Genomic DNA, 127263 nt, shown 5'->3' with positions numbered 1-127263 from the left:
ACTACAAATGAATCACTAAAAAAAACCCCAAACTCCCAAAGCAGCAGTATGTCTACTGTTTTGCCTGGGAACAGAATCACCTGGCACGCACGAGCTGTTTCCTGAGCTTGGTCTGTCAATGCATGGCCTCATCATTAATTAACATTTCCAAAAGGTCTTTCTTGCACGGCGGATGAGGGAGCTCAATTTGCTGTCCTGAGGACAGGGGCAGGCAGCTGACTCATGACATTTTGTAAGAGAAACTGGTCTTGCTGCCCTGGTACAGGGACAGAGGCTATGGAAGTAAATGAAGCAGAATCAGAAGAATCAAGAGAAGCTGCAAACAGAGGCAAGGCCCTGCCAGGCCCAGACCCCTCCCTGTGAACCACGAGGAGGTGCTGAGGGGGAGCTGCAACCCAAGGGTTCCTCAAGAGGACTGTCAGGCTCTATGGCAATGGAAACAGGCCAAGAGGGGCCTTGCACACAGAGACACCAAACGTTCTCAGATTTCCAGGACTGACCTGACTGCCTTCTATTCTTTTCAGGAAAAATGTATTGGCATTTCTGCTCTAACATCACATATACATTGCTAAAAACCCTGAGTTATACAAAATGGCATGCTAAAAAATAATAGGGCTTATGGGAAAAATAGAGTTGGGGCAGTCCATAAAAACCGATGGAACTTGGTAACCAAAGCACTCGCAAACAACAATCACAACCTTAATAAAACACGAGCCTGGTTACATCTATCCTGACGTTTCCACCGGGCATCATCAGCAGTGAATTCCTGGCAGCCTTAAAGCCTCATGCTTCTTCCTGAACATAGGGTCTGGGGGGCATTCACTTCCACGAGAGAGAAGTTTCTTCAAAGTACAAAGTCTCAAAGTCTCATTCAGGGTGTGGGCTTCCTCATTAATAGTTTTAACTTTGGGGGATATATAATCAAGCTCCTGGATCTAATTCTAGTTTATAAGAAATATGGGAGATAGATGAACATCTTAAATTGCACCATGAAGATACAATTAGCCAAATCCAGTGTAAACCTGATTTCACTAACCCAACTATAAAAATGCCTTTTTTAACAGTCAGCCAAGATTAAGCAATGATTTATCATAGGTGATATTTCGGAATTAGTGTTTATTTTGTGAGATGTGATAGTAACATTGCAGTTTTTATAGTTATATGTTTTAAAAATCTTTGTTAGAGATAAAAATAAAAACAGATGATGTGAATACACCAAAAAAATTTTAGCAGTTGTTAGACCTAAGGGACTGGAATGTGAGATTTCTTTATACTATTTTCTTTACTTTTATATAAAATTGAAATGTTTTGTAATATTTTTAAAAAGGCCCTTTTCTTGTACTGCCAGAAAGTAAGGAAGGGCTAAAAATAAATAAAAATGTTTAAAAAGCCAAACAAACACCCTCTCCCTGCCAGTTGTGGGGTATGTCAACTGGAAGAGCTCCCAATGGCCAAAAGCTGGAACAATTTGAGCAAAATAATAATAATAATAAAATAAGATAGAATTATATTATAACTGAAAGTATAAAATAAATATCCTTAAGTTCATACTGACATCGACAAATGAGCGGAATGGGACAGAAGAGACAAATCTCCCAAACAGAAGAATTCCAAATAATTGATGTAGATACTCCATCTTGTAAGGTGGAGCCTGTCTCTCCACTCCTTAAGTGTGGGATGCATACAGGGACTTCTGTCCAAAGGCTGGAGCATGGAAAAGATGGGGGAAATTAGTAACTCTATAAGTGAATAAACCAGACAAACACTACCTCAGCCCAGTGACCAAAGTCAGCATCAACAGTGATAAGTCATATTGATAATATGTGCCCCGGATATGTGATTAAAATGTCATTTTACCTCTGTGATCTTCGTCTGAAAATCTTTTAAGCCCAGTCTAATTATGAGAAAAGCATCAGACAAATCCCATCAGAGGGTTTCTACAAAACGCCTGACCAGTACTCCCCAAAGCTGCCAAGGACATCAGAAACAAGGAAAGTCTGGGAAACTGGCACAGCCAAGAGGAGCCCAAGGAAACATAATGACAGAATGTAATGTGGGGTCCTAGGACAGAAAAGAGATACTGATTTTTTTTTAAACCTAAGGAAATCTGCATAAAGTATAAACTTTAGTTAACAATAATGTATCAAGCCTGGGCAATATAGTGAGACTCTGTCTCTACAAAAAAACATTTAAACATTAGCTGAGCATGGTGATGCATGTCTGTAATCCCAGCTACTTGGGAGGCTGAGGTAGGAGGATGGTTTGAGCCCGGGAGGTGGAGGTTCCAGTGAGCCGAGATCATGCCACTGCACTCCAGCCTGGGCAACAGAGCGAGACTCTGTCTCAAATAATAATAATAATGTATCAATATTGGATCATTAATTGTGTCTAATGTACTATACAAATGTCAGTTGTTACTAATAGCAGAAACTGGGTACAGGGTATGTGGGAACTATCTTCACAAATTTTCTGTAAATCTAAATTTACAGAAAAATTTTCTCGAAATCTAAAACTGTTCTAAACCATACTTTAACAAAAAAATAGGAGCAGATGGATTAGCAAGATATAATCGTCCCCGGACCCAATTATCTTTTGATTTTTAAAAATGTCCTAGAACACTATGGCAGTTAAAGGAATCCAGTCTGGTGGACCAGTGGAGCAGGCTGTGGCCAGCTGAGGCAGGATGGGGCTCAAGGACCTCCTGCCCTCCCACCTCATTCATTTTTATTAACTCCCAGTCCTTCCCACTCTTCTAACCTCTGCCCCTCTAGAAATGCCCTCAGTTTACTCCCACATGCTTTTGCACCTGACTTCCTTGTTACTTTGTTTAATAACAGCTTTATTGAGATATAATTTATGTACCCAAAAGTTTACCCTTTCAAATGTACAATTCAGTTGTTTTTAGTATATTTATAGACTTGCACAACCATCACCACTGTCTAATTTTAGAACATTTTCATTACCCAAAAAAGGAATCTCAAACTCGTTAGCAATCACTAACCCATGCACCCAGCAACTACTAATCTGTTTTCTGCATCTATCACTTCGATGGTTTTGGACATTTCCTATACATGGACTCATACGATGTGTGATCTTTTGTGACTGGCCTCTTTCACTTAATACAGTTTTCAAGGTCCATTCATGTTGTTGCATGTATCAATATTCCATTCTTTTTAAAATTTTTAAAAAATGTTTCTTTAATTTTTTTTTGAGACAGGGTCTCACTCTCACCGAGGCTGAAGCGCAGTGGCACAATCACGGGTAACTGCAGCCTCAACCTCCTGGGCTGAAGTGATCCTCCCACCTCAGGTGCCCTCCCCTCCACCACAGTAGCTGGGACTACAGGCCCACCCTACTACACTCAGCTATTTTTGTTTGTTTGTTTTTGGTAGAGACTTTCACTATGTTGCCCAGGCTAGTCTCAAGCTCCTGGACTCAAACAGGCCTCCTGCCTTGACCTCCCAAAGTGCTGAGATTATAGGCAGGAGCCACCAGGCTGGGCCCATTCCTTTTTTTTTTTTTTAATTGTTGAATACTTACATTGTATGGATATACCACATTTTATTTATTCATTCAATTGCTGATGGATATTTGGGTTGTTTTCACCTTTAGGCTACTATAAATAATGCTGCTATGAATATTCATGTACGAGTTTTGTGTAGACATGTTTTCATTTCTCTTGGGTATATACCTAGGAGTAGAATTGCTGGGTCATATGATAACATTATATTTAACCTTTTGAGGGGCTGCCAAACTGTTTTCCAAAGGGGCTGCACAATTTTATAGTCCCATCAGGAATGTAGGAGGGTTCCAATTTCTTCATATCCTCACCAACATTTATTATTGTCTTTTTAAATTTTAGGACATCCTAGTGGATGTGAAGTCAGATATCTCACTGTGATTTTGATTTGCATTTCCTCAATGACTACTGATGTTGAGCACCTTTTCATATGCTTATTGGCTATTTGTCTATCTTCTTTATAGAAATATATATTAAAATCTTCTGCCTATTTTTAAATTATCTTTTTTATTGTTGAGCTGCAAGAGTTCTTTATGTATTACATGGGAGAAATTCAAATATTTTCTCCCATACTCTGGGTGGTCTTTTCCCTTGTTTAATGGTGTCCTTTGAAACACAAAAGTTTTTAAATTAGATAAGGTCCAATTTATCTTTTTTTGTTGTTGTGTCTCTTGTTCCTTTTTGTTGTTGTATCTAAGAAACCATGACCCTAGTTCTATGAATATTTATACTTATATTTTCTTCTAAAAGAGTTCTATAGTTTTAGCTCTTACATTTAGGTGTGTGATTGACTTTGAGTTAATAATGGTATGAGGGTCCAACTTCATTCTTTTGCTTGTGGATATCCAGTGGTCCCAGCATCATCTGTTGAAGAGGATGATTTTTTTCCCTTGTTGAATTGCCTTGTCACCCTTGTTGACAATTAACTGATCATAAATGTAAGGGATTACTTCTACTTTCTTATTTTCTAATAGCTATTTTTTTATTACCAAAGACATATTTGTTCATTGCAGAACTTTTGGAAAATATGACAAAGAACAAAGGAGAATATATTAAAACATGCTATAATCTCATCATCTAAAACAAACCAGGTTTTTGAAGCTATCATTTTGAAATATGTTTCCTGGTAAATAAAAAACCTGGGGCAGAGAGTGGAGGTGTTTTGATGGTCTGTATATCCTAACAGCTCCAAATGTGGTTCTGATGTGCAGCCAGAGTTGAGAACCGCACTGAGAAAGGCTGTGGTGAGCCATGCAGGTGTGCTCAGGGGAGCTCCAGGGATGAAGGTTGTGCAAGCATCCTGGGGAGTGAGTTGACCCAGGACAGCATCTCAGCAGCCTAACAGTCGGGAGAGTCAGGGTGCCTGGGGTTGGCTGATTTCCTTGGGCTCCCCTGCCGTACCCTATGGCTCCTGCCCTGGGACCCACCACACCTAGGATTCAGCCTTCCTCTGTCTATGCCACTACTGCTTGTGCTTTTCTGTTTCGGTTTTTTCCTAATGTTTCTCTTTTTCTTACTCTCAAATTCACAGTCCTCCGAGAGTAGGTCTGATTGGGTCAGTGATTCACAATCCAACATGGAGCAACTTGGAGTCCTCAATACAGGTCACTGGAAGTGACCATATAATTTGTCATTCAAATTGGGGCCCTTCTGAGAGTGAATGGCTAATGGTGATGAAACTGGAGCAGCAGGGATAAAGTAGGACTGTCCCAGGCAGATTGGGATAAATGGTCACCCTACCTACAGGCCCCCGATCTTCCTGAGGTTCATTCCAGCATTCTCCAGTGTGCTCTGTGTGAAATCCTACATATTCAGCCCCGCTCTTCCTACCTCTTTCTTGATCATGTATATTGTAAATGTACAATATGTATACATTAACATATTGAAGGCTCTGAGAAAGAAATGAGTGACTGTTTAACCTTTTTCATACTTATGTGACTATCGTGTCTTTTCTTTTTGTAATATGTGTTTCATGGGTTCCTTTGCCCTGTGGATTCCTTCTCCCACCTGTCATAACCTCCAGTACTAGCCAATTAGTGCGTCCCCTGCCAATTAAGTGATTGGTTCAGGGATGGTCACATGATAGAATTTGGACAAATGAAGGCATTACTCCCAGCACTTGTGTAAAAGCTACCAAACCTTTTTTTCTTTCCTTCTCTAGAAGATGTGAGGTAAAGATGGAATTACTATAGCCATAATGTGAAAATGAGCCTAAATATTCCATCAACTCCTTGGAGGGCAGAAGAGAAATCCTCTGCATCCTCCCTGATCCTAAGGGAATAAGTAAATCAGGGACAACTCCAGTGGCTTCCTAGCAGAGATTTAAAAACCCCTGTCAATGACCAACTCAAACATCATTCGTAAGGAAAGACAGGGGAGACAAACAACTTCCCAAAAGAAAACAGGTCCGTGGTGACATTATGGAACTATTGGATGGTTTCCCAGCTGAATCCAGCCGTGCCTTTGGGTTATTAGCCAAATTATTACTGTTTGTTCCTAAGCCTGTTTGGTTTGGGTTTGCTTTCACTTGCAATTAAAAAAAAAAAAAGCTACTTTGGGGAAAGCTGATTTTGTTCTATACTTCTTGAGCACAGACCAAGGTACTGGGGGAAGAGGCAGGTATCACATATCACAAAAGCAAGTGGCTATTGATGAATACTGAGGAGAGAGCTGTGGTCACAGCAGGCTGGGTGTACTCTTCAGTATTTTGACAGTAAAGCACAAATACTTCGAACATCATCAAATCACTTCTGCTACATGATTTATAATTACTGCATAGTATTCTATTGTATGTATTTATTATTCACTTAATCAACTGCCCTATTTTTGTTCTTTTTAGAAGAACAAAATATAAATATAATATTATTTAATATAAATGATGCTTTGATGAACATCTTGTGCATAACTAATTGTTCGTGGACATCTCCAATTATTTCCTTATGACTGGTTAATCAAAGTGGAATTGCTAGGTCAACTGGTGTGACATGGTCTTAAAGCTTTATATACCCATTGTTAAATTGCCCTCCAGGAACGTTGCATCAGTTTACACTCCCAAGACAGAGCCAGGAGAGAATATATGCCAGGGGCTCCCTGTGGGATTATTCCAACACCTTCGCCAATTGATAGAAAATGAGATCTCCTTGTTTTAATGTGCTCTGTTATTATTATTAACTGGCCATCTTGGGTTTTTATAGGTTTTTTTTTTTCTCATCCAAGAATCTAAGAAGAGTCCATAAAGAAGGCTGACAACAAATGAATGGAGAAAACACAAGCCCCAAAGCCTGCAGCACAGCCAGGGACCCTCTGTGAGCTGAGTCTGTGAGTTAGGTAAGAGCATCTCCCAGAGGTCTGGAGATAGGCCTGGGACTCAGAAGAGAAAAGGGCAGGCACAAAGGAAGGTGACACTTTACAAGATCCATCAGCATCACATGTAGTAACTCCATACAGAGTCATGCAGAAGAAAGAAGAAAAGAGAGAGAGAGAAAGAAAGAAAAGAAAAAGAAACTCAGATCATTTTCAGAGGAGAAGATGCCAGCCAGGGCTTTTTGCAGCAAAGTCATTAAAACTCTTTGCTCCATTTCAAAGGTGTTCCTGGGGGAAGGTGAGGGCCTCACAGACTGGGGACAGGGGAGCACTGGGGGACAGAGGGTCCTTGCCTCTTGGAAGGCCACAAAGGGGCCACCTCCGATCCACAACACCCCTGCCTTCACTAAACTTAAAACTTGGTGACTTCCTCTATTTCTCTCTTGGGTTAAAGGGCAGTTCTTATTTCTGAAGTAAAAGTAGAACTTTTGTCATTTTTTCTCGGAGCAACACATCCCCCAGGAACCAGCCCACACCCATTTTTCCTGGATTTCTCTGCCCTGGCACGCAGAACCTCTCCTTCTATTTGAACCTCTCGTTGTCATCACTGTTTGCCTGTGGGTTTGGTCTCCTGCACACATACCGTATCCCCAAGGCAATGGGACTCAAGACTGATTTTTAAAACACATTTTTTTTTCTGACTACAAAAGACATACAAGAGCAAAGAATAAATAAAAAATGTACATAATCCTACCATCAGGGATAACTACTATTAACATGACCTCTACATATCTGATAGTTTTCCTTGGCATAGATAAATATGTTATCTTTTCAAAACATAATTTCTAAAGGAACCTTCTTCCTGAGGCCTCCCCCTCCCTATCCTTGACCCATTTGCTCCAAATAAAATTCATGTCACAGACAAATGAGCTTATTGGAAAAAGAGAAAGCAACATGACTGCTTTAGAAATTCTCTGTGATACACATGAAGGAAATTACTACCTTAACATGCATTTCAAAGGTTTTCTTTTGTACAAATATGACCTGTCAGATGGCCCCTGCTTTCTAAGCTTCCAGGAGGTTATTGTGAAAGAGATTCTTTTCTCTTTTTAACAATCATAAATGGGAAATAATATTTGAGCTGGGTAGTCTCAGAGGCCAAGCAATTGGCGGGATAATGAGATACAAACAGGAACAGATAACAAGGCAGGGGAGGTGCAAGGTCTCTCCATGTGGGAAGGCAGCAGGGAGGTTTCCTGGGAGACTCAGGGTCCACCAACCCCCAGGACCCCAGAGCAAGTGTCTCTTGAAGACCCAGAACAAGCTTGCAGACCAGATGCAGCACTTGTTCTGGCACCTTCGTTGACACCAGCTGCCCCTGGCACTTGGGTGAGGGAGGTGCCTTCAAGATAGATGGGGCATCCCAAGTATAGAGGCTGATAAAGAACTGCTGTAGCCCAGGGCTGCCAACTTCCTGACCCCATTTGTCTCAAAGCATCCTGCTAACAGGCATTTCCTCCTTAGTAAGATGAGCTCTGCCATCTAACTCTGTCATCTGAGGCCCGAGAATCTTTTGGGTGAATCCTGGAACTACAGACTGGCTCATCTAATTTGATGAAATTTCTTTTAAAAATAATTAAAAAGTTACCCAGGCATGGTAGCTCACACCTGTGGTCCCAACTACTGGGGAGGCTGAGGCAGGAGGAGCACTTGAGGCTGGAAGTTCCAGGCTGCAGTGAGCTATGACTGTGCCACCTCACTCCAGCCTGGCCGACAGATCGAGACTCTGTCTCAAACAAAACAAAACAAAACAAAACAAAAACATAAAGGTAGTTTTTACTTAAATACTTAACCCATCCTTTAGCCTTCTTTAGGAATACTTTAGACCAGTGATTCTCAAAGTATGGTCTCTGATTATCAGCAGCAAACTGTCAGAAATGCAAACTATGCCTTACCCCCAGACCTACTGAATCCAAAAATCAGAAAATGCTGGGTAGGCCCAGCAGTCTGCAATTCTGACTCACCTAAAATTTGAGAACCATTGTTTAGGGAAGGAAAAAGAAAAGAAATGTGTGTGTGTGTGTGTGTGTGTGTGTGTCTACACACACATTTATATACTGTATACACACACTGGTAGATGTGACTTAGGTGGCTGTGCAAACACAACGCATTCTATTATAACAGAAATTCCTTTTGGGAAGACTTAGAGAAAGACTTTGCCAACACCTCTGTCCCCAAGGTCCCGAGTGCACAATCCGAACACCATGACAAGGGCAAGTGGCAGTTTCTGTAGGCTTGTCTTTGGAAAATGAACTCCTTCTGCTGGCCCTTGCTTCTATTCCCCTTTCCCGGTTCCCCACCCTGCACTCTCCCCTTTACATTTTCTTTTCTTGCCCCTGAATATTCCCTTCATGACTGAAAAATGCCTCCTTTCAGGGACCAGCTGTCTTCTCCATGAAGCCTGCCCTGATTCTCCCCAGGGGGAAGGCTGGCCCCCTTTTCCAAACTCCCACTACATTTTGTCCAAACGGTGTTGGAAGCCACTGGGACTCCCCAAGAGCAAGATCCAAGTTGAAGGCACCTTTTCCACCCCGGCCAGTGGACATGGAAGGAGTGCCGCACACACCTGTCCTGAATGCAAGAGCAGCAGGTAAGGATGCACAGCAAAGCAGGTAGGGGAGGGCTTGAGGGAGGAGAAGGAAAAGTCATGGAAATGAATCAGCATCTAAATGGTGACATGATGGACCAAGACAAATTGGCCCTCTAGTTTCCAGTTTAAAGATGGATTATCACATTAATGTTAAATTCTATTTAAATGAGCCTATTTCTTCACAGTGGGCATTCAATGAAATACCCCTGTGGAACAGAATATTAGGAGAAAAGAACAAAGGCTCAATAAAGATGGGAATAGCTAAGGGTAAAACCAACTGTATCCGTAAAAAAATACATCTTTTAAGCTTTATTTCCCTGGTCTCAAAGACATCATCCCTATTTTTCTTTTTGCAACCAGTACCAATTGCTCCTTTGTGTGATTAACAATGAGCTCTTTAATTTTCTACCACTTGACCATGCTCCATGCAGCAAGGTTCATCCTTATTTCCTCAGCCTTCTCTGACAATTTCACCTTTCATGCCAGGAATGTAATTGCTGAAAGGCAACCTCTGAATCCTGAGAATTTGGAACAGCCTTCATTATTCTAGCCTCCGCCTCACCTCCCTGTTTTGTATCAATCCACTAAACTTAGTTCAATGCCAGAACATCCAAAGCATCTTACACAGACTGTTGGTGGGAGGTGAGACGTCAGACAGCCAATTCTCTCCTCATTCTACAGACGTCAGAACTATCTCAGCCTCTTGCAGCTGCCATTGATCCCTAGGTCTGTGAAAACAGCACATTCAAATTTTAGTGCTCCACCAGAGCAAGTAGAGATTAGAGCCAGCTGTGGTTCTAGATGCACAGGCATCTAGATGGGAACACAGACCTGCGGTCCATGAGAGCAGAAGTTGGAAGCCAGACTGACTTGGGTGGGTTGCCTACCCTATCGTTTGAGGCAATGACTTGTAGCATCACCTCCCCAAGGCTCAGTGTCCCTCGCCTGTAAAATGAGGGACTAAACGAGAAATCAAAAGACTGCTTGGCAGAGTGTCTAGAATAGAGTAAGTGCTCAATAAAAGATATTAACTAATAATTATAATAGTAGTAGACTTCCATGTGGTGACTAGCCAGCCAAGCTGACATTCGGCCTGGGGTCCCTGGGACCTGTTGTTGTTGTTGCTGTTCTTTGTTTGATTTTTACCAGTCACTTCTCTCTAACCTGCTCCGATCAGGCAGAGCTGAAGCTGTGCATGAACACAGCTAGCCAGCTGAGGGGCCGTCCCATCATCTCCTCCCAGTCCATTTCAGGAGGCTGGACTCTTCTGTTGTATCAGCTGTACATCACCTCATGTAGATCGCCCTGACAGCCTGACTCCCTTGCTTGTAACAACTTGAGAACAGGACCTGTTTCATTTAGTCCTAAATCCTCCTTCTCAATAAATCTTTGCTGAATGAATGAATGAATGAGCAAAAACTACCTCTGCCCCAGCACCAGTTGTATCTCTATATCCAGTCTAATTCTTTGCTTGATCAACACTTGGTCTGACTTGTCACTGGTCCCTTGGGCTGCTAGTTCCTCCTAGGACAGGGGCTCCTCAGCTTTCCACCTGGACCCTGCATGGCCCTCCCTTGTCAGGAACAGTGGAAGCCTAGGCAGAGAGGGCTGGGTCTTAGTAAGGGCAGAGGATCAATAAACTTCCTCTGCTAAAGAAAAAGTTCCCATAATGGGATAAGGCTGCACCATTTAGGACAGCAACCCAGGGCCTTTCTTTTTCAAATCTAGCTTCACGCAGAAGCAATAACTTTTATTTGAACATCCTTTGATTTTAAACATTATCAATCAATATGCATTTAAGAGCACCAGATATGTGTTTAGCATTTTACTACATGCTGAGGGTAAGAAAGAAGGGCTGTATTGTTCTGAATATAAAGTAGGTTTTCTTTAATATTATACAATAAAACATGCATTTCTGCTATTTGCTTTACTGGTGATCCCAGCTTTTTTATGCATGCACACTTCATCTCCAGGAAGGGAGGAGGAGGGTCAAAGGATATTGGGGTGGGAGGATGTAATAACAGCACTTATTATTTCACTCATTGTTAGTAACATTTTCATAGCAATTCAAGTCAATAAACATGCAATAGCACTTTGGTAAGAAATAAACTTACAGGTACAAATTAAATATAACAAAATCTAAACTTAAACTGTCATCAATTAATGTTTAACTCTGGTGTCTTTTTCATTTTAAGAAAAATGTTTTCCGCTTTCCATGTTGATTGGGCCAAGATCCAGAACTTTCAACTTCCCACTGTGTTAGTTGATACATGGAGCGGAGAGGCGGGGAGGCAACTCACAGGATGGTTGGGAAGGTTGCAGATGGGAATTTAAAAAAACAAAACAAAACAGGACCTCCCAAGCACAGCCATATCACTGGGTCTTGCAGAGATTAGAATGGAGTCCCGGAAATGGAAGGATCCAGCACAGCTCTTGGGACTGGGCTCTCATTGCCCCCACTAGCAGGAGTTTGTTGATTCTCTGCCATTACTGAGACAGGCCTCGTTCTGCCTTGGTCTCTGTTGTTCCTGCCTTTCCATTAGCCCTTCATCCTCTAGTCAAAGTATTGTTCCCACACCTCGTGGATTTTGTCTTCTGTTTACACAAAATTCAGCTTCTCTCATGTGAGTTTTCTCTGCTTCTAGTTCTATTAGCCAACTCATGAATTTTCTCCACCCACCCTTCAGTTCAATCCTTAGAAAGAGAGAATACGATTTCAGCAGCTGATCACCGTTGTCTTTGTTGGGGATGAGTTTTGCTCCTTGCCTACTCAGAGGTCACAGGCAGACATATGGATCAGCTATCCTCAGGCCAGTGCCCACTCAGCCACTAGGATGCAGGCAGAAGACAATACATCCGCCTCATACATCTCCCTAAGCACGGCACCATGATCCCCATGTTACCTATATTTGACCTTCTAGCAAAATTGTATCAATCCACTGAACTTAGTTCGGCCTTTCTCCTGCTGCCAGGGACTTGTGCTCCATCAGGGCAAGGCATGAGTCTTTTTTTAAATCACAACTGTAACCTCAGTACATAGCACAAAGATGGTTTTTTCTCAAAGTTATTGGAATATTTTTCTGAATGTTGAATGCCACTGGAATGTTTTCTCCCTGCACTTCTTTGCCTGGCTAAGTCCTACTCAGTCAAGTCTTGTTTCAAGAGATTAATTTCTGTGATGTCTCCATCATTCTAGATTATTTAATCATTCTCTGTAATCCTAAAGCATCCCATGCATACGTCAGTCACATCATTTGTGCTTTCTACTGTATTTGTTTATTTAATCACTGTAGAGACAATGGTCATTTCTAGCAGCCCTAAATCTTTTAAACAGCTTCTCCATATTCTTATAGTTTCCCATGGTTTACATCTCAAATTCCCATCAAACCGCACCTGCAGTTCCCAGCCTCTTGTGCTAGGGTGCAGATATTGATTTATATTCTGCAAGTCAGATATGTTCATGCAGTACTTGGATTCATATCTAAGTTTCATAGGAAAAGAGGCAGGATATGGGCCATTCATTCTGCTGGGTTGGATGGTGGCAGATGTGATGTGGTTATGAAGCCAGCAGTAGTGGTGGTAGCTTCCTGATTCAGAGGTTCCTGTCTGTGGGAAAGACAACTTATCTTTTGGGCAAGCTATTTTGGTGGAGTCCTGGAAGCTCAGCATAGAGTCTGTTTCTTCCCAATGGTTTTTTGAGATATTTATAAACCTTAATTAATCCCTTTCAGTTTAAACTAGCTAGAGTGGATTATGTTGTCCACAATCCAGAACCTTGACCAATACTGGCTTCTTTCCTATCAGTCTGTACATGAAGGCAGGAATCATGCCCTATTTGTCTTTGTATCTCTAGTACTTAGAACCATGTGTGGCACGTAGTAGGTTCTCAATAAATGTTTATAGGTGATATAGATCATAGTCATATGCCAAGTGACAAAGTTTTGGTAAACAATGGACTGGATATATGAAGGTAGCCCCATAAGATTATAATGGACCTGAAAAATTCCTATTGCCTAGTGACATTGTAGCTGTTGTAACATCCTAGTGCAATGCAGTACCTTTTCAATGTTTGGATATATTTAAATACACAAATACCATTGTGTTATAATTGCCTAAAGTATTCAGTAAAGTGACATGCTGTACAAATTTATAGCCTTGGAGGCTATCCCATATAGCCTAGCTGTGTAGTAGGCTTTACCATCTAGGTTTGCGTAAGTACGTTCTGTGATGTCCACACAATGATGACATTACCTATTGACACATTTCTCAGAACTCATCCCCATCATTAAGTGATGCCTGGCTATAGTGTGTTAGTCATGCATGTTTGCTGAACTATGTATGACTCCTAACTAGCTAGTAGTTTTGTTGAATACAAACTGTTCTTGTGAAAAATATAAAATGTGTTTCCTACACAATTATTATCCATTTCAGCAACTGTGCTGGGCACTGTGCACATCAAGTTTAATAAGATACAATCCTCATTCCTCCCTCAAACCAATGGGGGTGATGAATCATTTTGCTATTTAAATATGATTTGTAACTCATCTTTGGAGTGGGAAAGAAAGCAAGATGGTATTTGGCCATCCTAAGACAAGGTTGACTGAATCCTAAAAACACTGTGGTATTTTGAAAATACTCCCCATTTAACCAGAGTCAACTCTTGATTATTGGTACTGATGGTGAAGAAAACAGCTTTGACCATCTTAAAGAAGCTAATCAGCCAGATAACATTTCCGTGGAATTTTGGAACATTTTTTCTGAATGTGGCAGAATCTTATGTTCTGGGAATTTATTTCAAACAACATGATGAAGCAGAACTGGAAAGACTTTACTCGGGTGAATCTGGGAATCCATCCAGTTTCCCAAGCCTGCCCCTCTGTTCAAATCTTTCCGTTAACAGTCTCAATGCTGGGAATAGAGTCTTCATCCATCAGATTAATGTAAAGCATCACCCAGAGCACAGCTGCCCTTACTGAAATCTTTCTTAAAGTTGGAAATATCATTAAGTATTTCATTTCCACAGGGCTTCCCTGTTGGGACACAGGATTTATATAAAATCAGAGCAATATGCAGTTGAGGTAACAATGAAGGAAGGAGAAAAATAGCAAATTGAAAGCAGAAAAGATATAGCCTAATCTGCTGACAAACCTTGGACAGTTTTTATCTATTTTCTCTGTGCCTTATAAAAAAAATACTTTTCTTTAGCTCTCCTGGAAACCCAAGTTTCTTCAAATCATAGCCTTTCTTGGCCTTCACTTCTTGCCAGGCACTGGGCTAAAAGCTTTCCCTGTGTTTCTCATTTAATCCTCATTCTAACCCTCTCTGGTGTGTATTGTAATCCCAATGTTACAGATGAGAAAACCTCTCAGAGGCAGTAAGGAAGAAAATGAGCATAAGGCCATATAGGCAAGGATTCAAACTCTAGTTTGAACTGTGTTCTCAGTACTATTACACAGCTGTCCATTACCAAGAAACATACAAGTAACTTCCAGAAACTTCATCTTGTTCTTTTCAGTACTTTGAGGTACTCAAAATTTTTTGCAGCCTTTCTCTACTTCAAAATTAAGTTCCTTCTGGCCAAGCATGGTGGCACACGCCTAACTCCAAGCACGTTAGAGGCTAAGGTGAGTGGATCATTTGAGCCCAGGAGTTAAGAGACCAGCCTGGGCAACATGGTGAGACTCTGTCTCTACCCAAAAAAAAAAAAAAAAAAATTAGGTTCCTTCTGATCATTTTCAATGGCTAAGTCCCAAAGTGTAAAAGTCTACCCATTATATTTTTATTCCAATCTCACTTTCCTAAGCTCATTCCTTAATGGAAAATCACATTCTGCCTCCCTATGGCTGGTCTTGTGCTGTCTGTGAGGCTTCTAGAACACGACCTTAGGAATCTGCAATAGTGGTATCTCGTGTGTATGTGCCTTTTTGTTTGCAAAAGGATCATGAATCTATTACCTATTACCTATTTTAAGTCTTTACCACAAAGCTATGAAATAGGTATTAGTATTGTATTTTACACATAAGTAAATAATGTGCATTTTACACATTAATATTGTATTTTACACATAAGAAAATCATGGTAAGCCATGCATGGTGATGACACAGCTGTCAGCAGCAGAGCTTTGGGCCCTGCACATGCATGCCACTGCTGCCGTGGCTCCAGCAGCTCCATTCAAGAGAAGAGCCCTGCTGAAGTGATAGACTGTTGAAACAGGGCTCAGAAAGCTCAACCGTAATTTCCCATAAAAGCATACATCTTCAAAGCAGGCCACAATTAAGTTTCCAGTGGCAGAAGTGTTCCTTACAGTGGGTTTCAAAGTCACAATAGCAGCCAAATGGTAGCTCTTTTGAGGGCATGGAAGAACAAAGTATAATTTCACAATTTAGACCTCACTTTTTACATTTTTCAAGCAGCTTCCTGGGAGGATCTGGGCATTTTGGGGTGACCGGTACTAACACATTCTGGCCCTTTATGGCCTCCTTGAGCTGTGGGGACAGTCTTCACAGGCTGGGGGACACTTCTTCTCCCTCCTTGGCTAATTGCTCCATAACTTCCCACTCTCTGTAAATGGCAGATGACAAAACTCCCAGGGAAGCTGCTCATGGCTATATTTGTCTGTTATCAAGAGAAATTAAAATACCCGCATTTACATACTCTGGAGTTTGAGGCTTCATTTGCATATTTTATTGATCCCACACACACATAGTTTTCTGTTCAATGGGGAAAATGCATCATTCTGTCGGCACTTACCTGCATAACCATGTGAACACTCAGGCCGGTTGGAAACCCCTGGGAGGAAAAATAACATTGCAAAACTCTGAGAATATTGTTCATTTTATAGCTTTCTCTACAGCCTTCATAGTTACTAGATTCAAAATTTGCCCAGTAAAATAAGTCTTACAATCATAAACATTCAGCAATGAAGAGTCCCTCTGCACAATTTTTTTTTTTTTTTTCAGATCTGAAAATTCTCTCACAAGCGTGGGAAACCTATCCCAAGGCAAGGGCAAGGAAGAGAGAGTTTATTCTATTTTCTTGGGCTTGTTGCCTGACTTTAATTTTAAGGTAGACAGTTACTGAACAGGGCTTAAGTGGCTAGGGAGAAAAAATATATATGCATGCACACACAGACCTCCCCCTACATATATATGTGTGTGTGCCTCTCTATGTACTTATTTTCACTTAAACTGTTGGGAAGAGGAGAACTACCACTTTCCTTTGCTTACCCTGTCTAGAATTGGGAATTCCCTTCTTGGGTAAGTCAGGACTTGAAGACTGTTAGGAATAAGTGAGAGGAACCAATTCTGACTAGTTTAAGCAGGAATTTTTTTAAAAAATGAGAATTCTTTAGCTCACTTAGCTGGAAAGTCCAAAAGGAGGGAAGCATCAGGCATGGCTGGATCCAGGGGATCATGCAATGTTATCAAGGTGTGGTCTTCCTCCTCTATTTCTTAGTGTTGATTGAATTTTTCAGCCAGACTTTATCTGCTGGTCTCCAGCATTCAAGGTTATAATTTACCAGTTTGGCAGCACCAGTGGAAAGAGAGCATCTTTATCAATCGCTTCAGTGAAATGTCTTGGGTTGGTTCTTATGGGACCAGCTTAGTTCATGTGTCCATCTCTGAACCAGTGACTGTGGCCAGGAAGATGGAATGTGTTGCAAGGCCAAGTGTGAGCCAGGTGAGGTGCCCACCCTTAAAGCTCAGAATGTGGTCAACCCCACCCGCACACACGTCCTGAAAATGGGAGAGGGATGCTTTCCCAAAACAAAATACAAGTTCTGCCCCCAGAAGGGGGAATTATGCTGGGTAGGCCAAACCTACAAATGTTCACTACATTTACAGCTCCTCAGGATAGATTTAAAGACATTTTGGTTTTTTCTGATCTAGTCCCATCAGTCTCCATGAACTCATTTTTCAAAGACAGGGATCTTAGTGAGAGGAGAGATATCAGTCTTACTTCCCCAGTTAAATAGTCCTAGTCCTTTACTTGGTGGAGTAGATTGGATTATTATTAAAAAATATTTGCTCTGTGATAAAATTGCATAGAACTAAATGCACACATACACACAAAGGAGTGTATGTAAAACCTGACATCTGAACTGGGTTGCTGGAATTTCCTGGTTGCGATATTGTTCTATTATTATGCAAGATGTTACCATTGGGAAGAACTGAGTGGAGGGTATATAGGATCTCTTTGTATTCTTTTTTACAGTGCAGGCAGTCTATAACTAACTCAAAAATAAAAGCCAGAAAGAAATGTGTTGCTTTTTCCTGGGGAAAGTTCATATTTTTCAACTTCATTAATCCATCTATGGAGACTTAGCCATGTGACTTGCTTACCCAATAAAATGTGAGTCACAACCCTGCTAAGCAGAAGCCTTAGAGCGAGGTTGTGGTTCACCATGCTCTGATTTCCCTCTGCCTTGATGATTGGCATCATTCCAGACAAGGTAGCTCAGTGGGTCAGCCTGGGTCATGAAGAAGAGCACAATTAGCTCTCGATGAACATGAGGTGTCAGCAAGAAAGCAATCTTTTTCACTATGAGCCTAGAGATGAGGGTTATTTGTTTCTGCAGCATAACCTAGCCCAGTGCTTCTCAGATTCTGTAGCTTGCTTAGAATCATCTGGAAAGCGTGTTAAGGCACAGATTTCTGAGCCCTGCATCAGAAATTCTGATTCAGCACCTTTGAGGTAGGACCTGAGGATTTGCATTTCAAACAAGCTTCCGGGTTATACTGATTTGCCCATCTGAGGACCACAGTTTGAGTATCACTGACCTCCTTGACTGTTATACCTTTGATTCTCCAGTGAACCTTCCCTTGAACTTTCCAAGTTGTTCATGTCTCTGCTATCACAGAGTCCAGAACTGAGCCTAGAACAGTGCTTAACACATGACACTCAGTGAATTTGTTTAATAAATGGCCCAGTGCTCTTGACAGAACCTGATCTGCCAGTTCAAATGAAGAAATTATCTTTCTAGCCTTAAAATCCCAGTGAAATGATTGTACTCTTTAAAAAGTATGTTTATTGTTTTCCTGATTAGAAAATACGTAAATGTTTGTTATAGAAAATTTTATTTTCAAACACAAAGATAAAAACCAATCCATAATCCAACTACTCAAAGAAGGATACTATTAAAATTTTGGCCATATTTTTCACGTTTTTGGTATTTATAGTTATCATATGATACATAATTATTGAGTTGTTTTATTAACAGTATGTTATGCATATGTTCCCAAGTCATAAAATAGCATTCTGCAGCATCCTTTTTCATAGCTGCACAGTGTCAAGCTAAGAGGTAATGCGTGTTGCCCAGAGTTTTGTGAGCTGCATACATCGGTAGCCCATGTTCAGTCCATGGTTCATTCAGATCTCTTGCTTCCCTTAACTCGTAACTGCTCTTATCCAATCATTTCCTATCTGTGTTTGTAGAGTTCACCCCAAGGATTTCACCAAGCACTAGTGTTCCTCGTTTTGCTTGTTTTTGATGCCTAAAGAGCCAATAAGTGACTAACAGACTGTTGTCCATGAATTGTCTAGAGTCAGCCTTCTAATAGCACCCGAAGGGCTCCTCATGCTGGTGCAACCCTGCTGCCACTGCTCCTGAGCCTATGTTCCCTTCTCTCCACCGTGCACCTTCTGACATCATGACTCACTGGAGAACCAGGCCAGGATCCCAACCACCCTGTGTCTCAGTGGGCCTGGGTGGGAGCCCTGTGCTGCCAGGAGGAGCAGAGATAACATTGATTGTCCAGAAGCTCTACGATAGAGACAGGTTGTCATTGGAAGTCCAACAAGAGACAGAGGCAAGTGAGCTCTATGGAGCACCTACTGTGCGCCAGGCCCCATGCAATGGGCTTCTGTGGAGGCCTGCCTCTGCCATCTTTCACAACCCTCAGGTGAGCCAGCTTTAGCTTTACATTTTATAGATGAAAAAAACTGAGAGTTGATGAGACTAAGATACTATTTGTGAGACCAAAAGAAAGAGGAAAATCTCATTTAATCTCCAGGTTTTGTTAAATTAGGCAAAGACAAGAAGGAGCTTTTATGTGAGGACAGACTGAAGTCCTGGCATTTTCCAGCTCAGAAAGTCTGAGAAGGGATATGCTCAAGAACAGTCACATGAAGGAAGAGCTCCTGCTTGACTGTGAGCTGGGCTGTCAAATCCCACATCCTCATGGGAACTCGATGCAGCCTGGATAGCAGAGTGGTGAGACTCTCTGCTTCCTGAGTGCAGGGTCTACCCTCCTCTTGTGAACTCTGTGTCCTTCACCAAGTCGTTGAACCTCCATCTGCTTCCTCACCTGTTTAAGAAAGGATGATAGTAATAGGACCCACATCATAGGGTTTTGTTAAGGGCTAAAAGAAAAACATGTAAAGCACCTTGCCCGGTGCCTGGTACTACAGTAAGGATTTGATATATATTAGCTGTTACAATAATTAGGAGTCATATTTTATACCCTACAAGAGGCATTTGTAGATCAAAAGAAATCTCACATTACAGGGTGGGAAGTAAACTCACTAAACATAGCCCCAAAGGTGGCACAAACTGAAAATATAAATAGAATAAGAAAGGGCTAGATCACGAATAGGTAACCTTTTCTCTACCATAAGCCAGTGACACACAGGGGCAAAAAGAAAATCCATTTCTGGCTCCATGTAAGTCAAAGAAGCCATTATAGGCTGTGAAGGGAATTCAATTAGTCACTGGTTGCCATGCCAATGCAAACATCACCCTTCCACCTACTCTACCATCAACACATTTGAATAAGTAACAATGATAATAGCATGCACTAAAAATGCTATTTTTAAAAAAGTTAAATGTACTTCTTTCAAAAGTCTGGTTTTCAGAAATAATTGCTATAGTCCAGATGAGAATTCACATAGAATCCCTAAAATGGGTCGAGTATCATCAGAGAAGAGACATCTTCTGTAGATTATTAAGGGACTCTTAGGGTTTGGAGTTGATTTTCTTGTGGGGGAGGGGAAATTTTTTCAACATTCCAAGCTTGATCAAGTATCCCTTCATGGTGTCAGAAATTGAGCTCAGACAGTCACTTGCTCAGCACTGCTCTCCTCACACCCTGAAGCCTGACCTGGATCCCTGGTTTTCATTATGCCTTCTTCAAGCTTTGCTTGAGTATCTACAATTTGGCAATGTGTACCTAAAACTTAAAAAAATACTTTGATCTAAGAATTTACTTAAAAAAATACTTTGACCTCAGAATCAATCCTAAGAAAACCACTACTGATATGCAGAATTTATAGGAGCAAAAATAAAAGAACAGAAATAACCAAAATGTCCAAATTAAATTGTTACACATCCATATGCTAGAATATGATGAGCTATTAAAAATGAGGCTGTCATAAAAATGAGCGAGATCATGTCCTTTGCAGGGGCATGGATGGAGCTGGAAACCATTATCCTCAGTAAACTAACGCAGGAACAGAAAACAAAACACGGCATCTTCTCACTTACAAGTAGGAGCTGAACAATGAGAATATATGGACACAGGGAGAGGAAAAACACACACTGGGGCCTGCAGGTGCAGGGGGAGGGAGAGCATCAGGAAAATTAGCTAATGCATGCTGGCTTAATACCTAAGTGACGGGTTAATAGGTGCAGCAAACCACCATAGCACACGTCTACCTATGTAACAAACTTGCATATCCTACACATGTGTCATGGAACTTAAAATTAAATTAAAAAATAAGAGATGGAAAAAATGAGCCTGTCAAAGAACATCTCATGATGTGGGAAAATAGTGTATATTCTGTTAAGTGAAGCATGCAGATTACAGAACAGAGGATTTGGTAAAATCCAAATTTGATGTATGCAATTTTATGCAAATATATGCGTAGGAAAAACTAGTAGTGTGTTACTCTAAAATGTTAATAATGGTTATTTCTGGATGGTAGGATTACAGGTGGCTTTTGTTTTTCTTTTGTGCCTTTCCATATATTCAAAAAACACTTCTTATGATGATTGTATATCTATTCTAGTAATAAGAAAAAAAGTCGATAAATCAGATTGAGAGAGAACGGAGGCCTCTGTGTCTGACGTGCCAGAGGGAAGGGCTTTGTGGAGGGCTGCACTTGGGCCTTCTGTGGCCAGGCCTTTGCCCTGAGCACCAGCAGCTATGTGTGGGGGGTCAGCCAGGATGACTACATTCAAGTCTGAGGTGACCTCGGCTCTCAGAGGACTTGTGTGCTCCTGGAAGAAGCATTTCACATTCCCTGAGCTTGGCGCCACCCACCCCACTATTAATAGTGTTTCAATGTCTCCAATGGGTCTGCACATTCTGGTACTGGAGGTGACCTCAGATGCTGCCCAAATAGCCCGCTGGTTTTCTAACGGAGGCTTGAGCGGGAGGTCATTATTGGGCTTGTGGATGTTCCAGATAAGCTTTTCTGACCAAATGAACTCCCATCATCACCTTGCCTTTCCTCCCACAACTCCCATCTCATCTTCCACCCCCAGGAACATCACAAGAAAGGGAATTAGAGAAGTTGTACCCCAAGGGGCACAATGCTGATCGTTGCGTAGGAGATGACTGTGTCAATGAAGAGAGTCCACCTCAGAGAAGGACATTTCCCCTTCGGCAGTATTTCTCCAAGTTCAACCTTTCAACTATTTGCCCCAGACTTCCCGGCATGAAATTGCAGATCCCTGGGCCCCACCCTAGGCCTAACAAAAGCGAAATCTCTGGGAGTGGACTCTAAAACTGGAGAGCCACTTCCCCACGAACCGGGAAAGGCAAAGAAAGACTGCCCATGTGTTTGGACTATGCAGCATGCAGAGGGTCACCTCTGAACTGAACCGCTCCACTTCAGTGCCCTCGAATCTAAACCAAACTCTGCCATTTGTTGAGTGTCTCCTGTGTGCTAGACACACCCCAGTTGCTTTATAGTCTTTATCACAAATCAGCCTCATGATCATCACCCTCCCAGGAAGTTTTTAGCTACTTCAGGAACTGAGAGTAAGAGGTTTCCTTAGAACTCACGTAAGAGTCCTTTCAGATTAACTTGGTGACTGTCAGTTATCTCCTGTTCCCTTTCTCCTCTGGCTTTCTCTCTTCTGTGCCTCCCACACCTAAATTTAATTGACTTTCCTTGACCCCGACAGATAAAAGGGGTCTCTGAGGAGAGACTCCCGAGATGCCCCACACTGCTGGCCCTGCAGGTCCTGTCTCCTAGGTGCCTTCGCTAAGTGTTTCTCTCAGTGCTCTCACAAGTCAGAGGTCACATAGTGCATGGCCCAGCATGGATTCAGCACAAGGTGGGCTTGCCCTCTGTCTGGACCCTGCGGGAGGGGAGCCCCCAGGCTGCCAAGGCTCTATCTTGCTGCCCACTTTCAGAACTTACTCCCTCTTACCACCACAACTAACTAGGCTGCCTATGTCAGAGATGGCTGGTGCCCCCTCCCCCACTGACTGCCTAGCAAAGATGATATATTCTGAGCTCCCTTGAAGATACGCTTAGTCCTGTGGGTAAATTCTGGCCACAGGAATGGAAGCGATTTCAGGGCCGTGCCTGTCTTCTATTCTGCTCCTGTGGTGTGGATGTGGTGGTGAGCCCTGTGGACCATGTGGGCAAAGTCCTTATCCTAAGAATGACAGAACAACAAGATGGAAGGAGCCTAGAGCCCTGGTGACTTTGCAGAGGAGGGCTGCAGGCAGTGTAGACTTTGGCAGGAGAGAAACAAACATGGATCTGGTTGAAGCCAACTGTGGATTTGGGGTCTCCTTGTTGGAATAAGGCACACTGATACCTGAACAAGTGCACTGAGCCTATTAAAACTCTCTCCCAGGAACCTGGAATTACTACTATGGAGCTCACTGTGGGGGACCAAAAGTTGTTACCACAGTCAGAGACCTGGCCAGCCCAGATAGAAACCCGAGGAAGCAGGGGAAGCTGTTGGTGGAAAGATGAGTGTGAAGCATGTGGTGAGAAAGATGCAGAGAGGGGACAGCAGGCAGAGGGTGGCTGTCACCATTCTCAATGCCATTCCGGCCCCAGCATAGTTCCTGTAGGGCCTAGATATGTATCTTGCTGTTGCATGTCATAAATTGCCCTCTGTTCTTTGTATTTGAGTTACTGTGACTGAGTTTTTCTTTCTGGTAACCAGGTAAGTTGCAATTAAAATAAAGTGCCCTTTATGACTATATTATATATTATATTACTATGTATTATTGTTATGTCACTATAAACTATATTATTACAGTTCTTTGGGTTTCAGATGTACATTTTTCTCTACATTTTAATATTTCTGAAAATGGGATTATGCACTTTTTTTTTGAAGACAGTCTCACTCTGTCACCCATGTGGGAGTGCAGTAGCATGATCACAGCTCACTGCAGCCTCCACCTCTTAGGGTCAAGCAATCATCCCGTCTCAGCCTCCCGAGTAGGTGGGACTACAGACAGAAGTCAGCAATGCTCAGCTAAATTTTTAATTTTTTGTAAAGACAGGGTCTCATTATGTTGCCCACCGTGATCTTGAACTCCTGGCCTCAAGGGATCCTCCCACCTCGGCCTACCAAAGTGCTGGGATTACAGGTTGTGAGCCATCACACCCAGCTGGATGCACTTTTTAGCTCACTTGTTACCTTTTATGTTTAATGTGGTAACTTTTTTCCCCCCATCCCGCTCACAACTGTTCGTGAATTCAGGTTCCGTCTTAAGATCACCTTCCCCCATGGATATGGAAGCTCCCTGAGGGAAGGGTCACAACAATGCCAGGCACATAGCAGATGCTCAGTAAATATGTAGTAGGATGAATGACCATCAGCCACAGGCATCATGGAATTAGGAAATTATCCACACATGGTGGTGCCCACCCTCTCACCATCACCTATACCACCTGCTCCAGACATGGTGCTGATGGTGGTGCTGGCCAAGGCAGCCCTGCCTGGCAGTGCATTGCTCCGGGCTCCATGACTCCAGTGAGAACAAGGCACCAAACCCTTTGGAACTGTGGATACTTGACTCATTTCAGAGTTTATGGTCAAGGGCAGTTGCCTCATATTAGGTGCTGAACACAGGCCAGCCAATGTGCTGAACTTTTTGCAGACTCCTTCTTCAACGATGTGGATATGAAATAAATCAGATCCAGTAAAAGCTGACAGGTCTGAGTGAGGGATGCGGGCTGAGATGGAGACAAGTACCCGTGCTAAAGGCTGCTCTGGCAGGGGCTGAGCCTAGGGCTGGGGCTGCTCCCGTCCTGTGTGTCCGTCCCCAGCTTGGCTACAGTTGGAGGCGATGCCCCAGGGGACACTGTCAAGATCTGGGTGCAGTGGTGAGCATGGGCCTGGGGGGCTGCATCCTGCTCAGGGAGCTCCCAACTGTGAAGAAAAGCACCTGTCCTCAGCCTGTGCTCTCAGGCCTGAGAGCTCCAGGTCACCTAATCCTGCAAGTGAACTTCTAGTGAAGCCAGATTTGGGCTGGCCTTAGGTGACCTGGGGAGGGGAAGGGGGACTGAACTGTTTTCCTGCCATGTGCAGGATAATCAGAAGCCAATGCAGGGCCTGCCCATACCCTCCGAAGAGACCCATCCTCCTGCCCAGGGCATATCAGACGGAGGCTAGAAGAGGCCTTCTCAGGCTCACCCCCACGCTGGAGCTAAGGTGGCACTGACAGGGCCAGGGAAGGGCAGTCAGAGGGAAGGGAGGAGGCCCTGGGTGGGCAGCACAGAAGAGGCCAGCTTCAGGCATCAGCTGCACTGGCTTTTGCCTGGAAGTGGAGGATGAGTGGAGGCACTGGGATTTAGTCATCAGGAGGCCATGGGCGACCATCAGGAAGGCATTTTTGGAGAGTGGCAAGGGGAGCCCAGATGTGGGGCTGGGAACTTTCCCTGGCAGGAGAAACATTTCCTCAAGAATTGGAAACAGCTTTGGCCTGAGGAATTCTGGGAGAAGCTGGTGTCACCAGAGTGGTGTCACCTGGAGACCCTCCCAAGCCCTGTCATGGGGAAGTTTGCAGCCTGCAGCAGGATTGGGGTGTTGGGGGTTCCCAAGCTGCCCTTATAGCTGGCCAGGCAGGTTTGCAGAATCGTTACAAGGGCCCGGTGTGGAGAGTGTTTGCATATGATTTGCATATGATTTGCACATGAATAGCCTGAGCTTTCTGTTCCCAGGCAATTTTCAAGTTAAATATTAATTGTTGCTGCCCTTAGGGTTTTTATTTCTTGATTCTGCCTTCTCTGTTTCTTCTCACCCACTTGCTGTCAGTGACTCAGATCTCTGCATGGCGGGGGAAGGGAGGGAGATGCCAGGGTGGGAGGCAGGGGCTGGGTGTACAAGGAAGGGAAAGAACGCAGAGGCGGAGCTGGCAGGTGTCGGGGAGATCAGATACCTACTCCATACAAAAGCAATAAGCATGCAAAGCAACAGACCCGCCAGCGCTGCTAGAGAAACTTCCCGGAACTCTCCCAGCCCCAGACAAGGTCCTGTCTTTCTTAGTGATGTGGAGAGCTGTGGTCTCTTGGCCCTACCCTAGGCCAGAAGGACAGTGCCAGCTACTTCCTTGTCAGCCTGCTTTCCAGGCTCACATGGTTCCATCTCCCCTGTCACCAGAGGTCCTGGCCACAGGCAGCATGTAAGTAGGGTAAGGACAAACTGTCCCGGCTATAGCTGTGCAGTGCAGCAGTTAGCTCACATGCTCTATGGCCAGCTATGCCTGGATTTAGATCTTGGCTGTGTGTTCTAACTGTGAAGCTTTGGCAAGTGACCTACCATCCAAGGGCCTCAGTTTCCTCTTCTGTACAACAGAGCTACCAGTAGTGCCTGCCTCATGTTGGTGTTGTGGAGATGAAGCCAGTTAGTGTGTGTGAAGTACTTAGTCTTGGGCCTTCCAGCATGTAGACTGTGCTCAATGCAACGGAGCTGTAGATAGTCCTATCCCAGGAGTGGGCTGCCTGGTCTCAGCTTTGCACAGTGCCGGGCGCCCCTCACCAGCATTTGATCATCCAGCTTCAGCTTGTACATTTCCTGAGGCAAAGGTTCTCTAGCTTTGTTGTCCTGAGGGTTGTTTGCGACACACACATTATAACTATGGTAAAGGGCCTTTGAGAAGGGAACTCAGAGCCTTTCCAGACAGCAACTTCTGTTCTTCACCGACTCTCATTAGGAGGAAGGACTTCCTTGGGCTGCCTCTGAGCTCCACCCTTGCCAATGGACTCAAATCTGTCCTCTGGGGTAGGAAAGCCTGAAACCCCCTCTTCTCTCTGAGAGCTCGTCAAAGATTTCAGGATGGCGCTCCTTTCCTGGGTCTCTTCTTCCCAAGCTGTTTAGACCAAACAACTCTCTCTATCCCGAAAACACGATGGGTTCCTCAGAGTGGTCTTTGCTGAGCCACTGAGGAGGAAGAGGATTCCCCCTTGAGGTTCTCTACCCTGGCCCTGGCTGGGTCCAGAGTCCCCCTGAGGGCGTGAAGAACAGGTTAATGTTGACGATAGCTACTTCTTATTGCATGTGCTGGGCACTATGCTAAGTGCTGAAACGCAGACTCTGTTTCCATCTTAACATCTGAGAGGAAGGATTATGATCATTACCCCCATTTCCTAGCTGTGGGAACTGAGGCTTAGAGGGGCTAAGGAATTTTCCCCAGATAGCTCAACCGTTAGGCTGGGAGACAAAATGTGATCCAGACCGCCGGCGACTGCCTGCTGCGGGGCCACCTCTCTATGAGGATTTTCCCCCCAACCAGGTTGTCTTTTCTTTTTCTTCTGTAGGAAGTGAATGGGCATGACATATGAATCCTAGAATCTGCCTGTCACGATATCTGCACTGTGAGCACTATTTGGGTGTGTACTTAATAATGCAGCCAGCAATGGTCTTTATTTCTTTTGGCTTTCCTTGTCAATATGATGCCTTGAATTTTTCCTGGGTCTCCTGTATCCATAGGGATACCCACGCCAATCTCTCTTTTCTACTGCAGTTACCTCACCCCACCACCCGCACCCCAGCCCCACTCCCAGGTGTCTCAGTGCCTCTGAGACAAGAGCACCATTTTCTCCTCACCCACAAGCTCCAAAACACATTTCTCCTCATTCCATATTATCCTCATGCAACCTGCCCACACCTGCTCTCCCTTAGGCCTGCCCTGGGCTGAGTACTTTCAGCAGCTCAGAGGCTGGGTCCCTGACTTCCCAGAGAAATGCAATTTCTGGATGGGCTCTCTGAGTTAGATGGTCTATGAGTTTCCCCATGACAAAGAACCAAGGCCACACGAGAGATGATAGAGAGCCAGTTCTGATGGCCATGACCTTATCCAAATGTATTCAGCAGAAAAGTCCAGAAATCTCTCTGCAAAACTCAGCCTTGCACCAATATGCCTAGGGAGGGGAAATACGATTAGGAAATTGGTTAACAAAGTTGTGATTTTTTTTCGTATTTCCAAGGAAACAGATCTAGAGGAGGGTTCTTGCATAGAACTTCAGGAGCCTGTGAAACATTAAAAGACCTGGCCAATTCTCACTGTATTGGGAATACCAAATGAATGGCAGAGTATTGGAAATACCATGTGAATGACTGAATCTTTATTTTGTGAATCCAAGAGAGAGCACCCGGAAAGAGGAGAGGAGATCACTTATATGTTTTCTTGTTTGCCTGCACAGGGCATAGATACTGGATAGCATGGTTGTCACTGGAGAGGTTAGAAACTCAAAAAACACCCGTTCAAGTGTTGGCATTCCATCAAGAAGAATCCAGGAGCTGCCTGGGAATGGTGGTGACCTGTTCCAGTTCCATCTATCTCTTCTCCTGGCCTTAACTTCCTCCCTGTGGTCATCAGTCTTTGAAAAACAAATATGATGACCTACATCTCTAGTTTTCAAACTTTTTAGAAAGTATGGACCCTTCTCTTCAAATGAAATATTTTATGAAAGTCTAAAATATAAAACAAATCAAAGGGAAGCTGCTTTGGTCAAGACAATGTGTTCTCTGCAGGTGATTCTCTTAGAGCCCTAGGAAATCCGATGGGCAAGTTCAGGATCCATTTCCGAGCTGATCTCTAGATGCCCATCCACTCCAGGGGAACCAGAGGAGACTCTGGTCCTTGGAACTTGGACTCGGTAAGACCATTCGAGGCCCTGGAAGGGTGGCTGCTGGGCTTTGTTGGTAGAATTCTTGAGCACCGCACTTGGTGGTCTCTTTTCCTTGCTTTTTTTTCTTACCCTTTTTCCTCTTTCCTGTTCTTTCTTTTCCTTCTCCTCTTGTCATTTGGAGACACAGCACTGCCCCACCGGTGGTTTTCATTGTGGATCCTAAAAGCTGCTGTTGAATCCCAATCTAGAAAGCTCCCCCAGGCCTATTGAGAGGACATAGAGAATTCTCCAGTGACACCCCCAGCCAGTGGCCCTCGCTAACTGAAGAAAGGTCGTGATCGGGTCCACTGTTGGGAGTGAGTGGGGAGGGGTTGCCAAAACAGGCCATTATTTCGTGGATTTATAACCTCCTACACCTGAGGTACAGTGTCAGTGTTGCTGGGGGAAACGTCTTGTAATGTCCTGGGTCATTAAAACCCAATAATCTCTTTGAAATGGCTTAACTGCTTCCTGCAAGAGATAAAGTAAATAAAACTGCCGTCTCTGTGTCCGCTGTCACTGAATTGATGCAGCATTTCTTTTCTTTTTTTAATAACTGCATTCATTTTATTTGAGGCCAATGCATTTATGCCATACTGGTGGTTTATAAATTTGGTAATTAAATCCTGTTATCTTGACACTAAGCACAGAATAAGAAGCAGTTGTGATGCTTCCGAGAGGAAAAGCAACTGTGAGGGGAGAAAAGAAGATTTGTTCTGCATTTAAAAAAAATAATTTTCATGGAATCTTGTTTTAGTATTAGAATGTTGACAGATGCCCGACTAACAGAAAGATGCTTCTGTGGGGAAGGAGTCTAAGGAAATCTGTGAAATCACTCTTCACGTTGTTGTACATCGTAGCAGAATAGACAGTTTGTGGGATGACAAATGTCATCCCACAAGGGATAGATAGAAGTGCACATTTGTCATCCCACAAACATTGCATTTTATCTAAGCTCTATGGCTTGCTAGCTGTGTGACCTCAGGCAAGTCCTTTACCTTCTCTATCTGTCAGGGTGCTTTGGGCTGCAAATAAGAAAAATCTCCTAGGCCGGGCACTATGGCTCATGCCTGTAATCCCATCACTTTGGGTGGCTGAGGCAGGCAGATTGTTGAGCCCAGGAGTTTGAGATCAGCCTGGACAACATGGTGAAACCCTGTCTATACAAAAAATACAAACACTACTGGGTGTGGCAGCATGTGCCTGTAGTTTCAGCTGCTTAGGACCCTGAGGCAAGAGGATCACTTGCGCCCAAGAGGTGAAGGCTGCAGTGAGCCATGATTGCACCACTGCACTTCAGCCTGGATGACAGAGCAAGAACCTGACTCAAAACAAAAAAAAGAAAAAGGAAAAAGAAAGAAAGAAGTAAAGAAAAATAAAAATTTCAACTCAGAGTGATCGAATAATTAAAGACAATGTTTTATATGCTGTATTAAGAAGTTCTGATTTAAGGTAACTCCAGGGATGTTGCAGCATGAGTGAGAATGATGAAGGATGTGCAATGCTAATTCTATCTGCAGTGGCTGCTTCTTCCCTAGTTCACCTAAGAGGTAAACACATCTCACTTAGGCAAGGTCTAACTTGTCTTGGAGATGATACAGTCTTAACTTGGATAAAGGAACAGTATTGCCCCTATTAGGAAAGCTTTGTTCTTGCCCTTTTCCTAACATTAGCCCCTGACATTATTGTGCTAAGAAGCATTTGGCTTTTCTTTGAATCTCCTATTGTGTTACATTACAGGAGTCACACATTGACAATCAAATGGCTCTCTCAATGGTACCCTGGAGGGATGGCACCCACTTGGATTATATTCTTTTGGATTCTCCTGATCAAAAAAAGAAGGGGGAGGCTTCCAGCTTATTCATAACATGTGCTTTGCTTTTGGTTTGTGAGTGAATTATTTCATGAAAGGTATAAGGATGAACAAGGGCCTGCTTACCACATTATGGAACACCAGAACTCGTGGGTGACACATGAGGTTTCACTGAGGTGCATTTAGGATAAATGGAAGGAAACGCCACATCATTCAGCAAAAAATAAACTTTTCAAATTCTTGCCCCAAGGGGCAGAAAAAATTAAAATTATAAATCACCTTCAAAAAGATTATATTTGTATATAGTTATGATTTTTTTAACCTGGAAAACCCAAAGGAATTAACTAAAAAGCAACTAGAATTAATAAAGTCATTTCATACAAAATCCAGGTAAAATAAAGCATTACAAAAGTCAATAATATCCCTGTATACTTGGGTTATTCAGTTAGGAAAAATATAAGAGACAAACAAGCAAGTGTCAGGCCTGGCACTGCCTTTGTTCTCCTACCTATTACTCAGATGAAACTGGAGACACTGTGTCCTCAGAAAGGGCTTCCACCCACAGACTCCTTGGACTGCTGAGGGCCCCTCAGGGTATGTTTTCCAGAGAAGCCCATACTTAACTTGTTCGTTGGAATGACCAGTTACTGCTTAAGTTTGTATCTTCCCTATTAACCTGAAGGCAAAGACAGAAGGCATATTTCTCATGACTACTAAATTCCTTGTTGAATGAATTAAATAATTAACAAAAATAGAGCATTATCCAGAAAAACCTCTTTCTAGAGAAATGTGTGTGCCCTGTATGAAGAAAAAGTACAGACTTCTTTTTCTTTTTTTTGAGACAGCGTCTCCCTCTGTTGCTCAGGCTGGAGTGCAGTGGTGCGATCTCAGCTCACTGCAAGCTCCGCCTCCCGGGTTCACGCCATTCTCCTGCCTCAGCCTCCTGAGTAGCTGGGACTACAGGCGCCCGCCACCACGCCCTGCTAATTTTTTTGTATTTTTAGTAGAGATGGGGTTTCACTGTTTTAGCCTGGATGGTCTCCATCTCCTGACCTCGTGATCCACCCGCCTCAGCCTCCCAAAGTGCTGGGATTACAGGCGTGAGCCACCATGCTGGGCCAAAAATCACAGACTTTATGAAAGGGAAAAGAAAACCTGAGGAGGAGTGGCCAGGCACCTTGCCCTTAGATCAGACAACTGGGTGTTGAAAAGTTGTTCATTCTGCCCAGAATGATGTATAGACTTGATGCCCTGGCAACTAAACTCCTTACAGGAATATTGGGGAAGATATTATAAAATGATTCTGGAAGGAAAAGACCATAAAAGAAAATTCTGGGAAACTAAACTGTGAGCTTCCTATGGGTAGGGCATCTTTTTTCCCTTTTAGCTCTAAGTAGGCTCTCACACACAGCTCTGCATAGCACAGAAACCCCTGCACATGCCTGCTGTCAAGGGGCAGGCCCTCAAGGGTGGTAGAAAAAAACAAGCAGGAAGTCCCAGGGCAAACAAATCTCTGTTCTTACATTCCAGAAAGCAGTGAGAGCTCAGTGTAGATAGGACCAGGTAAGTTCACGAATGCTGTTTTGGAGTTTGGCTCTCATGTGGCTGCTGGGAAGGAACATACAGAGTCTGGGACCTGGACAGGAAGCAACTGGAGCCCACAGAGTTCTGTGCAGGCCACTCTGTGCTCTCCCATGCCCTTCGCCTAAAGGGGGAAACTGGAGACAGTGTGTTCTCAGAAAGGGCTTCCACCCACAGACTCCCTGGACTGCTGAGGGCCCCACAGCACTTCTCTGACAGGGTCTTGGTTCCACCATTGTCTTGCCCCTGCTTATTATTTATTTATTTAGAGATGGAGTCTCACTCTGTTGCCAGGCTGCAGTGCAGTGGCATGATCTCAGTTCACTGCAACCTCAGCCTCCCAGGTTCAAGCAATTCTCCTGCCTCAGCCTCCCATGTAGCTGGGATTACAGGTGCACGCCACCATGCCCAGCTAATTTTTGTATTTTTTTAAGTAAGGTCGGGGTTTCGCCGCGTTGGCCAGGCTGGTCTCAAACTCCTGAAATTGTGATCCGCCCACTTCGGCCTCCCAAAGTGCTAGGATTACAGGTATGAGCCACTGCACCCAGCCCCCTGCGTATTGTTTCCCTGATCATCGTCTTGTTACAGAACATGCAGCGGCAACCTCTCTGGTAGGGGTGTTTCTGTGCCCCGGTTCTCTGGGATCTCTCCAGGAGGGGCTTGCTGACATCTGCAGCTCTTCCAGGCTTCTTGCCCAGCAGCATCTGTAAATCAAGCCCACTTCACTGTGACTGGAGACTCCCCATCTCCCTTCGGGGCATCTCACTCCTTTGGCTTAGCCGTAGTTTTCAGTACGAGTCAAGAAGAAGAAAATCATAGGAAGCATTAGCAAATCAAGCATTTACATATCTCATTCTTGAACCAAAACTTAAGCAATGACATTGTGCTCCCTCCCCTCATACTTCATTAAATCAAATTCAACCTAACTGCCTATAAAAATACATCCGTCATGTCACTTTACTTTGTCCCTGAAGTTGAGGCATGCATTGTAAGCTGTAATATTCCACTCTGTCCTCTCAAACATTTAAGCCTGCTAGAACTCTTTTAGTTATTAACTCCCTTAGTTACTCTAAAGCCCATCAGACAATTCCAGAGAATTTCCCACTGGACATGGAACCATAGATACTCCCACTGACTGCAGTTTTATGTTTGGTATTTTGGGTCAGGCCAGGAAAATAAGTCACCCTTTCCCATTTTTGCTTCCAAATGACTCCAGTTTGAAATGGTTGATGACAACAGGAGACTGAGGTCAGGAGTTGCAGCAGAGCAAGAACCACGTAGGGAATCTATGGCTCAGGAAGGAGAAGAGAGGAGTCCAGTGGCTTCTGAGGCAAAAGGGCCTAAGGCAGCCACTGAAACCAGGAGTGTGGATTCAGGAGGACAATGCAGGGAGCAACGGGTGAGATACACCTGGGGAGTGGTCAGGAGCGGTTAGCCAGAGCTGGCATGTTGTCTGCTGCTACTTCGCATGCCCAACACAGGTAGGTTGCAGTGGGTTTGAAAAAGAAATAAACAAGAGCCTGGGGCTGAATTCCATGGAGCATGGTTTTTCCTCCATCTCCACGTGGGAAGTTGAGCCTATGTGAGCTCCAGCCCTTGGGCTGAGAAGCCCATCCTCTCAACTTGTTCCTGCATCCTCCTTTCCCCAAGCTCTGGGGACTTCTGATACCCTTTGTGCTTAGCTTGAATGGACACCCCCGAACTGCTGCTTGCAGAGGACCAGAATCCCATTGTTCATGGAGAACCATCAGCATCTAGAAGTATTCACAGTGGATTCTATACTGACTACCTTGGACATTGTGGGATCCTGAATCGTACTCCCTGTAGGAGACGGCTAGTGTCTTCCTAAGAAAAAGTGATTTACCATCTGCTCTGGTTGGTTTCCGCCAGCCATTGCCCCATGCCAGCCTCATCCTTGAGACCAGCTTGCCTCCTTTTCACCAGCGGAAGCCCTTGGACACTGCATGGCTGGGCTGTGCATCAGTCAATGACCAATACTAGTGATAACAGGAGTTGGAATCCTGGACTTGAGTTCCAGTGATGCCATCTACTATCTGGGTGACTCTGAGCAAGCCATGTAGCCTCTCTGAGCTTGAGCTCTCCCATCTACAAAGATGGAACTTGTAATAACCTACCTCCCAGGGTTGCTGTGTGAGGATTAAACAGAAGCCCATGTGAGAGCTCACTCAAATACCCTTGTAGAACAGACCTAGCATGAATACACCTAGCACTCGATCAATAAGTCTTTAATCACATTCACAAATCTTATACTACAGATCAGTGTATCATTTCCTCCAGGAAAGTCATCCCAGTTTAACCCTGTGGGTAGTGACTGTATCCTCCTCTCTTCCTCATTCTCTGTGAGTAGGTGAGCTACTTGCAAGCCAGAATTGACTGAAACTCACAAAGTCAATCTCAGAGTCTCCAGTTCGAGGCCAGATATTTCACAGGAGACCAGCAACAGAAGCCCATGTGAGAACTCACTCAAATACCTGTGTGGAACAGACCTGGGGACATAGATCGGATTCTGCCTTCACACGCAGAGTCGCACTGTTCCCAGGCTCACCCTTGAGTGAGGAAACGACTGCATAACCATGCCCTATACACACCCACACATGGATTAAAAATATAGGCCAATATCTACTTACCAAGGAAAGGACAAAGCTATTTTCATAAAAGAATATATTTAGACCTGACAAACCCCAGTATTCACTGAGCTGAACGGGCCTGGGTCTGACGTCATAGTTTTCCCACCTTGGAAGGGCTTTGTGCTCAGCAGAGTTATGGTTTTGACACGTGAGGGGAGGCAGCCTCCAGAAAGCCTTGTTAATTTTGGAGGCGAAATGGCAGGATTGACACTTGGGGTGATTCCCCACAATAAGGCCATTGAAATAGTGTTTGTGCAGGGGGTGAATGGAAATGGGTTCTGATGTCTTCTGCACATGGTGACAACAGCTCACATTAAATAACCATTTTGTGTCTGTCTCTCTGGGCTCATTTAGTAGCTTATTCTTCTCTAGTTATCAGGGCATGGCTCCTATTAATCTCAGGGAGAGAGAAAGAGAACTCGGCTTCCAAAGGGGAACTTTCCCTCTGGCATGAGCTTTATTTACCTGGACTCCGTGTTGGCCAGAGAGTTTCCTAGGAATAAAAATCACTGGGAAGATGTTTGGGACATATTTTATTCCATATTCCTTGACCTTTTTTTTTTTTTTTTTTTTTTTAAGAGACAAGGTCTTGCTTTGTCACTCAGGCTAGAGTGCAGTGACTCAATCTCCACTGCTTGGTTCAAATGATCTTCCCACCTCAGCCTCCCAAATAGCTGGAACTATAGGCATGTGCTGCCACACCTGGCTAATTTTGAAATTTTTAGTAGGGATGGGGTCTCGCTATGTTTCCCAGGCTGGTCTCAAACTCCTGGCCTCAAATTATCCTCCTTCCTTGCCCTCCCAAATTGCTGAGTTTACTGGCATGAGCCACCATTCCTGGCCCTTCCCCCTGACTCTTAGTCCAACTGTGTCTAGGACAGAATATTTGGGAGTGGACTTTATAAAAGGAGGATGGGAAAGCAGGAGTAGCCAAGAACCCATATCAAGCCTTTTTACAAGAAGAGGCAAACTGGCTGGGCGCGGTGGCTCACGATTGTAATCCCAGCACTTTGGGAGGCCGAGGCGGGCGGATCACGAGGTCAGGAGATCGAGACCATGGTGAAATCCCATCTCTACTAAAAATATAAAAAAATTAGCCGGGCGTGGTGGCGGGCGCTTGTAATCCCAGCTACTCGGAGAGGCTGAGTCAGGAGAATGGTGTGAACCTGGGAGGCAGAGCTTGCAGTGAGCTGAGATCGCACCACTGCACTCCAGCACTCCAGCCTGGGTGACAGAGTGAGACTCCATCTCAAAAGAAGAGGCAAACTTAACTGGATGTTTCTTGCAATGTGTTTTTTGTTTCTTCTATTTCTGGAAGGTGGTAAGTTTTTCTACTTGATTTTAACCCTCTTGGCACTGATGGTTGGACTGGATTAAGGACCACATTCAGAATTGAGCTTATTATCAGTTACTTGGCTTCTTTTCTTGTGAGTCAAGACTCGTCAGGAAGCTGAGATGTTGGACCAAGCCTATGGACTGTTGGGTCCACCCCCATTTTTCCATCATCTTTATTTACCTTTTAGGACCTCCAGTAGTAGCTTCGTTCCCACCCATAGCACCCTCTCACTGCAGGGCCTTTAAGAAAAAATAGCATGCCGCGCTCAGGCTGTGAATAAAGAAGGGCAGAGCCCCCATCTTCAAAGTCATCATTCTCCAAACCTTCCTTGCAAAGCTCTGGGACCCATCCTCTAGAAGGATCTTGGATCTGCTCTCTTTTTCTTGCAGAAATTGAGGCAATGTTGTTGTAGGGGGCATATCCTGAGACATATCTGGGGCTTAGATTTGGTTGGAAGTGGGTGACCTGAAGCCACCCTGTTATGTTTTGGTGTGTGTGACTCAAATCTCTGTGCATATGGGTGTATGTCTTCATTTCTCTTAGCTGAAAGCGTTCACAAGCCATCCTCCTATCTTTTTTCTCTGTAGCTGCAAGCAATAAAAGTGAGGCACCCTTGCTTTTTAAAAACCTTTAAAGCCCTGCTGTGTCTACTGGATAGTGCTAATTCCTGGGTCTCTAGATGATTCTCACCTCTTTGTGGATCACTCAGAGCTTTGGTGCTTTGGGCTATAATCAGTCTTACTTTTCATCTTTCATCTCTTTTCTGCCGGTGACACATGGTGTTCCCTGCCAGTTTCCACTTCCTCTATCATCCATCTATCTCTATGTACCAGCCTATCTATATATATCTACCTGTCTGTCTATATATATCTCCATCTCTATGCTCACAGTTGACAAATGCTAGCGAGGCCCATAAGAAAGAGCCCCTCCAAGTTTAATCTATAGTAAATATGCTTCAGTGTCTACCTGAAATGACACATTATATCCTCCACCAGACCTCCTAAGGAGATTTTTATTAGATTTTCTAGCCTTCTGGGAAGAGATCAGGGAGAGGAGACAATGCCAGTTTCTGCAGAACTTCTTCAGAGATGGTGGGTCCCTTTCTTTAAAAGGCTAAAACCTTCTTCAGTTTATTATTTATTGAACACTTTCTGGATGCTGGGCACCATACTGGGCACCAAAGGTGGAAAGCTCATAGCCCCTGACCTCCAGGGCAGCTAGTGGGTGAGGAATGAAACTGAAGACTTTGCAGGTTCCTGAACTTTGACTGGCTGTTGCAAAGTGGCCTAGGGAAAGAAATCAGTAGAAGGCAGGCCACTTGGCATGAGTAATGCAACTGGGAGAAAAGAAAAAGTCTAGATGGGGATAGAGAAGGAAAAACAGACAAAATAGAGATGGAAAATAGTAGCCATTTCTGGGCCATCGACTGTGCTCAGGGAATTTGTCTTTCTTGCTTATTGTTGTATTCCTAGAGTCTAGAACAGTGCCTGGAACATGTCTAGTGCCCAAATAATTATTTGTTGAATAAAATGATGAACCTCAGTGACTCACTTCCCCTTCCTTTCTGGCTAGGCCATTTGCTGAAAGGAATCCCCTCATCTCCCCGCTCTGAGATAGGAAATGCCATTAGGCAGGTATATCTCGGGAATTTGCGCCATCTGTTTGGGGCCCCATGGAAAGGGTATACCAGATGGACCCCAGGTCTATTTTGGTCTTTACTTTGCATGTTTCTTGTTTTTTTTTTGCATCCCATGCAGATGGATACTGTCAGGTTATTTATAGCAGAAGTTTGCACACAATAATAAAACAGTTGCTCTAATTCCAATGCCAATTGAATAACTTTGGTTTTGCATTCTTCAGAGGACCTGTACCAAACCCAGTGTTAAATAGCCATGGTACCAAGGCTGTTCCCATATAGCATCAGCTGCTACTGATTCTGATTGCCTTTCTCAAGACAATTCTCTCTCTTGTTTTGTTTGTTTGTTTGTTTGTTTTAGACCAAGTCTTGCTCGGTCACCCAGGCTGGAGTGTGCAGTGGTGCAATCTCAGTTCACTGCAGCCTCTGCCTCCTGGGTTCAAGTGATTCTCCTGCCTCAGTCTCCTGAGTAGCTGGGATTACAGGTGCCCACCACTGCACCTGGCTAATTTTTTTTTTTTTTTTTTTTTTGAGATGGAGTCTCGCTCTGTCGCCCAGGCTGGAGTGCAGTGGCGCAATCTCAGCTCACTGCAAGCTCCGCCTCCCGGGTTCACGCCATTCTCCTGCCTCAGCCTCTCCAAGTAGCTGGGACTACAGGCGCCTGCCACCACTCCTGGCTAAGTTTTTTTGTATTTTTAATAGAGACAGGGTTTCACCGTGGTCTTGATCTCCTGACCTCGTGATCCGCCCACCTCGGCCTCCTAAAGTGCTGGGATTACAAGCATGAGCCACCGCTTCTGGCCTGCACCTGGCTAATTTTTGTATTGTTAGTAGAGGCGGGGTTTCACCATGTTGGCCAGGCTTGTCTTGAACTCCTGGCCTCAAGTGATCCATCCGCCTCAGCCTCCCAAAGAGCTGGGATGACAGGCGTGAGCCACCACACCTGGCCCTCTCTTTAACATGGGACACAGTGATTTTTACTTGCATGCATTTCTTACAGGTTTTAGAAAAAGCCCAAATAGATGAAAAAATTATAAATAAAATATAGTGCTGGCAAATTTAATTCAATGGTATATTAAATAATTGATACACATAGCCAAGAATACAAAGATGGTTCTTACGTACAAGAATGTGCGTGATCTTAGGATTTATAATAGTAAATATTGAAAACAATCTATATGTTCAACAATAGGGGGCTGGTTTAGAAAATTATGGTACATTCATAGAATGTAATACCATATAGCTATCAAAAAGTCTATTTCAAGGTAATATTTTGTAATATGAGAGAAAATGGTTCTGATATACTAAATGAACACCTGCAGGTCATATTATACACAAACACACACACACACAATATATGTATATATCATATATATATATATGATCTAATCTTACGAAACTATGAATTCCCAGGAAAAAAGAATGAGAGGGTACGGTGAGTAATTTCTCAGTGGGCAGATCACGGGTGACTTTTATTTTCTCTCCCTACTTTTCTGTTTTTAACAATATTTCTGCAATGAACAGTTATTACTTTTGTAGCCTGGAAAAAGAAATTCCATAAGTGCTATTTTGAAGAGTAGTGCCACTGATTTCTTCCAGGGTTGGGGCTTTATGTCTGAAGTTTGTGTTAAAGACTAGCTCGGGGCATTCACTATTAGGGACAACCAAAGGGAAAATATAAAGTGTGCAGTCATGGTCCTTAAAGCAGGCATTTAAAAGGTTGCTTTTTATCTAATCTCAAGAGGAAGAGATAGGTAGTGTCTTCTCTGCAGAGATTTATTAATGCTGGTTTGTACATTATCCAGGCATCTCAGACTTGCCCTAAAGACCGTCTATAAAGAACCAGCATGTGTAGATAGTACATGCGTTTTCTATATCCATAAATTGTGCACGTTGTTTGAAGTCAGTCATCAATCAATTTCCCCTGGAAACAAAGACCAACATGTGGAATAAACAGCAGAAAAGCTTTGGAGAGAGGAGGCTCTTGAGGAAGAGAACTTGTGCAACCTACTTTTGCTTGTATCTCGTGCTTTCCAGTGCCCTGTCTTGGAACTTAGCCCTGGATGAGGCATTCGTAGCAACCTCGTCACGCACAACCTCACGTGTAAATCTGTCTTGGTTAAATATACGAGTTTTCTAAAGCCGGAGGGAGAAACAGTCTGACTCATCGCCACTGTTTTAACTTGAACAAACTATAATAGCTACACAGCGGGTTCCAATGATTAGCAGCAGTATTTATCTTTCCTAGTTTGCATCGACAGTGACACACTCACAGTTATCTGCCCAGATACAGCTTCTATAAAGTCAGCTGCGTCATGCACGCTATTTTTAACCATAAGAAGAGCCATATCTAATGTAGTCTATGATAGCTTTGTAATTCAAATGTCTTACATAATGAAGAAATCTAATAAATAAAGTACAGCAAGTATTATATTGCAAAACAAACACATGCTTGGATAAAGGTTTTTGCCTTAAAATCTAGTATTACTATATATCCTCAAAACTTGTCCCTGCCATTGAGAAATGAGTGACAGCCTTTGATATTTAGAAAATAAAATTAGGGAGATCCTTTCCAACATGGGATTTAGACAACTGACGGTGAGAAATACAGAACTTGATTTACTTGACAAGTAACTAATAACTTGGGAGAACCCCAAAAGATAAAAGGAAATGAACTAAAGAGTGGGCCTATCTTGATTCTGCGGTAGAGCTTGATAAATTTTTTTAAAATATTGACACATCAACGACAAAAGCAAATATGCTCTGCTTAGCTCTTTAGAAGCAGCCTCATCACCATTGCTAATTGTATCCTATCATTCTGTCCCTGCAAATCTGAGGAAACTTTGGTGGCTGTCGTCCTTACATGTCCACTTGAAATTTGCTCCAGGGAAACTGAGGATGTTTTCTGTTTCCTCTTGTGTCTCTTACGCTATCATTGAAATAGCTGCTAGATGTGAAGACAACTGAAAGACATATATCCTTTTAGTCCTGTGAGACTTTTCACTTTCCAATGAAGAGAAAACCTTTCCCATCAAAAGACAGAATGGACCAGGCATGGTGGTGGCCCCTGTAGTCCCAGCTACTCATGAGGCTGAGGCAGGAAAATCATGGGAGTCCAAGAGGTCTGGGCTGTAGTGCGTTATGCAGATCAATTGTCCACACTGAGTCAAGCATCAAACATGGTGACCTCCTGGGAGCAGGGCACCAGCATGTTGCCTAAGGAGGGGTGAACCAGTTCAGGTAAGAAACAGAGCAGGTCAAAACTCCTGTGCTGATCAGTGGTGGGATTGTGCCTATGAGTAGCTATTACACTTCTGCCTGGGCAATATAGTAAGATTCCTGTGTGTGTGTGTGTGTGTGTGTGTGTGTGTGTGTGAGAGAGAGAGAGAGAATGGGAAATATAGTATTTGAGGTGGAAAGTCAAGTAGATAAGAAAATATCCAGGGATGCTCTGTATCATATTTTGGGTTGAAGAATTCCTATATCTGTTGTCCCTTTGAGCATGAGACTATTGACAATGCCTTTGACTACTGGCAATGGGAAATGTATAGCCTGTAATGTCTACATTGCAAGAGAATCTATGAGCTGCCCTGGACAGCTCTTGTAAATCAACAATTGGAAAATTGACTAGGTTAGCTCAGGATTTCCATTTTGGAGCTATTAGCGACTACTACAGCCTCCAACCATATGACTTCCACAATGCCAGATTAAACATTTATTAAATGAATATGTAAATCAATGAACTGGTAATTGGAAAAATGAAGGAAAGCTTCAATGAGACCTGAGGCTACAGAATTCCCTCTAAGTACCACTGTCCACATTCTGTAAGTTTTGACACGTAATATTATCATTAAAGTTCATAATGATTTCATTACAGTTGCTTTATTATTGTATGTTGACACATGAATAACCTAGAGATATGCTTTTAAGATAAATGTTTTTAAAAGTTTATCTTTCTATCATTTATTTTTAAGCTAATTGCATTTAGTTATAGAATATGGTCTGTGTATAAACAGATTCTTTGAAATATGTTGAGACTTGTTTCTTGCCCTCTATTATGAGGTCAATTTTACTCATATTTGCATGTTTCACTTATGTTCTAAAATGAATTTCATACATATGTTTTTTGATTCTTCTTTTGGTTTTAGGGCTCTGTATGTGCCCATTAATCAAGCCGTGCTGTTAATTGTGTTGTCAAATCTATATCTATATTGATTTTTTGTCTGCTTGCTATATCAGTTTCACAGAGAAACTCCCACTATGTTTGTGGATTGGTCAGTTATTCCTTGTAATTCTACCAAATTTGATTTGTATATTTGATGCAATGTTACTAGTTTGGGCAAGATTCAAATAATCTTTTCCTAGTGAATTTAATATTTTTATCATTATTTAGTGGCTTACTAAGATTTAAAAAGCTTAAAGTTGATTTTATCTACATTAATATAACTATATATGATTTGGGGGGTTAATATTTCCATAATATGCCTTTTAAATAGGTGACTTTCAATCTTTCCACTTCTTATATTTTAGATTTCTCTTATAAATAGCCTATAGCTGGATGTTAAAAATAGAATTTGACAATCTCTATCTTTAACTGTTAACTTTAGTCCATTTACATTTATTGTGATTGTTCATGTATTTTAACTTATTTATGCCATCTTGTGCCATTTACTTGACTTTTTAATACTTTTTTCTTTGTTTCTTGTCTTTTCAAGATTGAAATTTTTTTATATAATTATGGGGAAAAGTAATTTTCCCCATTACTTTTTGGAAAAGATAAACTCGATTTTCTTTTTTTTATTGATTACCCTTTGAAGTTTAATTGTACTTAACAAAGCCTAAAGTTACTTAGCATCTCTACTCCTTTCATAAACTTTTAGCACATTTAAGTCTGACTACCCCTCCCATCTTATATGTTATTTTTGACTGCTTTAAAAAATCTCTCAAATTATGCATTGTTATTGTAACTTCCTACAAGTATTCATTTAGATTTAGCTGCATATTTGCCTATTCTTAGCTTACATTTCTTCTTTTTTTTCCTCCTCAGCTTTATTGAGGTATAATTGACAAATACAAATTGCATATATTTAAGGTATGCAATGTGATGTTTTGATATATGTATAAATTGTGAAATAATTACCACAATCAAGTTAATTAACATTTCCCTCACCTCACATAGTTGCCTTTGTGTATGTGTGTGTGGGGAATACTTAAGATCAATCTTAGCAAATTTCAAGTATATAATACATCCTTTTTAACTGTGGTCACCATGCAATACATTAGGGCTCCAGAACTTATTCAAGCTTTCTTACAACTGCAGGTTTATCCTTTTGGTCACATCTCCTCATTTCCCCCACCCTGTGGCCCCTGGTAACTATCCTTCCACTCTTTGTTTCTGTGAGTTTGACCTTTTTAGATACCAAATATATGTGAAATTACACGATATTTATCTTTGTGTGTCTGGCTTAGCATAATGTCCTCCAGGTTCATCCATGTTGTCACAAATAGCAAGATTCTGTTCTTTTTTAAGGCTGAATAACATTCCTGTGTGTGTGTGTGTGTGTTTGTGTGTGTGTATCAATCACATCTTCTTTATCCATTTAGCTGTTGACAGACACATAGGTTTTTTTCCATATTTTGGCTATTGTGAATAATATTGCAATAGACATGGAAGTGTAGCTATCCCAAGCAAAGCTGCTGAACTATATGGTAGTTTTATATTTAAATTTTTGAGGAAGCTACATACTGTTTTCTGTAATGGCTGTACCAATATACATTATTACCAATGGTGTGGAAGGGTTTCTCCATATTGTCACAACAGCTGTTATCTTTTGATGTTTTAAAAGACATCCTAGTAGGTGTGAGCTGATATCTCATGGTGGTATTTATTTGCATTTCCCTGATGATTAGTGATGTTAAGCTTCTTTTTATATATACCTGTTGGCCATTTGTATGTCTTCTTTATAAAAGTGTCTATTCAGATCCTTTGTTCACTGTTAACCCAGTTATTTGTGTGTGTGTGTGTGTGTGTGTGTGTGTGTGTGTTTGGGGTTTTTTTCTTTTTGCTATTGAGTTGTATAGCTTCCTTATATATTTTGTGTATTAACTTCTTTAATATATGGTTTACAAATATTTTCTTCTATTCCATAGATTGTGTTTTCAATTTGTCAATTGTTTTCTTTGTCATGCAAAAACTTTTTAATTTGATGTAGTTCACTTCATTTATTTTTGCTTTTGTTGCCTATGCTTTTTTTGGTCATATCCAAAAATATCATTGCCAAGACAAATGCCATAAACATTTTTCCCTATATTTCATCCTGGGAGTTTTACAGTTTCAGATCTTATGTTTAAGTCTTTAGTCGATTTGGACTTTATTTGTATGTATGATATAAGATAAGGATCCAACTGTGGATTTTGTTTTGTTTTGTTTTTGTTTCTTTGCCATGTAGAAAGTTGGTTTTCCCAACACCACTTATTGAAGAGACCATCCTTTACCCATTGTGCATTACTGGTCCCTTTGTTGAAGATTAGTTGACTGTATATGGATGGGTTTATTTCTGGGCTTTCTGTTCCATTCCATTGGTCTATGTATCTGTTTTTATGCCAGTACCATACTGTTTTGATTACTATAACTTTGTAATATAATTTGGAGTCAGGAAGTGTGATGCTTCCAGCTTTGTTCTTCTTGCTCAAGATTTCAACTATGTAGGGTTTTTTGTGGTTCCATACAAATTTTAGGATTGTTTTTTCTATTTCTGTGAAAAATGTCACTGGAATTTTAATAGGGACTGAATTGAATCTATAGATCAATTTGGGTAATATGGGCAATTTAATTTGACAATATTAATTCTTTCAATCCATGAACATGGATATTATTCCATTTACTGTGTCTTCAATTTCTTTCATCAATGTTTTATCATTTTCAGTGTACATGTCTTTAGCCTTCTTGGTTAAATTGATTTCTAAGTATTTTATTCTTCTTGATGCTTTGGCTTGTTTTTCATCTTGCATCTTAGTTTTTCCCTCTGAGATAATTTTCCTTCTTCCAAAAGAATATTTTTAAAAATTCTCTTTATCATAGTTTATTGGTGATAAACTCTTTCAGTTTTTATATATTTGATGGAATTTGATATATCTTGGAGTGGAGTTGGCAGGATTTCCTGATGACTGGAATAGAGGAGGATAATGAGGGAAAGAGGGCAGCCAAGAGAGTGTATAACAGAGAAGTAACCCATGACAGGCATATAAGAGACATGGATAACTCAGTTATGAGTAATAAGAGGTAATGTGGCTAAGTATTGCTAACCTACAGTCAGTGCTTGCCAACAGATGTGCAGGCTCAAGGATCAAATCCTGAGTCCTGAAGACCTTTATAAAAAATTCCAGGCATGTTTATTCATGCAGTAATTCATACTTTGAACTTACTAAATGTACTATTCATTCATTTGTTTTTTATTTAATTTTTTTTATTTAAACATCTTAAAGCATTGATTATGTGCTAGGTATGTTAGGTGATGAGGATATGAGATTGAGCAAATCCTTACATGGACTCTGCCCTTGGGGATCATACAGCCTGTGGGAGGGATAAATAGTAATCAAGTACTCAAACACACAAATGTAAATTTGTGACTGTGGTAAGTGTGAAGAAAGATGTCTGGTGCTCTGAGAACCTAGAAGGAAAGGTTTGACATTAGGGAGGTCCAGGTCCAGGTAGGCTTCTCTGAGGAGGAAAATTTTGAGCTGAGAGCTGAGGGATGAAGAAGAGTAAGACTAGGCAAAAAGTGGGGGAAAGAGCTTTCCAGGATGAGGATATGGCAGGTGCAAAGGCCCTGTGGCAGGGGGAGGGGCATGGGGAAGAGAGCAAAGGGCATCACTGTGGTTAGAGCAGACAGAGGGTGCAGGTGGAGTCTGGAATGATAAGATGGGGGCTGACTCAGCTCCTAATAGTCCATGGCAGGGGGATTTCCTTATCTGGGAAACAATGGGAATAACTGACAGGTTTTAGACGAAGGATCGAGCCAGGTCAGCTTTGCTGTGTTTTGGAGAGAAACAATACAAGCTTCCTAGCTTTTTCTCCTGCACTTGGCTGACTCAGAGGACTGTAGAGTGACTGACTTTTTCCAAACAGCAACTCTCCGCCTTTGTGGGAGTGAAGTCCGGGCATGTCCACTCAAGGAGCCCTGCTGGAGGTGCTCACAAAACCTTCAACACAGATGAAAACGAATGGTGGGAAGCCTTCTGGGACAGGCACTGGAACTGTGGGTTTCCTCCTCTGTGCTTTAAGCTAAACTCTCAGAAATGTGTTCTAAGTGCCTCCAGGAAGCAAAGGTATAATTAATTAAGAACAGCCAAAAAGGCCTCATAAACCTTTTGATCTCGTGCTGCTGGAGCCTCATCCTCCCAGGCAGGAATGAGAAGCTGCAGCAGGAGAGGGTGGGGCCGGGGCTGCTCAGCGCCTCTGCCTTCTGTGACCTTCTCTCCTGATGGGGCGTCCCCTCCACTCTATCCCCTCTGCCTCAGAGCCCTTGGAACCCTCAAGGGGGCCCAGGAGCCCCAGATGGGGCAAAGGGAGAGCAGTCAGTGAAATGCGGGAGCAGGAAGGACGGGCGGGGGGGGCCCTGTTGGGGGAGGGTCCAAGGAGATTTCCCGGGCTGGTTCTGGGCTTCACTCTGCATCTAACCAGCTGTGTGACCTCGAGCAGATGGCCTACCCTCTCTGCTGGCCTGCGTGTCCTCATCTGAAAATCAGAGATTTCCCAAGGGTGCCCACAGACCTGCGGATGTGGTTAGAGGTAGGGTGGCTGTGGGTAACGATGGATTCAACTTCCTGGGGAGGATCCAATCTTACTAGAAGATTTTTGGGAAATACTTATTTTTATATTAAAACAAATACTGACATTTTGACTCAGAATGCAAATTTTGCACTTAAAAAAATATAATATGCAATTTCAAAAAAATGGGTTCATGTTCTTTCCCCGACTGCTCAGGACATTTAAGTGGGAAGGTAGAACGCCACGGACTAGATTCACTCAAAGATGCCCTCCGGCTCCTTAGCATTATGATTCTTTGGTTCTATAATGAAGATCAAGGAGAAGGAGGATTATGGAATGTGTGGACAATAAAAGGATTTAGGCAGCCCTTTTAGGTTTTAGGAAAGGATATTAATGTGGGTGGTGAGAAAATGGGGTTGGTGGGCATTCAGCTGTGCCCAGCATTCTCCCATGCTCTGCCTGTGAAACCTCCTGTTCCTCTCCCAGGAAAGCCCTTGTCCTTCCTGCCTACCTAGCCTGGCTTCTCCCTTGTGTCCCCTCCTAGGCAATGCTTTGTCACTTCCTTCTTCCTTCCTGCCCCAGCCCCCTTGAATGTTGACTTAGGCACTGCCCGCACTCCATCTTTCCATAGAATCCCATGCATAGCTCAAATTTTGCACTCACTGATCTGTATTGTATTACTGTTTTCTTGCCTCATCGTGTTAATCTGCTTAATCCTTCATATTGTTCAGAGAATGTGAGCAATGTATTAGCATGGCGAACAAGCCCTTCATGACATTCCCTTGCCCACCTCCCCCACTTGGTGTCTCTGAACGCTGATGCTTGGTGTGGACTTTTGACACGCCTGCTGACTCGGCAGTTCCTCAAAAGTGCCATGCTGTCTCCAGTCTCTGTCTGTTCCTGTTTCCCAGAATGCTGTTTTCTGGAATACTATTTTATCTTTGCTCACATGAAGAATTTCGCTTTATCTTTCAAGACTCAGCTCACTTGCCACCCCTGGGAGAAGGCTTTCCTGGCCTCTCATGCTTTCCTCATGTAGACTTCATGCTCCTCAGGAACACCTCGACATCAGCACCTGCCTCCCTTCTAAGGTCATATGTCTGCATGTCTTCCGAGGAGCTCATGGAAAACCATGAGTATGAGCCCTGTACATATAGCACAGTGTAAGCCCACACCTGTGAATATCAGCTGCATGAATAAATGCATAGATGAGAGAAAAGAAGAGGGGGAGTTAAAATCACACTACACTTCCACAAATGCCCCCTCCCCCTCCACACTAGCACAAACACAGAGGTGTCATTCTGGGTTCTCAAGGATGTAAATAAAGCCCCATGTAGGCATGCACTAATTCATTTCATCATTCACTCATCTTTTACTCACTGAATGGAACACCCACTACCCATTTATTAATTTATTCAAAACTACTTGCACTGTTGTAGCTGCTGAGAATTCAGCCTGAAAAAAACAGGCAAAGCCCCTGTCTTCAAGAACCTTATATTCTAGTGGGAAGAAACAGACAATAAAGGAAATATTTACTGTGTCAAATTTTGATCTATGTTTTGTGAAGGAAGAAACAGCAAGGCCAGTGGTCAGATCGTGTAGGGCATTTTAGGTCATTGTAATGTGTTACTCTGCATGAGCAGAGGGGTGACTTGATCTCATTTATAGTTTAAAAGGCTTACTGTGGCTGCTGTGTTGAGCGCAGCTTCTGAGGAGGAAGCGGTGGAAGCAGGAGACCCGCAGGGAGGCGGCTGCCTCCAGAGGAGAGGGGATGGCATCTCACATCGGGGTGCTGGCAGTGAAGCCAGTGGAAAGTGGTAAGATTCTCAATATATTTGGAGGAACAGCCAACAGTCTTTGCTAATGGAGAGGGTATAGGGTATATGAGGGAAAAAAAGACAAAGATGATTCCAAGGATTTTGTCCTGGATAACAGGAGGATGCAGTGTCCATTCACCGACAGGGGCAGGACTCTGGGAGGGGCAGATCGGGGGGAACACCAGGAGTTGAGCTTGGACTCTTCAGTTTGAGGTGCTCATTAGCCATGTATGTGATGGTATGGAATAGGCAGTTGGAGATATAAGCATGGAGGTTAGTGGAAGAGGTCCAAGCTGGGGATGAGAGTCTGGTGTCACTTACATACTGGTGTGTGAGAAGGCCTTGAGACTGCCGGAAGCTGCCTAGGGAGTGGGATACAGACACAGAAGAGAAGCCACGTCTTGAGCCTTATGGCACTCCAGTGGCAGGATGATGGGGAAATAAGGAGGAACCAGCAAAAGAGACTGAGAAGCAGCAGCCAGTGATGTCGCAGAAGAACAGAGAGGTCATAAGCAGGGACTGGAAAGAAGAGGAGAAATGCCAGGATGAAGTAGGAGGGACCCTGACAGGTATTAATAAATAAAAGGCAAAATCATGGGGACTTGAAGTTTATGACAACTTTCTTTTTTTTTGTTTATTTATTTATTTTTTTTGAGACGGAGTCTCGCTCTGTCGCCCAGGCTGGAGTGCAGTGGCGCAATCTCGGCTCACTGCAAGCTCCGCCTCCCGGGTTCACGCCATTCTCCTGCCTCAGCCTCTCCGAGTAGCTGGGACTACAGGCGCCCGCCACCACGCCCAGCTAATTTTTTTGTATTTTTAGTAGAGACGGGGTTTCACCGTGGTCTCGATCTCCTGACCTCGTGATCCGCCCACCTCGACCTCCCAAAGTGCTGGGATTACAAGCGTGAGCCACCGCGCCCGGCCTAAGTTTATGACAACTTTCTAGGAAGCTTTTCTATTTGTTTTAGGCCTATTTAGTACAATTAGCAGAGACAGCTGAGAATTTAAAAAATTTATTTTTACTCATAGAGGAAAAGAGGAAGAGAGTAATATAAAATTTATTTTTACTACTATTTATTTTACTATTTTACCATTTTTACTGCTATTTTTCACTCACTCAGATATTGTTCCCCAAATAAAGTCTTTGCAGCAAAAAGAAAACTCACTTCACAAGTATCATTCCAGGAATGTCAAATTGCCCAGAAAACCATCAGTTTGTGTATGCTGGCCAGAGGAGATCAAAGACAATCTAACAGAAGCTCCAGGGATGGTAAACAATAACCTTCAAGATTTTTTAAATGACTAAACACTGTCCAAATTTGTTATAGAAAGTGTTTGAGGTTGTGCTAGGGCCTAGCTCTCCAGAGTTCACCTCTTCTCTCTGAAGCTTCCTTCTGCTCTGGGTGGGTGAGACTTCGTGCTGGAAGTTGCCTGGGTTCTGGCCACAGACCAAAGCCTTTCTCTAAGATTGAGTCAAGTGGCACTTCCTGTCAATTCTCAATCTGTCTGCAAACCGCACGGAATGTCAATGCTCAATTCGAGCTCATCTAAACCAGCACTGTCCAATACGTATCATGTTGTGTATCCTGTCCAAATATACAGCTAGTAGCAAATGCAAGCCACATATGTAATTTAAAATTTCCAGTAGCCACATTTTAAAAAGTAAAAGATGATACAGGGTATAGGAAGGAGAAATTAGAATTATTTTTATTATTATTGCTTCTTGGCCTTTTGGCTAAGATCAAGTGTAGAATTATTTTTATTAGAAGGTACTCACACCACCTGTGAAGTGATATAGTGCTATTTGAAAATGGATTTGGATTAGTTGTAAGTGTATACTGCAAATTCTAGGTAACCATTAAAAAAAGTAAAAAATAAAAAAGTAAAAGTAAAAAGAACCACTAAAAAAGGAGAGAAAATGGAATCATATAAAATGTTCAACTTAAATGAAAAAAAGGCAGAAAAGATTGGAAGGCAAAAATAGGAAAAAAAAAACAAGGGCAACAAATAGAAAATGGTAACAAATATGGAACATATTAACCCAACTATATCAATAATCACTTTAAGTGTCAACCATCTAAATAAGCCAATTAAAGGACAGAGATGGTCAGAGTCAATCAAAAAACAAGACCCAACAATATCTTGTCTACAAAAAACCCACTTTAAATATAAAGACAAATCAATTAAAAATAAATGGATGGAGAAAAACATATCATGTTATCACTAATCAAAAGAGCATAAATAGCTATGTTCATTTCAGACAGAGCATACTTCAAGGTAAGAAAAGTTATCAGGGATAAAGAAGGGCAATGATAAAGAGGCCAATTCTCCAAGAAGATATAATAATCTTTAATATATATGTAACAGAGTGTCAAGCTACCTGAGGCAAAAACAGAGTTACAAGGAGGTATTGCTGACTCCCGTACCATAATTGGAGACTTCAGTATCCCTCTATCAGAAATGGACAGATAGATATAGTTTAACTCAGCAACACCATCAATCAATTGAATATGATTGGCATGTATCTACTTCATCAAACAATAGCAGAATGCACATGCTTCTCAAGTTCACATGGAACATTCACCATGATAAACCACATTCTGGGCTGTAAAACACACCTTAACAAATCAATAGAGAATAGAAATCATACAATATCTGCTCACAGATCACAATGAAATTAAACTAGAAATTAGTAACAGAAAGATAACTGAAAAATCCCAAAATATATGAAGATTAATCAACACACTTCTAAAGAACATGAGTTAAGTCTCAAGAGAAATTGTAAAATATTTTGAACTAAGTGAAAACAAAAACACAACTTATCAAAATTTGTGGGATGCAGCAAAAGCAATGCTTAGAGGGAAATGTGTAACATTGAATGCATGTATTAGAAAATAAGAAAGATCTAAAATCAATCATCTAAGTTTCCATTTTCAGAAACCAGAAAAAGAAGAGAAAATTAAATTTGAAGTAAGCAGAAAAAAATCAAACAAACAAGAATTAAACCAGAAATCAATGAAATTTAAATCAACAGAGAAAAATCAACAAAACCAATTGCTGATTTTTGAAAAGATGAATAAAATCAGTAAACCTCTAGCCAGGCTAACAGAAAAAAAAAAGAGGACACAAATTGCTAGTATCAGAAATGAAAGACGGGACACTTAAAGGATAATAAAGAAATATATGAACAACTCTATGCACATGATTTGATAATCTAGATGAAATGTACCAATTCCTTGAAAGAAACAAACTGCCAAAACTCACATAAGAAGAAATTGCCAATCTGAATAGGCCTATATCTATTAAAAGATTGAATTAATAATTAATAATAGAATAGAAGGCACCAGGCCCAGATGGGTTAACTGGTGAATTCTACCAAACATTTAAGAAAGACATTATACCAATTCTTCACAATATCTTTCAGAAAACAGAAGTAGAAGGAATACTTTCTAACTAATTCTATGAGGCCAGAATCACCCTAACACCGAGAAAGACATGACACAGAAAGAAAATTACAGATCAATATCTCTCATGAACATAGATGCAAAAATCCCCACAAAATATTAGCATATCAAATCCAATAATGTATAAAAAGAATTATACATCACAACCAAGTGGGATTCGTCCCAGGAATGTAAGGCTGGTCCAACAGTGGAAAATCAATCACTATAATCCATCACATCAACAGGTTGAAAAATAGAAAGCACATAATCATCTTAGTAGATGCAGAAAAAGCATATGACAAAATCCAACACCCATTCATGATGAAAATTCTCAGTAAACTGGGAATAGAGGGGGACTTGCTCTACTTGATAAATAATAGATTTAAAAGATAGTCTTCTTCACAGATGGTGTTGGAACAACAGGACATTCACATTTAAAAAACTGAATCCAAGCACAAACCTAAAATTCTTCACAAAAATTAATACAAAATGATCATAGACCTAAATGTAAAGTGCAAAACTATAAAACTCCTAGAAGAAGATAAAATAGGAGAAAACCTAGATGACCTTGTGCATGGCAATGACTTTTTTCATACAGTGTAACACTAAGATTCATGAAATAAATAATTCATAAGCTAGACTGTATTAAAATGAAAAACCTCTGTGAAAAACTTCATTGTGAAACACAATGCCAAGAGAATGAGAAGACAAGCTACAGACTGGGGAAAATATTTGCAAAATATATTATCTGATAAAGGACTGTTGCCCAAAATATACAAATTATATTAAAACTTAACAACAAGAAAACAAACAATGCCATTAAACCATTGACTAAAGACTTTAACAGACACCTCACCAAAGAAGATATACAGATGGCAAATAAGCTTATGAAAAGATGATCCATACCATGTGTCATCAGGGAATTGCTGGGGTTTCACTGTGTTGGCCAGGATGGTCTCGATCTCCTGACCTCATGATCCACCTGCCTCGGCCTCCCAAAGTGCTGGGATTACAAGCATGAGCCACCGTGCCTGGACAGGAAGTCTTATTTCAAAAGCAGCTTCATCTTTCTTTCCTGTATTTCTTGAGGGTGTAGAATCCTCCCAGCTCTGGCTACTCTCCCAAGTTGGAATATTTTCTTTATTGTATTTTCTGGAGCGTAAGATCCTTGAGGGAAGAATGGGAATCGCTAGTTTCCCGTTTTTCACTTGGGCCTAGTACAGAGTGCTAGGAGTAAATGCTTGTTGAATGAATGAGTAATGAATGATGAATGAACAAATGCTGTAGGAGCTCTTTTATTAAAGGTGTAAAGCAACAAAGGCATAATTCTTAGATTCTCCTAGCTCTGTTTATCCCTTTCCCTTTTGAATTTAATTGCTTTGGGTCTTAGTGACTTAATATCAGGGGTGTCAGAAGAAAGAGCAGAAATGACAAGATTGTTAGGAGAGTGTTTTTAACAATAAGGATATAGTAAACGTGTTGATAAGTTAGAAGTTGCTTTTCTGGGCCGGGCGCGGTGGCTCACGCCTGTAATCCCAGCACTGTGGGAGGCCAAGGAGGGTGGATCAGGAGGCTGTAGGTCAAGACCATCCTGGTCAACATGGTGAAATCCCTTCTCTACTGAAAATACAAAAATTATCTGGGCATGGTGGTGTGCTCCTGTAGCACCATTGCACTCCAGTCTGGGAGACAGAGCGACACTCCATCTCAAAAAAAAAAAAAAAAGGAAGTTGCTTTTCTGGGTGATGCCTTGAAGAAGGAGGGGCCGATCTCCTCTGTGTGGAGCAAAGTGAGTCTTAGTCTAAATCCTAAAATAACTCTGGCACCTGGAGATGATAGAAAATAATTTATCTTTATGATCTGACCTTTATGGGATTGGTTTTCTTCATAGAGAGAAAAATGTGGAAAGACTGAGGCTAAACTGGTGGAATTTAACCTTTTATTGAATGCTTAAAACTACCTATAGGATATTGTTTTAAAAGATTAAAGTATCCAATTATTGTAATGGATTTATCTTACTAACTTCCATTACACCACCACCACTATCACCCTCTTACCACTACCATCCATCACTGTCTCTATAACCATCTTCCTCCTCCTCCTCTTCACTCTTTGTTAGTGTCTTTTTCTGGCCCAAGCCAGAATAGGGATAGGGTAGATCCTCCAAGACCTATCTGTAGTTCTGTGTAGCTAGTTGGGGTGGGCCAGAGTCAAAAGAGGCAAGAATACCTAGGAAAGCTGGATATAATAGACTGTATATACTTAAGACTTTATTTTATTTGTGTTAATAAAAGAAAATGATGGTTAATGGTTGTTTTACATCTACTCTTCAAATATCTATAAAATCAGTTGATGTTCCTTGTGGTTAACAGCACAGACTGCCCCATAAAAATACCTGATTATATCAGAAGATAATACTGAATTATTAAGTCCTTTCCTTTTCCTCTTTATAAGATCTTACACACCTCCACTTTTCTCACAATACTGCTTTAAGTTACCCTCTTTGTACAGGCTCTAGCTTGGAGGGAATTCTTTGTCTCTGGCCATGTTGGGTCTCGGAGGACTTGACAAAGCCCACGGAGGAGCCTGAACTGGGCAGGTTTCCTCGAGCCGAAGGGGCGTGGGGCCGGTTCCATGGCTCTCCCTGAGCCTCCGGCCTGGAACAGGTCACTCTTCCTTCTACTTATGACCACATGGCCTTTGTAGGTGACACTGAACATCTACACGGGATTCCAGCTGCACTTTCTCCTCTGGAGAATGGAGGAAGGCAGTTGCTGCTGGAGCCCCAGTCACAAAGCATCCTAGAGGTGCCCACCATGGGCCCTGGCCTCTGCAATCCCATGCGGGGCGGGGGGCAATCAGAACAGGATCTGGCACACAATAAGGGTCACTAAATACTGTTGACTAAATGGATCTGTCAAACTGAGCACTTGCCAACCGCCTTTACCTGCACTGATTGATTTGTGTATGTAAATTCATACATATGTTTATATGTTGTTCTGTATTTAAATTTGGTTTCTTTTTTCTTCTTTTGGTTTCTTTCGACCTTCACTTCTTTATTCTCCTTCCCCTGAAAGCGCTGGTCCTCATGCCTGGTCACAGCTCTCTGTGATGTGAGCTGTGCGGGGCGAGGGCCCAGGTGCTGGTACATGGTGTCCAGAAGGCCCTCTCTTAGAAGCCCCCCACCCCAGCATACCTGGGGCGGGGGGAGTCGAAGTGACCTCTTCTCCTCCGCATTAGCTCGGGAGCACCCTGGACACAGGGGGGTCACTGCCAACGGGAACTCCACTTTTGGGGGATGTGGGGTGACATGGGCCCCTTGGCTTGCTCTTCCACATTCAGACGCAAAGGGAGAATTGGGCCTCCGGAAGCTGGGGCGGCAGCTGGAGGTCAGGCCAAGGCACTGGCGGAGGGAGCTGGATTCCAGACTGCGTCTGCCGCGGCCCCGGGGAGATCAGGTGCTGCCTCTGCAGAGAGGCTCTGGCTCCGGGAATGCGGGCGGGAGACAGGCTGCCAGGCTGAGTAATTTCTACTGACAAGCTCGCTGGCTGGGTCCCGGGGCCGCTGCGTCCTGGCTGGCAGATGAATGACTTGTTCCTGTGTCCTGAGCTTGGGAGGCGCTGTCTTTGCTGAAGGTTATATTTGGGAGAAGGGCTGCTTGATGAACCAAAGAGGAGGCTGTAAAGAGGACACATCTGTGGCCGCCTCCCTGAAGCTCTGACGTTCAGAGGAGGAGGGCCAGATTCTCCCACCCCCATAGCCTGCAGGAAGCTGGCCTGGCTGCACTGGTGGCCTCGGCCCGGGGACCCTGAGAGCTAGAGGCCTGTTTGGGTCCTGGTGACACACACTACATTGCCCAGCTCTATCCTGTGTGGGGTGCCGAGTCCCTTTGAGAAAGGTTGTGTGTCTGGTGAGACCCAACTAGTTACATCAGTGGGAAATCAGCAGAACCCAGAGGAAACATGCTTTTTGTTTTTGTTTTTTTAATTAGTTAATTATTATTTTTTGGGTAGAGATGGGGTCTCACTATGTTGCCCACACAGGCTAGTATTGAACTCTTGGCCTCAAGTGATCGTCCCACCTCAGCCTCCTGAAGTGCTGGGATTGCAGGTGTGAGCCACCACACTCAGCCAAAGCAAGCTTCTTGATGAGCGTGTGTGGTGGGCACATGGAGGACAAATTTAAAGAAGCCACATTTCTTCCTTCCTTCCACGCTCCCTAGTTCTCATCTCATTCACAAGATCAGAGAAGCTCTGCATCGTCAGCAGTGCACAGTGAACTGACCGGGCAGGGGGGAAAACAAAGAGGTGAGGGTACAATGGCAAGTTGCTCCTGAATGCTGTGCTCTTCACATTCTGTACCCAGCTGTCCCCTCCGGCTGGGAGGCACCTTCTACCTGCTCAGTGGAGAACCTTCTTGTAGTCCCAGGAAACTTTGCCAAGCTTCGAGCAGTTGTGAGCACCCAGCTGTGCTTTCAGCAAGGCACTTCCTGCGGGTGCCACTTCCAGTATGCACCCCTTCTTTCTCTGGGTATCTTTAACTGCCTTCCACCTCCGGAAAAGCATTGAATACCGTCTTTCAGAGATGATTGCATCTTACAGATGAAAGATAGGAATGTACCTGGTTTGTTGTCTCTCCCTGATGGTATGTCCTCTTTCTGTAATGGTGTAGGCAATGAAAGACCTTTGTTCCTTCCAGACTTGTCAGGATGTTTTTCTCAGTCTCCATCACATTGTCATCAGGACGATGTTGTGGGGCTGCTTTCAACTGTGAAGCACATCCATCTATGAGATTATTTAATGGCAGAGTGTTGGTATCTGCGGATTTCATGTTCTCACTTTCACAGTTACGTTTTTCCCCACCCCCAATCCTGAGTCCACTGCATGTAGAGTTTGCAGAGGTACAAAATTGAACTTCATTCAGGCGCTGGTGTGGATGAACGTCCCTCCGGCTAGTGAGGGAGCCAGCCTTGCTGCCCAGCATCCACCTCTTAAGGCTGCAGTGTTGTTGCCTACTGGCCATTGGGTTTTCGAGGGGAGATTATGAATTTGGGGGTTCCTAAGAGTCTTACAATATACAAGTTTACTATATGATCTTTTAGCTTCCGCAAAAAGCATGGAAAGGTAAAACAAGCAACCAAACAAGGATAGCCTCCTACTGACAACCATTTGAGACTGAATTCTCAAATATAAAAATGCTGGGAGTCTTGGGACCCTTGTCATGGGCTTGTATCATGGGTGTGAATGTCCTAATGAGATTTTTCTGGTCCTTCTTGTAATGATTTTGGATGAAGTCCCAGATCCAAATTCTATTAAGTACACATCATAGCAAATTAGACTGTGGGGAGGATCTGGTGGGTTGACTTGCAAATCTGTGCAAAGTGATAGGCATTTTAGGCAGGAGGCAGAGGGAGGGGTGAAGTCCCAAGAATGAGCAGTAAGATGATCCTACGTGATCAGCTCAGACTTTGGCTCCAGGAAGTATTTCTTTCCTTCTCTCCCACTGCTCTGTTTCTCACACATAAATACAATCTTGGAGTGTTTTAATAGACAAAATACCTTTAGGCAGAGTTTGCTTTATTGACATTATTTGGATATTCTTAGTGAATAGCTGAGTATTGATCTGATGAGCTGCCAGTTACAGAAGTTGAGGCTCAACTTATTTTCTGGCTAACAAAAACCATTTGTAATATCTACAAACTACATTAACCTTGCCTAGATGAGACAGGTTTTCTTTTTGGGCTTTGCCTTTAAGTAAGTTTGAGTTCAACCCAAAAACAATTTAAGCCATTCATTCATTAAAAAATAATTTATCAAGTAGGTTAGGTGCTATGGAAATAAAAAGATATGAAGGTATAAAACCATGATTAAAGTCCACGAGGGTTCTGTTGAAAAGATCACGTGTCCAAGGATCTATACTGGAAAACAGAAGTTTTTAGGTAATTTAATGAAAAGCCATTCAAAATGGACATTTGCTAGTATGCAGAAAAATTAAACTTTTCTCCTTTTCTATCAGCTCCTTGGTCTCACCCACGAGCACTTAAGATGAGGTGAGGCAAGATGAAATTGCACTTCAGCTTCTCGGTGAAGGACTGGTTTGAAGTTAAGGATTTTTTGTTTTTACTTCTGCTCCTGGTATAAACCATTCATGGGCTGCATTTCACCTGCCCCTTTCTACTTGCTTGCCCCTCACAATCCTCTTCATCTTTTTCTTTGAGAGGGAGAGGGTAAAGGAGGGGAGAATAAGAAAGAGAAGGAGAGGGAACGTCAGCTGCAACCAGGACTGAGCCTGGGGCTGGCATCAGATCCGGTGCTAGAGCATCAGACTGGATCAGGGCAGCCTGCAGCTGGAACTGCTGGGCAAGGAGCTGACAGGGCATGGTATGGGCAGAGAGGAGCAGGGCTGGGTGAGTTCTGAAGGGCATGGAGTCAAGATTTGAAAGGGGTGAGAAGAGAAAGAGAAAGATAGACAAGGCAAGGAAATGGAGTGGCCTCTGTTTCTGTCCCTTGCTGCTGGTCCTTACACATCCTGCCTTCTCTACCTGGGCCCCTTTTCCCTTTGTATTGCTAGAGCCGACTACTTCTTTTTCCAAGACTCCTTTTTGACACGCAAATACCCCTCTTCTGGCCCCAGACATCAATGCTTCCCCTCCTTGTGGGCCTCGCCACACAATATGTAGTCACCTCTTTCTTGTGGGTACCATCCCCGGGCCTGCAAGCTGCCCGAGGGAAGGGGCCTCGTCCATCGCATTTGCCACGTGATTGCAAATACAATGTTCAGCTCAGGCTATGTGTTCATGAATATCTGATGGGAGAATGTCAAATAAATGTCAGGCCCTGATGTATGTTGCTGGAAAAGGAAATGCATCAGCCCTTTCCCAGAGAAAATAAATTCCTATCATAAGACTTCTGCCCCATAATCCTTCATACGTCACCAAGGCGAGCCAGCCACTTCCCATCCACTCCTATTTCTTCACTGACCTGGTACTGTACTGGGCAACTGCACACGGCCTTTCTAAATGCACTTAGTGGATTGCTCCTTCCCAGTTTGCCATCTGGAGCCTTCATATTGTTAACAGAACATTCTTCAGACATTTGTCAAACTCCCAGCATCAAGCAGCTCTGTTCCAGCACGTGACTTCCTGTAACGGGTCCTGCTGACTTCTCACTAGTATCTTAAAAATAAAAGCACACCCAGAATGGCTCCCACGTCCCCTCTCCAGTGACCTCAACCCCATGACTAGGGAAACTGTGACTCAACCTCAGGAAAAAACACTGCTGGTGTCACTAGCAGAAACTAAGGAACCTCTTGGGCTGGCGCTGGGGATATTAATAAATCCAGTAGATTGGATAATTTGCACCACCCGCTCCCTTTTCTTTAGAGAATTTGAATGTTCGAGTGCTTTAAAGTGGAGATAAAACGACCCATGATTCATGTTTCTGTCTTTCTGAAGAGTTTCCTTGTATAAGCTCCAACAACCTCTGCACTTACTTGAAGGTTAAAACTATTCTTCCCCAAAAAGGAGAAAACCATTTCACTTTTCTATTCATTGCTTTTCTCCTTCTACACCTGAAAGGCGAGGTGAATTCTTTTCCCCTTTTCATTCTTAACAAGAGGATCTCTTTCGTACTCTCACTTGTCTGGAGATTTGAGCATTAAAAAGAAATTGGTGTAATTCTTCAGCTAATCCTTCAAGAAGACGACACTGGGTGTTTTTTTCCCCTCTCTTTTGGTTTGTTTTTATTGGCTATTAGGCTAGCAGATTTTGGATTTGAGCAGTTCAGATCCTAGGCTAGCAGCATCCTGAGCTGATTATGCAAAGCTCATTCACGAGAAAATGCCCTGAACCGCCTGGTCTCAGCACAGTTTTTTTAAAAACTCTGGTTCTGTTTTCTTAACTAGCCTCCAGCAGCTCTGAAATGGCAAGCACTAGCCAGCATTCATTCCCCTTGGAATTAAGGCAAAGTCACTCACAACCTTGAGTACTTCCAGGACGCCTGAGGGAGACTCAGGTTCTGGTACCCAGGAGTCAGGTAAAGTCCAGGAAGTGCGGTGTTCTTATTCACAGCAGACTTTCAGAGCACTGAAGGGCTTGGGGGCTTCAGGGTATTTTGTCTGTGACTTCCCAGCGGGACCCAGGACAAATGGCCATGCTCTGTAAACTACTGGCTCTGTGCTGCTCGTAGAGATATGGGATCCAGGACCCCAAATGTCTTATGAAGCCCAAGGCAAACTGAAGAGAAATTCCAGCTCCCAGAACTATCTATAGGAAAAGGTCTTGAGTTTTCAATTAAAATCTTTCTTTGAATATTTTTGATTTGCATTAATTTCCAGAAAAAGTTCACTCGCTTTCCAAAGCAGTTTCCCTCCAAAGGGTGGTTTGCTCTCTGAAGGGGAGTTTTAATACTGACGTCTGTCATTTATCTCTTACATCTTTCCTGAGAAGATATACTGTAAAAAAGCCATTAGGAGGCACGTCATATAATAGTTCTATCACCCTTAAAACATCTCCTGAGAGGCAGGGGAGGGGGGCTCTGAGAATGTATTCTCCTCTACCACTTCCCCTGTTTTAGAAACAGAGTAATAGAAACCCACACGTGTCCAGCGACGATGTGTGATGTCCAGTGTCAGGGCTGCCTCCTCCATTTGACAGTCTTTCTTCTCAAGATGATGCTTCTCTGCTCCCAAGAGCCTAACTTGTGATTTTTTTTTTGGTTTAAATAATTCTCACAGACCTCATTTCTATCACAAAGAGTCCCCCCACCCCCAACCCATACGTCTGGTTTTTGATTTAAAAATATAATATAGTAACTTGGTTAAAAAAAAAAAGCCTAATACTATGAATTAACTTACAGTAAAAAAATTTCTGATTCCAAGGTCCCCAACCCCCTTGTTTCTCAGAGACCACCACACTTTTTTTAGTGTCCTTCCAGAAATATACTGTTTATAAGCATGCAAATGCATGTGTATGTACACACACACGTACACACACACACGAGTTTAAATTTCAAAGATTATTTTTCTGATGGAGAAATATAAAAAGCCTTCAGAATTATATTAAATCAATTCTATAATTTCTAATGCTGGTCTGGCATGGGCAATGCTAACAAATTCTATTACCAGTTCTCCATAGGAAAAGGGTTCTTTCTATTTTCATACATTCTATATATGAATATGTTCTATATTCATATGTATACATATACATCTATATCCTTTTGCTTTTATATAAATGTTAGTATATTATACACTTCCCTTGCTTTTCTAAAAGTTTGTTTGATTTCTAGGAGATTATTATTTCTCAATACATACAAATAAGCCTATCTTATTCTTTTATTAATTGTTACATGGCATTTTTTATTTTCTAACTGTTGGACAATTTAGGTTTTTCCATTCTTTTGCTATTGTAATACTACAATAAATATCCCTGTGTAAATTGTCCAACATGTGTAAATATAGCTATGGAATAAATTTATAGAAGTGGACTTGTTGGGTCAAAGCGTATGTTTATTTAAAAATTTGACAAATCTTACTCCCCAGAGAAGTTGTTGCACATGAAACTTCACCAGTTATATTCGAGTGTTTCCTTACTAACATGGTGTATTATCTAACTTTTTTGATTTTTATCAACTTGATAGGTTAAAAGTTGTAGCTCATTGTTGTTTTAACTTGCAGTTATTTAATTTTAAATGAGATTAAGTATCTTATCTGTGTTGGAAAGTCATTTGTATTTCTTTCTTTGTCAGTTACCTTTTCATGATCTTTGCCCATTTTTCTATGAATTGTTGGCCTTTTTTCTTATTGATTCATAAGAGCTCTTTATGTATTAAGGAAATAGACCAATGATTCATGCTAGCTAAAGCTCCATTTTTCTTTACTTCTAATAACCAGTCACTGCTCTCATATGTCCTTTTCCTTATTCTGTCTCCCACCCTGTCTATCCTATGACTTCCTTGTATATTTAATTTATCTCATTTATAGTGAAAGGAAAGAAAGATGAGAGTCAGTCTTGCAAGGAAGGACACTTTTGAATGGCCAGTAAGTATACATTTTACGAGGTGCATATTAAGAAAATCTGAAGCCATTATCTGCCAACCATAGGAGTATCAAAAGACTGTTCTTCCTCTTGGTTGGTTCATGGCCACTTGGCAGCCTTGTATCTTGCTCATTAACTATAAATAACACTCACATTGAACACATTTTATAAACTTATATTTATGCCCCCTTCATTTTTTTTTTCTCTTCTCTCTCTCCTACTTCCAATTTTCTCTCAAATTGTGGTCATCACTTGCCCGGTGTAAGTAGTATCTCTAGACTCTTAACTTGTCATCTATCGGAGCAGGGTGATCCGCATGCTGAGATTCTAATGGAGAGAAAACCTCACCTCTTGCTTGGGACTAGTCCTAGCCTTTTGTAGGAAAGTCCTTAGGCCACTCTTTCCTCTGACTGATTCAAGGATGTGGGGACCCCAGGGAGGTGTAGGTCCTCTCTCTATGGGTTCCTGTTGAGAACTCATCTTTCCAAATCATGGAAAAACCAATTCGACTTCAGCTAACATGGTAATGATTTGTGGGGAGCAGCAGAAATTCCCTTGTAATTATGTGTGAATTGATGTGTGATTTCCTAATGAGCTTAAGTGAAGAAATCATCATTTTGTGATAAATGCTTTATATCTTAAAATGCCAGCAACACATATCTAATAAATTCAATCAAACCACTCTCATTTATATAACATTTGCAATTATTATTTAACATGCTGGCTTTCTTTGCTGCTTTACTGCTTTGGGTAATTGCAGAGTCTAAAAGTTCCCTTTTTGTAAACAAAGCCACAGAAACTCATTATGTTGGAGTTTTTCTTAAAGCAATCATAAATGAGTTCATTTTGAAATGCATTTGCATGCTGTGCGGGCCAAGACCTCCTTATCAGAAAATGTTGTAGCCATTGAATGAGTTTGCTAAATCGGGGACATTTGTTCCCAGAATGAGTCGGGTCACTTGGAGACCGCAGCTTGGGCACCTAACCGTGTCCAAACAACGTGGGAAAAATATTTCAATGATTAAAAGATGGGCCCTTTTTATTGAAGATATGATGAGGGCCAGTGGAGTTAAGTGACATGATCAGAGGTCGCAAGGCAGCAGTGATAGAATCCAGCACAGAGGACAACGTAACATATTGATTAAGGAATCAGTTCAAGATTCAGACTCTAGATGTGCCACTTCATAGCTGTGTGACCTCAGACAAACTACTCAGCTTCTCTAAGCCTCAGTTTACTCATCTATCAAGTAGAGAGACACCTATTGTTGGGAGGATTAAATGTGGCGGCCTATGTAAGAGCTCCAGGAACACTGCCTATCATATCACAAATGTTTGGCAAACAACTGCTAGTCATATAATTATTGGTAGATTCAACACTGATGAATATCAGCAGTAACAAAACTTACCCCTTCACCCTAAGCATTTTCCCTAGTGGCCAAGATGGTAATTGGTTCTGTTTGTGTCTTCTAAGGAGCTGAGAGGGTGGCAGAAGTTGAAAATATTTTTATTCCTGGGGCCCAAGGTTATTTCCTGGTAAGTTGCACTGAGTAGGCTGCCAAATCCTAAATCTCCTTCACTGGAGATGAGTTGGAATTTGGGATTTGGTAAATGGAGGCCCAAACTGGTTTCAAGACTCCTATAAAAATTAGTAGCAGTCAGCTCAAAGCTGGCAGGATGTATTAGAAATCTGCACAGTACTAGACTTCTCGGGGCCCCTTCTAAGAGACTCTGCCCCATCCACAGGCCCTGCTCAAGGGGCAGTTACAGGCAGCCATGTTTTGTGCTGTGTGACTCAGCTCACCTCCTCCCTAGGCCACAGCTGATGGGACATGCATAGGCCTTTGACCAGGGGCAGTCCTTAGGCTTTGCAATGACATGGAAGACAGGCTGGACCAACTGTATTTCTTCACTCAGTAACTGAAACTAAACACCACCATGGTGGAACTGCAAAGGGATGAGATAGAACTAGATCTGAAGGGGTTCTCATGGTCCTTGTGCAAGTTAAGACTGGACAGAAGCCAAGGGAAAGAAGAGGAAGGTCAGGGGAGTGAGGAAGAGAGCCTCCATGTGGAGAAAACAGGGTCAGTTGGAGAGAAACCAAGGATCTTGTTAATTCTGGATGCAGTTCTGGTTCAGATGGTTTTCCAACTCCACACACAGTCTTTCCATACTTTGACAGACCCCCTGTGCCTTGAGGCAACTTGACTTGAGTATAGGCTCTTCCTGTGTCCTCATAAGAGACCACCTCAAGCCTCAAGCCCAGCATGGGCTGCTGGAGTACAGCAGGAGTAGAATAAATAGATAGGTAAGATAAAGGTCAAGACTGTTCTGTGGCAGCAGCAATGTGGAGCATTGTTAATTATTCTGCAAGGAATTTGTTTATCCATTATTTTATAGATAACAGTGCAGACCTTGTAAACTATAATAGAATGTTTAGTTTCTGATCATAAATGAATTTTAAAAATGTAAATTCTCAAGGTATTTAATTCTAATAGAATTCAAAGAACTTAAACTTCCATTCAAATACAGAAATCTATTGTCCTTTTAGACAATTGGCTTTTTCATAGGTCCATCCAAGGACATTAAAGAAAACACATCTGAATGTTTCTTTGTTGGAGCCTGCCTCTATTTCACAGTGGCTCGTATTTTTTCCTAATAAACATCCCCTCTTTTCCATTTTTCCCCTGACACCACAATACTACATTCTCTTCCACCTGAACTACTTTTAAAAAATAAATTTTATTATGCATATTTAAGGTATTCAACATGATATCATGGGATACATACAGAGAGTAAAATGGTTACTATAGTGAAGCAAGTTACCATATTTATCATCTCACATAGTTACTCATTGTGTGTGTGTTTGTGGCAAGAGCAGCTAAAAGCTACTCATTTGGCAAAAATCACAAATACAAGACAATATTATTACCTTTAGTGCTCATATTGAACATCAGATCTCTGGGCTTGTTCATCCTATGTCTCTGCTACTTTGTGTCCTTTGACCTATTGAAGTATCCAGGTGGTCTCCCTAAGCTATGTATGTGGTAGGTGCTCATTAAGTGCTTGTTGCATGCTTCTGCTGTAGGCAAACAACCAAAACTCCTCAAAGCCATTTCTTCACAAAAGGAAACAAAACTTAAAAAAAAGTGTCTTATCATGGAAAATTTCAAACATATACAAAAGTAGAGAAAGTGATACAATGAATTCACACATATCCATAACAGATCCAAGAATGATCAACTCATGACCCCTCTTGTTTCACATTATTTCTCCTCCTCTTCTTTCATGTGGATTTGGAAGCTAATCTCAGACATCACAATATTACACAAATATTGTTGTGTGTATTTCTAAAATAAAAGAATTATTTTAAAATATAACCAAAATACTATCTTTACAATGAAATGAAATTAATAACAATTACTTAATATTACTAACTATCCAGTGTTCCAAATTTTCCCCAATTGTCTTATCAATATTTTTCTTTTTTTGAGACAAGGTCTTGTTCTGTTGCCCAGGCCGAAGGGCAGTGCTGTGATCATAGCTCACTGCAGCCTTAACCTTCTGGACACAAGTGATCCTCCTACCTCAGTCTCACAAGTAGCTGGGACCACAGGCACACACCACCATGCCTGGCTAATTTTTTTATTTTTTGTAGAAACAGGGTCTCACTATGTTGCCCCTGCTAGCCTCAAACTCTGGAGCTCAAGAGATCCCCACACCTCGGCCGCCCAAAGTATTGGGATTACAGGTATGAGCCACTGCACCCGGCCCAGTGATTTTTATAGTTCATTTTTTGGAAGCCTATTTCAAATAAGTTCAACACTTTATAAAGGCTGATATGTTGCTTAACTGTTTTAATTTTTAAGAATGTCTCGGCCAGGTGCGGTGGCTCACGCCTGTAATCCCAGCACTTTGGGAGGCTGAGGTGGGTGGATCATGAGGTCAGGAGATCGAGACCATCCTGGCTAACATGGTGAAACCCCGTCTCTACTAAAAATACAAAAAATTAGCCGGGCGTGGTGGCGGGCGCCTGTAGTCCCAGCTACTCAGGAGGCTGAGGCAGGAGAATGGCGTGAACCGGGGAGGTGGAGCTTGCAGTGAGCCAAGATCGCATCACTCCATTCCAGCCTGGGTGACAGAGTGAGACTCTGTCTCAAAAAAAAAAAAAAAAAAAATGTGTCCTTCTTCTTTTCTTCCTCCTCCTCTTTCATTCTCTCCCTCTTTTCCTTGCAGTTTAGTCTTTGATCTAAACTTTATTTCATCTTCAAAGTATTCTACAGTCAAGATTTTGCTGACTACATCTTTATGATGTACTTAAAATGTAATTTTATCCACTGTATTTTTTTTAATCGGTTTTTCGATCTAGAATGAAGTCTCAATCAGATTCAGCTTCAACATTTTGGCAACACTTTAAAGATGACATTGTGCACCTCCCACAAGAGGCACATAATGACTTTTTGTCTCCCTTTTTGCAGTGTCAGCAGCCACTGATGATCATTCCTAATTCTATTATTCCCTCTTCATTTATTAACACATATTTTCTAAATTCAAACATTTTATCAATGATCTAGTTATTCTGAAATGTTGAGATGTTATTCATGCAGGAAAGGCAAGATAAATGCTTGGTTCAAAGTCGTTTGCTGGTTCCCTAGTTGTTTGTTGATCCATTAAATGTGATCAATGAGTTTCTTTCTCAAGTATTATTCTGGACTCATGGATTTAAACATATTTGGTGTGTTTCTATCCACTGCCGTTTTTTTTCCATATTGATGGCCATATTATTCCACTTTTGGCTCTGGGGAGCCTCTGCAAGTTGGCTCCTGAGTTCTTTTGACCTGGCTCCAGTGGTCTTTGATATCTTGTGTGCTGTCTGATATAACAAGATGCCCCAGGCTCATCTTGTATAGTTCCTACCCTAGACCTGGAATTAGCTTTTTCTCTTGGAGAAATCAGCTATTCCCCCTGGTTCCTTTTAGTGGAAATGGCATTTAAAGACCACAATCTGGACGCTAGGAATATTCAGTGGTACAGGGTTGGTTTTTATTTCTGGGCTTTTTCAGAGTAAATATGCGTTTTTACAATCTATTTTTTAATTTTTAAAAAGAGGTTTTTTTTTTAAAGAGCAGTTTTATGTTCTCAGAAAAATTGAGCAGAAGGGACAGAGATTGGTAAAAGTATGTTTAGCTTTGATAGAAACTGCCAAACTATCTTCCAAATTGGCTGTACCATTTTGCATTCCCACCAGCAGGGAATGCAAAGACCCTGTTGAGAATTTCTGTTGCACCACATTTTTATCAGCCTTTGGTATTGTCAGTGTTCGGATTGTGGCCATTCTAATGGGTGCGTAGTAGTATCTCACTGTTGCTTTAATTTTCAATTCCCTGATGACGTATGATGGGGAACATCTTTCCATATGCTTATTTGCCATCTGTATATCTTCTTTAGTGAGGTGTCTGTTAAGGTCTTTGGTCCGTTGTTTAATGGGGTTGTTTGTTATCATTGAGTTTTAAGAGTTCTTTGTATATTTTAAATAATAGTCCTCTATCAAATATGTTTTTTGCACATATTTTCCCCAGTCTGTAGCTTATATTTTAAAGATAAAATATATTTTGAGTTCTTGCTGATACTTCTAATTCAAATTCAGGACTACAGAGTATTTAGTTAATCAATCTTATATTTTAAATTCATTGCAAATTTTTTTTTAGTTTGTCACTCATTTTCTTTCTTTTTTTCTTTGCTTACATGGCTTCTCACCATACAAAAGTGTTCCGTTATTTTAAATTGATAGGTAATGATTTATCCATCTGTTCCTTATTTCATCTGAATTTTGAGTCATAGTTAGGATGGGTTTTCCCATTTCCATGTTATAGGAGAATTCATCCATATTTTATTTTAATATGTATATGGTTTCATTTTTATTTACCTTTAAATTTCTGACCCATTTGAAATTTATCTTTCTGTGACTGGGTGAAGAAAAAATTCAACTTTATATTTTCTATATGGCCTTTCAGTTAACCCAACATCACTTACTAAAAAGTCCAACTCCTCCTTCTTGATGTGTGATAGCACCTTATCAAATATATATGTATAAAGTTCCACATGTAACTGGGCCTATTTCTGTCCGTCGTTCCTTCTGTCCAGTCATGTGCCAATACCACAGTGTTTGCATTATGGATGCTTCAAACTATGCTCTTCTTTGTCAGAGTTTTCCACATTATTCTTGCTAAAACAAAACTTTTGAGTGAGGACTGATCTTCATCTCCTACTAGCGGGGAGGTCTTATGCTTACCTTCTGAGATGGACCCTCGCTGAGTTGGTAACTGGGGTTGAGAGGAGACATGAATGGTCTTTCTTCCCCTTAAGACAGAAGTTGGCAAATGATGACCCATGGCCCCATCTATTTGTAAATAAAGTTTTACTGAAACATAGCTATGCCTTGGCATTTACATAATGTCCATGGCTGTTTTTGCACTCTGATGGGGGAGTTAAGTAGTCAAGATAAAGACTGTATGACTAGAAAAACCTACAATGTTGAAATACTCTCTCTGGCCCTTTACAGAAAAAGTTTACTGACTCCTGCCTTAAGAGAACACACTGGTATCCTAATGGGTCTTCTAGAGATAATGCAAACCCCAAAATGGGACCAGTGACATAATTTATTGGGAATGGTGCACAATTCAAAAATCAGGAAAGAAGTGCTGTTAAAGGTACTAAAATATAAAGCTTTTTCCTACCTTCTGCAGCTTCTCTCTTCATTTGTCATGTTGTTTTTTATTTGCTTTTTAATGTCATTCTAAGTAAAGAAAAATTAAAATTCAAATTATTAGCATGAATTTTACCTTTCATCTTTACATTGTATAATACCTCTTTTAAATGCAAATATGAGCATTTGAGTTGTATGCAGAATCACTGGATTTGCTCAACTCATAGTTCGTGGCTTGTCCCTGGAGGTGCCTCCAGCTAGCCAGAACAAACAAACACAAGCCGGAGTCTGCAAGGTTGGAAGGAGGCAGAGAGGCTCCCCAGGTGGTGGAGTGGGCCTGGACCAACACCCCCTCAGGCACAGGGATACTTGCAGGGAGAGTGCACACCCTCAAGGAAGGCCCGGGCTCTCCCCCACAATTCAGGGCACATGGGGCTTAATGTCTGTCCCATTCCTTCTTCCTACCAGCTGCTGCACCAACCAGCCATTTCCACGTCAGGGGCAGGAAAGTCCCGCAGAGTCAGCCTCACAAGCACAAATGACCTCTAAGAGTATTGCAACTTCTGTACCAAGACAGCTACATGCCTGGGTCAGAGGTAGGCCAGAGACTTGCCCCCACTGAGGCACCCCTGGCAGAGTGTAGAGCTGCCAGCCTGCTGGGGGCCAAGGTCAGCCCTGGGTCTCTGGGCTATGGAAGGAGATAGGTACTGAGAACTATCCCAGGGGAAGTGGGGTGTCAGCAGGAGGTTGGACCATGTGTCAGCCAAAGACCCCAATGTATGCTCCATTGTCCCATTGGATTTCACTTACGAAACACGAATTCACAAATAAAATGATTAAGAATTTCAAGATGGTGACCACAACCACAGAGCCCTAATCCCAAATGTGGGGCCACGTGCAACTGCACTGCTTGTGCCCCCTTAAAGCTGGTCCTGACCTCAAGCAATAGAGTGATGCTGGGAATGTCTGTCAACACAACTGGAAAGGAAATACGTGGGGTGTATAGGTATTTTGGGGAGCCTGTATATGTGTGGTGCTTCTCAGTGACACCTTAGAGGGCCTGTCCATTTGTTTAAATCCTACTTTTTTTTTTTTTTTGAGATATAATCTCACTCTGTTGCCCAGGCTGGAGTGCAATGGCGTGATCTCGACTCACTGCAACCTCTGCCTCCTGGGTTCAAGTGATTCTACTGCTTCAGCCTCCCAAGTAGCTGTGATTACAAGCGTACACCACCGCAGTGGCTAACTTTTGTATTTTTTAGTGGAGATGGAGTTTCACCATACTGGCCAGGCTGGTCTTGAACTCCTGACCTCAAGTGATCCACTGGCCTTGGCCTCCCAAAGTGCTGGGATTACAGATGTGAGCCACCAAGCCTGGCCAAAATCCTACAATTTTAATTGTCTTTTTAACCAATTTTTAAAAATTATAAAATAAAAGTAACATAGACTTTATCATGGTGACCATTTTGAACAGTTCAGCAGCATTAAGTACATCCACATTACGGTGCAACCATCACCACCGTCCCTCCCCAGAACGCTTTCATCTTGCAAAACTGAAATTTTGTACTCGTTAAACAGTAACTCATCATTTCCTCCTCTCTCCAGCCCTGATGATCACTGCACTTTCTGTCTCAATGAATTTGACTACTCTAGGTACCTCATTTAAGTGAAATAGCCCAGTATTTGTCTTTTGCAATTGGTTTATTTCACTTCGCATATTGTCCCCAAGGTTCATTCATGTTGTAGCCTGTGCCACAGTTTCTTCTCTTTTTAGGGATGAATAACAGTGCATTGTCTATGTACATTACATTCTGTTTATCCATTTATTCATTGATGCATACTTGGGTTGCTTCCGTGTTTTGGCTAGTGTGAATAATGCTGCTATGATCATAGATGTACAATTTATTGTCTTTTAAAACTTAGCTTCTGTCACTGAGTGTTACAATGATGCTGCAGCTACTCTGTGGGGACCTGGAGCCTCAGAGACATGCCCAGATTTCATACTCAATGCTCCACCGAGGATTTGGGTTCCAGCCTGCATAGATTGGCAGCAGAAGGAAAATGTTTCGGAAAGAGACACTACTGAACATTATTTTTCTTTGTTTCTGCAAAACAACTTTGGTTTATTTTCTCCCATTTGAGTCTTTGTTTTTACCTATGCAAATGTGATTCATCTTTCAGCGCTGGAGAAGGGCCCTAAATAACATAATTACTTCACCAATCATCTACTTGGCTACTGGAAATCATCTTTTTAGTGAGGTCGACTGTCATTGCTTGAGCTCTATACAGACTTCAAATGATGAGCACGCTTCTTTTCTTAACATGCTAATTTTCCTCTGAAGCCAGTGTTATTTTAAAAGGGGGGTTTAATTGAATATTAAATCTACAATTGAAAGATTAAATTATGAAATAAACAAACATATCAATCTAATAGGTCTTTGGAAAAAAATCAGGAATTCCACTCTAGTTTTTAAATGCAAATGCATTCCGATATATATATTTAATTCTCTGCCCATTTTGCTGTGCTTTGTAGCTCTCAACCTGAATTCTTTCCTGGGTTGCTTCAAAAGGAAATCATCTCAAGAGGCCGAGTAAGCTCAGGATTCTGTGAGCACTGGCCCCAAAATAACCTTTTGCTTAAAGACTTTACCTGTATAAATGAAATTCAAGAAATGTTGAGAAACCATTTTGAAATGAATAATACTGAAGCAATTCCAAGGGGTATAATTTGGGATGCATCAAAGGTGGTGGTAAGAGAATACATTTACCTCACTGTAAGTTTAAAGGAAATCAAAGATCAAAACAGATACATGTTCGAGAAGGAAATTAAGAAATGAGAAGTACATCATAGCCATAAAAAAATCCCAAATGATTTTTCAGAAAATTATTTCAAGGCAAAGTAATACCTTCTTTTAATAGAAAAGTACATGAAACCCCCTCCCCTCAAGTTTATAAAGCAGGCTTCCTGGGAATAGGAAATAAAGATGAGTAGATTTTCAACTCTACATTTTAAAAAGGTACAAGAAAACAAAGATTTTTTTTAACCCCTAAAATAAGTACCTATCTGGGAGAATGGGACTACCACCATGATATGAGGGTCTCTTTAGATACAAGTGCTCTGGGCTGGGAGAAATGAAAGCAATATTCCTTAGCACCAACCACAACTCTGCAATCAGCCATGCTAGGCTGAATTAGACACATCCGCAGTGCAAGAGTGCTCCTGGGGTAATCAAGATTGGGGCAAGGAGGAAAGCAGGTGATGGCACTTCCTTGCTGCCATCTCTACCTCTTAGGAAAGCCTTGAAAATGTAATATTATGGATGGGTGCAGTAGCTCATGTCTGTAATCCCAGCACATTGGGAGGCCGAGGCAGGCAGATCACTTGAGGTCAGGAGTTCAAGACCAGCCTGGCCAACATGGTGAAACCCTGTCCCGACCAAAAATACAAAAATTAGCTGGGTGTGGTGGCATGCACCTGTAATCCCAGCTACTTGGGAGGCTGAGGCAGGCTAATTGCTTGAACCTGGGAGGCGGAGTTTGCGGTGAGCCAAGATGGCACCATTGCACTCCAGCCTGGGTGACAGAGCAAGACTCCATCTCAAAAAAAAAAAAAAAAAAAAAGAAAAAAAAAGAAACGGTTTCTGATAAAGTGATATAATGTTTTTGATTTGTCTCAAAAATAACATAGAACATGGCCAAGTGGGTAGAGACTCAGGTGAAACAAGACTGTCCAGGTGTTGATAACAGTTGAAGCCGGTAATGGGTACAGAGGAGCTCATATACCAGTGTCTATTTTGTATATGATTGAAATTTTCCATAACAAAAAGTTTATCTTAAAAGAAAAAAGCCATCTTTACTTAGGAATCCTCTACCCATTTCCACAGGCAGGAGTCTCACACTTTCTTTCCCAGAACAGGCCCCATGCTGGTTCTATGTGGAGCCATAGCCCTTCTGGGTTCCCAGTTCCAGCCACGCCAACACTGACTGGGGACAATCACCCACTGACACAGCAGCCTGCTCTGGGAGATCAGGAGGCAGTACAGGAGCCAGGTTTGCTGCAGGGGGAAGGAGACAGGGTAGGGTCCTTGTGATGGGACTTGAAGAATCTCAAAGAGCCCACACTGGATTCCATTCCCCAGTCATCTGGCTTAGAGGCCAACATTCTTTTTGTTGAGTTTGACTTACAGCAACACTCTTTCCCCTTTCTTTTTCTTCTTCTTTTTTTCCCTTTGTATCAGGATGCAAATGTATCTCTCTTAACTCCCTACAAATGACTAGTCCTTTAAGGCAGGGGTCCCTAACCTTTTTTGCACCAGTGTCTGGTTTTGTGGAAGACAATTTTTCCACGAACCAGAGGTGGAGAGGTTGGTTTTGAGATGAAACTGTTCCACCTCAGATCATCAGGCATTAGATTCTCAAAAGGAGCATGCAACCTAGATCCCTCACATGCACAGTTCACAATAGGGTTGGTGCTCCTATGGGAATCTGATGCCACTGCTGATCTGACAGGAGGCGGAGCTCAGGTGGTAATGCTCGCTTGCCTGCCACTCACCTCCTGCTGTGTGGCCCAGTTCCTGCTTTAAGGAAGAAGAGAAAAGGAAAAGAAAACCATTTACTAAATGCTCATTGACTAAGCGTTAAACAAAGAACCAGGCACTTTACATATGATAGTTCATGTAATCCTGTCAGATGAGGCAATTTTTAAAAATCCCATTTTAAAAAAGAGGCAACTGAGATGGTGACATAAATTATTAAATTCAAATTCAAATTATTAGCATGAATTTTACTTTTCATCTTTACATTGTGTAATATCTCTTTTAAATACAAATATGAGCATTTGATTTGTATGCAGAATCACTGGATTTACTCAATTCGTATTTCGTGGCTTGTCCCTGGAGGTGCCTGCAGCTAGCTAGAAGAAGCAAACATAAGCCAGAGTCAGCAAGATTGGAAGGAGGAAGAGTACCTTTGGTTGCAGACTAAAATAGCAGACCAAACTCAAACCGTTTCAAACAACAAGAGAAACTTTTTGGCTAAGGTAACTCCCACAGTGCTGCAGGTGGCAGGGACGGTTCTTCCAGGGCTGTGGTTCCTGTGTCCCTGTGAGTCTCCAGACTGCATTCCTCCATGCACTGGCTTCATCCACAGGCTGGCTTCCATCAGAATAAAAAGGCCGCTGCAGCCTCAGCCTACCCCCACCGAAGCAAGAAAGAGCTTCTCTTGATTCAGCACAACAAGGCAAGTCCTGCAGTTCATTTGGATTAGACTAATCAATTATTATGGACAGGGAGAGCCATGTGATAAGTGGCTCAGTCCCATCTCTTGACCACAGCAAAGAAAGAGGATGAGATTATATTGCATGGTTATGCCAATTAAGGCCCACCCTTGGGGCTGGGACTTTGGTTAATTTTCCCAAAACCACAAGACTGCTGCAAAGTTAAATAATTGCTATAAAGCAGAGAACTACATTCATCAGAGTTCCACAGAAAAATAGTTGGATAGAATTAGCTTTCCCAGGGGTCTTTGTGCTTAAACATTCACAAGAAAGGAGCTCTGGGAGAAACAAAGCTGCCCCTCGTCCACCTACCCTGGTGTGACCCAGCTTGGCGGCTGAGCAGAGGAAAAGTGTTGGTGGCCATTTCTGGTATGGGGAAAAAGCAAAAGGGAAGATGGTGCTGAAAAAGCAAAGCGGATAACTTTTGCCTTAAAGATACAAGAGATTTTGAGAGAGGCTGTGATAGGGAGAGAAGTTTTTTGTTTTTTTTGTTTTTTTTTTAAGACAGAATCTTACTCTGTCACCCAGGCTGGAGTGCAGTGGCACAATCTCGGCTCATTGCAACTTCCGCCTCCTGGGTTCAAGCGATTCTCCCACCTCAGCCTCCCAAGTAGCTGGGATTACAGGCACCCGCCATCATGCCCGCCATACAGGCACCCGCCATCATGCACCCATACAGGCATACATGCCCGCCATGCATGCATCCATACATGCACCCATACACCCATACATGCACCCATACATCCATACATGCACCCATGCATACATGCACTGATACATACATGCACCAGGCATACATGCACCCATACACCCATACATGCCCCCCATACAGGCACCTGCCATCACGCCCAGCTAATTTTTGTATTTTTTAGTAGAGATGGGGTTTCACCATGTTGGCCAGGCTGGTCTTGAATTCCTGACCTCAGGTGATCCACCCGCCTCGGCCTTCCAAAATGCTGGGATTACAGGCTTGAGCCACTGTGCCCCGCTGCTTTCTTTTGTTTCCGATGGTGTTTGCTGTGCATTGATCATTCTGTCTTTCTTTTAATATTTGCTAGAGAAATGGAGTAAAGAATTGAAGCATTAGTAATTAATTTAAATTGTTGGATTGTGTTTCTCCGAACATGCCACTGGGCTGAGAATGGACCATGTAGGGCTCTGGGATTTATTCAGGTTACCTAGCAAATTGAAGCAAGATATCATCAAGAATCAAAAAGGAATAATATGGACAAAGTGTGTTCTGGCTGTGTAGAAGCTGAGGACTGCTAGAAGCGGGAAAGGCCTGGTGGAGGAGGTGGAATCTGATATCCAGTTGTGCAGAAGGTTTGGCTGGTGAAACTGAGGAGAAGTTGTGAAATTGGCAAAGAAAAAGTTGGGAATCTGCAGAGAGAGAGTAATAGCACACAGTGGGGAGGACGCACAGCCTGGAGGCAGGAAGGACAGGGTCCAAGCATTGGGCAGCCAGGGAGAAAGGGAAGGCCATCAGGAGGGGAGCTGGGGAGATTGCCAAAATTCACCCTTTGTTAGGAGAGCTTAGATGTAAAATATGGCCCTCGACACTATTGAATATATCATAGCAGTTAGATGGAATCAACTCAATGTGCATACCCTTCATGGATAGAACTCAGACACGTGGTGAGTAAAACAAGAAAGAACCAGAAGAAAGTCTGTAGCACACTATCATTAATGTAATTTAGAAACCTCTACACCCATCAAGCTAAACTTTACAAGGACACAGACAACCAAGGACACCGTGTGCATCAAACTCATTAGAGAGGGCACCTGCAGGGAGGAGCGGTTGCACACAGGGGCTAGAATGGAGGAGGAGAAAAACAAGGACCTCCCCCAAACAAGAGAGGGAACTGGCATGGAGAGGTGAGGTGAAGTGGCAGGAATTAGGGGATGAGGTTACCTCAACTTCCTAAATCTACATTCAAAAAGGAAAAAGCGCAAAAGACAGTCTTGGTTGACCACACAAGGCCAAGAAGAGAAGGGCCGTGGGCGCCAGTGGCAGCTCCTCCCATCTCCCCTGCTTTTGGTGCTGCGAAAGGGAATAGCAGGTAACTCCACATGCAGGAGCTGCCACAGCAGGGCACGGGATCAGGGATGGCCCGTGGGGTAGCAGAAAGAGCACAGGAGTTCCCTGGCCTGCCACCATCTGGCTGGTGATTGGTCAACTCCCTTCCCTGTTCTGGGTCCAAACTGCTTATCTATAAAATACAGGGTTTGCACTGCAGGTCCTCTATAGACCCTTCCAAATATAAAACCCCTACCCTTCCTCCTGACCTAGGAAAAAATACCAGCAGCCTAACAAAGTTCAGGTCCAGTCACCTCCCAATTCTGGGCCACCCCAGAGGGTAGAATCAGGCTCCATGATTTGATTTCATGGCCGGTGAATATAAAGCAAATCCATCAATGACCTCTCAATACGCCGATATGAGAATTACAAATCAATCTTCATAGAGGTTCTATTGTGTTTATAATGTGCTTTGCATAAGTTTGTATGACTCATGAAACCCTAAACATTTGTTTTTCTCTAAAAGAAGGAGTTATATTCAGTGACCGAAGTGAACTATGCCAGTGTGTGTGTGTGTGTGTGTGTGTGTGTGTGTGTGTGTGTGTGTGTGTATGTGTGTTTGGTGTTGGAAATCAGTGTAAATGCTGTTATTTTCCTTTCAGTAATGAGCTGATTTCCACATCTAGGCAGGAGCACTCCAGGAATCAATGCTGTTGACCACTGCCACAATTGTCATGTTTTAAGCCATTTCTCGTTTTATTCATGCTCTTGTGTATCTCCTGTGTTTGACAAGCTCTTTCTCTGGGTAATAAAGGACCATTTCTAGTTCCCTAGAACTGCTTATTTTGTCCCCTATTGTTTATTACAATGCAGGTGTGGACTATTTGTGAATTTGCCTATATAACAGAATTGAAGGCAGAGTAGTTTTAGAGTCAAAATTTATTTATGGAGCGTTAATATGGAACCTGAGCCTGGAAAGGTGGCGGATGAGGGATTTCTGTGGGAGCCGAGAATGTTCTGCCTCTGGATTAGGATGTTGGTTACAAAGGGTATGTTCAGTTTGGGAAAACCCATCAAGCAGTACATTTATGTGTTTTTCTGCGTATATATTTCAATTATATGTATATTTAACAAAAGTATTGAAGTCACTGGTAGCTCATATTCTTGTGGGGCTGTCTAGAGATTAACAATCATTAATGGACTTGGATACTAGTAGTCAAATTTCATCTCAGGCTCATAGAATATTAAACATGGAAGGGATCTTAGAAATAATTCAGTTTAATTTTTAATTTACAGCTGAGGAAACACAGGCCCAGAGGGAAAGTGGCTTTCCCAATCCCACACGGCAAGGCAGAGATGGATCCATCCAACTCTCTCCTCCCAGCCAGGGCTTAGCGACAACACAGCTACAGGTGAGATGGTGCAGCCAAAGAGAGTTGAGCTGTTGGAGACAAATACTGTGTTTATTCAGATATTCTCTGGTGGTTTCAGTCTAAACTGAGGAATTATTTGTGTTGAAGGTCACCTCCCATCCTGTAGTAATCTGTGACAAAATTACTGGAATCTACATCTGAAAGTCCTTCTGTGGGTTCTTACTTCTAAGTCAAAGATCATCTGAATTAAGGCTGGATATGTGTTTGTGAAGGGAGAAGGTGATAATTTACCAGCGATTGATGGGTGCTGTTTCCATATAGAAGTACTTTTTTTTTTTGAGTTTGGAGCTAAGGTAATTTGCTTTTAGATATGCAGAATAAGGCAAGGCCATTTCTGTTTCCTTTCTCCTCCCAGGGGCATGAGATGCTCAGAGGCCTGATCCTCTGGCTGGTGGAGCCTTGGAGGCAGTAGTGAAGATCCCTGGAAGAGGGAGGCCATGAAGAGGGATGCAGATACCTGGCAAGCCCACCTCCCTTCTATGCCACCTGCCAGCCTTCTCTGACATTCCCAAACCAGCGACCAACACCGCCAATCAGGGAAGATTTACATGCATTTAATTATGTAAGTCACATTAGTTTATGCAGAGGGAACTCGTATTATGAATACACTCTGGCAAGTCAGTTATTTAGCATCTCTCCCTACCTGCTCCACCTGGAAGAGGCCCATGAAATAAATGCCCTGAGTCGTTCGGGCAGTGAACTGGAAACTCAGAATCCATACCTCAGGTGCCACTGTCAGTGTAGGAAATGCTGTATTGGCAATTTCAAACAAATAAACTGGATTTGGGGGAGGGGAGTGGGGTGCGGAGAAGGGAAGGGGAGGGAGGGACAGACACAGGGAAGGAGAAACAGAAAGAGGATGAGAAAGCGTGCCCTAAATAAGGAGGCTGCCACTGAAGTTTGTGCTTCAGGCCAGAACAAAAGGCAGAGGCCTTTAGCAAGGCAAGTGCTGAACTCCACAGGCAAGGAAAAGAAAAGACTTTAAGCAAGGATTAAAAGAGGGAGAGAAACTCATAACCTGTGTTGTACCAGAAAGAAAAGCTTATACATATAGTTTATTAGTTTCCACCATTGTCATCGCCTCTGGCAGCGTGTACAGTAGGAAATACCAGAAGGGAGGAAAAAAAAAACAAAACTTGAACTTGATTCCCCTCCTGATAACCCTGTCCTGTCAAGCAAGGCGAGATAAGGGGAACAGTTCACCTTGTCCTCCTGAAGGTCAGGCCATCAGGATAGGGTGGCCTAGGGATCACCATGAAAAGCAGCTGAGTTGTTGTTGCTGTTACATCTCAAAACCCCTTTTAGAAGCTGGGGCCCCAGCCAGGCTTTAGAAGTCCACAATGGACATTGTTTCAGGAATCCCCCACCCTGCAGAAAAGGGACTTTATTTTTGTTCCATCACAGCAGAGCTCTAGCTAACGTCCAGCCTCAGTCCCTTTCCCACACAGCTGCCCCTGGGAGGACGCTTGCCAGTTCAGCCCAGCCTGTCTGCCCCTCCACCTTTTGCCTTCTCTAATTCTCCCCAGCTCTCTCTCTCTGTCTTTTTTCTTTTTTTTAATAGTAAAAGAAAAGCTGGAGAAGCTACTGGAAGTCTGGGGTTTGGACAGGAGGTGAGATCACTCCCAGAGGCACCATGGGGCAGAAGTGGAGAGCCAGGCGCTGGCCCCAGCCGGCCTATCCTGGCCACTTCCTTCCCAGGCCCATGTGTGTCACTGGGCTCCTCAGAGTTGGTGTGACCCTGGGTTCCATGGGAAGGTTCTGCTCCTCACTCCAGCCCAGGCCTCTTTCTGATCTGTAGGCAACGGCTGTGGTCTGGGCAGGCTGCTTTCTCCTAACCTGTCTTGGGGTTTCTTTCAGCTTAAAACCAAAAACAGGGTGCTCCATTCACACTGTTTCTAGATTCCATTATATTTAGCAAGCACGAAGCCCTGAGTCTGCTGAGAAGGGCTGAGTGGCTTTTATTAGTGATTCGTGAACTGGGCAGCATCCAGTCTACAAAACAGACTAGAGCTCCACTGGGTGAGGCAGAACAGTGGGTTTCTGTAAGGCAACTTGAGCAGGAACAGGGAGATAGCCTACTGCAAAAAGCAGATTGGTTAACATCAGGTCACTTCAGGTTACTCTCCTTGTGTGGGTTAAAGCAGAGGGGCTCCCTTATAACAAGCTCAGTTGACTGGACCCCTTTTGATTGGTTGCTGTGAATCTCTTGTTTCTTGGTAAACAGCCCTATTTGGATATTAGGCTACTGTCTCTCCTGATTTCTCAGAAGGCCAGATCTTAAAGGTAAACAGCTTAGGTTTCAGTTTGGTGACATGGAGCCTTAGCATGAGTGACTTCACTTTACATTGGTTTGTCAGGGTTTAGTGCAGGAGCTCAGTCCAAATCAATGGTCTCCCATAAATTTTATTTCACTGAGAGTGTTTGTGACGTATGTGTTATGTCTGAGCACACTCCAAAACCAAACACAGGTTGGGTCATTCATTCAATAAATGTTTACTAAGCTTCTATTTTGTGCCAGGCACTGCTCTGAAACTTACAGACCAGCCATGAACAGAACAGATAATTTCTGACTTCATGGAGTTTACATCCTAGTTGGAGAGACAGAAAAAATACTAAATAATTCTTTAAACATTAAGGTAATCCTTCTACTAAGGAAAATAAAGCTGGGAGACAGGTCCAGAGTACGTGGTGGGAGGAATACAGTATTAAATAGAGTGGTCAGGAAAGGTCTCACTGACTGCAATATTGCTTGGGGATAGGCTGCTGTTTTGAAATCTTTCTACCTCTGCTTCTTCTTTGCCAAGCGTACAAATGATGAGGATAAAGTCAGTAGCCCAAAGCCTTGCCGTCAGCAATCTGTATCTCCAATATAAGATAACAATTCCTCTCAAATACCCAAATCACAAAAGTCCAGGCCCCACCTGTCAAATCAGCAGGAAGTTTAGACTTCTCTTGGGTTTTTCTCCCAAAAGATTCCTCAGAATCATGGAATGAGTTAGACTTGTCCATTAATCAGTCCCCTTTTTTGCTACCATCCAGAGAACCAGTTCAAGTTTCTGGAGGCTGGATGTCTAGCCCTCACCCTGGCACAGTGGGCTGTGGGCTCTGTGGTCCAGTTGCTAGTCAGGAGACATCCTGGTGGCCCCTGATTCATGTTCACATTCACATCACTGTTCCTGCGGTTCTCTAGTCATTTACCTTGGTATTAGCTCTCCTTGCCCCTGGTCCAGCATACCCCTTCAACTTCCAAGTATGGGTCACCTTCCTTAAGTAAATTTCCTCTTGGGACTGTATTTTCTTTTAAATAAAAATTGGCCTTGTCCGAGAACTTATTCATCAGATATAGTCATGTATCTTTGAATGTCTCCTCCTAACTCTGTAAATTTGTGAATGAAGTGGGGGGCACAGCCCAGCTCTGTCTGGTGGCACTGGGGACCCAAACGCAGATGAAGCAGCTCAGGAAGTGGCGATACCTTGCTGCTCCCCCAGCGTGGCCAACACAAAGTGCTGTCAGCTATACGGACACCAGTTTGTGTTTGTGTTGTGACTCTGAAAGGAAGCCATGGCATTGCTTTCCACAAATTATTAGTAAAAAATTGTTTTGTTAATATTTGAAATATTTAAACACAAAAGTACCTACCATTCAGATTTAACAAATTGTTAGCATTTTACTATTTTGCTTAAGACCTTATATTTTTAAAGCAACAGAAACTTGGTATCCTGTGCGCTCTGATTCTATGCAGTTAGTGAGCTTGGATAGTGATGGTTCAGACAGGAAGCTTAGAGAGCAATGCACACCATTTTATCGGAATCTACGTAGGTCTTGAGTTTCAGGTCATAAGATTTCAGAGAGTGAGGAGATACCATTTCCTCCAAACAATTCTCTTTCAAAAAAAAAAATCACTGGCTTCTATTCAGTTCCTGAGTAGAGACAAGAGTTCAAATAGTAAGAATTATAGGTGTTACAGATATAGTTGGGGCCTTTTGTGTGTCCCTTTCAATTTCATTCTCTGCTCCCTCTCCTGTGGCTGCCATTGTCCTGAAGCTGGTAGGTATCATTTCTGTCCATGTTTCCCACTTTACTATATGTGAATATTTTAATAAACAGTACATAGTCTTTTGGTAGGGGTTTAAATATTACTTAAACAGTATTATACTATATGCATCATTCTGCAGTAGGTTACTTTGTACTTTAGGTTTGCCTTCTGTTGCATGGATACAGTTTTCTTTTTTAAATTCCTATTTCTTCTTGTAGAATTAAATCTTTTATTTTTTTTAATTTAATTTTATTTTTTTTAATTTAATTTTATTTTTTTGAGACGGAGTCTCACTCTGTCTCCAGGCTGGAGTGCAGTGGCGCAATCTTGGCTCACTGCAACCTCTGCCTCCCGGGTTCAAGTGATTCTTCTGCCTCAGCCTCCTGAGTAGCTGGGACTACAGGCATGTGCCACCACATCCAGCTAATTTTTGTATTTTTAGTAGTGACAGGGTTTCGCCATGTTGGCCAGAATGGTCTCAATCTCTTGACCTTGTGATCCACCCGCCTCGGCCTCCCAAAGTGCTGGGATTACAGGCATGAGCCACCATGCCCAGCCAGAATTAAATCTTTTATTGAGGGAACATAAAGGTAGCTCTGTGAGTTTTTGCATTTCTTAAAATGTCTCTATTATGCTTTCACGCAAATGATGAAGTAGATGAGTACAGAATTGTAGATTGACAGTTTGTTTCTTTCAACACTGAAAATATTGCTTTCCTGCCATCATGCATTTCTTGATGTTGATGAGAAGCCTGCTGCCATTTCAATTGTCTTTACTCTGTAGGTGACCTGCCTTTTTTGTCTGTTAGCTTTTAAACTTTGCAGCTTCACAACAATGTGACTAGGTGTGGATTTATTTTTAATTATTTTGCTTTACATATAAGCTGTGCGTTTTCATGCCGAGAACTCATGTCTTTCTCAAGTCTGGAAAATTCTTGAATATTCTTGAATATAGTTTTCTGCCATTTTTTTTCTATTTTCTTCTGGACTTCCTGTTAATTGTTAATCAGAACTTCTCAGTCTATTCTTGGTAGGTTCTGATTATCTAGTGCTGTACCACAAACCACACCAAAATGTGACTTAAAACAATAATTTATTGTTATTTCTCATGGTTCCATGGGGGTGATTGGACTTGGCTGAGTTGTTCTCGCTTGGGACCTCTTGTGCGGTTGATGCCAGCTGGAGCACAGTCATCCAGAACTTGACTGGGTTAGACATCCAAGATGACTCACTGGCCCCATGGCTCACGGGACCAAAATGTCTGACAGTTGATGATCCCATGGGTGGGAGCTCACCTGGGACCGTCCATTGGCACACCTACATGTTGGCTTTCCATGGGTCTTAGTCAGCTCCCCACGTGGCTCAGGCTTCTTGCAGTATGATTACTGGCTTCTGAGAGAGAGTGTTTTAAGTACCTTGGGCAGAATCTGTCAAGAATTTTTAAGACCTAGCCACAGAAGCCCTAAATATCACCCCTACCACATTCTCTTGGTCAAAAACATCATAAGGCCAGCCCAGATTCCAGAGGAGGGGAGACACTGCCTCTTGACAGGAGAGTAGCCTGTGTGTATGGGGAGAGATGGAATTAATGGTGGCCATCTTTGCAGGAAAGTTACCACACCGTGCCTCTGAAGTCTCCTCTTACTCAGTATTTCTTTGTTGCTGTGTTGTATTCTGCATGAATTCTTCAGTGCTATCTTTCAACTTACTAATTATTATTGTGACTGCATCCAAGCTAGGTTTTATTGCATCTACTGATTTTGTATATTTTATGGTAATTTTTGTTTCTGATGTTTCTATTTCTTTTTCCTATCCACCTTTTCTTGTTATAGAGTTACCTGTTTTGCTTAATTATGTCTTATTTATTTTTCTATGTTTTATTTTTTATGTTTTTGAACATGCTAACCATAACTATTTCAAATTAATTAATATTTACCAATTTGAGAGGTATTTGTGTGCTAAGATTAGTAAGATTTGCTGATGTTTGGATACGTTGAGAGAGTAGGAGTGTGAAGAATAAAACTCCTAGGTTATATGCCTTATTTGGATGAAGTTAGAGACCATGGAACAAGACCAAGCTTGCAGGAGAAGGTTATAAGTTCCTTCTGAAGCCCTATTAAGGCAGTTGGACAGCCCATGATCATAAATGTTAATTTTGACTATGGACTAGGAGAAATATAAATACTCTACAAAGATAGGCTCCAGTTATTGATCCAAGGATAATTCAATAGCTATAATCTCAAGATCTACCTTCATTTATTTATGAACTTATTTAATTCTTCCATATGCAAGTACATCAATATGCTGTTAGCAGCTTTGATAGTCCTTTCTTTAAAGTTGCCATTATTTACTTCTAAACATTTTCCTATTTCATCCACTATCATGGACCCAAATCTCTGCTTCAGAAGTATTCTCAGAAATGAAAGTGAGGGAAATGACAGAGAAAGTGAGGGCAGAGATGAACGTCAGATCCAAAATTCGTCTCTGCCAATTGCTCTATATGTTAGGAGGAAACAACTTCTAGTGCCTTGTTACTTCTTTCTTTCTTTTTTGGAGTGCCTCCATTTATACCTCTGAGTTTCTCTTCCCCTTCACTTTGTCATTTTCCTGCCTTGCTTGTTCTGGCCCTAACTGGGAGTCAGAAGAGTTGACTCTGAGCACAGTGAGGTCCAACTTCTGGTGGGATGACAGAGGGGAGGTGAATCCTGCACGTGGGGGGTGAGCCATGCTCCCCTGGATGACTGACACAGCCAGAAGGCAGTTCTCCCCAAGATGTACTGCCAGGGGAGCATGTTTGAGAATGATTGCAAGAGATATTAACATACTTCCTCCCAGGACTTATAGGCTAATGATTTTATAATTGAGACCCAGAAGTCTCATCTTAAGTTAATGAAGTGATAGGATGCCTCTTCAAAAGCACTTGGTAAATAATCATTGATGAATGAATGAAGAAACAGACCTAGATAAATTAAGTAATGACAGCACAACAATAGCAGCAAACTCAAAGAGTGGTGACTCTGTGTGCTCTCAGCGCCCACTGACTAAGGGGTTTTATGCATTTGGAATTCATTACTCCTCACAGTAACTTTATAAAGTGGGTACTTTCTTAACTCCATTTTCAGATGGAAACCTGAGACATGAAAGGTTTCATAGCCAACAAGCGGCAGAGCTAGGACTCAACCCCTTACAGTCTGGCTCTAGCATTTGGCACTACTATACAACCCTCTCTGCCTAAGTAACCTGTCCAGGTTCCTGCATGGAGATTACTTATAACTAGGTTTGTCTGACATCAGACTATGTGCTTTCAGCCGCCATTCTCTACTATTTCCCTAAAGGATCATTGCCTATCAAGGAAGTTTCTTGTGAGGGCACCCTCCGGCTTCAGGCTGCTTTATTTACCTACTCAATCAATCAGTTACTCTCTTACAAAAGAAAAGACAGAGTCAAGAAATCTTAAAACTAATTGCTGGTTGTCATGCAGGGCAAAAAAAAAAGGAGAGATATATTTGTTTGACTAAATTTTCTACTCATCCATCTTTCTGGGAAACCAACTAAAGTTATTCTCCAAAAGTCACAACACAAATCTTTAGCAAAATGAGGACTTGCAAAGAGGCAGACCTCGGTATTTATTGTTAAAACAGATGATGGAAACCATCTACTCCAACCTGCTCATTTCACAGGTGAGAAAGCCAGGCACAGAGAGGTTCAGTGTGTCTTATTCTAAGTTATGCACCTGATGAATGGCAGAGCCAAGACTAGAAGCAGATCTCTTGTCTCTCTGCTTAACAAACTCTGCGTTATTCCTGTTCAGCCTCAGGTTTCTTTCTGTACCCTGAGCAGTTAGCATTTCATGCATTCATTATTCAGTCACTTATTCATTCACCCCCCACCCCTCATATGTTTACTGAGTGCTTTCTCTGTGCCAAGCTCTGTTCTCTGTGCTGGTCTTCGAGTGGGATATAGGAAAGATATAATTTCTGCATCCATAGAGTTTACAATCAACTGAGGGAGACAGGCCCCAGATAAACAAATTAAGAAATAAAAAGAAAATGTCAGGGAGTGAAAACCGCCATGATGAAAACAGGTGTGAAAGAAAGGGGCCTACTGGAGCCCAGGGCTCACAAAAGGTCTTGTGGGAGTTGCATTTAAGCCACTTATTGAGTGGTGACAGCGAGAAAGAGCATCCCAGGGCCAAGGCTGGTGGAGGAGCACATGCTAGGAGTGTCTGAAAAGCAGGAAAAAAGGACCATGGGAAGGAGGGACAGGGGGCTGGGATGGTGAATTTTATGAGTGGACTTGACTGGGCCACAGAGTGCCCAGATTAAACACTATTTCTAGGCATATTTTTGAGGTTGTTTCAAGATGAAATTAACATTTGAATCTGTGGATTCTGTAAAGTAGATCTAGCTCAGTGTGGGTGAGCATCAGCCAATTCCTTGAGGGCCTGAACAGAACAAAAGGCAGAGGGAGGAGAAATTTGCCCCTTTGCTTCCTGCCGTGTACTTGAGCCGGGACATCAGTCTTCTGCCCTTGGACTGGGATTTACACCCTCAGCCTCTGGTTCTCAGGCCTTCAGACTTGGACTGGAATTATACTGTCGGTCTCCTCTCCAGTTTGCAGAAAGCAGATCATGGGACTTGATCTGCTCAGCCTCAATAATCGCGTGAGCCAATTCCTCATAATAAATTGTGTGTGTGTGTGTGTGTGTGTGCGTGTGTGTGTGCGTGTGTGTGTGTGTATTTATATACGCATACCTCCTATTGGTTCTGTTTCTCTGGAGAACCCTGACTAACACAGAGGTGACCTATTTTGTAAAGTGTGACAGTCCGATCAAAAAGACTTGTCAAGCCATTAAGAAAGATGATTACAATGCAATATAGCAAGCTGGAAATTGATCACAGTATAATGTGGGAGAGAAAAAGCAGGATATAATTGTATGGAAGCCATGACTACAACTCTATGAAAATATTGAAAGGAAAATGATTCGGATGGCTACATAGAGTTGGAGGATTATGGATAATGTGGTTTCTTTTTTCCCCATTTCTTTACTGTTTCCAATTTTTCTCTGTGCTTCATTGCTTAAATTAAGAACTGAAATGGATAAAAATAAACGTAGCTGATGCTTTAAAAAAAAGAACTAGGCTCCAGAGTGTTCTAGATTAGTCTTGAGATACATTTTTCTTAACTTAAATATTTTAAAGTAATACATACATACAGATTTTAAAAATCAAATAGTAGACCCTACCCCTTCCCAACTCCAAGTTACATTCTCCTGAAGTAACCACTTTCAAGTCTTTTGGCTGTTTTTTTTTTTCTTCTTATAGTAATTCTTTTTTTTTTTTTTTTTTGAGACGGAGTCTCATTCTGTTGCCCAGGCTGGAGTGCAGTGGCGTGATCTCGACTCACTGCAAGCTCCGCCTCCCGGGTTCACGCCATTCTCCTGCCTCAGTCACCCTACTGGTAGGACTACAGGCGCCCGCCACCATGCCTGGCTAATTTTTTGTATTTTTAGTAGAGACAGGATTTCACCGTGTTAGCCAAGATGGTCTCAATCTCCTGACCTCATGATCCGCCCGCCTCGGCCTTCCAAAGTGCTGGGATTACAGGTGTGAGCTACTGCACCTGGCCTTCTTATAGTAATTCTTAAATTTTTAAATAACATGCCTCTATTTCTACTGCTTGATTTCCCAACATCCTGGGAATTCTTTTTATTTCTCTACAACTTTAGACTCTACTTTTTCTTAGTTCCCATCTTGGTTTACTTTATTGACTTACTGTTTTACTGGGACATAAATTTTTTAAGGAAGAATTCATGCAAAATAAACTCACGTGTTTGAATAAGCCTTCATTCTATTCTCATATTTGATTGAGAATTTGACTGGGTGTATAACTATGGGTGAGAAATATTTTTTGGAGCATCACTCCACTGTCTGTGAGGTTTTACTGTGGCTATTGAAAGTTTAATAACATTCTCATTTCTAATTTTTTATATATGACCTATTCCCCCTACTCCCTATACCATCTGTTTTAAGTTCTTCTCTTTAGCCCTGCTATATTGGAATTTCACTCAATGTGAATTGTTGTGGATCTTTTTATTATTCATTTTACTTGATACTCAAGGGTCCTTTTCCAACTGAAAACATGTACCCTTAAATATAGGGAATTTGTGTTTAATAATTTTGCTTGGTTTTCTGTTTTCTCCTTTTGGAGTACCTATTACTTGTATGTTGGACCTCTTGATAGATATCATATTTTCTTTTCTTTTCTCTGTAATTTTATATCTTTTAAATTCTATTTCCTGAAAGAGTTCTTCTACTTTTATCATCCAGTTCCTTCTATTGAATTTTTAGACGTCTGCTATGATGTTTCTAATTTTTAAAAACTGTTTCTCTTTCTCTGGATGTTCCATTTTATAACATTTAATTCTTGGTTCATAGATGCAATGTTATCCCTTACCTTCCAATATTAATTATAGTTTGTTACCATCGTAGTTTTCCTCAGTACTTGCCTTGATTCTATTCCCTCCTACTTTCTTCCCCGTCTCCCCCAACAAATTGTTTGTTTTGATACATGGCCTTCATATTGGGAGCTTTCATCAAATGTCTGTTAACATATGGCCATCTCTTTCCATTTCAGACTGGGACACAAAAGAGATGATCAGAAACTGGGCAGGAGAGGGATAAGGCTTATAGAGAGGAGACTTTCTTCACAATAGGATGAATAGTGGGGACTTGCTGGCTGCATTAGGGAACCCCCAGAAATAAGGGTTCTTAGATTTGGGGGAATGGGGTCAGTCATCAGTCTTTTTCTCCAGAGACCAAATTTCTTTCTTTTTTTTTTTTTTTTTGTTTGAGACGGAGTCTCGCTCTGTCGCCCAGGCTGGAGTGCAGTGGCGCCATCTCGGCTCACTGCAAGCTCCGCCTCCCAGGTTCATGCCATTCTCCTGCCTCAGCCTCTCCGAGTAGCTGGGACTACAGGCGCCCGCCACCACGCCCAGCTAATTTTTTTGTATTTTTTAGTAGAGACGGGGTTTCACCGTGGTCTGGATCTCCTGACCTTGTGATCCGCCTGCCTCAGCCTCCCAAAGTGCTGGGATTACAAGCGTGAGCCACCACACCCGGCCCAGAGACCAAATTTCTAATCTGCTTTCTGGGAATTAGGGTTGAAGTGGTAATAATAATAATAAATATGTGTGGGAATGGGAGAGAGGCTGTCACTGAATCCAGTGTGCTTTCAGTTATGTTTGGTGTCAAGGTTAGAGCTCTTTCAATTCAATTTCTCCTGAGACAAAACTTACAGTCTTTGGAATAGAGGAGGACAAGCCATCTTGCTTAGTATATAGAGGGAAAGAATCCAGGCTCAATTACTCCTTATACAGACTTTTAACCAATCTTCTAGTTTTCAGTCCCACCCCTCATCCCAGTCTTCTGGTGTATGTGATGCTTCCAACCTCTAAGACTTAACAGGGTCTTATAAAAAAATAATAGAGAAAATGGAGGAAATATAAATGTTATTGGACTAGTGAAAACTATCAATCTACTGATCCGGGAAACAACCCATCTTAGATGAAATTCAGGTGTTTAAAGAAATTCAGACATTACAGCAGACATTTAAAACCTGAATAGAAGGGATTGGAGATAAACACTGAAGAACTCTTTCAGGAAACAGAATTAAAAAGATAAAAAATTGCAGAGAAAAGATAAGAAAATATGATATCAATCAAGAAGTCCAATATACAAATAATAGGGGTTCTGAAAGGAGAAAACAGAAAACAAGGAGGGGCAAAATCATTAACCTCTAAGACTACACTCTCATAGACTAACTTGTTGTTGGATCTTTTTATAGGAACTTAGGAAAGTTCATAAAGCTGAAGCCTAACTCAGCACTTATGCCAATACTTTAATTTGTTATAGTATGTAATTTTTAAGACATTAAAAAGAGTACACCTGCTGTACTTACATGTTAAAAGCCTAATAATAAAGTGAATACTAATGAATACACCTTCAAATAAAGAAAAGTAGCACATTACTAATATTAGCGAATTTCATAGAGGGATTATTTCCTGGATCAGTAGATGGATACTTTTCATTTGTTCAGGAACATTTACACCTCTTCCATTTTCTTCATTATCTCTTTGTAAGGCTCTATCACACCTTCTCACTTTGGCTTCCAGTTTTCTTAACCTCTCCCTCATATTTCCCACCTTGTCTCTTTATATTTGCTGAATGTATTTTAACAAGGATCTCAGTATATTTGGGCAACAGAGCTTGCCACAAAGTCTAGTCTGTCATACTCCTGGAAAAGAAAGTGCCAGGTCTCATCCAGCTTGTAATGTTTAATTGGCATCAGTAGCCTGCTCTCATCTCCTTTTCTTTTTCTTTTTTTTAACGTGTGTGATTGTAAACATCTTCAATTCCTTTTCTATCATTTCAGAGGGGTTCCAGGAGAAATACGTGATAAACTCTATATGGTTTGGCTGTGTTTCCACCCAAATCTCATCTTGAATTGTAGCTCCCGTAATCCCCATGTGTTGTGGGAGGGACCTGGTGGGCAGCAATTGAATCATGGGGGTGGTTTTTCCTGTGCTGTTCTCGTGATAGTGAATAAGTTTCATGAGATCTGATGGTTTCATAAAGGGCAGTTCTGCTCACACTGTCTTGCCTGCTGCCATGTAAGACGTGTCTTTGCTCCTCCTTTGCCTTCTGCCATGATTGTGAGGCCTCCCCAGCCATGTGAAACTGTGAGTCCAGTAAACCTCTTTTTGTTTATAAATTACCCGGTCTCAGGTATATCTTTATTAGCAGCATGAGAACAGACTAATACAAACACTCTTGTTCAATCTGAAATGTATAAGTGGAAGTTGGTTAGGTGTCTTTTAAAATTGTGCAGCATTGCATTGGGGGTTTAATATCTCCAAATAAGTAAACTTGTATAGAAATCTACTGAAATAATCATTTGATATACTTTTGCCTAAGTGAAATTATTGGGACAAATCCCTAAGTGGCATTGCAAGTGTTTCCCTTTGGCATCCTCAGTAGGGAACCATCTCGTGGATAGAAGGACTTTTTCTGAGACTTATCCAGATGGAAATCTTCACTTCAAAAATAAATCTTTGTATTTCATAACAAAGCCTTTAGAAAAAATACATTAGTCATCTTTATTAAAAAACTGAACAACTTAATTTGATTTAGAGACAAGGGAAGACCGAAATGCTCATGTTAAACCCATTTCTTTCCTTGTCCATGAAGAAAGATTAAGTCTTCAAATGGCCACTTCTTTTTTTTTTTTTTGAGACAGAGTCTTGCTCTAGCCCAGGCTGGAGTGCAGTGGCGCGATCTCCGCTCACTGCAGGCTCCGCCCCCCGGGGGTTCACATGGCCACTTCTTAGTCTGAGTGACTAGAAAATCACTCTACCAGTGCATGATGATGGCTGGGTAATCACTGGTTAATGACAAAACTTATTGATTTCACGACTTCTTTGAACTGAACGTCTCTCTGTAAGTCTAAATCCTGGATATGTGAAGTATGAAAGTATTTCATGACAGTACGTTAGTATGGACCAGCTTTATATTTAGACCCAAGCCCTGAACTGCCCCGACACCCCCTATTTCCTTTGTGAGCTAAGAGTCTTCCCACAGAGGCCAGTCTGGGTCATCTCTTTGCTGTGATCAGGTAGGGTCCTTCCTGACAAGGCCCTGCCCCCTCCTGGCCTTGACTACCCCTGGGCAGTGGCCCCTGGGGTGGACCTGCTCTCCTGCTCTGACAAGCAGTCATCTATCTTAGAGCACAGGCTCTAATTACCCCTGCCATTAGCCTGCTTGGCAGGACTGCAGATGTTGTTAATGGTGGTGAAATTATCCATTGCCTTTCAAAACTCCAGAGCCACTCGATGTTTGTCCCTGTGACCTCTCACAGCACTTCATTTCTTTATTCACTTTGCTGCTGTATTGAACCTTAACCTTGAGTGTGAGATAAAAAACAAGGAGGAGAATGTCACTCTCTCCAACGTTCCTTTATTCCCTTCCTCAGCCCCTCACCCCCTACTTATTTGGGGATGTAACCCAGCACCATCCTCATTGCCATGCTGTTTGTCAGCAGGGAGCTCTTGACAGTGTGGATGTCCCATTCTTCCCTGCCTCTGCCCATCTCGTAGATCTTTTCTCACAAATTAAAAATAACTTGTCGCTCCTTATTAGAAAATCAATATATTTTCATGTCTGGGAAAATTAGAAAAATGCAGATAAGCAGAAAGAAGAAAAATAAATCCATACTCTCACCTTCCAGAGATAAACAATGTTAAAATTTTATAGTATATCTTTACAGACATTTCTCTATAGGAGGATATGAGATGAGACTGTTATAATAATCACCATAACTAACATCTATTGGTGCTGTTCAGATTGCTTTGGCGTGTATTAATTGATTCACTAAATTGTCTCAAGAACCCTATGAAGTAGGTTTAATTCCTTCCTTCCTTCCCTCCCTCCCTCCTTCCTTCTTTCTCCTTCCTTCCTTCCTTCCTCGCTCCTTCCTTCCTTCCTTCCTTCCATCCTTCCTTCCTTTTCTCTCTCTCTCTCTCTCTCTCTCAGTTTTGCTCCCGTTGCCCAGGCTGGAGGGCAATTGCACGATTGTGGCTCACTGCAACCTCTGCCTCCTGGGCTCAACTGATTCTCCTCCCTCAGCCTCCTGAGGGATTACAGGCACCTGCCACCATGCCCAGCTACATTTTGTTATTTTTAGTAGAGATGAGGTTTTGCCATGTTGGCCAGGCTGGTCTCAAACTCCTGACCTCAGGTGATCCACCTGTCTCGGCCTCCAAAAGTGCTGGGATTACAGGCGTGAGCCACTGCACCCGGCCGAAGTAGGTTTAATTTCTATTGCCATTTTGCAGGTGAGGAAACTGAAGCAGGGAGAGATTACAAATATTGCCGAAAGCCTTGTATCTATTGAACTGGAAGAAGTGGGAGCTTAACCCAAGTTGTCTGCCTCCAGGCTCTGAATTCTTCAATAATAAATTATATTATTATCTAACCTGCTTTTTCAATTTCACAAAGTCTAAATATCTTTCTTTGTTACTCTTAATCCACGACATGATTTCGAATAATTATGAAGACTTAGTAGAATATCAAAATATGAATATGTTGAAATTTCTTCAACCAAACTTTAGGGCAGTTTTCTTTTTCTTGTATTTACTCTTATTTTATTTTTTGCTATGATAAACAACACCTAAATTTTTTTTTAATGAGATAAATCCTTCAGGAATTTGGCTACAGGGAAAGCAAAAATAAATAGACAATGTAAATAATGTTCAGTTTATTTCACACTTGCAAATGAAAGCTTCATGTACTCCTTTGTTCAATTCATTATTTCTAAGCGATATTTGTCTACTTTTAAAAATGCTAATAATTATTGAATATTTTCTATGTGTCAGCCACACCTTATTTGTGCTGGTTAATTGCTGATATTTACTCACAAGTAATTCAGGCTCAAAATGAGATTCTGGTAAAGTCAGAGAGGAGGAAAGGAGAAGACTTTCTGGATGTCTCTGCCCCTGTTACATCCTGCCTTTTTCCTAGGTATTCCCAACTAAGCATCAGTTTTTTCATTTCCTTTTCCTTCCCTCCCTCCCTCCTTCCCTCCTTCCTCCCTCTCCCTTTCTTTATTTCCTGAGCCTGAATATTCTGTCTTTTCCCTTAGCTGGAAACAGCTCAACTGTTGACTATCCAGAAACCCTAATGTAGCTTTAATCTAATTCCTGTTCTGGAAGGACATTTTTGGCATACCATTTTGTCTCATCTGAGTGATAGACTAGGTCTATATTTGGCCAGTTAATCCACCACAGCAGAGTCTCTTTGGAATTTTTAGCTGATTGTCAGCCGGTCTATGTAAAATGTATTTGAATTGACCTCTGGCTGATAAGATAGACTAAATATCTTCATAACTTCATAATAGGTCCATTCTTCCATGATTCAGAGTACAAAGCCAGGGCGCAGGCAAGTCACTGATTGAATAATATGTAAACAGAGAGCTTGTCTATTTACTCATTTTTCTACTCCATGTAATGATGCCTAGCACGCAGGGAGCATTAGACATGGATTTGTAAAGTTGAAGAGGAACTCTCAGGAGATCTGGGTTCTAGTTTCAGTTCCACTACAGATTAGTAAAACTAGTTAGTAGCTGTTGGAGTGAGGCTTATTAATAACCACTTTGCCCCTCAATTGCTGCATACATATTACCCGCTTAGGAACTCTTGGCAATCCAATGAAACAACTCCTGAAGCTCTGTGATTTCCACAGAAGAATTGTGTTCTAGGTTCTCAAGGTATTAGCTTTCAAGAAAGAGTAAAAACATATTGACACTCTTATTTTGAAAGCTATGGAATTTAATTCCAGGACATTGTGCATGGCAAACAGGTGACCTCTTAGATGTTTCAGCTTCCCCCACCCCATTTTGACATAGATTGCAGATGAAATTTTCATGTAGGATCCCTTCCCGTGAGTGACCTAATATGGGAATTACGGGCTATGACAAGGATGAGAGAGGCTGTGGGATTCTGTACCATTCCTAGTCCACTAATATAACCCTACCCTTCTCTCCCACTTAAGAAAACACATTAGCTAAGACATATTTCAAAATTACCACAATAAAACTATGGGGTAGTGGTGCAGGAATAGACAAACTGACCAAAAAATGGAATATGCACCTGGACACCCAATCATGTATCCATGGGAAACTGGTATATAATAGAGCCGTTTCCCAAATCTGTGGGAGGAAGCTGGATCACTTAGTGAATAGTGTTGGGATAAATGACTCACTATGGAAAAAACCAAAGCTGGATGCCTACTTCTCAATACAGACAAAAATAAATTTCAAATGGACTAAGGACCCAAGTATGAAGGGAAAAGACACAAATCTTACAGAAGAGTCTATAGGGATCTATCTTTATGGCTTTGTAGTTTTCTGCACATTTCTTAACCAATACCCAAACAACATAAACCATAAGGGGAAAATTGATGGGTGTGACTATCTAAAAAATTAAAGATTTCAGTTCAAAACAGTTAACCTGCCTGTCCAATGGCGTGGAGAAAGATGTTCACAGTGTCTAAAATGAATAAGGAATTAATGCCCCAAGGAACTCCTGCAGATTGGCAAAAAAAGGATTGGAAACTCACATAAGAGCTAGACGGGCAAAGGATATGGGCAGTTTGTAGAAGGAGAAACCCAAATTGCTATTAAGCATTGTGAAGAGATACCCACTTCACTGGTAATCAGAGAAATGCAAATTTAAATTATAACACGATCCACTTTAAAATAATTAGATTGATAGAAATTGGAAACCTTATTAATATCAAGTGCTGAAAGGGATGTGGGGAAAAGAGAGCCCTCTGACACTGCTGGTGGGAGTGTAATATCCTATGCTTCCGCAATCCCACTCCTAGTGCAGCCTCCAGAGACAGACCTGCACAGATCTGTGAGGGGACATCTCCGTGGGTGGTCCTTGCAGCACCATTTATGCGTGTGTGTGTGTGTGTGTGTGTGTGTGTGTGTGTGTGTGTGTTAGAGTCAACTGAGGCATTCATCCCTAGGGCAATGCAGGAAGCAACTGTGCTGGATGCAAGGCAGTCAGCAATAATGATTAGATTTCAATATAACAGCAAGGAGATATTCCAAAAAACAGAGCTGGATGAAAGAAGTAACAGAGAGAATGAGATTTATAGCCCATTGCCTTTTGTAAATTAGATATTAAACATGCACACACAAAGTAATATTATATATTATTCAAGGATGTCCATATATCTACATAAAGATAGGAGTAAGGGGATGTGGAGGAGGGGGAATGAGAGTGGGATGAGCGAGTTGGAGGGAAAACAACAACAGCACTTTTGAAGGGCATTTTATGAATCCATGAGTGTACCATGCACTAAAGAGTAGAATTAATTCAACTCGGTGGATCTGTGGTCCAAAAGACAGGAAAAAGGAAGTAAAATCAAATTGAAATGTGGGTGAATGAGAGATATCCTCATGGTAATAACCCTGAAATATTGCTTATAGTCTGTGTAATAAATCATTGATAAATTTCAATTCTCCATTATTTGTAATAGTTTACTTGCAACACTTCCCAGCTGTCAGGACCCCTGGGGCTGAGAGCCCTAATGGGAGCTGTTTGTGTTCATAGTTCTTTGCCTGACATAATCCTACAGAGGTGAACTTAGCCCCAGAAACTAAAAGAAGCAGCCTCAATATTCAAGGAGCAATTAGGAGAAAGACTTGGAAAGGGTTTGCAATTACTATTCCATAAAGACCTAGTCTGAATACCTCTTTATCCATATTTTATTTCCTCCATCTAATATTTAAAGTCTTCCCCTTATATTTGTTGAATGAAAAGCAGAAATCTAAATAGCTCTAACATTATTTCCCTAATTCCCACAGCCTGCACTGCTCGGATGTCAGTCTCTACATTCCTAACACAAATGAGCAGGAGACAAAATCATTTGCAGGATTCTGAAATGAAGTTTTTCAGCGGAACACAGAGAAACAGTTAAATTTTGCAAAGCTGTGAAACTGGAGAGGGGGCTGTCCTCCAGATCTACCAACCAGAGACCTGGAAGGAATTACTTGCATGAGATTCATTTCTCTCTGTCTTTCTCTTTCTCCCCTCTCCCCGCCTATCTGCACCAAACTCACCTGTCAATTTCATCAGCGATACTTGAATGGATTTTCTAACCTGCCCCACTCCAAATTGATCAGTTAATTAAGTTGATCTCTACAAGATTGTTAAAGAACCAGGTCTTCTTCCTTTCATGTTATGCAGTTCCAAGTAAACTCCCTTTACTCTGGTATCCTTATCAGAGGCACACATCACAGGAAGTGGAGCATTCCTTATGAATATCTTAATCTGCACACAAATAGATTTTTTTCAATGCGAATTTGGATTTTTAAAAGCACGCTTACTGCAAGTACATTTTGCAGCCTCTTGTTTCCAGATCAGAATTGAGTGATTTTCTATTATTTATTTATTGTGACTTTAAAATATGCATTTCTTGGGATCATGCAGAATTGCTGTATATTTGCTTTGAAGATTAGAATAAAACTGGGAGATAATGTGGATGTCTCTTGTGATCAATGGCTGTGAGGCAATGTGTGTGGCTTTGGCCGCCGAGTCTCCAAGTGAAGTCACTCCTCCGATCTGAATGTGTGTGCACATTGTTGATAACTGGAATTAGTTTAGGAGGAAGTGAGACCAGTGTCCTGGGTACTAACGCCCTCTGAGGGGCTTCCAACCACTTGCAGACCATTATCTCATTAGTTCTCAAAATACTCCAGTGAGGAGGAAAGGAAGGAAGACACTAATGGAGTAATGAAATGGTAGAAAACACTTTGCTAATGTAGCCATCACTTTCTCCTCCCCTGCCGCAATCCCTAAGCCCGGATGCAGAAACTGAGGCAGAGGGAGCTGAAATTGCTGACCCGAGACCCCTGGAGAGTCAGCAGCAAAAGGAAGACCGGGATGCTGCTCCTCAGCATGCTGATGGAACGTTTTTTTTTTTTTTTTAAAGAAATGCTTAAATAAGGGCTAAATCGCTCACTTAAGATAACAGCAACCTTTTATTTCTAAGCCAACAGGGGGTGTGGATAGCTGGGAAGTCAAAAATGTGCTGAGAAGAGGGGTGGGCACTGGGCCAAGTTAAAGCTGTCGACAGGCTCTCAGAAGTGGCCACTTCGGGGTGCAGCTGGGCTCTTCTGCCGATTCAGTACTTTGCTGATAAGTACAGTTCAGTTTGGTTCACATCTTTATAGACACACACACGACACATATTAAACTGACCTCATCTGCTCTAATTCCTCAGGTGTTTCACCAAGGCCTTTGAGGCTATTTTCTTAAAGAAAATAGCTTTGATAAAGACTTTTGTTTTCAAAGAAGCTGGTTTGGTTTAAGTTTCTTCCCTGCTTTAAAATGATGAGCGTACATCTCCTTGGAAAGTGCTTTGAGAGTCATCTAACAGGACACTTCTGTTTGTTTTCTTTTCTTATTCAAGGGCTTTATCGTATGGCTCGCAGTCACCATCAGTACACCATGTGGGCCCTGGGCTCCTCTCTGAGGTTCCCTGGGTTCCTCTGCTCTGTTTTCATGGTCTTTAAGCTTCCTCCTCTAGGGTCTAGGGAATCTTTTCTCTTTGGTGAAGTGGGGACTAAGGTAGAAATGGCTGGTAAGACATAGGTCAAAGGAATAAATCTTTCATTGTGGAATGGCAGGCATGTGGGATAATTTGTGAGAAGAGGGAGTTTTATGACACTCCACCAGGCAGCCTACTTGGAAAGGTCAACCCCACCAGGAAAAAGATAGCATCATTCTTGAAAAACTCAGATGCTATTGTTTCCCCTGAGAGGCAGCCTACTCAACACTTCTTAAAAGTTGAGAATGTGAATGAATACATGGGATTCATTAGTTCATTCATTCATTTATTCAACAGACACCAAAAATGAATCAGTAATAGCTCCTCATATCAGGGAACTCACAGACATATAAACAAATTATTGAAGGTCAGGGTAGTCATAAGAAGGATAATAGAGGGAGATTTAGAAAACTAGGATTTCTGGCATAAAAGTGGAAGTATTCAATGAATTTATAGACAATCAAAATTCAAGAAGACATTTATAGGCGCTAGGTCCTAGGTGAAACTGGCAGGGAAATATTTAATGGAGATAAATATATGATCCAGCACAGGTATAAAAAGACCAATGGATAATACTTAATGGAGATAAATACAGAATCCAGCATAGGTGTAAAAATACCCATGGGATAATAACAAGATTGGAGATACCTCCATTTGATGTGGTTGGCAAAGACATAGACTAGTGGGTCAGGTCCAATCATGGCCCCGCTATTACTTCTTCTATGACTGTGGAAAATTTTCTTCACCTCTCTGTGCTTCAGTGTCCTCATCTGTAAAATGGAAGCAATAATAGGTCTTACCCAAAAGCATTGTTGGAGGGATTAAATGAAATGATACCTTTCAAGTTCTTAGAAAATTGCTTGGCAAAAACATCAGCACTCAGTAAGATCTAAGAAGGATTATTATTACTCACAAAGGGTTCTTTTAGAAAAGAAAAAAGAAAGATCCCAGACTTTTAATTTACAGCTTGCCCAGCTGCAGTCAGCAGTTCTCCGATAAGCTCATTGGGTTGTACGCTGGTCTCCCAAAAGGGCAGGAGGCAGCGTGCAACTCACTACTTTATACCCAGTATTCTGTCCAAAAGAAGAAAGTGTCATCCTGGGGTTTTCTATAGGCAAGAAAAGAAAATCTGGATATGGTTGGACACCTACTTAAGCCATTAGGGAGGCAAGTATCAATAGGGCCAGAGAGAAAACAGGCCCACTGTGCACTTCTGTGATATGTGACCCTACAAGAGAGAACCTTTCCTGATAGTGAAAAGCTCTCAAACACGAACTCAGTCTCTGCAAGCACGACAGTCTCCAAGAAGGGAGGAAATTTGGAAGTATTTAAAGAAGCCAAAGTAGCTGTGATGGACTTAATGAGCTCAGGTTTTACAAAGACTTCTGCAGAGAAAAAACACACAACCAAGAATGATTACAAGAGGAGTATCGGGAAGGTGAAAGTCTAAAATGAGCTGAAGCATGCAAAAAACTTCTAAAGACAACAAAAAGGACTTAATGACGTTCCTGGCAAGAAGCTCAGGGAAGACAGTGGCAGATCTAGAGCTTGGAGTTGATGGTGAAACTGTAGCTGGGCAATCTGGAGAGGGCAGAACTCTGCAAGACTTCCTTTTGTCTGTTTTCTCCAACAGGGAGAATGGTAGAACAGAATGCAAAGAAAGAATGAGCACTGGCCAGTGACATAGAAGCCAGTGAGCTTTTTTCTTTTTAAGACAGTCTCACCCAGGCTGGAGTGCAGTGGTGTGATCTTGGCTCACTGCAACCTCTGCCTCCTGGATTCAAGCAATTCTCCTGCCTCAGCCTCCCGAGTAGCTGTGACTACATGCACATGCCACCATGCCTGGCTAGTTTTTGTATTTTTAGTAGAAGATAGGGTTTCGCCATGTTGGCCATGCTGGTCTCAAACTCCTGACCTTGTGATCTGCCCACCTCAGCCTCCCAAAGTGCTGGGATTACAGGCATGAGCCACTGTGTCCAGCCTGCCAGTGAGCTTTTAAGAAGCATGTGGCTGCTCTTAATGAGTTCAGATCTCTGGAATAAATTAATGATGTTGCAAGGTACTGAGGCAATTTGCAAATCAGATTCTCAGTCATTGCTTCTTGAAATTTAAAGAATCTTAGGGAAATGAAGATGTGTTGGAAAAAAAAAAATGGCCATGAGCACATCTCACCATTTTTCAAGATGGAAAACGAGTTCATTTTACAGACTACAGATAGTTAAGCATGTTGTCCAGCTGGCACAGGAATTGATCATGGAAGGGTTAATTGGTGAGCACTTTGTGGAAAATGTGGGGACCATGAGCACATGGCACAGGCTGACAAGGAACAGGTCACACCAGGCTGATCTCAATTCTTCTCTTCTTCCTCTTTCTTTTTCGTTGGTGCTTTTGGGACCAGAGTCTTGAGAGGTCAACTGAATTGTGTGTTTGGATTCCTTCCTTTCCTTCCTTCCTTCCTTCCTTCCTTCCTTCCTTCCTTCCTTCCTTCTTCCTTCCTTCCTTCCTTCCTTCCTTCCTTCCTTCCTTCCTTCCTTCCTTCTCTCCTTCCTTCCTTCCTTCCTTTTCCTTTGTTTTTCTTTCTTTTCTTTTTTCTTTCTTTTCTTTCTTTCTTGACAGGGTCTTGCTCTGTTGCCCAGGCTGGAGTTCAGTGGTATGATTACAGCTCACTGTGCCTTAAACTTCTGGGACCAAGCAATCCTCCAAACTCAGCCTCCCAAGAAGCTGATATTACAGGTATGCGCCACCATGCTTGGCTAATTTTTTTCTACTTGTAGAGGCAGGGTCTCCTTATGTTGCCCAGGCTGGCTTGAACTCCTGGGCTCAAGTCATCCTCCTGCCTCAGCCTCCCAGGGGTTACAGGCATGAGCTATCGCACCCAGCCTTGTGTTTGGATTTCAACAAAGCATTTGATAGTTCTCTCAGGATGTTGTTGAAGGTAAGAAAAATAAAAATAGGCTGGTTCCCAAGTAATTAAAAAATTTGGGAACTGCTTGAGTGGCTGTACTTAATGGTTGTGATCATGGAAACTCTCAGCCCACAAGGGCATTTCTAGTGGTGAAAAAAGCTTTGTTTCCCCCGGTCCAGTTCACATATTTTGTTGTTGTTGCTGTTCATGATTACTACTTATTACATGCCCACTACGTGTCAGATGAGATGTGCTATATACATATATAATATCATTTAATTGAATTTTTATAAAACTGTGGGATAGATATTATGTTATAGAAAGGTTAAATAACTTTCCTGAAGGTACACTGAGATGAAGGCAGAGACTGGGGATTTGAGCCCTAGAACCTAAAGTCATTGCTCTTTCCTTTCTACCAAAGGCTCAAAAGCTGAAGTGGCGGGAGGAGTGGTGAACAAGGGAGATGAGATCATCAGGACCCAAAATGATATCATCAGGAGCATAGACTGAATCCAAACAAGAAGCAATTTAACTGGGAAAATTTAACTTCCTGCCCCACAGTGTTCCCGTGTAAGTACAGGATGGAATAGATGTGGTTTATTATGTGAACAAGACTTAGTTGACAGGAATCTGAATCTGAGACAATAGTGTTCTGTGGCAGCCAAAAAAACAAAACAAAAACTGCAACTAATTAGATTTTAGTCCACCTTGAGAGCATAGCACAGCTACAGTGAGATTTGGACAAAGAAAACAGAAAAAAGGTCTATGTCTGCTGTTTGGGGCCATTAGTGTAATGTTGATGGATTAAAGAGAGAAGGCAGAATACCTCACCCCAATTTTTTGTCTGTCTTTATTTTCAGCCAAACACTAGGACTACAAAATGTACACCAACTGCTGGTGAGAGAGAAATGTGGCGTTAGAGAATGCTGTTACCTGCTATTTCCCAGAACTACTCTTTGATAGGGCTGTAGAGAGAGTTCCAGGGGAAAGCAACCAACAACCACATCATATGCAAACAAGGGAAGGAGCCAGGGATTTTGGGCTGGGAGGAGAAGGCTTTAGAGGCCATCTCAACTGGTCTTCTCACACTGAAAGGGCCATGAAAAGTACAAGTCTGCTAATTCTCCAGAACACTGGCTTTCAAAGCTGCTTGGCTGTTACCTACAGTAAGAATTGTATGTCATATCTCAATGCAGAATATGTGTAAACACCCACATGTAACTGAAATAAGCATTCCAGAAAATATTATTGAGCCTACTGTGTTCAGTTTACTTTGATATTTTCTGTTCTGTTCTATTCTATTCTATTCTATTCTATTCTATTCTATTCTATTCTATTCTATTCTATTCTATTCTATTCTATTCATTATTATTATTTTCTATTCTATTCTTTTTTTTTTGAGACGGAGTCTCACTCTGTCCCCCAGGCTGGAGTGCCATGGCCTGATCTCAACTCACGGCAAGCTCCACCTCCCGGGTTCACACCATTCTCCTGCCTCAGCCTCCTGAGTAGCTGGGACCACAGGCACCCGCCACCACGCCCAGCTAATTTTTTTGTATTTTTAGTAGAGATGGGGTTTCACCGTGTTAGCCAGGATGGTCTCGATCTCCTGACCTTGTGATCCGCCCACCTTGGCCTCCCAAAATGCTGGGATTACAGGCGTGAGCCACCGTTCCTGGCCCTCTATTCTATTCTTTCTATCCTATACTTTTCTTTTTCATTGAAAAAAAAAAAAGCTGTCAAGACTCATTCAATTCATTTTCTGACTTATTAATGGGTTGCAACTCATAGTTTAAAAATCACTGCTCTAAGGCCTAGAGCTAGGACCCACGGATGGAAGCTATGAGGTGCCAGCTATTACTTCAGGATCACAAAGAACTTCTATCAAGCAGAAGGGGCAAAAGATGGGATAGTTTTCCTCAGGAAGCAGTGAGTTATTGCTTCTTGCAGTATTCCAGTGTAGGCCGAATGAAGGCTTGATGAGAGCAGTGCAGAAAGGAGTCACATATCAAATGGGGACTAAATTAAATCATCCACATGGTCCTTTTCATTCCTGAGACATGATGGTTGTATTAGTGGGATTGGCTGCTAAGACGTTTCTGCCCTTTTAGGCTATGCTGTAAAAGCACAGTGTACACCTCTTCAGAGGTGAAGGTGGAGTTGCTCCCTGCCATTCAGACCACAAATCAGGCCACAAATAGGAAAAAAAATTATGTATATATTTATTTATTTTAGAGACAGGGTCTTGCTATGTTGCACAGGCTGGACTTGAACTACTGGGCTCAAGCAATCCTCTTGCCTCAGCCTAGAGGGACTACAGGCATGCGCCACTGTACCTGGCTGGAGACATATTTTTGAAGTCATCCATTTATTTGTTTATCCAACAAATGTTTATAACATATCTAGCACAAGCCAAACACCAGGCTAGGCTGTGGGGACATAATATTGACACAGCCCATGTCTACTGAAGCTTACTATCTGGTGAGGAAAAGACAATCATTCAACACATATTTTTTGGTGCCAACTATCTGCTGGCCACTGCTTTCGAAGCTGGGCTTCGAAAGGCACAGGACATCCGTGCAAAATCCAGAAAATCCCTGCTCTCATGGAGTCTGCAGATTATATACAACAAGAACACAAATAATTAATCAATTCTGACTGTGGTAAGGACAGAGTACCTGGAGAGGGTAGCAGCCTAGTGCAAGAGTCAGGGAAGTGTTCCTGAGGAAGTGGCATTGAGACAGCCGCCTGAAAGGTGAGTACTTCCAGGAGAGTGGGGTGGAAAGCAGGAAGGAACCTTTTCAGGCAGAGGAAAAGCCAGCATCTGAGGACTGGAAGGAAAGTGAGGCTGGCTGGGGTGAGAGGGGGAGGGAAGGAACGGACCCCACAGGATCAGGAAGTGGGATTTGATCCTCAGAGCAAGGGGAAGCCATTAGAGGAATACACAGAGATAGGGAGAGATCTCTGGATGCAGAGAGAGGATGGATTTGAGAGACATGCAGGAGGCAGCATCAGCATGACCTGGTGAAGGAGATGAGCTAGGGGAGGAGACAAGGATGTCCCCCTCCCTGTGTGTTCTGTCTTGAGCAGCTGGTGGTGATGGTGATGGTGATGGGGGCTGAGGAGAGAGGAGTCCAGTTCAAGGAGATGTGGAGCAGAGGGGAAGGAGTGATGGGGTGGCAGGGAGGGGGGAAGATGAGGTCAGTCTGGGACATTTTTGCTCATGCAGCTTCCTTAAAATGAAGTCTCCTTAAAATATCACCATCCCACTTGTCTGCTGGGAAAACACCTGTCTGTCCTCTAACACTCCAACAGGCATGAAGCCTTTCTCAGCCCCACTCCTTACCAGACAGAAGCGGTTGTGTCCCACTTTTTATCCCTATTCGCTCCTTACCAGGTTCTGATGTGCCTCCACAGCACATCATTGTATTTATTTGTTTGCCTGTAAAAGTAACGATGCCCATTGAGCATTTACTGCGGCCGGACATGGTTCCAGGCCCTTTACACATATCGCCTCATTTAATCCTTCCAACAGCCCTTTAAGGTCCATACTATGACTATCCCCATTTCACAGATAAGGGAAACTGAGGCATAGGCAGTTCAGATAACTTGCCTAGTGAACATGGCACTGCTAGTAAGGGTGGAGCTGGGATTCAAGTCCAGGTCGTCTGACTCCAGGGTGTGGGATCTTAATCACTGTGTGCATCCTTTGTTTTCTACCAGATTGTAGAGCCTTGAAGTTAGAAACCACTAAATATTATTAATACTACCTTTTTTTTTTTTTTTTTACATCCCAAGTCACCTGCATGACACTTGGACATTAATAGGCCCTTAAAAAGGTTGTTAGGATGGGTAAATGACATAACATTATTAACACATTTGAAGAGGGATTAGGATTGCCTATGGAACTCTAAAATTAGGGGTTGTTCTGTAAATGGACAGATAGTAAATATTTTAGGCTATGCAGGCCATATGGTCTCTGTTACAACTACTCAACTCTGCTGCTGTAATGCAAAAACAGACAAACAATATGAGAAGAAATAGATGTGGTCATGTTTCAGTAAAACTTCATAGATACTAAAATTTGAAATTTTTTTTAAGACAGGGTCTTCCTCTGTTTCCCAGGCTGGAGTGCAGTGGCACCATCTCAGCTCATTGCAGCCTCTGCCTCTTGGGTTCAGGCAATTCTCCTCCCTCAGCCTCCTGAGTTGCTGGGATCACAGGCCTGTGCCACCATGCCTAGCTAATTTTTGTATTTTTAGTAGAGATGAGGTTGTGCCATGTTGGCCAGGCTGATCTTGAACTCTTAGCCTCAAATGATCCACCCGCCTCGGCCTCCCAAAATGCTGGGATTACAGGCATGAGCCACCGAGCCTGGCTTAAATTTGAATTTTATGTAGTTTTCATGTTGTGAAATATTCTTTTTAAAATGTTAAGTGTTTTCACATTACAAAAATGTAAAACTATTCTAGAATATAAAAACCATTCTTAGTTTACAGACTGTATAAAAGCAGCCTTCAGAGTGGATTTGGCCCATGGGCCGTCATTTGCAGACCCCTGCTCTAGATAGCAGGCCTGGAGCCAATGAGTGGAATTGGCTTTTGGTTGCTAGAAGCATCAGCTGGAGAGAGAGGCCCATCAGTAGGAAGGGCTGCTGGGTGCCCTGGGAAGCTGCTGTCACCAGATATTTCAAAGCTAGGGGGCCTGGGGAATATCTGTGGTGATGCAGAGGGGATTCCTGCTGGAGGGGTGGGGACAGGGGTGAGATACAAGGTGACCTCAAGGTAAAGTCTTTTCCTCTACTTTGTAAGATTCCATGTGGCAGCTTTCTGGGCTTTAGAATAAAACCATAAGAGCTGAACTGATTGGAGGGAAGGTCGTTCAGTATTAGTAAAAAGGTCTGAGTTATAAAACGGTTTATAAGAAATGATGCTTCATTGCATTCAAGGACATTCAGCAATCAAACGAACACTTAACAAAGGGCTGTCAATAACCCATTTGAATTGCACTTTGTATTTTTCAAAGTGCTTTCCAGTACATTATCTCCATTGATCCACCCAGGCACCCTAGGAGACAGGCAACCCCATTTACAGGTGAGGTCAGGATGCACCCCGCCTGGGACAGCTCTGAACCAGGTCTGTGCTGCTCCCTGCAGCCCCCATCGACCTGCTGAGGGCTAGAGAAAAATGAACTTTATATTTTATATCAAGGCGATGTTACAGAGCTTTAAGAATCTCATTTATATTTGTGTGAAGAATAAACATTCCTGACTCAAGCTTATTTTTAATCCCTGAGAATCTGCTAGAAACATGGCCACATACCCAGATTAGCATGTTGAATTTGAGAAACCCTATTAATTTAAATAGAGCAAGAGTTCACTGAAAACTGACAAGCTAGAATACTGGTCTTCACCCTGCTCCCTCCCAGCAGGATGAAAAAGGGGTTTCTGCTATGTTACTTCGCATGGGCAGGGGAATTTGGCATAAAGGTAAATGCTGGTCCTTCCCAAGTCTGAAGGATCAGAAATACATTTTGAACTAGAAAGGTTTCTCAGAGTCTAAAATTCATCCTGGTAAATTTGTAGTTTAGAGAAATCGGAGAGAGCGACTCTGACACAGGAGGAAATCGAATCCAATTGCCTTGAGGTGGTTTCCTTCCTCCGAATCGGAGAAAGCGTGACTTGGGGAAACATGAGACACAGCCAGCCAGCATGCCCTGGTGATGTGGGGGAGAAACCTCCCCGTCCCCAATTTGGGACTCAGCATTTCCCTGCCAAATTGGGCTTTGGCACAGCTATGGACGCCTTGGCAAACTTTTTCGTTTCCCAAGAGCAACTTCCTGGTTCTTAATTAGGCCTTTTATTCCTAGATGTCTATATTTAACTGTGCTCCGTAAACGCTAACCCCTTTTGGATACTGCCAAGAACTTCAGGGAGGAGGCAGTGGAGTCTAGACGGGGCAATTATTCAGATAACTAAGCCCCCAAATCTTATTCTTAAAGACCCTACGAGGAAATCTCCAGTTATGGAGTGATGCCTTCCTGAATTAATTAACTACTCCATGCCTCCTCTCACTTTGCCTGGGGAGACAGAGAGCAAACACTTAACCCATGGGAGGATACGGGCCAGCGCTGTAAGGGTTTCCCCCACGAACTTGGCGGGAAAGAGGATGGAGGGGAAACAATGAACTGAAAAGGAGGCCTAGAGAAAGGCCCTTGACTGTGCACAAGGAAACTGCAAGGCTGTTCATTCTGCCCGTTTGTAAAAAAGAATTAAAAACAACCGAAACGCTCTCACAGGAGAAATGGATCAATAAATTGTGGTACATTCCTACAGTGGAATACAATTTAGCAGTGAGAAAGTGAACGAGTTACTTATATCGATGAGGATAAATCTTAAAAACATATTGCTGAGCTTAAGGAAGCAAGTTTCACAGGATACCTGTAATATGAAAACATTTGTAAAAATTTAAAACATGATGATGAATATACTGTATAGTGTTTATGGGTGACATATATATAGCGTAAGCATTTAAAAATTCATGGCAATTAAAAAAACTCAACATATCATCTTCTTTTTCTTTTTAAAGGAGAGAAAGAAAATGCATGCTCAGGCCATACCCTAAGTTCAGGGGAATGGTTACCTCTTAGGAGGGCAGCAAGGGAGTGAATCTGAGGAGGCCTGACTGTGTTGGGCTAAGTGTAATGTTTAATTTTTTAAAGCTGGGTGGCAAGTTACTCATGCTGTTGTCAGAGGTCCTTTTAGTATACCTGAAATAGTTTATTAAAAAGTGAAAGGGGGCTAGAGGAGAGCTGGGCTGCTGTTTTTTCCATGGGATCAGTTGACCCTTTCAGGGAAACAAGAATGTTTATGGGACAGCATTGATGGAGAGTTCAAAGAACAAGACTCCAGAACCAGTTCTGTGTCTCTCAGGATCCAAGTGATCATCAGTGAGCCGTTCCCTTTCCTGGGTCTCAGGTCCCTGCTCTGTAATGGCAGGGCTTCCCGGCTTTCTCCTGGAGTCTAGCTGCCTTTGTTTCTGGAAGTCATCCTAGGAAGGCAGCCTTGCTGGGGAGTTGGCCCCTGCTGTTGGCAGGGTTAGTGATGCTGAGTTAGCCAAGCAGCAGACCCTACTGCTCACGGGGCAGCATCGGGGAGGGGGGCTTATAATTACTGAGCTGGGTTAAAAATTTGCTTACGTGACCCTTGGAGCCTTGCAAAATGAGCCTGGGAAATAATTACATGGATCAAGAGAGCTTCTTATTTTAAAACTTTTATTATGGAGAATTTTTAACATACATAAAGTTAGATACTATTACTCCTATTTTAAAAAATATTCTTCATCCAGCTCCAACAGCCATTAACCCATGGTCAGTTGCACCCCATCTATCTGCCAATTCACTTCCCCGATTTCTCTTATTTTGAAGAAAGTGTCAGACAAAAGACCATATTTTAGCCAAGTGTTCTCTGGAGAAACAGAACTATCTATCTATCTATCTATCTATCTATCTATCTATCTATCTATCTATATCTATCTATCATCTATCTATCATCTATCTAGATTTATTTTGAGGAATTGGATTATGCAGTTGTAGAGGCTAGTAATTTGGGTAAGAGTTTTCATTGCTGTCTTGAGTCTGAATTCCGCAGGTTGGAAACTGGGGTGGAGTTTCTATGTTGCGGTCTTAAGGCAGAATTGCTTCTTCTAGAAACCACAGCCTTTGGTCTTAAAGCCTTCAGTTGATTGGGTGAGGCCTGTCTACATTATGAAGGGTATATACTTTAGTCAAAGTCTACTTAGTTAAATATTCATCTGTATTAGTCTGTTTTCATGCTGCTGATAAAGCTGTACCTGAGACTGGGAATATAAAGAGGTTTAATTGGACTTACAGTTCTGCATGGCTGGGGAGGCCTCAGAGTTATGGCAGGAGGGGAAAGGCATTTCTAACATGGCAGTGGCAAGAGAAAATGAGAAAGGAGAAAAAGTGGAAGCCCCTGCTAAGCCCATGAGATCTCATGAGACTTATTTACTACCACAAAGACAGGATGGGGGAAACTGTCCCCATGATTTAAATTATCTTCCACCAGGTCCCTCCAACAACACATGGGAAATATGGGAATACAATTCAAAATGAAACTTAAGTGGGGCCACAGGGTCAAACTATATCATAATCACATCTAAAAAAATACCTTCACAGCAACAAGTAGACTGGTGTTTGATTAAACAACTGGGCACCATGGCCTTGCCAAGTTGACACATAAAATTAACCATCACAGACCATGTTATTAGTAAATATTTCAGTACATGTATCTAAATAGGACTCTTTTTAAAGAACAACTATAATATTATCACACTTACAAAATTAACAATTATACTTAATATCACCAGATGTCAAATTAATGCTCAACTCTAATTTGTCTCATAAATGTCATAACTTTCATTTAATAATTTGTTTAATGTTATTTAGATTCCAACTAAGGTCCATAGCTTGTGATTAAATTTGTGTTTTATACCTTTTAATCTGCAGGTTCTCCTAACATTTCTCTTGCTTGAAATTGATTTTTAAAAATATTATTTGTCCTATAGAAGCACTCACAGTCTAGGTTTTGCATGGGCAAAACTCAGAAAAAAAAAAATGGGGAAAAAATGCTTGTTGCATTCCCTCAGTGTCATTTATCAAGTTCCTCTGTCCTCTGTGTTTTCCCTAAACTGATAGTTAAATTTAGAGGCTCAGCCAGGCATTTAGGAGATACTTATCTGCATGATTTTAAAGGCCCACTGAAGGATTCCTTATTATCCCATCCTGCAAACAAACAAACAAAACAAAAGCAACCTGCCTCCCTTATTAGATAGCTGAGGACCAAAATTGCTCTGCTAGAATAATTTTGTTTTAATCCCCAGTTCACATGCAAATAGTCCTAGAAAAGGAAAAACTTATTAGATATTCTTGAATATAAATGTTTTGTAGGGGAGAAGAAACCATATCTTTTCCTCAACAATTGAGAGCTTCATGGCTGACACCCCTATAATAATAGGCAGAGTAACAAGAGAAAAGCATAACAAGTTTATTTAACTAAAGTTTTACATGACAGGAAGCCTTTGGAAATGAAGACTCAAAGACCCAGGGAAAACTGTGTATTTTTTATGCTAAGTCTGTGGAAAGAAGTAGATAGTTGTGGGGAAATAGTTGATTGGACAAAAAGGGTGTGATCTGACAGTAATGAGCAGTGGGTGGAGCTCAGTAGGGCCTGTTTGTTGTGATTCTTTTCTGTGTCTCTGTAAGACATCCCTTTCCTGGGAACAGGACAGAACACCTATTGTGTGAGGGTCTTATGACCTACGTTCAGGAGGGGTAGGACAGAGAATTCTTCTACGGACAACTGTCCCACAGAAAGGCAGGAAAAGGTCAGAGAGTGACCTCCAAGGTGCTATATATTGGGGTAGCATGTCCTGCACCCTGACGGCCTCTATGAAATTCCTTTCTGAGTCCCTCTCTGAAAGTGGTGGAAGAGAGAGAAATGGTGGCGAGTGAGAAGAGTGCATGGGCAGTGGGTGGCTGCTTCGTGGGAAGGGAGAGATACGGTCACTACAGAAAGAACAGAGTCAGTTGAGATGGAACTCATCCTGAAAGCCCCGGTAGCCACGGAGCATCTGCTAGGCTCTGGACACTGTATTCAGTGATTTCAAGCAATTCTTTCATTGCAATCTTATAACAACCCTGGGAAGTGAGTATAATTTGCAGCCATTTTAAAGATTAAAACACTGAGGTTCAACCAGGCCTGGTAACTGGTTAATGGACATGTGGTTAGTAAGTGGCAGCTCCAGGATTTTCCCCCCCACATCTCTGGCTCCTGTGTTCCTTCTCTTTCCATTAACCCATGGCTGCTAATCCACCTCCCTCTATTACTCCCAGCTTTGGTGGGGCTTGACCTGAAGACTCTACCACATGGGTGGTTTCCAGCCTCCAGGCTAGCCTGCTCCTGATCACATTGTGGGCTTATACCCAGAATCAGATCATCTCAGGGATTTGCCCAGTGGCCTCTGAGTAATGTCTTTTTTGTTTTCTTTTTAAATTTTTCCTTGCCCTTTTCTGGGGAAGAAGATGGTAATACTATCTCTGGAAATTCAGTCTGCTGATTAGACAGAAAAAAATGCTTCTGACTTCTTTTGTGCTACCATGAGTCAGTAGTATTTTAAAAAGAAATTTTATTCATTTATTATACGGATGAAAATGTAAGACTAACAGAAATTTAAAAAAAAAACAAAAAAAAAAACAAAGAACTAAAGAACGAGCCATCTCCCAGAAATTCCACCATCCCAACAAAATCGGCTGTTTCCATTACTTCGTGTCCTCATCAACCTCTTGCTGGACGCCTATGCAGTCGCTCCGGTTCCATTCGGTTCGTCTCGGTGCCTATTGAACAGTCCGAGGAAGCTGGGAGAGACGCAGATCTTTCTCTGCCCTCCTCCGATTCACAGCCATTTTGAAGTTGCTCAATTGGAAGCATTAACCTGCAAGACTCTGCATCCCGGGAGCCAAGGAGAGGTGCCAGCAGAGCCTTACTAACTTATGCTTTCATCATTTTCTTCTGCTGGTCTTTATGAGAGCACAGCCATGAACCTTGGTAGGGTAGGTCTTTCTTTTAACACCAGAAGGGGAGGATCAAAACTAGCAAAGGTAATTGAGAAAGAAGAAGGAGAAAGAAACCAACTGTAACATATAAGCAGTTCTGGTCTTTCTTAATACTGAGATCACACGCAGCTGCAATCCTCTCTCCTTCCTACCCCTGGGTGACTCAAACCTCATTATTTAGAAAAATGTATTTTGTAGGCAATTTCAACAGCTAGGACAAGTTCTAAGACAAAGGAAGTATGTGAAACTAGTTGAACTGTGGACGATTGTGCCCTGTTTATTCGTATCTGTTCAATGAATGCCTGAATTGGGCCACTGCTTACCTTAAGCAGTCTTGTCAGTATTTAGAGTTAAATTATATGAAGAACAATCGCTTGCTATTGCCTGCTAGAGGAAGGTGAAGTGCATTTACTATCGTTATCTGTTTGCAATGAAACCTTTGAGACATTCTTAAAGAAAAATGCAACATGAGAAAAAGTTAAGTTTTTTAGAAAGAAGTCATTTGTCTTTAGCCAAATTCATCTGGGTACGATATGGCTTGCTGCAGACATAAAACTGTCTGGAGTCTGGCTTCAGGGTTTAGAATTATAAAATATTCATGGCATATAATTTTGCATAATTTGTTTAGCTACCAAGACATAATTTAGTTACTTGGTGCATGAATCCTTCAGAAGGTCTAAAGAAGAGAAAAATGGACTTTAAGAAGCTAAATCCAGTTTGATGCAAGATGAACAAATCCTATAGGGTCCTGTGTACTCAAAACACACAAACACATGGTGGTAAACACACACATCTATCTGCATATAACTAATTCTTCCTACTCATCCTCTGCACTGTTTTACCCGGGGCACTTTATGTATATTAGTTACCTAGTTTTGCTTTGCATGTGATTACATGTAAGCCCAAAGGAAAAAGCTAGAGAAAGAGCCTTTGATTTCAGGAAGATGCATTTAAGATTATAAAACTCCTTGATGGTAAGGTCGTTGAGATAACAAACATGACAATTTATTTATTCAAAGCACAGCAATAGCTTATTTCCGTGTCCAGTACTGTGCCCAGGACTAATGGGTATGTGTTAAAAGTGGTTCCTGGCCCGGCGTGGTGGCTCACACCTGTAATTGCAAAGTCCAAGGTGGGTGGATCACTTGAGGTCAGGAGTTCGCGACCAGTCTGGCCGACATAGTGAAACCCCGTCTCTACTAAAAATACAAAAGTTAGCCGGGTGTGGTGACGTGTGCCTATCATCCCAGCTACTCAGGAGGCTGAGGCAGGAGAATCACTTGAACCTGGGAGGCAGAGGTTGCAGTGAGCCAAGATTGTGCCACTGCACTCCAGCCTGGGTGACAGAGCAAGGCTCCATCTTAAAAAAAAAAATAAATAAATACAAGTGGTTCCTATCCTGGGGGAGCTTACAGTCCAATTGAGACAAGATGAATAAACAGAAACAGCTAAAGAACAAGCTTGACGGCATTATTTAAGCAAGTACAAGCCAGCATGGCAGAGCCCTCAAACCAAAACGCAGAGGAAATGCAAATAAGGGAAGGTGATTACTCCCCACCCTCACTGCCACTGCACAGGTCAAGCTCCTGTCCTCCCTCTCCGCATCACAGCGACACTGGACGACCTGTCTCCACGGCTGCAGTCTTGTCCCTCCTAACCCATTCTCCATATTAAAACAGTAGAGGATCTCTCTCAAAGCGTATCTCACTATAGCGTTTACTTCTTAAAATCCTTAAAATTCAATGGCTTCCCATTGGACTTAAGAAAAAGCCCAACCCCTTAGCCTGGTATTAATGCAAAGTCCACCCCTAAGTACCAGGCAGCTTGACTGTTTCCTCTGCAAGCGGCCTTGCTTCTCTCAACCTCACCATTGATCTCTCCACCTGAAACGTTCTTCCCTCCTTGTTCGCTTACCTCCAGTTCTTCAGTGTCACCTTTGGCTTCCTCCCGTCTGGGAAGTTCTCTAACTCTCCGAGATTAGGCTGGTATTCCCCATGTGGGCCTCATTGCTCCAGAACTTTTCTTAGCCAGTACTCAGAGAGCGTTCTCAGTGTCTGTAATTGGGAATCAACACAGTGAAGCTCTGAGTCAGACCTTCTGGATCTAAAACCAAGACCCACCATTGACTGGTTTTGTGATCTTACTGTAAATTGCTTATCATCCTTGTCACCATTTTCTCATCCATTAAATGGGAATAATGATGGAACCTACAGCACAGGACTGTTGGGAGGAACGCATGAGATTTTGTATTAGAAGTACTTAGACTACAGCATGGCACACACTCGGTCCTCAGTAATGTTAGCTGCCATTAGGATAAAGCTTGCTTGTTAAAATAATCAGAAAAAATTATTTTAATCAGAACATTAAACCCATAGACATATAAATGCAACATGTATACTCACACACACACACACACACACAATAAAGTATGTGGTATAATAATGCTAGCTATCACTGTGATAATTACTGGTTAGTATCCTCCCAATGCTAAGAACTGCTAGCTCCCCAACCTTCCCCAGGTCATGGCCCCACAGCAAATGTTGAGATTTGACAACACACTGGGTATAAACTGAGCGAGCTGCTGCAGCCAGTCCCCAGGGCTGGCGGGTCACTCCCCAGCCTTGCCTGTCACCCTCCACAGCACACTGGCTGGGAGATCTGTTCTCAACTGGGGAAGGGCAGTGGCTGGGCCTAGCTTGGGGTTGTGTCTCCAGCCCCGGCAAGCACAGCACTTGGTGTGGAGACAATGCTCCGGAACTATTTTGTGAATGAATAAATGAAGGAGTGAACAACTGACAAGTGTCAGCTTTCTAACAGGAATAGAATTTTAGACAGAGGATAGGAGGAAATGCAGGCTTGCCTTTGCCAGGGGTGAGTGGGGAAGCCAGTCCTGCCTGAGGGAACAGCAGGAAGAGGCCAGGGGCCCAGTGAGCACGGGGGCAGGGAGAGGCACCTGCTTCTCTCGTTGTGCACCTTTTGTGCAGTTTGGGTTGTTTCCTGTGTGTGCATGTCACTCAAACCCTGCACACAGAATGCCTGGCTGGAGGGGACAGCTGGCCATCAGAGCATTAAAAGCAGGGCAGTAAAAATAGAGATGGGGAAAAGCATAAAGGAAGAACAGTAAAAACAAGAATTCCACATGTAAGCAAAATAGATTTGATTGCAAAATGACTTCCATAAAACCATAGTTTCATATGAATTTTAAAACTAACCTTTTACCGATTATAACAGTAATACATATTCATTGCAGAGAATTTAAGATATGCAGAAAAGCAGACAAAAAATAAAAATCACCCATAATCCCACCACCCAAAATAACCACACTGATGTAGTTTTGCCTCTAGTTTTTTGCTTGTGCACATGTACATTATTGAATATACAATTTTACATCTTTATCCTTCGATTGTCAGGGATAGCCTAGTCCCAGCCCTTGTCCTATATTTAGTTTTATGGGCCTGGGATTCCAGACAGGTCATTACAACAGGGACCAGAGATGGGGGAGAGGAAGAGAACTGTCCACTCCTTGCTATATGCCTTTAAAGGCGGGAGACTTGCATCTCCGTTCTGGGGCTGTCTGAGGGCTGACTATAAGCCAGAAGCCGCTGATCACTCTGAGCCTCAGAACTATTTCTAGGCAGCCACTGGCTGGCTGCCTGCTGCTGATCCCAGGATGACACGACTTCTACTGCCTGGGCTCACTGGACTCAGCTTGCTTTGGCTGTATCCCTCAGGTCTGGCTTTCTGGCCACTGGGCTCAACAGTTCAACTTGAATTCAGTACAAGTACAGTATGGGTGGGCTTGTGGACCCTCCTCAAGATTCTGGTGAACTAGGGCCTGAACTGAACCACTTGCGAGGTGCATTTGGTGTGTGTGTGGGTGTGTGTGTGTGAAAGAGAGAGTGTGTTTTCGACTGTGTGTGTGTACATGTGCACATGGAGACTCAGTTTTAGTTCTTGACCATCTCTGGCCTACAGCCTGGGGTGAATGGAAAGTATCTGCCCTCCCCTGTTCCTGCACAGGCTTCCTGTACAGAAGATCTGATAGAAATGAGACTAAGATTCCAAGCCCCAGACTAGGGTTCACAAAGGTGACTTGATTTCAGAAACAAGAGAGCACCCAGGTGTCACAACTGGGCCCTAAAGTCTGTCTTGGCTCAGCAGCTCTGCTGCTTGACTTCTCATCCCAGAGTGTTGAGTTCCAGCTCCCCAAATCCCACTTGGCTGAGGTCATCATTAGTCCTAGAGCCTGGGCTAGGACTCAGCTCAGGGTGGGAGCCTCAGCAAGAGTCAAGTGATGGCAGGATGATTGAAAGGACAAAGGGTTCTGGGACAGAGAGGAAGGCTGTTCTTAGCAAGAAGAGGATTTAGGAATTATAATCCATTTTCCCACTCAGTGCAAGAATCCCTTCTGTAAATCTCCTGGCAGAAGATCGTGTAGCATCTACTTGGAGACCCAGTGACAAGGGGCACATGCACTCATTCACCACTGGGGCTCTCAGAATGACAGGAAAGTCTTCCATATTTAGCTGAAATGCACTTCTTGGGAGCATCATCCTGGCAGTAGCCCAGAGCAGACCCATGCTGGTGCCCTATGGACAGCTGTGCAGATAGTGCAGTGAGCTGCCATCTTCTTTTAGGCCAAGAGCAAGTTTTCCATCTGCTGCTGAGTGGCCCCCTGGCAGAGAGATGGAAGCAGAGTAGTGAGGCCATGATAGATCTGACTCACAGTCTCCTCTTGCTTGGAGCCCAGGGATGGTGTGTTGCCAACTCCAGCCACAGTGGAGTTGAGGGGTTTGCTTTATGGAAAGCAGAGGCAGAAGTGGGATAAAGCCTTGACTTAGGAGCCAGGCAGGCCCAGAGAGACCGAACACATTCATCCCTCTGGGTTCTCTGCAGCTCTAATGATTAGGCTCCTGCAAAAACCAGGAGTGACTTCCTTCTCTGAGTCAGGTCTAGTAGTTTGTTCTTTTTCTATTAAGCCATAATTAAGGAATTTCAGGACCTGGAGGTCTGTACGGACCAGGCTTTCTGCCTCTTTATTCTCTAAAGGGGCAGATATCTAAATAGTGAAATTATCTGGAGATTCTTGCTTCTGCCTTCTGCTTATGAGTTAATCTTTTTTTTCAGAAGTCTCAGCAAATTTTAACCACTCTGTCTTTTGGGGGAAGGTAAACACACAGGTTTTGGTCACAGTGGGACATCAGCTTCAAGGCATCTGAACCCCATTTCACCTTTAAGGCAAAAATAACTGTGAGATGTGGCATTCAGTTAAAACCCATTACCTCAATTAAAGGTTTTCTGGGCAGATCGCTTTCTGTGGTTTTGTACCAACATTAAACAGCAAACGATTTAGAACTGCAATTTCTCGTATCAACTTCAAAAGCACTATATACGCCATTTATTGTAATAACAAAAAATTTAGCCTTCAGCAGTAGGTGCCTACAAATTTTGATGTGACTTCCAAACAATCATTAAAAGTTTCAGTTGGTTATTTCCATCACCTTCCATCATCTCCCAAGAAAGAATTAAAATGTGCAGTGTCAAGGGAGTTTCAGGACCACACAGAGTAATTTCACTAAAGACCTCCTGGAACTCTACCAAAATCTGACTGTGGATGGAATCATGTTAGAAACCATAATGCCAGCATAAGAAAGGATAATTCTCAGCTAAGAAAAGAAAGAGGCAATGCTATTAAAGCTTGGGTGGGTTCATTTTAATGAGAAGAGCCACCAGGAAGACTTGTAGGCCTTTAACAAAAATGCGAAATGCCTAACTTGGCAGTTAAGGAAGATCTACTTGAAGAACTATCGGGGGTTAGAGGCAGAAAGATCATTTGGCAGTTGTACTAGTTAAGCTACAGATGAAGCAGTTATAACAAAGAAATCCCAACAGACAATGGCTTACGTAACATAGATGCAGTGTTCTATATCTTGGTTGGTGTGATGGTTGTAAACTGTAAGGTGTATACCTGTCAAAGCACAATGAAGGGGACATCAAGCTCTGTGCATTTTTTGAGTGTTAATTATGCCTCAATTAAAAAAACCACACACACGGGCATTTCTTTCTTTCTCACATACTAGTTCAAAGATGGTGGGTAGGTAGCAGTTCTGTCTTGTGACTGGTCGGCTCTGCTGTCCTTAACATGTAACTCCATGGCTGCTGCTTAATAAAGGGGTGAAGGAGGAGGAAGTCCAGGGCAAGTGGCTTGTCTTTAGGTTGAGGCTAACTTGGAATTTGACGCATCCTTCCATTCATGTACCACAGGCCCAGAATGAATCACAAAGCCACAGAGAAGATTGAGAAATACAGTCTCGAGCTGAGAAGCCACATGGCCAGCCGACACTCCAGAGGGCCTGAGTCTCCTAGGGGAGGGAGTCATGGAAGAATGAGGCTGGAGAGGGTAGGGAGGTCTCCACCCTCTGGGGTGATCCTAGCAGCCCACCATCCATGACAGCCACGGAAGAGAAGGGCCGACCCACAGAGTTATTCAGGGACAGAATGGACACAGTCGTGTTACTGTTTGCACCTAGGGAGAAAGTGAATTACAAGGTTGGAGCACGGTGGCTTGGGAAATGGTGAGATCATGAAGGAAAGGGGGAAATCAGGAGGGACAGCTGGTGTGCTGGGGTGGGGCAGAGGGAAGAGATGGCCAAGGAAGACTCAGAGTCTCTATCCTATGAGATGTTTAATAATAGAGGAGGCAGCTGTCCCTGCTGTTGAGGGTGTGGCTTTGTCTGAAACCAGGGAGCTAAGTGGAACAGTTTGTCTTAAACGGAAGATTGGATGTTTTGAAGATAAAACGAAGCAGGAGTTGGTGTCTGAGAGGCAATGGCTGGAATCTCTCTCACCATCCACATTTCAGACAAGATTCTCCCATCTCCACTCTCTCCACTGGCCACTGACATCTGCAGTACCCACCATGGGCTATCGCCACCTCCTCTTTGCCACAACCCACAATTTCCCCATTTCTAGATCTGAGCTGCTCAACCTGTTACTGCCTTTTATCCTGTATTTGAAAACAAAGTTCCATGCAGAATGAAAGATCAGGAACATGGGTTCAACTTTTAGGCACTGCAGTGAGTTGAGGGAGTTTGGGGTGGGGAGAACTGAGGGGTCCCATTGTTTGCCAAAGTGATCAGAGGAAAACACACATCAAATGCGTGTTGCTTTCTGTGTATAGGCAACAATCCCTCTGTGGTTTCAACAGGGGGCAGTAAGCTGCTTCCTTGTGAAGATTGGAAGCTCCTTAAAGGTAGTGGCCACGCCTCCTTACTTCCGTGCTCCCCCAGCTGCTCCTAATGGTGCTGGAGAGGCAGGTATTTGTTAAATTAATAACTACCTGGACCTAATGCAGTGTCAAGGGGTTACATATGGATTCCTCCAGCAAAGGGTGACTTTCTTTAACCAACTCCTTAAACCTCCCCATATATACCCACTGCCAGATGCAGGAGTTCTTTCTCTAAGTCAAGAATCCATAAGGTTTCTGCCAAGTATAGGAAAATATGATGCATCAAAGTATGGGACCTTGTACGAGTCTTTTAATTTCTCTGGCCTCAGTTTTCTCATCTGAAAATGACAGTAGGGGCTGGATTAGGTGATATCTAACAACATTTTGCAGCACTGGTATTCCAGATTCTCTCTTAGATCAAGCTGCTTGTTTTCCAGGTATTTTTGAGACATTTGAGTTTGCAACTTCCCTCCTCCACCATTTTTCTTTTTCTTTTCTTGGAAGTAGAGTGTCTTAGTCCATTCAAGCTGCTATAACAAAATACCATAAAGGGGGTGGCTTATAAACAACAGAAGTTTATTTCTCAGTTCTAGACACTGGGAAGTTCAAGATCAAGGCACCAGCAGATTTGGTGTTTGGCAAAAGCCTGATTTCTGGTTCATAGACAGTTCCCTCTTGCTGTGTCCTCGCATGGTAAAAGTGGCCAACAAGCTCCCTTGGGCCTCTTTACAAGGACACTAATCTCATTCCTGGGGGCTGCCCTCATGACCTAATCACCTTCCCAAACCCTTCCTCCTAATACTGTCACCTTGGGAGTTAGGATTCCAACACAGGAATTTGGGAGGGACACAAACATTCAGATACAACATAGAATATTCTCTACAGCGTGTTTTCTGGTCTTAGGTGAAAGCCATTCACATGATTCTGGTTGTGTGGGGATATGAGTACAGGTATCAAAGCAAATGATCAAATAGATAGCTATTGTATTGTATGCAGTATTCAATTGCTGCATAATAAATTGCCACAAAGATAGTGTCTTGCAACAACACAAATTTATTGTCTCCCAGTTGTTGTGGGTTAGGAGTCCAGGACAGACTAGCTGGGTCCTCTGCTCAGGGTCTCACCAGACTGAAGTCCAGATGTTGGCTGGAGCTGTGATCTCTTTTGCTATGTCCTGAATGTTTGTGGCCCCCCAATTTCGAACATTGAAACTTAATGTGGTTGTATTAAGAGGTGGGGCCTTTGGGAGGTAGTTAGATCAGGAGGGCTTTGTCCTCATGAATGGGATTAGTGCCCTTATACAAGGCCCAAAGGAACTTTTTGGCCCCTTCCACCCTGTAAGGATGCATAGAAGGTGCCTTCTTTGAAGTGGAGAGTGAGCCCTCACCAGACGCTGAATCTGCTGGTGACTTGGTCTTGGACTTCACAGCTTCCACAGCTGTGAGCAATAAATTTCTGTTGTTTACAGATTACCCAGTCCAAGATGTTAAAATTTATGGGAGGCTGTTGTTTCAGACTGAACTACTGCACTAGGACCCAGCAGACCAGACAAAAGCAGAATGGAGGCACTCATGTTAAGTCACATAGTCAAACTTAAGCTTTAAAAAATAGGGGAAATCCCCAAGCAGGCAAGTTAAAAAAAAAAAAAAAAAAAGGGATTCACAGCAACCAATCAAAAGGGACTGAGTCAAGCTGAGCCAGCATGATAAGGAAGTTCTGTCTACTTCAACCCATACAAGAAAGGTAACTTTGAAATGACCAGTGTGCTCTTTGTCTTTCCGTTTTGCTTTTCCTCAGCATTTTGCTGCCTGTAAAGCCAACCCCCTCTGCTTCTTTTATTTCGTAGACAGGATGTTGCCCAATTCATGAATCACTAATAAAAGCCAATTAGATCTTTAAACCTCAATTTGCCGAAATTTTGTTCTTTGACAAAGGCATTTTATTACAGCAGCGGGAATGGACTGAGACATCATCGGAAGCTTGGCTCCTCCTCTAAATTCATTCAGGTGGTTGGTGGGATTCAGTTCCCTGTGATTAGAAGACTGTGGGCCAGGCCCAGTGGCTCACACCTGTAATCCCAGCACTTTGGGAGGCCGAGGTGGGTGGATCACAGGTCAGGAGATTGAGACCATCCTGGATAACATGGTGAAACCCCACCTCTACTAAAACTACAAAAAGAAATTAGCCGAGCATGGTGGCATAGTCCCAGCTACTAGGGAGGCTGAGGCAGGAGAATGGTGTGAACCCGGGAGGTGGAGCTTGCAGTGAGTCAAGATCACGCCACTGCACTCCAGCCTGAGTGACAGAGAGAGACTCCGTCTCAGAAAAAAAAAAAAAAAGAAGAAGACTGTGGTCTCCATTTACTTGCTGGATCTCAGCTGGGATCACACTCCTGGGGTTTGGCCTCAGGTCTTAGCCTTTGGCCCTTCCATAGCATGGCAGGTCACTTCTTCAAGGCCAGCAGGAGAGCATCTGCAGCTGCTTCTGGTCTCCTTTAAGGGCTTACCTGCTTAGGTCATGCTCACCTGGAATCATCTTCCTTTTAATAACCTCAAAGTCAACTGATTACAGACCTTGATTACATCTTCAGAATCCCTTTGCCGTATATCAGAGAGGGATATTCCATTGCATTCATGGGTCACAGCCACACTCAAGGGAAGGAGATTCTACATGGTGTGTATACCAGGTAGAGGGGATTTGGCGAGCCAGGGCTTCCCAAAGGCAGCCAGAGCTGCCTTCCTGATCCACTAACAGGGGAGGCCTAGATGATTCCAAGATGTCCTGGCCAAGGTCCTTTGCTGACAGAGAAGGAAATTCACCAAAACTCGTTTGAGGAAAGAGATAAATTAAATGGAGGGACAGAGGTGATTTCATAGTCTCTGCCCACTACAGCTATGGAAAAGGGTCATAGTTTCAACGTCTACAAAGATAGACAGGCATGATGACTCAGTAAAGACCCCAGAGTTAGCCAAGCACAGTGGCTCATGCCTGTAGTCCCAGCACTTTGGGAGGCCGAGCTGGGTGGATCATGAGATCAGGAGTTTGAGAACAGCCTGGCCAACATGGTGAAAACCCATCTCTACTAAAAATACAAAAAATTAGCTGGGTGTGTTGGTGGGTGCCTGTAATTCCAGCTGCTCAGGAGGCTGAGGCAGAGAATTGTTTGAGCCCAGCAAGTGGAGGTTGCAGTGAATTGAGATCGCGCCACCGCACTCCAGGCTGGGCAATAGGGCAAGATTCTGTCTTAAAAAACAAAAAGTCTCCAGAGTTCAGTCAGTAGGGAGTAATGGTGAATTGGGGAGGACCTGACTTCCCTAGCAGGGACAACCTCGACTTAGTGCCATAGTGTGGCCAAGCTTCGGAATTGCCAAGACAATCTAGAAGTCCTGATTTTCATGTGAAAACTCCTGAGTTTTAAAGTTAGACAACCATTTAACAAATGATTTTAAATTTTCAAAAAAAAAAATTGAGAACAGAGGATTTGGGGGGCATTAAAACCGCTCTGAATGATACTTTGATAGTTAGATATATGTCACTAGACATGTGTCCAAACCCATGGAATGTATAGCATGAAGAGTGAACCCAGTGTAAACTATGGACTTTGGGTGATAATGATGTGTCAATTTAGGTTCATCCGTTGTAACAAATGTACCACTCCAGTGGGGGAAGTAGAGGCTGGGGGGGTGGGGGAGGTGCTGATAAATGGGGGAGGCTTTGCATATGTGGGAACAGGGGGTATATGGGGACTCTCTGCATCTTTACTAGGTCTTGCTGTGAACCTAAAACTGTTCTAAAAATAGTCTGTTATAGTTAGGATTTAATTTTTTTTAAATCATTTAAAACCCCACAGTTGTGGGTCCGAGATGACCTACTGACCACCAGTGTATTATTTCTGTGTTAGAGAAAGCCATATCCAGTTGAAGGAAGTGACAAACTTGACCTAGCCAGGGAGAAATCCAGCTCTAAGGACAAAATAGCTTCAGGAAGAATGTGATCTCATGTCAGCCAGGGCCCTGTATGTGGCAACGTGTCTTGGGCACCAGAAGCTGGATTTGGAAGTCAGATCCCTGAGGTGAAGTGAGGCCGACTGAGGGAGAGAAGGCGGGAGGCGTGAGTCCCACTGGGATCACTGGGCTAAAACAGTGTTTACTATGAGAAAAGGCTCTCAGCCTTGTAATGTGGCTTCATGAGCAGAGTGGCACATCACCTCACACTTGGAATGCAACACCTTCAATGGTTTGCTAGAAAATTGCTCCCCAAATTAGACTTCTGCAAAGAGTCCATGATAATAATGCACCACAAGGGCAGAGAAAAATGGATTGCAATTGGATACATTGAATAATGTAATGTTTCAACAATACCAGAAAGAACATCCTATTATTAAAATACCACAGCAGTTTTTAAAAGCAGCATTAAAATCACCATGAGCAGGCATTAAGATCTGAGAATAACAAATATTGAGTTTTTCTCTGACCTATGGTAGGGCAAAAATCCCTCAATCTGCTTAAACTTTCAGAGAATATCCAGGCATTTACAGGAAAGGACAACTAGAGTGAAAAAGAAATTGCTCTGGCTCTCATTCAATATGGGAGTGGCAAAATTATGGAGGTTTTAACATCTCTTTAAGCAAACCACACAGGTATAGTGAAGCAGGGAGCTGTGCAATTATCCAGGGAATGTGATTAACACTGAAAGCCCAGTCTAGAGAATTCAGGCTCTAAAATGCCTACCTTTTCTGGAATTGTCAGGCTGTGAGGGTAAACTGAAGGTGCTTTCAGTTCCCTTAGTGATGGTCATTTCCTGTTGTAGCCCCAACTGGTATCCAGGTGTGTTATGAATTACAAAAAGTTTAACTTGAGTGCTGTCTGTGAACCTCACGTGGTCTCTTCCTCCCATGGACCCCTCACTCCAGATCCCTTCTCTCTGGCTTCCAATTTCTCCCTGGGCCTTAGGCTACCTTACTTTCTTGTAAATCTACCTGTATCTTATGCTTATTTAAGGTGTCAGCTAATCAATTTGCTGCCTTCTTGATCCACTAACAGGGGAGGCCTAGACGATTCCAAGATGTCCTAGCCAAGGTCCTTTGCTGACAGAGAAGGAAACTCACAAAAACTAGTTTGATGAAAGAGAGAAATTAAATGGCAGGACAGAGGTGATTTCATAGTCTCTGTGAGCAGAAGCATAGGCGGGCCTCATGGGACCCTGGAACCAGAACAGAAATACCTGCAAATGAAATTCCACTCTCATTCTCTTACCAGGGGCCGTTCCTGCATTGCACCCGCAGACGTTGCTCTAGTCTGCAAGAAATTTGTGGGGTTCTAACCTCTGCCTCACCATGTGTCTGCTTCAGTTTCTTCTTTCTGCCAAGGTGGAAAGTGGCCATCCCAACTGTACCTTTGCAGGACCCAGCATTGACCATTGAGAGACTCTGGGTCAACTTCCAAGCTGGAATGAGAAAGAGTTGAGTCAACCTATCCTCAAGCCCAACCAGAATCCCTCCATTCAGGTTTTCCTTCCCTGTTAATCTCTCTCTTATTCATTAATCTTTTCATTGCTTCAGTATGGCAACCCAAACTGGTGGAAAGGGGACAGAAAATGGCACAATCAGAAACTGAAGCCACAAAGACCTAACATCCCATGGATGAGATTATCCATCTGCTGGAGAGATAACTTGAAGTGTACAGCAGATAAGCTTAGAGGACCTCTCCAGACCCATCACAAAGACACCATCTGAATGCAATTTAAGATAAATAGTAATCATGGAAACACTATCATATTAATAACAGAAATAAATGCAGTCAGCTCCCTGTATCCATGGGCTCTACATTTGCAGATTCAACCAACTGATAATTGAAAATATCCAGAAAAGAAAAATGGATGGTTCTGTCTGGACAGAACATGTACAGACTTTTTTTCTTGTCATGATTCCCTAAACAGTACAGTATAACAACTATTTACATAGCATTTACATTGTATTAGGTATTATGTATAAGTAGCCTAGAGATGATTTAACATATATGGGAGGATGTGCGTAGGTTATATGCAAATACTACCCTACTTTATATCAGGACTTGAGCATCCATGGATTTTGGTAACTGCAGGGGGTCCTGGAACCAATCCTCGATCGATACTGAGTGATGACTGTAGTTGCTCTGCTTGGGATATTAAAAATAAAAATAACAAATGAATTGAAGAGTTACCATTTCTCTCTGGCCCTGTCCAGTGGAGCTGGGTACCTTGCCCATCTCCAGGGCTCTGCTGGCTCAATTGATAGGTGCCACTTTATTAGGGCAGAGGATTGTTATAGCTGGATGACACCAACCATTAAAAATCTTCCCACGCCCTGCTCTATGAACTTGCCTTGAGTTAGTAATTCGGTTTTTCAAAAATACTTTTCATTTTAGAAAAAAATTTGCTCAGCAGCTGCCAGCGAGTCTCACGAATGTGATTAGCCTGAACCAATCATCCAGAACTTCAATGAATTCACAGAATTGAGCTCCTGAACCCTCAGATCTGAAGACCTTGGTGACCTTGTCAAGGTGCCAGCCAACCAGCTCCTTCCTGACTTGAATTATGCCAAAGAAAACTCCTTGTAGTGTAGCCTAAGAGAAGCACAATAAGAAGTCCTATAACAAGGAAGAGGGTCACCCATCCTGGGGCCTTTCTTTCTCCACAGCTATCAGCAAGTTCAATGGAGAGAATTCTGAGCCAGGGGAGGGGCAAGACAGCAGAGACACAGGGAGCAGGTGGGCCTCTCAGAGCTCTGTAAGTCACCCGATAAAGGCAGCTGCTTCCTCTGCCTGTAACAGCGGCAGGTCTTGCCCGAAGGTATATTTCAGGAAGACCGGGGATGAGCCAAACTATGCCTTCTCCAGAGCAGGCTAGACGTGTGGGTGAGTGCTGACTACTGGGTTTCCTCTACTTCTACTGCTTCTGTCTTAGTTTGCTGGGGCTGCCATACCAAAATACCATAGACTGAGCGGCTTCAACAACAGAAATTCATTTCCTCACAGTTCTGTGGGCTGGGAAGTCCAAGTTCAAGGTACCAGCAGATTCAATTCCTGGTGAGGACCCTCTTCTGGGCTTGTAGACAGCTTTCTTCTCACTGTGTCTTCACATGGTGGAGGGAGAGTGTGCTAGCTCTGTGGTGTCTCTTCTCATAATGGCACTGATCCCCTACGACCAGGGTCCTGTCCTTGTGACCTAAGGACCTCCCAAACCCATTTCCAAACACCAACACACTGGGGGCTAGGGCTTCAATATCTGACTTCAGGGGTGTCCCAGGGTGGGGCACACAAACATTCAGTCAACACGTTCCCTTCCTCCTCTTCCTTATTACTGGCTCCTACCCAGGGACAAGAGTCCATTGCTGGGGCCCCAGGAGCTGGGGAGGAGCAGAGCTGGGGGAATTGCAAAGTGAAGGCCCCAAGTCCTTTTAGAGAAGATGCACTGGGAAAGAAGGGTGGTTCATGTGGCTTGACTCGGGGGAGCTGGTCCCTGTTTTCTTATTAACATGCCTAAAATGAAGGTGCTACAGCTCAGGGACCAGTCTAAGATGGTGCAAAGGGGTGTGTGGAGAAGTGGCTCCAGCTGATTTGGCCATGCACAATCTTAGGTCCCTGTTGGTAGATGATAATGGATCTGAGGGGATGGGGTTCACAGTATGCACAGCCTCACTGCATTTATCACCAACTGGGCATAAAACAGACCATACAACTTTTTTTCTGAGAACTAAATGACATTTGAAGAATTGTCCCCTTAAGTGCTTCAACCTACACTACACCTTTGATGATAATTTATTTGAATGGATGTGATAATCACCTGGAAGCAGGATGCTATCATTTCCATCACTGGCTCAGACAACCCCTCAATGGCAGTCATGGGCTATTTAGGTACCCCATCTTGGGTGTCACCTCCAGGATTACAGCCACAGATCTCACTGGATTTTTATGCTCTTTTCACACAAGGGCGAGGAATGACTCTCAAATATTTTGACCAATCAGCATGCTTCTCTGGCTTTGGCACTCAGGCCTTTCTCTCTGATTGGATTTAACATTCAGCCTTGGGTTCTACATAGTTGCTGCTACATTTGAGAGTCTCTTACTGCCCAGCTCAGTTCCTTAACATTCAAATTAGCCCAGCCAATTGTGCCAATTTTCCCTGCCCTGAAGTGAGGTGAAGAGATGCCTTGGGCAGGGCACAGTGGCTCATGCCTGTCATCCCAGCACTTTGAGAGGCAAGGCCAGATGATCACTTGAGGTCAGGGGTTAGAGGCCAGCCTGGGCAACACAGCAAGACCCCATCTCTACTGAAAAACAAATTAGCTGGGTGTGGTGGTGCAAACCTGTACTCTAAGCTACATAGGAGGCTGAGGTGGGAGGATGGCTTGGGCCCAGAAGTTTGAGCCTGCAGTGAGTCATAATTGCATCACTGTGCTCCAGCCTAGGTGACAGACCCTGTCTCTAAAGGCTAAAAAAAGAAAGAGAAAGGAAAGAAAGAAAGAAAGAAAAAAGAAAAGAAAAGAAAGAAAAAAGTAAAGGAAAAGAAAAGAAAGGCAGGCATTGGATCATGATCAAACAGATGTAAGAGGCAAGAGTAACATGAACATGATTTTGAATGTGGGACTTGAATCTTGATAGACCTGTGCTCAAATTCCAGCTCCATACTACTTGCTATGTGACTTAGGACAAGGCACTTTTCTGAGCCTGTTTTCTCAATTCTCCAACTGTGTGAAGATGAACAGTAATTTTGCAAAATTCCTGACACATAGAAATAAACATTGGCTATTATTATTGTTGTACTCAATAGGTGAGCAAAATGTAGTGGTGGGGACCCCATGACTAGGCAGGCACACAGTCATTTTTAGGGAACTGGTCGTCTGGAATCCAGATCTCAGCTCTTGGACTAAGTTCAGATGGGATGTCAGTCTCAGAAAGAGGGGTGTGCAGAGCCAGAGCAGAAGACCCTATTTTGTGATGAAAAATGATAAACTGGGCAGGCAGCTAGTAAGAATCTAAGAAAAATTAGACACAGGCAGAAATCCATTTAAAAACTGGGACTCCAGGGCTCTGGGTCTCAGCACAGCAGAAGCCCAGTGACTTACATGGACGGCACCGCCAGGCCCTGCTGGTAGCAAAGGTGAACCTGAACCCTGCAGTGTGCGTTTACCCTTTATGGTCAGGATTGACCCTGGGGAACAAGAGTGTGGAGGAGTTGAGATGAA

The 127263-nt window shown here is 42.6% G+C and overlaps 1 long non-coding RNA gene across 1 annotated transcript; it reads left to right on the top strand.

Moving 5' to 3' along the window:
* The first annotated feature begins 6455 nt into the window (after nucleotides 1-6455).
* LOC116465098 (uncharacterized) lies at nucleotides 6456-96193 on the top strand. Its single transcript, XR_004247099.2, has 6 exons — nucleotides 6456-6847; nucleotides 9260-9473; nucleotides 68808-68935; nucleotides 76928-77043; nucleotides 77420-77626; nucleotides 95531-96193. It is a non-coding gene; the product is annotated as an uncharacterized LOC116465098 (long non-coding RNA).
* The last annotated feature ends 31070 nt before the right edge of the window (nucleotides 96194-127263 follow it).

This window comes from Hylobates moloch, unplaced genomic scaffold, assembly GCF_009828535.3.
Source record: "Hylobates moloch isolate HMO894 unplaced genomic scaffold, HMol_V3 SCAFFOLD_3, whole genome shotgun sequence".
NCBI lineage: Eukaryota > Metazoa > Chordata > Mammalia > Primates > Hylobatidae > Hylobates > Hylobates moloch.
This window is presented reverse-complemented; position numbering and strand designations above follow the sequence as displayed.